This window comes from Xenopus laevis, chromosome 2S, assembly GCF_017654675.1.
Source record: "Xenopus laevis strain J_2021 chromosome 2S, Xenopus_laevis_v10.1, whole genome shotgun sequence".
Classification (NCBI taxonomy): domain Eukaryota; kingdom Metazoa; phylum Chordata; class Amphibia; order Anura; family Pipidae; genus Xenopus; species Xenopus laevis.
In genome coordinates, this window is record NC_054374.1 from 50,577,502 (window position 1) to 50,686,711 (window position 109,210).

At 39.0% G+C, this 109,210-nt stretch overlaps 3 protein-coding genes across 6 annotated transcripts; 2 read left to right on the top strand and 1 right to left on the bottom strand.

Moving 5' to 3' along the window:
* Positions 1–17,502: 17,502 nt before the first annotated feature.
* On the bottom strand, positions 17,503–45,439 carry otc.S (ornithine transcarbamylase S homeolog). Of its 4 annotated transcripts, NM_001085618.1 has the most exon segments (10): positions 17,503–17,591; positions 18,456–18,593; positions 22,702–22,851; positions 23,894–23,947; positions 25,656–25,778; positions 32,304–32,457; positions 33,484–33,571; positions 36,858–36,939; positions 37,914–38,043; positions 45,275–45,439. In NM_001085618.1, coding segments are annotated over 10 exon segments (1,056 nt in total). In that variant the 5' UTR covers positions 45,352–45,439; the 3' UTR covers positions 17,503–17,531.
* Positions 45,440–51,097: 5,658 nt separating this feature from the next.
* rpgr.S (retinitis pigmentosa GTPase regulator S homeolog) lies at positions 51,098–102,228 on the top strand. Its single transcript, NM_001095673.1, is given in 17 exon segments — positions 51,098–51,528; positions 61,732–61,857; positions 62,708–62,800; positions 65,818–65,880; positions 66,189–66,347; positions 66,894–67,043; positions 67,905–68,063; positions 76,130–76,285; positions 78,425–78,549; positions 82,432–82,611; positions 84,633–84,819; positions 89,168–89,274; positions 91,068–91,133; positions 98,878–99,081; positions 100,341–100,374; positions 100,711–100,796; positions 101,927–102,228. Coding segments are annotated over 17 exon segments (2,184 nt in total). The 5' UTR covers positions 51,098–51,494; the 3' UTR covers positions 102,182–102,228.
* LOC108709426 (spore wall protein 2-like) lies at positions 91,146–97,299 on the top strand. The gene is made up of 3 exons (XM_018249229.2): positions 91,146–93,476; positions 93,567–93,692; positions 93,786–97,299. The coding sequence occupies exons 1-3, from the start codon at positions 92,817–92,819 to the stop codon at positions 94,872–94,874; spliced, it is 1,875 nt and encodes a 624-aa protein (XP_018104718.2). The 5' UTR covers positions 91,146–92,816; the 3' UTR covers positions 94,875–97,299.
* Positions 102,229–109,210: the final 6,982 nt, after the last annotated feature.

Consider the following 109,210-nt stretch of genomic DNA (forward strand, 5'->3'; position numbering starts at 1 on the left):
TCATGAGTACATCCAGGCTGAATGTAATGGAATCAATTTCCTATGATTTGAGGTGTGCTCAAACACACGTTCAACACATTTAAAAAGCCCTTGTGTAAGAGCTCTACGCCAAAGATAAGGTTCCAATTGATTAGTCCTGGTGCACTCTTCTCTGTATATGTATATTATTTTCACAGCTATGCTTTGAATTTTGATTCTAATTCTCACTGCTCACAAGAATGTCACAGCTCGAAGCCAGTGACTTTTCCTGATAGATAGAGGCAGTGAACAGCCCTTAATTAATCTAAAGCAGTAAAAAAAAAATCTTGGAATGAGTCTGGGCTTCTTAATTGTGTTAAATGTATTTTCCAAAATGTCTGGTTTTTAACTATAGAATTTCATAAATAAGCACCCTTCAGATAGATACTTACCAGCACTGCATTTAATTGTAAAGCATTTTGTTCTGCCTGTTAAAATTGTTTAACAGCATGTAATTAATAATAGCTGCGACCATGAAGATCAATTTTTAGTGCTAAGGAAAGGACATTTGTTAAATCATGATTAATTTTACAGTTGCTTAATAGTTTCTGTAATAAAATGTTCCATCAGTATTGCAAATGTTATTTTATTAGGGTACGTACCATTTGTAGGAGGCAGTTTGCTATGTGTGTGCTGCAGTTTGATGCATTCCACTGCTTGGCAATGCAAAGAGTTAAAAGATGTTATTATGCCCTGTGGGTCTCTAACTAAGGGATATAACCATATTGTCTACTGCCCCTTGTGGTCCTTAAGGTATACATGGGTTCTACTTCCCCTTTCTATTTGCCATACGTTTGCTGCTGCAGCTTGTCTCTACATACACTCCTTCTAGTGTCTTATGGCACTCTAGTAATGAATATGCACGTGAAAAATTAAAAAATTAAAAAAAAGCAAGGAGACCTTCTTATTTTGTGCTTAAAAAATAAAAATCAATGAATAGGAATAGGTTGTAGAGCCCCAGCTGCCTAAAATGTGGAGTCTGTCATTTCTGGGAAATTCTTCAGTAAATGTTACAATAGATGAATGGTCTGATGGTGGGCCCTGGGCAAATTGCCCAATGGCCCTGAAATGAAAGTTATTTTTTCCTAAGGAAATAACAGGCTACACTGAAAAGACCCTGCAACACTGTTATTTGAAGCAGTCCTGTCACACACACATAAAAAGCAGTATAATGAAAGTCCTTTGCATATTAAATATGAAACCCAAATTCTTTTTGTTATTAAAACATCTAAACCTGTTATAAAGCTGTTAAAATATCTGAGCTGCCAATCTTATGTTGCCTGTTCCACCTCTATGCCTGAGGCATAGAGGAGGGGCAGTTGATTTAAACAAAATTTAAATCATAAATATAGTGTAAGTACATTTCATTTTAATCAACTAACATGATAGAAAATCATTTTGAATAGTTTTTTTGTGAGAGGCACATAAACTATCAGCATTTTGCTTAAGGAAATCCTACCTACATGTGTTTATACCAGCACATATAAAATCTAATGAAACAAGATTTTATACAATGCTACCTGTGAGTGCATACTGGCCCACTGATTGATATCCGCGTACTATGGATATTGGTCATATGAGGGATTTGGCAGATTATAATATTTTGTTTGTTGATGCTCCAGGGCACATTTACCTAGAGTCGAATATTGAGGGTTAATTAACCCTCGATATTCAACCGGCGAAGTAAAATCCTTCGACTTCGAATATCGAAGTCGAAGGATTACAGCTATTCCTACGATCGAACGATCAAAGGAATAATCGTTCGATCGTACGATTAAATCCTTTGAATCGAACGATTTGATGGAATTTAAGCCATCGATCGAAGGATATTCCTTCTATCAGGAAATTGTTAGGAAGCCTATGGGGATCTTCACCATAGGCTAACAATGGCCTCGGTAGGTTTTAGGTGGCGAACTAAGGGGTCGAAGATTTTTTTAAAGAGACAGTACTTCGACTATCAAATGGTCGAATAATCGAATGATTTTTAGTTCGAATCGTTCGATTCGAAGTTGCAGGGCGTAGTCGAAGGTCAAAGTAGCCCATTCGATGGTCGAAGTAGCCATATTAGACCATTCGAAATTCGAACTTTCTTCCTCTATTCCTTCACTCGAAACTAAGTAAATGGGCCCCTCCATGTTTCGGCCACATATGATGTGATTGGTGTGGCTGAAACATGGCTGAATGAGTCGCATGACTGGGCAGTTAATATCAGTGGCTATACTTTGTTTCGGAGGGACAGAGGCAATAGACAAGGAGGAGGGGTATGTCTGTTTGTTACGCAGGATTTAAAAGCAGGATTTAAAAGCTTATATAAAGAGGTGATTTTAGAAAATGAGGGGGCTGAAATCTTATGGGTGGAACTCTTCACCAAGAGTCCAGCAAATTAATTGTAGGAGCATGCTGTAGACCCCCTAATGTAAGTGAGAAGGAGGAGGCTAAGCTCCTGATGCATATAGAAAAGGCTGCTAGTTTGGGTAAAGTAATGATGATAGGGGATTTAAATTACTCAGATATTGACTGGAGTACAGTACTGCCAGTTCATTTAATGAGAACAAGTTTATAAACTTGTTGCATGACAATTTTATGGCACAGGTTGTTGAGGAGCCAATCAGAAAAAATGTATCTAGTGATCTCTAATGACCCAGAATGTATAGTGAATGTGCAAGTAATTGAACCCCTGGATAATAGTGACCATAATGTTATATAATTTAATGTCTGGTGCAAAAAACATATATATACTGGTGCAACAAAAATGTAAATGTGCCTTGAGGGCTGCTGTTAAGATTAGGGATGCACTGAATCCACTATTTTGGATTCGGCCGAACCCCCGAATCCTTTGCGAACCGAATCTGAATCCTTTGCGAACCGAATCTGAATCCTAATTTGCATATGCAAATTAGGGGTGGGAAGGGGGAAACATTTTTTACTTTCTTGTTGCAATTTTGCTCCCCACCCCTAATTTGCATATGCAAATTAGGATTCGGTTTGGCCAGGCAAAAGGATTCAGCCAAATTTGAATCCTGCTGAAAAAGGCCGAATCCCGAACCTAATCCTGGATTCGGTGCATCCCTAGTTAAGATATGTATCAATGTATGTGCTTTCATACAGATTCCATGCTGATCTGATACTGATACAGTGTCATGTGACATGATCGTTGTCTGCTAATGCAGAAGTGTTAATACAGATATGTCTTCTTGAAGCAAGAGAAGCATGGTGTTTCTTCTCTATCTAAAAGAAAGCTGCAGGCTCACGTGTGATCGAGCTACCGGTTATTCCGTCTCTGAAGCAGAATGGCAACAGGTTATGGGCCCAGGAGAAAGGGAAGAAAACGATGGAGCAGGCTATTTCATGGAGAGGAAAAGAACTATGAACTATGGGAGATAAGGTTTCTAGGCCACATGCGCCTGTTGAATATAAAAGAAATCATCCTGCATGAACCCACAAAGGACACAGACTTGGATGAGGACAGAAGTAAGAAAGAGTAGGTTTATGCTGAGTTAATTAAATTTTTGGATTATAAAAGTCTTTCTCTGATCATGAGAGAAGCAGCTTAGGATATAAGTAAAGCACTTAATATCCTGAGAAACAACTATACTGGCAAAGGTAAATCACAAATAATTACCTTATACACAGAGTTAACATCTCTTTAGAAAGCTGCAAATGAAAATGTCACAGACTATATAATATGTGCAGAAACAGCTATTACAGCACTGAGAAATGTTGGAAAGGGCAAAGGGGAAGGGCAGATTTATCAAGAGTCGAATTTCGAAGTACAAAATTGAAAAACTTCAATTTCGAATATCAAATTCAAAGTTTTTTTGCCGAATTTGGCAATCCTACGATCGAATAAAAATCGTTCGATTGAACGATTAAATTGTTCAAATCGAACAATTTGAACGATTTTAGCTATCGATCGGAGGATTTTTATTCGATGTGTAAAGACTTAGAAAAAGTTTGTAGAAGGTCCCCATAGGCTAACATAGCAATTCGGCAGGTTTAATTTGGCGAAGTATTGAAGTCAAAGTTTTTTTTATATTTATAGAGACAGTACTTCGATTATCGAATGGTCGAATATTCGAACGATTTTTACTTCGAAGTCGAAGTAAATTCGGAGTCGTAGTATCCTATTCGATGGTCGAAGTATCTAAAAAATTACTTTGAAATTCAAACTTTTTTTACTTAGAAAATTCACTCGAACCTTAGTAAATCTGCCCCTTAGTGATGGACTGTGGTTTGCAATGATTCTTAAGGGTCTACCTAAATCATTTAAACCTTTTGCTATCCATATCACACAAGGTGATGGCAAAGTGACTTTTACTGGGTTCAAAATGCAGTTAAGAAGTATTGAGGACACTGAGAAATACTGTAACAGCCCAAACACTGATAATGTGATGCAAGTCAGCACCTCTGTTACAACAGTAAGGGAGAGAGGCTACATTAAACCAGTCTGCTACAATTGTGATCAAAGGGCCACAAAGCTACCGCATGCCAAAGCAACCTAAGAAAATTTTTTTTACAGCTGTGCAACTATTGCAAGAGCCCGACACATAAAGAGGCATTTTGCAGACGCAAGGGGCGGGACAATGTAAAGCAAGCAAATGATGACACAGAGCAAAATTTGCCTTCAAAATAACTGAGAGGCAGTCAAACTGTTTAACACCAAAGGGACTAATGGTGGATACAGGAGCAACATCACATATATTTACAAACATTAAAAAGCTTAAAAGATTTGATCTGACATTCAAGCCGGAGAACCACTATATGGAGTTGGCGGATAGTAAAAAGACTTCTGGTGTAGCGCTGAGGAAAGGTGACACAGAAGTCTGACTGACTGACAGCAAGGGGAACAAAGTAAAGACAATGTTACTAAATGCACTGCATATCCCCACATATTCACAGGATATTTTCTTATAAACTTATAAATATGTACCCAGGGAAAATTTGTTCAGAACAGAAACAGAGAGCCTGACACCTGTTCCTAAACAATCACCTGAACTAGTACACACTAATTTAGCAGGCCCCATAGAGCCAATAGCAAAATTTGGTTTTAGATATGCCATAGCATAATGGTACCAGATTGGTTATAACAGATTTTCTTCAGTGTATACAATAGAGAAGTCAGAGTTCCCAGGCTTAGGGTCGGACAGGGGGCCTGGGGGCCACCGGGCCTGCTGTCCAGGGCCCCCCTCCAGACCACTGGCCCCCACTGCTGCAAAGCCCACACCGCTCCCATCCCCGACACACCGCAGCTCCGATGAGAGTGTGCGCTGCCTCCAGTGCACTGCCTCCAGGGCCCAGCATCCTTGCAACAGGATTTTGACAAACTGGCGATCTGGACAGCTAAGTGGCAAATGAGATTTAATGTTGATAAATGTAAAATCATGCACCTGGGATGTAAAATTATCCAAGCCACTTATACCCTTAATGGAACTGCACAAGGCAAATCCATAATGGAAAAGGACCTTGGATGTAGATAATAAACTTGGCTGTAGCAAGTAATGCCAGTCAGCAGCATTAAGGGCAAATAAGGGCTTGAGCTGTATTAAAAGGGGCATAGAATCACAGGAGAAGGGGGTCATTCTTCCACTGTATAGAGCACAGGTAAGGCCCCATCTAGAATGTGTCATACAGTTTTGGTCTCCAGTGGTCAAGCAGGACATTATTGAATTAGAGAGGGTCCAGAGAAGGACAACTAAGCTGATAAAAGGTATTGAAAATCTTAACTATGAGGAAAGATTGGCCAAATTGGGGATGTTAACGCTGGAGAAGGGGTGATATGATAACTATGTATAAATTTGTGATGCAATCCAGGATTCGTTTCGGGATTAGGCCAAATCCTTCTGCACGGCCAAACTGAATCCGAATCCTCATTTTAATATGCAAATTAGGGGTGGGGAGGGAAATCGTGTGACTTTTTGTCACAAAACATGGAAGCAAAAAATGGTTTTCCCTTCCCACCCCTAATTTGCATATGCAAATTAGGATTCCGATTCGGAATTCGGACGTATCTTTCACAAAGGATTCGGGGGTTCGGCCGAATCCAAAATAGTGGATTTGATGCATCCCTAGTATAAATATATAAGGGTCGCAAGGTCATCCATTCAGATTGATCGCTTTTCAAATGAAGCCGTAGCGTCCTTTACTTTGCTCTGCGCATCTCAATCTTGCGCTGCAGCTCCAAACGATCTGTCTCCGCTCGACGCGTTTCGCCAAAAGAGGACTACACAGATTTTACATGTGATTTTAAAAGAGGCGTTTGTGAGTGTATTTTATATTTTTATTAAACAGCTTTTTTAAACGATACTGTACATGCCGCTCTATTTTCTGCCCAGCTAGAAGGTTGCCAGATGATTGTTGGAAGGACACGGCCTGTTCTCTCAAAAGCGCTGATTCACTCACGTCTGTGAGTATAATATACCACCAGACCAGCACTGGGTGAAGAGTTCATTTAAAAGGAGCTAATTAAGCAATTAAATCAAACTCTCTATGCTTGTTACCATTTGGTGTCTTTAGAAATAATTTGTTAATAGATTTTCTCCACTTTCCCTCACTTATATTAAGTATAAGAGGTGTCTGTGAGACAAGGGTATTTTTACATATTATTATCGCTAAATTTTTGTTTATTTTTCACTGGTAAAAAATTTTTTTAATTCACTTATATCATTTTTTTCACACTAATGTACAAACTAACAGTGGTGTATATGTATATATAAAATAGACACACAGTCGCACAATTTAAGTGTTTTAATTTTGTCACACAGTGTTTGCACTATTATACACGTTTAATCACGCACAGTTAAAGGTGCATTTATACAAAATAGCAGAAAATACTGCACCATATTACGCATATCTGTTTTTGTTCCCCTTTTCCTTTGCTTTGTCAGGAAATACAGCGATTCCTCTTTACTTATATTTGAATTACATACGGGCCCGGGAGAGCCCTTGATAAGGACTCGCTGTAAGTTGGAACTTCACTGCCCAAAAGACTCAAAAATTTTTGCTGTGGAATTCCCAATCACTGCCCCCCCCCCAGTGGATGTGTTATCAAAATCAGTTATCACATTGCACAGATGCAACATATTTAAAGAAGGGATGATTTGAGTAGGCTACAATTACAGTACTACTGGTACTACTGGAGTGCTGCTGCCTTTGGGGATTTACAATTATCTTTTACTCTTACTTTTAAAAATCATGAGTGTAGTGTTATGGGCGGGTTGGCACATTTACCAATACTGGACAGTAACCCAAAACAACTAGTCAGTGATTTTTCTATTTTCAGTCAACTACAGGTATATCATAGAATGAAAACATTTTATTGATTGTCATGGATCACTGCCCTTGTGAAAATGTCTGCTTTCTTATATACTTATTATACTGGTTATATGACGTTGGATCTCCTTATGACCAGGTCTGGATTAGGGATGTAGCGAACGGCGGAAAAAATGTTCGCGAACATATTCGCGAACTTGCGTCCAAAAATGCGAACGGTTCGCGAACGTCGCGAACCCCATAGACTTCAATGGGAAGGCGAATTTTAAAAGCTAGAAAAGACATTTCTGGCCAGAAAAATGATTTTAAAGTTGTTTAAAGGGTGCAAAATCAAGGGCAAAAATGTATCTGAAAAATACATTGTTGACACAGCGCTGCGTTTTGTGCTGTAAAGGGCAGAAATCACACTACGTCACTCAGGTGATGTTTCTGGACACGGAATGTGAAAAAGCTCACGCAGCTAGGTGGCACTTGGTTAAAGACTGGGCAAACAATGCCTGCAAGGGCAACGAATACAGTAGTGGATACGGAATATATTATTGCTGCTGTAAAAACATCACTCAGGTGATGTTTACGGACACGGAATTATTATTGTTATTTAGACAGAATGTGAAAAAGCTCACACAGCTAGGTGGCACTTGCATACCTCCCAACTGTCCCTCTTTTGACCACTCAACCCCCTGTCCCTCTTTTGTACTGGAAAGTCCCTCTTTTCTCTGCACTGAACAGCCAGAAAAAAAACAGTTTCTAACTTAATTGGCTTTTGGCAGAGAGCTCAGAACAGCTAACAGGTGCAAATAAGATACTTTGTAACAATTTTGACTCTGGTTGGTGCTGGTAGTGGTGAACTACTAGGAGGAGCAGCACACCAGTCCCTCTTTTCTCTGAACTGAACAGCCAGAAAGAAAACAGTTTCTAACTTAATTAGCTTTTGGCAGAGAGCTCAGAACAGCTAACAGGTGCAAATAAGATACTTTGTAACAATTTTGACTCTGGTTGGTGCTGGTGGTGGTGAACTACTAGGAGGAGCAGCACACCAGTCCCTCTTTTCTCTGCACTGAACAGCCAGAAAAAAAACAGTTTCTAACTTAATTAGCTTTTGGCAGAGAGCTCAGAACAGCTAACAGGTGCAAATAAGATACTTTGTAACAATTTTGACTCTGGTTGGTGCTGGTAGTGGTGAACTACTAGGAGGAGCAGCACACCAGTCCCACTCCCCAACACAGCTAGACTAATAGCACTGGGCTCTTACAGTAGCAAAGTAAAAAAAACAAAAAAGAAAATAAAAGCAGTCCTTACAAGGACTATTGGGTTACAGGCAGCAGTCAGCAGATGAGAGATCAGCAGCAGGACAGCTGCCCACAGCAGCTACATACAGAGCACTGCAGTAGAAGGTAGATTACTAGCCAGCAAAGCTACCTAACCTAAAATGTCCATCAAATCCTTGCAGAGTTCTGTAAAGGGCAGAAATCACACTACATTTCTAAACTTGTGTAATAAACTGCTTTAAAACGTCCGGCGTCTACATGCCAATCAAGTCATGTAAAGGTTACAGCCTGTTCACACGCAAAGACAAAACGCGGCGCTTACTGCAACGCAAAAAAACGCAAAGAGCTTTAATGAATGATACCGTCAAGTGAGCAAATAATAGTTTTTAATTACTAGTTGCTTGTCACCTCCAGGATGTTCGTCCTGTTGGTGGCAATATTTCTGTAGTGGTGTGTTTAGCAGTCACCGTGCTTGTGCGCACATGCACGGTCAGGCAGAGGTAATTCAATGTACAGTGAAGTGAACCAAAAAACACTGATTCTGCAGTGTAGGCCCAGTTTTGGTCTACTTTATTGATCACCTGCGGTGACCATAAAAGATGCGATTTTGCCACTGTTGCAGAACCCTGAAAAATTAGGCATGTGTACTTTCCTGAAAAATTATGTTTTTTTTGTCGCAGCCACTGAAGCACAGAGGCCAGAAAAAATATGCCATATAAATGCTGAAAATATTAATTTTTTTTTGTCGCAGCCACTGAAGCACAGAGGCCAGAAAAAATATGCCATATAAATGCTAAAAATATAATATTTTTTTTTTGTCGCAGCCACTGAAGCACAGAGGCCAGAAAAAATATGCCATATAAATGCTGAAAATATATATTTTTTTGGTTGCAGCCACTGAAGCACAGAGGCCAGAAAAACTCAGGATTTACCTGTCCAAAAAGTTTTGCTTAAAATGAAACCAGTAGGGTTTGCACCCTAGTTTGTAACGGTGGCGGAGGGAGGAGGACGCTAAAGGACAGCTGTGTGTGGAGTCATGCGGCGTGCAGAGAAGGACAGCTGCATGGGGAGTCAGAACAAGTCTTCCGGCGTGCAGTAACCCTCAGAGATCCATGCCTCATTCATTTTAATAAAGGTCAGGTAATCCACACTTTTGTGACCTAGGCGAGTTCTCTTCTCAGTTACAATCCCTCCTGCTGCACTGAAGGTCCTTTCTGAGAGGACACTTGAGGCGGGGCAAGACAAGAGGTTCATGGCAAATTGTGACAGCTCTGGCCACAGATCAAGCCTGCGCACCCAGTAGTCCAGGGGTTCATCGCTCCTCAGAGTGTCGATATCTGCAGTTAATGCCAGGTAGTCCGCTACCTGCCGGTCGAGGTGTTCTCTGAGGGTGGATCCAGAAGGGTTCTGGCGCTGCCTTGGACTGAAAAACCTTTGCATGTCTGACGTTACAGAGTGGCCAAAGTGCATTGTCCTTGCAGGTGCGCTCGTGGCAGGATTACTGGCACCTCTGCCCCTGGAATGTTGATGAGTTCCTGAAGTGACATCACCCTTAAAAGCATTGTACAACATGTTTTGCAGGCTGGTTTGTAAATGCAGCATCCTTTCGGACTTGTGGTACATTGGTAACATTTCTGCCACTTTATGCTTGTACCGAGGGTCTAGTAGCGTTGCGACCCAGTACAGGTCCTTCTCCTTAAGCCTCTTGATATGGGGGTCCTTCAACAGGCATGACAGCATGAAAGACCCCATTCTCACAAGGTTGGATGCAGAGGTATCCATCTCCGCTTCCTCGTTATCAAGGACTACATCATCCACGGTCTCCTCCCCCCAGCCACGTACAAGACCAGGGGTCCCCAAAAGGTCACCACAAGCCCCCTGGGAAGCCTGCTCCTGTTGGTCCTCCTCCTCCATAAAGCCACCTTCCTCCTCTGACTCCACTTCTGACACCTCTCCCTGCGTTGCAGCAGGTGCCTGGGCTCGTTCTGGTGATTCCGACCAGAAATCGTGCGCTTCCTGCTCCTCGTCACGCTGGTCTACAGCCTCATCTGTCACTCGTCGCACGGCACGCTCCAGGAAGAAAGCAAAGGGTATTAGATCGCTGATGGTGCCTTTGGTGCGACTGACCATGTTTGTAACCTCTTCAAAAGGGCGCATGAGCCTGCAGGCATTGCGCATAAGCACCCAGTAACGGGGGAAAAAAATCCCCAGCTCTGCAGATCCAGTCCTACCACCCAGTTCAAACAGGTATTCATTGACGGCTCTTTGTTGTTGCAGCAGACGTTCAAACATGAGGAGCGTTGAATTCCAGCGAGTCTGGCTGTCGCAAATTAAACGCCTGACTGGCATGTTGTACCGCTGCTGAATGTCAGCAAGGCGTGCCATGGCTGTGTAGGAACGTCTGAAATGGGCCGACACCTTCCTGGACTGCCTGAGAATGTCCTGGAATCCTGGGTACTTCGAGACAAAACGTTGGACTATTAAATTCAGAACATGTGCCATGCAGGGCACATGTGTTAAATTGCCCAGTCTCAGTGCTGCCAACAGATTGCTTCCGTTGTCACACACCACTTTTCCGATCTTCAGTTGGTGTGGGGTCAGCCACCGATCGGCCTGTGACTGCAGAGATGACAGGAGTACAGATCCGGTATGGTTTCTGCTTTCCAGGCACGTCATCCCCAAGACAGCATGACAACGGCGTACCTGGCACGTCGAATAGCCTAGGGGGAGCTGGGGGTGCACAGGTGTGGAGGAGGAGGACCCAGCAGCAGAGGAGGAGGAAGCAGAGGAAGAAGACGAGGCAGAGAGCGAAGGAGGAGTAGAGGTGGTGGCAGAACCGCGTGCAATCCGTGGCGGTGACACCAACTCCACTGTTGTTGTTGAGCCACGCATTCCCTGCTTCCCAGCCATAACCAAGTTCACCCAGTGGGCAGTGTAGGTGACATACCTGCCCTAACCATGCTTGGAGGACCATGCGTCAGTAGTCATATGGACCTTTGCCCCAACACTAAGTGACAGAGATGCGGTGACTTGGCTCTGCACATGGTGGTACAGGTGTGGTATTCCCTTCTTGGAAAAAAAATTGCGGCTGGGTACCTTCCACTGCGGTGTCCCAATTGCTACAAATTTGCGGAAGGCCTCAGAGTCCACCAGCTGGTATGGTAAAAGCTGGCGGGCTAAGAGTGCAGACAAGCCAGCTGTCAGACGCCGGGCAAGGGGGTGACTCGCAGACATTAGCTTCTTACGCTCAAACATGGCCCTCACAGAAACTTGGCTGGGGGCAGATGACTGGGAACTGGTGGTCAAGGTGGAAGGCGGAGTGGAGGGTGGTTCAGACAGGTCAAGGACAGCAGAGGTAGAGCAGTAAGAAGCTGGACCAGAAGGAGGGTGGCTTTTAGTTTGTCTGCTGCCTTTGAGGAGTTGCTCCCATAGTGCTTTGTGCTTGCCGTTCATGTGCCTTCGCATAGAAGTTGTACCTATGTGGGTGTTGGGCTTCCCAAGACTCAGTTTCTGACTGCACTCATTGCAAATTACAACGCTTTTGTCAGAGGCACACACATTAAAAAAATCCCACACTGCTGACCTTTTTGAAGCTGGCAATCTGGCGGTAACAGTAGAAGTTGGCGGCAATGGCGGGTGCGTTGGCCGGCTGACCACAGGTGCCGATACATGTTGTTGCCCTACTGTTCCCTGCGAGCTGTCCTCCCTGCTTCTTCTAAGTCTTATTCTCCTCCTGCCTCTCTGACTCTCCATCTCTCCATCTGAACTATCCTCCTCTTGCTCTCTTCTACTGGGCACCCACAAAACATCAATCTCCTCATCATCATTCTCCTCAGATGCATCAATTTCTTCTAACAGCTCACAGAAGGAAGCAGCAGCGGGGACCTCCTCATCACTCATTATGTCCATCTCTGTTGTGTTGTCTGCCAGAATTATATCTGGTGTAACGTCCTCATCTCCTTCATCTTCTTCTGCCAATAATGGTTGCGCATCACTCAGTTCAAGAAACTCATGTGTAAATAACTCCTCTGACTCCAGTGAAGAAGGGGCGTCGGTGGTGGAGGAAGTGTTACGTGGGGTGCCCATAGCAGAGGAGGATGAGGATGTTGTGGCAAAGTTAGAAACGGTAGAGGATGGGGTGTGCAGTGTAAGCCAGTCAACTACCTCTTCAGCATTTTGGGAGTTCAGGGTAATTGCCTTTGTAAAACTGGGCAATTTCCTAGGGCCACAGGATAGCATAGCAGCACGGCCCCTAGTGCCTCTGCGTGGCGGCCTGCCTTTGCCTGGCATTTTTTTTAAAACAACAACAACAACTCAGGTGATGTTTCTGGAGACGGTATTATTATTGATATTTAGACAGAATGTGAAAAAGCTCACACAGCTAGGTGGCAGTTGTTTGAAGAACACACTGGGCAAACAATGCCTGCAAGGTCAACGTATACACTACAGCAGTGGATACAGAATATATTATTGCTGCTTGGAAAACGTCACTCAGGTGGTGTTTCTGGAGACGGTATTATTATTGATATTTAGACAGAATGTGAAAAAGCTCACACAGCTACGTGGCAGTTGTTTGAAGAACACACTGGGCAAACAATGCCTGCAAGGTCAACGTATACACTACAGCAGTGGATACGGAATATATTATTGCTGCTTGGAAAACGTCACTCAGGTGGTGTTTCTGGAGACGGTATTATTATTGATATTTAGACAGAATGTGAAAAAGCTCACACAGCTAGGTGGCAGTTGTTTGAAGAACACACTGGGCAAACAATGCCTGCAAGTGCACTACTATTGGTGCACTACTATGAAGAACAGCAAACAGCACTGGACACGTTAAAGAACAGTAAGATAAGTAAAATAAAAAAATATATATATATATTAAAAAAAAAAAATTACTCTGGTTGGTGCTGAACTACTAGGAGCAGCACACCAGTCCCACTCCCCAACACAGCTAGACTAATAGCACTGGGCTCTTATAGTAGCAAAGTAAAAAAACAAAAAAAGAAAATAAAAGCAGTCCTTTTGGGTTATTACAGCAGTCAGCAGATGAGATCAGAAGCAGTGCCCACAGCAGCTACATACAGAACACTGCAGTAGAAGGTAGATTACTAGTCAGCAAAGCTAACTAACCTAAACTCACTGTCCCTCAAATCCCTGCAGAGTTCTGTCCCTACAATACAGAGCAGTATCAAGTAGATTACTAGCCAGCAAAGTTACTATCAACTGTCCCTCAAATCACTAAACAGCTCTCTCCCTACACTAGCTCTTCCAAGCACACACAGGCAGAATGAAAAAACGCTGCAGGGCTTCAGTTTATATATGGAAGGGGAGTGGTCCAGGGGGTGTGGGGGTGGTCCAGGAGGGAGAGCTTCCTGATTGGCTGCCATGTATCTGCTGGTCTGGGGTGAGAGGTCAAAAATAAGCGCAAGCTAAGGCGAACCCAAATTGGTGAACGTCGCGCGACGTTCGCGAACATTCCGCGGACGCGAACAGCTGATGTTCGGGCGAATTAGTTCGCGGGCGAACAGTCCGCGACATCCCTAGTCTGGATGCATATGGGACTATGTATCATTTGGGTAATACTCTTAGTAATGTATGAGTAAATGACCCAGACAGGGGGAATACATATCTATATTTAAAATAACTTAGGTCAGTTGGGCTTTCGTTATAAATGTTTATTTTGTTCCAAACAAACTAGATTGTTCTGTGTGAAACAAATCTACAGTATGTATGTTTGGACCAGGGTGCCCCGTGAATTAGCACCACATCTTCTGAACAGAATTCACCACTCAACCTATGATGACAGTCATACTTTGGGATTTAGAGATCGGCACATTATTTTTTTTCAATATTTATTTCTGCTCAAACTAAGACATCAGATTGCATATTTCTTAATAATTGTCAATTATTTAACAGATGTGCACCCCCTTGCCACTTTAATCAAAAGGCAAAAAAGGGTATTAGGCTAGTGCCCATCAGGAAAGGTACCTCACTGTCAGTCCTTTAACTGCAACCATTTTTGATTCAGTCAGTATCAAGTAACATGTTTTAAGTAACAGCTTAATGTCTTTAATGTTGCCTTCACATAGTTGTCTACTTGATAATCAAGCCCTGAACTCCACCCTTCATTTTTGGGTAACAATATTGGGTGATATACTATCTATTCTGTGATTTACAGCAACCTTTTCATTCTTACAAAGACTCGCAATAGGGTGAAGGACTATTTCTAGGCATTTAAATCTCCTTCAATATTATGGATGAAAACTAGTATCGTTTTTTCCCTAACCTTATCGCTTGTTCAGGGAAAACTGTGTGCCCCTCCATAGCTAACATTTGGCATTAAGCTAGGATGTTAAGGTGGGGGCTTAGTTCCTGTTTAAAAATTTTGCAGGTATAGCCACCTAAATGTTTCCATTTCTTAGCCCAGATGTTAATAAGATAATGTGGAATAAACAAACGTTTCCCCTGATACCGATTTTTGGTAAAATTTTTCAAAGTGTGGTCATGTGGTCTTTTTCCACTGGAAAAAAATGTGTTTTTTCACTCTGGGGGAAAAAACTTCAGTGCATTTGGCAAAAATGCCCATTGACTCCAATGTGTTTGGCATCAGAAAAAAAACACATCAAATAATGTCTATTGACTCTTATGCAATTGGCAAATTTTTGCCATTTTAAATTTTTTTCCAAGCTTTTGCAAATTTTTACTGAAGCAAAATGTGGCAGTCTTCCACTTAGGATTATAGACTTTCTCCCTATATCTCACGCTAACTGGCCATTACACTAAGCTGCTGCCCTCTACTGGGCCAGCGTCACAGTTTGGGCTTCACTGCTTTGCGTTCTTCCACTGATATCTTAATATGTAGTATATCTTAAAACATTAAGAATAACTTTATAATATTAACTTTATACAGATGACACAAAAACTTAATGTAAGGCCAATAATCAAGCAATCACATTTTGTGATTTAGCCTTTTAGAAAACTGAACATACAGCATGTTGCAAGGTGCAGAGCTCAATACTGTTAGGAACAGGGGATCCTTGAACATCTGCCATAGACAAATGGTAGGTAAATGGCTCCTCAGGTCCTTGAATATCTCAACACTCCCTAGCCTGTGTGTCCGAATTTCCTGCATAGAGGCAGCTGATGAAAAAGTGTTGGCATATTGTTCAAGAAACTCCAGCAAGGCATGCTGGACATGAAATAAAAATAGCAGACTCTTCGTGAGGTGAGAACTGATGTGTATGGTGGTATTATTTTTAATATTAGAAGACAGCTGAAGGTGGTGCTTTACTATCCTAACATTATAGAGAGTCATGGAAGACAGACAAAATGATAATTGTCTGAAATAGACAATTTATGATGATTTTACGAATCATCATTCTGCAGAGCCAAAATTAATATTTTTGTGTAGTGTTAGTTACATAAAAGTATGTTCTTACTGCAGTGAAGATGGTTTAAGTAGAGGGCAAATGGTCTATGACAGCCTTGTTGTTTTCCGTCTGATAAATGAAAAAAAGTGGTGGGTACCTTCAGAACTTCTGTGGTTACAGAAAGCTGTTGTGCAGATGAGGGATAACTGGTGGCTAAAAAAGTGAGGATAGAAGGGGCTGAGTTATTTATTTTAAATAACATAGCACTGTGCTTAAAAAGAAAAATTGGGTCTAATGTTTCAATGCTATGTGTCCTAGCTGGTGCAGAATCACACTCATCAACAAGCAGTACACAATGAGCTTGCTCTTAGAGCTGCCACAGTAGTTTGTGCTCCATGTACAATTTTGCACCCCTTAGGGTTACATAACTTGCACCTGCACCATTTGTAAATTGTTGAAGGTGTTCTTTTCTGTTTACTAGTTCTTCTCCAGCCCTTTCCTTTCTCTCTTTTGCTCTCCAGTTTTCTTTCCTATCCCAGTTTTTAGCTGTTATTTACATGAATCCCTTCTGAAAACAGGTATGCGTGGGTCGAAACCAGAAACCCTAACCATCATTTTTTTTTTAATTAAAGTTTGTATTTTTTTTATCCGGCACCTACAAATAATCTATTTCTTGTCTAGAAATGTCCTATTTTATGAGTTGGTAGTCATGAGTTAAATTTGACCCTCGTTTATCCTACTGTTTAATAACTAAACTCATTGTATTTTACAGAGCTTACCTGTAGTATAAAAGTGTGCCCTATTGCTCTATTCAACTTGAATGGGTTCCCCTTGGCTATACAGCAGCTTATTTATATAAATTATAGTAGTGTTTCTTAAGCAAATGCACAATTTTTCCAGTAGTAGTAATTTGATTTAAATGCATTAAAACATTTCAGGGCTACCAGGCCTGGATTTGTGGAAAGGCCACCTAGGCCCGGGCCTAGGGCGGCAGGATTTTAGGGGGCGGCATGCTGCCCAACCACACCCACATTGGTTCAAAAGCACTGGGGATGCGCTGGAGATACAATAATGTTTTTAAATGTCCCATGCACCAATCCCCATTGCTCCTGTCCCCCTGGAGGGGACAGGGGCGACAAATGGTAGTGGGCCTAGGGGCGCCCACTATGTAAATCCAGCCCTAAGGGCTACACGGTGTACTGTAATGTGGCCTTGTGGGCTATGGTAGATGGTTGGATGCTGGATTATGGATATCATAAATGAGGTAGGGGCTGTGGTGTTTACATTTCAGTTGTTAAGGGCCTGGCCCTAAATCTTCCACCAGGGTCCATGAACCTTGAGTTATAAACATACATTCATATAGACAGAAATAAAAGATTATATTAATCGCTGAATACAACAAAATTATTTTAAGTTAACCTCCCTCTTTAAAACGTTTACACATACATGTGTTTTAAAGCAGGTATCAAAAGATTGCTGGCTAGTTGCATATGTACTCCACTTGATAAACATGTAAAAAATATATATATAATGAAATTAGCCATTATACTTGAAGCTTCCAGACTCAGTTTTATCAGTTATAATCAATATCTTTAATCAAAGATTAAAATGTAGGTTTTGGTAGTTGAGGTATATAATCAGTCAACAAAGCAACCATCACAGCCTGTAATGAAAAAAAAAACACAATTTAAAATGGTAAAGTAAAGAAAATATCATATACAGAGAACAAAAGTTACAATGTGCAGACTGAGCAATTAGTCAAGTTGAATGAAAAAAAAAAACAACTTATATTAGAATGAACTAGTTTAATTACTTACAGTAACCAATCAGCAAATTATAGAGTATATATTACATATTAAGGTGGCCATACACAGTCTGATAAAATCTTGGCCCATCCAGACCCAGTTGGTAATTTAAGTCAGTTTATTGGGTGCTCAGAACTGCCACCACATGGATATCTGGCTGAAAATATATCAATCTCTATCAGGCAGGTTTGGAAATTCTGTTAGGTGGGCAAAGCATCGGATCATTAATGAGGTCCTCATCTGACAGGTACCTGTACCCCTGCAAAGTAACCAGTTTTAGACAGGCCACCTCTATAAACAATCATGCGGCAGCATGCTCCCAGTGCAAATGCACACACCACGAAGGGGCTGCAGGCCTGGGTGCACCCCCTGAACCCCCTGTAGTTACACAACTGGTATGATCTAATTGTTGGCCCCTGTTTGCTGACTTAGCCAAAAGAGTGGACTTCCGTGTGAATGCCCAGCTTTAGAAAATGAATGCAAAAATCAATGGATAACTATACTGGTTCAATGTAGCACCTATGTTAGGAAATCAAACCCTTTTGGCTCAAGCAATCATAAAGGAAACCATGCTGCTTAACTTTTTCTTACTTAAGAAAGCTCACTTAGGGAAAAATACCAGCTAACTACTTTTCCTTTATGATTGCTCAAGCAGAAAGCATTAGCAAAGCACCCCCCCCCCATGTCTGAACCTTGTTTGTTTTTTTAGAAAGTCTCTGTACCATGACTGTCCATTTCCTATTTTCTGCTTCTGGGAAAACCAACGATTTGGGAGAATAGAAAACAGCATCATCCACTTCTTCAGGCTTTCTTGGCAAACAATGAAGGAATGTCCAGTCTGGAGATGCAACTTTACCAGTCTTTATAATAAATAGAAAAACAAGCATTAAAGTGATACTGACACTAAAAAAAATATTTTCAAAATAAATATTTACTTTAAAAGTTACCTATAGGTCTTGTTGATCGTTTTTCACTGATAGTTCTGCTTTTGTAAGTAGTTGTTACTTGAAGTTCCTAAACCTGACTGTTTTGCCAACCTGACTGTCCCTTCTAACCTGTCAGTTAGAGTTTCTAATGCGAACAGACTACTGCTGCATAAATATGGCAGCCCCCTCATAGAGGAACAGGATAGTAAGAAAGGTAATGTAAATACTTTTATGGCAAAATTATAAATAGCATTCAAGACAATGTTATGATAGATAATAAAAAAGGTTATTTTCTGATGTCAGTATCTTTTTAACTTTGAGTTAGCATAGGGGTTTACCAGTTGAAAAATAAAGGTGAGTGTAAATGATTTGAATGGACACTTTGCATGAATTAATAGCTTAATGGTCACATATACCATCCGGCTAGTATTTTACTGTCCTAGGCCGCCAAGGACAGGGTTTATTAAAAATGTACTGGCAATGTAGTTGCTAGTAAATTTGTAATATCCTTAAATGTAGCCCCTAGCCAGTTCTTCTAAATCATCGACCTGCCCGTATGCACCCTCTAGCCCTCAATCCACTTTCTTTCATGCCCCCATTTACTGTATGTCATGGCCCTTTCCCTTTCATGACCGCCCAGTCAGCTGGTAAAAGCAATTTTACAATGTGGCCCCATAGTTAAACATAGCCGTCTTAATTGTTGGAAAAATCTAACTGCGTTATGGTACCAGGATGTTGGTTTCCCAAAAACCTCTCTATCCTCCCTGCAATGTGCCAACAAAGTCGACAATACAGAATAACACTTTTAGAGTTGGCATTTCTGTCCACATTCTCAGTCACAACATTGTGATCTTCCATAGGAATGTGGTACTATACACAATGGAATTACAACAAAGTCATTACAGTTAAAAATGGGAACTTTTTACTGTTTTGGGGGTTTGGTTTTTTTCTTATTTAGTTATTTTTCCCCTTTTTTAAGTTTAAGATTGTTCATGTGGAGTCAGTATGAATACATGACAAACACAAGGTAGCAAAGAAAAGTAAAGGTCTAATGCAGAATGGGAAATATTTAAATAATTAAATACTACAATTATAGATGGTTTTATTAAAGGGGTTGTTGAGCTTTCGTTGCTTTTTATTACATAAGTGCCATAAATACAGGTAAACTGGTCACCAAAGTAATTAAGCCCTAGCAATCAAATAGCAGTCCGAGGGAAATTCCAAACCTTGTAGCTAAAGATATGAATTAAAAAAACAAAAGAAAGAAGCAGAATTGTCTTAGAATAATGCATTTTCATATGGGGGCTACCACTTTTAAAGGGCAAAATAAACCTGTATCAGGCAGCGTAAGCAAAATAGATAATATTTTGAAAATGTGTTCTATATCCTTTAAATAAATGAATTCATTTTTTAGATGTTTCTACAACTTTTTTCTCACTTAAATAGGATTGTTTTTGGGAGTTTTTTTCACAAGGGGTATAAATTGGGTGTAAATTTGAACTCTCCTATAACTCCTCCGAAGAATAAAGAAAATTAGGAAATAAAAATAATTTATATTTCCATGTTCTGCATAGATACATGGATGGATGTTAGAATGAGATTTTTTTTTTTACTTCTATGTGATTTTTTTAGTAGTTTGGCCTGTATCTAAAAGCAACTTGATTGAGAAGGACTGAGAGAGCAATTATAGTATGCCAGGCATGTCCAAAGTCTGGCCTGAGGGCCAATTGCGGCCCTTTTTCAAATTTACAGCGGCCCCCAGCCTCCATCATGAAATTAATATAATGAGACCCCCCAGAACTGACGCAGGAAGGAGATGTACTTCGCTGTAGGATGTCCTAAAATGCATTCAGTAAGAGCAGACTTTTCAGAATTCGGGCTGTGAGAAAAAGGTGAACAGAGAGATGCAAAACTAACTGTTCTCTTACTGGCAACTTACAGGCACTGTGACTGGTGCTGAGAGAAGGGAGAAGAGAGTAGAAGGGAAAGGGAAAGTATGGAAGCAAAATGGCTAGGCTGCATTCTCCCTCCTCTCCCCTATGATAGCTGCTGTGTCTGTGCTGCCCCTCTGCTCTTTTCACAGCATGTCTTTGTAGTGATGTCTAGTTTCTGGAATGTGCCTGGCTTTTAACCCTGCGGAGTACATCTGCAGGACAGTTTGGGGTAACTATCAAATTGCAATATGGTATCTGTTCAATGTATACCTAGCACTTTTAGGTGTTCAGAAAGAAAATAAATGTTTATGACATTATGTTATGCTACATGTGTTTCTGTGGTATATAAACACAAGCCCAGTCATTTACTAGTGCACCTGAGCTTACATTTGATATTTTTAATAATGTTTTTTTTATTAATATTATCAATTTATTATTATTATTAATAATATTGCGCCATATAATAGGCAACCCTCTTTTTTTATTAAGGTGGTATATCTTGTAATGGGGCCAGGTGGCGAGAGTAGATCTCAGGGTGGCAAAGTCTGGGCACCCCTGCATTAGTCTATGTAAGGCTATGGGTTTACAGTTGAACAGACTCGATTTAGACAGTTTAACAAATTAAAAATTATTATAAAATTACAGAACAAGACACATTCAGGTATAATTTACAATTATTATAAAATTATCATAAAAAGCACATTTAGATGTATTTAATCATTTTAGTCTTACACCCCTAATATGATGCAAGTTTTCTACTTGAAAAAATTAGGGGCGGCATGCTGCCCAGCCATTTTATAGGGAGCTGTGCGGCCCCAGTTCAAACAAGTGGCGCCGGCGTCAAAAAAACGGGCGCCGGCATCAAAAATGAGACGCCGGCGCAGTTTCGCAAAATTCACGAATTTTTCGGCGAAGCGAAACGGCGCAAATTTGCCCATCACTACTCGCGGGTGGGGTGTAGTGTTGCCCTGCACTGGTAAATCTGGTGTTTTACTTAAGAAACTATACTATAGTTTATTTAGCAAGCCACTGTGTAGCCATCGGGGCAGCCATTCAAAGCTGGAAAAAAATCACAAGTTACACAGCAGATAACAGATAAATACAATAGGATTCCGAAGAGTTCATCATTATCTATTCTGTACCCTGTACTTGGCTGCCCCATGGCTACACAGCAGGGGTATTTGTATAAACTATAGAAGAGTTTCTAAAGCAACCACACCAGTTTTACCAGTGTAGGGTGACTGTACATTATATTGTCATTATATACTTTTTTAGATGTTACTTAAAAAGGGTTGTTCACCTTCCAAACACTTTTTCCAATTCACTTGTTTTTAGATTGTTCCTCAGAAATTTTTTCAATTACTTTCCATTATTTATTTTTTACTGTTTTTCCAAAATCCAAGTTTAAACTTGAATGTTCGTGTCCCTGATGTTGGAGTCTGACAGCTCAGTAATTCAGGTGCAGACTCTAAACTGTTACAATTTTGCAACATTTAGTAGATACATTTCTCAGCAGCATCTCTGAAGTATTAGCAGCTATTGTATCAATTCTAACAGCTGCCTGAAACCCAGAGATTCTGCTCAGGAGGGATAAAGATAAGAAATGTATCAACTAAATGTATCCATTTAGAACAGTTTACAGGGTCGGCGACCCCTCCTCCCAGAGCTGCTTCAGAAGGTGAAATATTAACTTTACACTTCAATATTCGAAAAACGGTCACACATGGAGAATAAAAAAAACATTGGAAAAAGTCGTTCTTATGGTGATCTATCTGAAAACAACTAGTTGTCTGAAGGTGAACCACCCCTTTAAGTACATTTCTAGGCAAGGTATGGACGTTTTTGCAGGTTTTTTTAAACTGTATAAGTTTTGACGTAACTTTATTTGTAACTTTACATAATTTGTGTAACTTTCTCAATGAAGCTGGATCCCCTCTTCAGAAGAAATACTTCCCTGCTTCTGCACATGAAACTCCACTGGGTTCATTGGGAAATGGGTGTGACTGTGAGTTCCCAAGTTATCCTCTGTATTTTAAAAAGTGTTCTTTCCTTCAATTTTTGGGTGAGATCTAGTAAAATATTAGTTTCAAACATATTTTAATTTGTACCTGCATTGTTATCTGGTATCCGTTAAAATCCTTTAAGCGTTTCTTCTTCTCTTCTTCCTGTCCCATGCTTACCCAGGTGTCTGTCACCAAAACATTGGCTCCAGTTGCAGCTTCCAGGGGTTCATTTGTCATAAAAAGCTTTGTGCCAAACTTGGAACAGGAAGACAAATCATTAGGTGGGTTCAATTGCAGTACTGTCATAAGCACACTCTATGCACAGTTTATATTAAATGAAAGACTGTCTGAGGTTAGGCTACATTAAGGGGCCGATTTATCAAAATGTGAGATTTGAACTCACCACAGAAAAACTCACTTTATATTCATTCCTATAGGGTCTTTAGAATCATATCTATCAATAAGGCTCACCATTTGATACATGTGCAGAAATCCCATAGGAATGAATAGAAAGTGAGTGAGTTTTTCTGTGGTGAGTTCTAATCTCACATTTTGAGAAATCTTCCCCTAAGTCTTGTGTCTCTGACAATGTCAATAGCCACTCCCCAATTACTGCTAGAATACAACTAGCCCCATTTGAAATCCATTTAATTGGTGCCTTAGTGGGATATCAGCAGTGGCATGACCGAGTCTTGTCTACTGATCCATTTGCTACTTACCAGTTCATTTCTTAAAGCAGCCTTATCACTGAAGCTTAATAGCTGATCTACCACATCTTTGAACCCAATGAAATGCAGCCAGCCTTGTGTGCAGTCTATTTCAACATATAAAATTTGACTGCAATCTAGTAGTTTGTCAAACATGCTCACAGTGGTGCCAACTAAGGCACAGACAATCTGACGGTACGGTTAACAATTGGCCAAATTGCTTGACTGATTCTACACATACATGTCTGCTTTAATAGAAATCACGTCTATCACGGCAAATCCTAAAGCATGGAGATATAGATTTACATTTCCATGAAAGACCTCTGTAGATAGTCTGTCAGTTTAGCCTTTTGCGAGCTAAAAGAGAGCAAGCAGGCATCAAATATTCCAGGGATTTTACTACAACATTTTATCCCACCATCTTAAATGTTTTACTTTACATATGTCTTACAGCCCTGCCATTATTTCAGAAAATGAGCCACTGTCACTCCTCATAATAGACAGTTTCTCAGTTGACTTTTCACTTTTTAATTGACCCATTTGCCCGAGATGGTACTTAAAAAAAATCATAAAAAGTTTGGAACACTTACCTCTTTGGAAAACTGCTTAGCTGCTGAAATGACAGCAGAATCAGGTTCATAACCCTTAAAAACAAATATCATATTTTTATTTGCTCTTGAAAAACATGTTTTCATTCAAATTTTTTAGGAGAAGGATGTACTTACAGGATTTGTCTTTTCACAACTAATTAGATTATAATTAAGAACCTTCTTGTATACTGAGGGGGAAGGGGGAGACTAGAGAGCAGAGACCAGTTTAAAACATTCTGAAATCCTCCAAATTGTGTCCCCAAAAAAACAAGGCTTTCCAGATCATAAACAGACAATTGGCAACCCTATCCCACCTGCTTTCACAACTTCTGTTTTTCTGTAGTATAGAATAGAATATGTTCTATCTTCTGCTGCCTGAAAACACCAATGGTAAATTCTATGGCTTTTCAGACATCTGTATTTATTTTTTGTATGCAGTGCTGCTGGAGTTTTCAGACTTAGTGGGTTACAACAACATAACTAACACTCTGTAGTCCTGGTCCCATACAGAAATAGAAATTAGATGAATTTCCAAGGACCTGATAATGGGTCGTGAAGCTGCACCTTAATGAATAATAACAGGACTGGCACATAAGGGCTTTCTGCCCCCCTCCCCAAATGATATTACTTATTATTGTGTTATGTATAGTGCAATACTTAATTATTTACACAGATATGTTAGCCTTGATGTGTTTGCTGGTTGTGCCTATAAATTAATTTCCTACACATTATCTGATCATCATCATTACCTTAATACCTAGTTATTGTATATAGGCTTTGTCTAGGAGAGCAGGTTGCATTTGCTTGTTGACTTTGTTCCGCCTATTAAAATTTTGACTACGATTAAAAGGGGAACTGTAAAAAACTATAATGACAATTAACATTTAATATGAGTTTTCTTTCATGGAAATAAGAAACTTTCTAAATGCAATCAGAAGAAAAATCTGTAGGTTTCTGAACTAATCAAGTTTATATCCATGAGATGAAGATCATTAAATTTTCATTTTTGCAATTGTTCCACTTTAAGTACCTTTGATAATAGCAACCTCCCTAACTTCCCATATACACTTGCAGCATTATAATCATCTGTGACTCAAAAGCTTTATAATGTTTAAGTTGTGTGTGTGGCTGAAGTACCATCAATGATGTAAATCTCTCCTCCTACCACACCCCACAACTGTGGAACAACATGGAAGCTTAACAAAAACAGATAGGGGTAGATTTGTATGTCACCACCACAAAATGCATTGGTGGGTCCACACTAGGGGGGACCCCCATCTCAACATTGTAGGCCTAATGCAGTAAATAAGTGCCCAAATTGTTAGGGTGATATTTTGGGTAGATGCTTATTTACTCCTTTGGATTTCTCTGGAACCATATCAAGGTGACAGCTGTAACTATATTTTCATATATCTTTTCAGTTAGCTAAGGGTGGGGGGTGCCAGAACTGAACTGAAAAAAAGCTGTAATCTTTGACTACTTTAAAATGGGTAAAGGGTGTCAGAATCTTATGGAATGAGCAAGAGAGTTTTACATACTGGGCACATCTCTAGAAAACAGTGGAAAATCAAGACAAAGGAAATTAAGGATTGTGGATGGAGTTGGTTTGAAGGGTGTTACTAGAGAGACAGTTGGATTGTGGTATAATGCAAGAGTCGACTATATGCTATGTGGACTATTTTTAAGTGAGCGGACATGTGAGAAGGAACAAGGCTGTGTTTGGCTACTACCATGTTTAAAACAGCTCCAGTATTTTACTTGCCTTTGGTGTTGCGATACGTAGGTTCATTCCAAACTTGGCTGCACTCATCATTATTGAATTTAGGACATTGTTTCCATCTCCAATCCAGGATATTGTCAGTCCGTTCAAATGGCCATAATGTTCCTGCATAGTAGAGTATATTACATTTATATTGTATACAACATAATTTTCTTGCATATTGTGCTTATACAAGTGGGAGATGGCATTTTGCTGACCTTGATACTTGATAATTATCGCAACATCCCCATCACTTGGTTGGTGATTATAGGGCTCATTTACATCTACAAGTACAGATGCAATTTCTGCAATTTCCCTGCAGTCAGTTGCGCATAAAAACACTTTTATTAAAGGTACTTGCATCAAAAATTCCTCCTTGCACTTCCATATATTTGCTGCCGAGACTTCCCTGCCTTCATTTCCAAATTTAGCGATGTTGCCTTTACTGATGCAGGGGAACCCTGGAGATACCGCCACCTCCGAACCAGGTGAAGGGTTCTCTTTCTACCCAGCGTTAATATTTGCAGCACATTTGTCCCAAAAGAATTGAGCTCAGATAGCATTCATGTCTGATTTGCAATGGAATGTGTGTACAGTTGAATTAATTTTGACGAATACGACATAACTGGATTAAGCATATTGCACTCTTGCTGCAATGATACAGAAATTGTTCTGTATTGTGGGAAAACACATCAGGGGGCAGATTTACATATGGTCAATTATCGAGGGTTAATTAACCCTCGATATTTGACTGCCGAATGTAAATCCTTCGACTTTGAATACCGAAGTCGAAGGATTTACTGCAAATAGTTTGATCGAACGGAAAATCGATTCGAAGGATTTTATTCCATTGATCGAACGATTTTTCTTCGACTAAAAAATCCTTAGAAAGCCTATGGGGACTTTCCCCATAGGCTAACATTGCACCTCGGTAGGTTTTAGGCGGCAAAGTAGGGGTTCGAATTTTTTTTAAAGAGACGGTACTTCGACTATTGAATGGTCTAAACTAAAACGATTTTTAGTTCGAATCGTTCAATTCGAAGTCGAAGTCGTAGTCGAAGGTCAAAGTAGCCAATTCGATGGTCGAAATAGCCAAAAAAATCATTCGAAATTCGAATTTTTTTTTTATTCTATTCCTTCACTCGAACTGAATGAGTGAATGTGCCCCCAATTGTGCTCAGAATTGCATTTGCAGATATAAAAGAGAACTTTTGTCACCAATGATTGTCCATTAGCAAATGCAAAAAAATAAAAGAATTTTCTTCTTTATGAATACTAATTTGCAAAGAATGGAATGTTATTTTCACTTTGCTGTAAAGGGGAATACCAATGGAAAATAAACAATAGGAGTATATCAATATTTTTACACTTGAGTGCTTCATCTTGCAACTAACTTGTTGTTATGCATGTAAAAGGCTATTAAATATAAATTTACAACATTTTCAATCAATTATATCTGATGGCAAAATGAAAACCATAACAAAACCTTATGTTTTGGAAATGTTATTATCTAAATGTCATTCAATTTTCTGCAGTGAGGCACATAGTTATTCTTGTTTCCCAAGAAAAGGATATCTTTTTCATATCAACAAGAACATATCCTTTGCAATAATTGTTTTGTTTTCATGTACAGTACTGTACTAATTTAGTATTAGAATAACTGAAAATAGTGTAATATAAAACTCATAAAGGAGTCAGCACAATTTACTTGTTTAAAATGTGAAATATGATGTTCATTTACATATGTACAAGATTCCCATTGGTTAGTTTCAGTGCTTCTTTAAATTCAGACTGTACAGTGCAAGACAAAAGGATTGCATCAATAAAGCTCTGGATTGATCTCTATTTCTGCTTTTGTGATCTTGGGCACTCCCCTTCATCCAACTGTGCATCGGGAACAAAAATTATGCACTAATTAGTTATTTTACTATACAGGTGCTATGTGCAAAATGTTATAAACTGATGTATATCCCCATGTTTTTTACCCATAATAGAAATTCTTTGTTTTTCTGAATTCTGCCAACATTGCAAGTGCCTGCAAATAGTAATGGGTGACTTTATCCCGAAAAATTTGCGAAACGTATTGAAGTCAGTGGCATCAAAATTATTTTGATGAGTCAGCGCCTGCGACAATTTTTTATACGCATGGTTATTTTGTCAAAATCCATTATGGCAATGGGCGTAGGAATAATTTTATTTTGACACAGTGGATTTTTCGCAGTCTAATTTTTGCTGCAGTTTTGCAAAGTTATTTGCTGGCTGCAAAACGTGGAAATTCTCCACAAATTCACGCCTGATTAATTTATTCGCCCATCACTACCTACAAATAATTTGCACTACAATTTGCAGGTAAATTAGTGTCTACTAACTGATTGCAGGTTGTGTACAGTGTTAATAACTGCACAAGTCTTTGATTCTCTAGAGCAAGACGTTGGTTGTGTAGGAGTAACATGTTAAGGCAACCATGGCCTTAACCAAGTAACAACTTTTTAAGGCAGTTATTAATTTCAATGTTTCCTTGTGTCTGTAGACACTGTACTTTGCACCTTGTGAGCAACTGAACACAGCAAGTCAAACTATAGCATTTGCAATCAGTTCAAACCCCTTCTATATATGGTTATGTCAGGGCATGCTGAATAAACTGCCTAAATGAATGGCTAGTTTAGCATTTTCTTGTGCAAAGAATGCAGGAGGGCTAAATATAAAATTACTGCAAAAAGGCAGTTTAGATTTAAACTTACATTATTGATTTCTAGCACATAACTGATTCATAAAAAGGATCAGAGCTGCAAAATACTATTAAAATAAAACAGGGAGGGCAGAATTTGTAGACTCGTGTTAACACACAACTCATGTGTGTTCTGAATAACTAGTGCAGTTCATGCTTGGGAAGCTATCTAATTTTCAGCTTGGACCCAGAGCGCAAAAACTGATGTACTTGCAGGGAGTATTAGTCACAGTATTAGATTGCTTAGCAACAGGGCTCTGCTACACAATTCCCGCTGAGCTGAAACCTTATTTCAGTCTATGGCATTCTAATTGCACTGATACTACCAAAGGATTCTCATGATAGAACATACTTGGCTGGTGTGAGCGGAAATAAAATGCTTGTTGCATTTAAAGGGAACCTGTCATCCAGGCATAAAAGCTGTATAATAAAAGTCATTTTCAAAATGAATATGAAACCCAAATTCTTTTTTCATTAAAACATCCACACATGTTATATATGCATTTAAAAATCTTAGCTGTCAAGTAATTTTTTGTCTGGCCCACCTCTATGCCTGTACTAGGGTTGGAATGGGCTGGCGGGACACCAGGAAAAACCCAGAGGCCCAGACGCGCTCCCCTGAATGGCTGGTTCCAAAAAAATGATAAGCGGACCGTGCAGCGCTGTTTCTGATGCAGGAGGCACCCCCTTGTCCACTTACCTGTCCGGGGAGGGAGCGCAATTGCGCTGTCTCGCACTAGTAAAGCCAAACCAAAAATTCGGCTCTAAAGGTACCTTCGTAAACTAACTGGCGCTGCTGCCTGAGATGAGGTTTTGAACTCACCTCATTGGCGGAGCACCCATGGTGCCGCGCACCAGCATTCGCGCATGTGCATGGGGCCCTGGAAGATTGGAACCCGATGGGCCCCAATGCTCCAGTCCGACATTGCTTAGGCAATTACTTTCACTTTCCATTCTGCACTTTCTAGATGTAATTGCACTCACCACAATTCCCCCCCCGCCTTACCATCTAATTGTGTAGATATTGCATGGACAAATGCATCAGGTCCCCATGCACATAAACAATGATGATGCAAAGCTTGTAGGCAGGTGTTCTGTGAATAACTAGTAGACTGCAGTTATTAAAAATAAATATGCGTCAATCCAATTTACACCAACAGGCAATCAATTATTCAGCATTTGGCCACCCATCTTCCAGGACTCTAGCCTCCTTGTTACCTACAGAATTTTCAGGTAGTACCTTCTAATACCAATGGGCCGCACCTGTTCCACTGCCCTCAATGGGATCTCACTATCCCCACCTGTCCTCAGCAACCCGACGCTCCTCGTTGGCTCCCCCTTGCTATTAAATACAGGACTTTCACGGTGGCCACAGTCACATAGCCCTCTCTTTTACTATCCTGTTTCCTATCACTTCATCCCTGATTGTTAGAGGATCTACTGGAAGGCTAGTTCCACTTACTCCTGGTTGGGGCTCTTAACTGCCCTTGCTATCTTTTCCTAACTGTCTTGTGCACCTAATGCACACTATAACAGAACTCTCCTAGTTCTGGCTAAGCCTACTACTTACTTCAGGGCTGGGCTCTTCTTCAGGGTCGGACTGGGGGGACCGGGGCCCACCGGGACTGCTGGTCCAGGGCCCCCGCCCCCCTACTGCGCGCATGCGCGAGCGCACTTCTCGGCGCGCAAGCGCCGATACGCATGCGCAAGCGCCGATGCGCATGCGCAAGCGGTGATGCGATGCGCATCGCCGAAAACTTTTTAAAATTTTTTTATACTATTAGAGGGGGTCTGGCCCGGCGGGGCCCACGAGGGTCGGGGCCCACCGGGTTTTTTCCCGGTGTCCCGCCGGGCCAGTCCGACACTGCTCTTCTTCCCTCCAGCAGGTGTTCTTCACTGGACCACACCCACCTACGAACTGCCACACCCGTGGTTTCTTGCCCCTATTTATACTATTTTTCTTCCCTTCCCCGTCTAGTGGCAGTGGTAGAAATTACATCATTACCTAACTAATAGGAACCTACTGCCCTCTTGTGGCCAAACCCTGTGAACACTTTTAAAACATTGCAATTTTAAAGATTCAAAACTCATATACACACATAACAGACATTTTCCCATTTACACCGTCATACACTGCACTTCTCACATTACATCATTTTCATCCACCTTATAAGCTTGCCTTAATAACCGGGTTTACAAAACGGTGCTTGTCTGCTTAATGTGATTGTGAATTCCCAGACTAAAGGGAATAAGATTTAAATAAATTATATAGTGCAAGTAAAGTTTACCTTGCTTGACATGATAAAATAGGATTTAGATTTATTTCTTAGGGTGACAGAACCACAAAAGATTTAATACATACAATGAAGTATGCATATTTCTCAAAGTGCTTTATTCCATAAGTTACACACAGTTTTCTCCTGCTTGGAGCTTTATTCAAGGTTAAATAATACAAAGTGGAACATACTATTTATACCATGTGACACAGATCTCAGATTAAACAGGCATTAGACTCTGGATCAACACAATTTCCTATTGCAATGCATTATTTAGAGAAAGGACACACTCCTTTCTATTAAATGAATGTATAAATTGGCATATGTATATTTAAAAAGGAGCTTTGGATATACCTATACAGATTCACGGGAAGCTCATTAAGAACAAATAGGAGGCACATGTGTAGTTAATAGTCATGTGTGGAGACTGGTTGTTAACAACTGTCACATGGTATAAATAACATGTTTGACTTTGTATTATTTCATTGTATATGTATATATATATATATATATATATATATATATATATATATATATATATATATATATATATACACATACAGTATATAATATATTAGACTGTACTATTACAGAATACTGTATATACCCACAGAGGGAACTATTTACGGTAGTAATAATTCTATTGGCCCCATGTTACTGTGATAACAGTGTGTAATAGCCGTTATTATATAAAACTGTTCTACTAAATCAATATCTTATGCCTAAAAGCATTTTTCTCATTTACCTGCTTAAAGAAGAACTAAACCCTAAAGTTAAAAAACCCCTACCCCTCTACCTTACATAGACCTCCCTCACTCCTCCCCCCAGCCTAGCTGCTTGCTTGGGCAAATGATTATAAGTCTTTACTTACCCCTCCGTGCAGATTCTGTCCAGTGGAGTTCATGGGCTCCATCTTCAGCCGCTTCGGTAATCTTTGGAATGAGACCGATGCTTCTTGCAATTTTCGTGAGCTTCGGCACATACGCAGTTGTCGTGAAACAGAAATTTGCTCCAACTGCGCATGCGTCGATACGCCATTCCGAACATTACCGAAGAGAAGAAGATGGCTGCCATAAACTCCGCTAGACAGAATCTGCACCGAGGGGTAAGTAAAGAGTTAGGGGCATTTGCCCCGGGGAGCGAGGGAGGGGGTCTATGTAGGGTAGGGGGTAGGGAACAGTAACACCAAAAAATAAGTGTTTTAAAGTATTGAACATGCAATTTTCTTTTGCTCTGCACTAGTACAACTGGTGTGTTTGCTTCAGAAACACTACTATAGTTTATATAAAGAAGCTGCTGTTTAGCCATGGGGTCAGCCATTCATTGGTGAAAAAAGGAGAAAAGGCACAGGATACTCAACAGATAACAGATTAGCTCGATAGTATACAATGGGATTCTTAAGAACTTATCTGTTATCTACTGTTTATGCTATGCTTGAATGGCTGCCTTCATGGCTACACAGCAGCTTGTTTACATAAACTATAGTAGTCTTTCTGACATAAACTCACCAGTTTTTCCAGTTCAGGATAACAGTACATTATATTGTCATTCCTTAAATACACTTTTATTTTTTGGGGTTACTCTTCCTTTAAACTAAAAAGTAAAAGTAAATTTTAGCATGATTCTCGCATTTTCTGCATACTGTACCTGCAAAGTGAGGTAATCCGCTAAAATTTGGATAGGATGATACATATCAGATAATCCATTTACAATTGGAATTTTTGCTTCTTTAGCCAGGAGGTCCAGGTCAGTTTGGCAATAAACTCTTGCTAGAACAGCATCAGTCATACCAGATAATACCCTGGTAGGGAAAGATAAAAATAGTACCATGTTACATGGCATTGCCATACAACATCGGGGTAAGAAATCAAAGTTATACTGCTTTGGTAAGTAAGAAAAAACTGTGAAGAAAGATGCACAGAGTTATCAGTCATAAGCAAATGCTATGAAATAACCTTACTGTGCTTATAAAGACTTACTTATATCATATGTTTGTGTATGGCAGCAGAAATATGATACTTATCAATTTCTTACTTGTAAACTGCATTAAAAACAAACACGGGACAGTTTTTAGTAGCTGAAGGCACAAAATGTCTCAATGCACTAATATATTGATAATGGGTTGAGCGCAGAGGACCTCTTGTATTGGTATATATATATATATATATATATATATATATATATATATATATATATATATATATATATATATATATATATATATACAGTCCACTTATAGCAGCCGCACTCAAGAACCGGACTTATTCAATTCAATTTGGGTGCAAGGTCCAAAGCTTTATGTATATAATTATTGAAAAGACCGCACTCCTTTTCTTGCAAAATTCTAATTCTATTTATTGTGTACAAAAATCCGATGTTTGAAAAAGGCCCCAATGGGGGCTGAAACGTCGGATTTTTTTACACAATAGAATTTGAATTTTGCAAGAAAAGGAGTGCGGTCTTTTCAATAATTATATACATAAAGCTTTGGACCTTGCACCCAAATTGAATTGAATAAGTCCGGTTCTTGATATATATATATATATATATATATATATATATAAATATAATTTATTATAAATATTATTGTAAATAAATGAATCATTAAATATTAGTTTTGTGGATTTTTTTCTTAATGTGATAATGTATACAGGACAGAGGAAATCTTTTGCAACAAATTCTCAGGAGTACCTGATGCTAGGTTTCCCAAGCAACATGTGACAATACACGATGCCCCTTGAAGTATGATTCCAATAGAATTTTCTTATTACCTGGGTTCATTTCCCACTTACCCATGACAATATATTGCAGACATTGTTCAACAAACCTTGCTGTATCCTTCAGGCTTTCATTAACTCCCAAATGGATATCTTGCGTTGTTAGAAAACAAGGATGTCCACCAAGCAAAGCAAACCCTATAGCAAAGTTAAGTAAAACAAGGAAAGAGTATTCACTAGTGCAATAGATTTATCTAGGATTCCCACCAAAACTTTTTTTTTCATCCACTTTTAGTGGTTCTTTAGTTCCCTAGATGTCTGGCTGGACATCACTATGAAACAGTGTGAATAAATGATTGGTACAACAATATTAGTACAATAATACTGTATAATAATATTACAGTTATCTGCAGTTTTTCTCAATTTTGTATGTCAAGCAGGACCATGTTTTCTTTAAATGCACCTGAATACACATACCTAGGGTTGCATCACCTTAAAAATTCATCTCCCGCAGTCTGCCACTGGACTCTTGCAACTAAATGAATCTTGTGCTGGTGTCAAGTTTCAAGATCACAGATTAAAAGGGTTTTGTTATATTTATCATAATCCAGAATATTGCAGTTTGTCTTTCTAATGAAAAGATGATTTATGCTCTTGGTCTCTAACACACACATTTGTCAGCCTAATTTATGCAAAGACTTATGCAAAGCATTAAATGGATACAAAAGCGCAGTACATGTTCCTTAAACTTAACAGTGTAAATGTTCTTGCCCAGCCTATTCAGATTAATTATGTGGGTATTGACTCAATAAGACCCTCAGGAATTACCAACATTTTAGAAGTGGCAGCAGTTCCAGGTTTCTACTATCTATCAACATTAATGACCTAAAGCAAGAGAATCATATGCTAATGCCAGCTTCAACGCAACATGCTGAAAGACGTTCTACCATTCTCACACAATTACAAGGGAAAAAACAAGGGAAATTGCATCAGATGGGGTGTTTTTTTTTTCACCACTATTTTGCGCCAATGGAAAAATGCCAAATGCCATTGACTTCAGTGGTACTTGGCTGTCACTGAGGCATCAGTGTGGGCTTACAGAAAAGACAGCCTCGCTAATAACACTAAAATAGAATTACAAGGCATCCATTTCTCTGAAACTGAGCTCTCTTCAGGGCCACTATCGGAAATCTTGGGCACCTTACTATTTTTATTTATTGACCCCAGTAGGGCCCAGGTTATTAGCTCACTGCCTGCAAGACCCAGTGTGCAACTAACTAGAATGGGGTTATAGTTTTAAAAAAACAATACATTTATGAGCCTATGATCTGCCAATGTGTGTTCATTTTACAGACTTTACTGTATTTTATAATTTTGCATATTCTTTATTTTTTTTAATTATTGTGGAGAGCTAACACTGTACTACATACAGATATGCCAAGTGCATTTTATGTTTATTTATTTTTGGCTAATGCATCTAATATCTGAGAATTGACCATTGTTTCTCTCAAATTTTAGGGGCAGATGTATTAAGAGTCGAATTTAGAGTTCATGGGAGTTTGTCGAATTCAAATTCTTTTAAAAACTCAAATCTAATTTGAACTATTCCCTAGTCAAATTCCACTAAAAAAACTTGAAAATTAGAATCGAAAATTCTAATTTTCACTTCGACCCTTGATAAATCTGCCCTTAGTATATTAAATAGCCTATTCTAAGCAACTTTTCAATTTGTCTTCATTATTCATTTTTTTATTTGAATAATTTGCCTCCTTTTTCTGACTCTTAGCTTTCAAATGAGGGTCATTGACCCCATCTGAAAAACAAATGCTCTCTAAAGCTCCAATTTCTTGCAACCTTTTATTACTCACCTTTCTATTTAGGCCCTCTCCTAGTCATATTCCAGTCTCTTATTCAAATCAGTGTATGGTTGCTAGAGTATGGTTGGCTGAAATTGCATACTGCTGAACAAAAAGCTAAATAACTCAAAAACCACAAATAATAAAAACCAATTGTGAATTGTCTTTCTACATCATACTTAAAGTTAACTTGAAGGTGAACAACCCCATTAAGGAAAAAAAGCTAAAATGAAATGACAGCTAATTTATAATTACCTAAGCCCTAAGGAATCTCATAAGATGGCAAATGAAGACAGTGAGAAAATTGTTTTCCTGCTATAAATAGACTTGGGGATACACAGTTTAGTTTCAATTCATTGCCTGTCCTTATGTAACGGTAGCTTTCTTCCTCTTTTGTTTTTACTGTGTTCCTATTCTCTTTTCATAATTCCTTAGAATAGAGAACACTTTGCTTGAGGAAACCAATAACCCAGCTCCCTCTGCTGGTAATGCTGGGTGGGTTGCTGCTGCAAGTTTAGATTGCTATATACCCATGAAAAAGGATATGTTTTTTTGGGGGGAGGACACACTTGGTCATAGAGATTTCAGAGACAGGGTTAATTTAATGTGTATAATAACACAGAATCAGAAAATAACAGTTGCCAATAGGCAAAAAGCAAAACAATTAGCTCTGTATGCTAGGGTCAGCCTAGTAGTTTGTCTTTCATTCTTTGCTGAAAGTTCTTTTGCAGTTATAATATAAAAGTCAATCACTAATAGTAAAACCTGGAGAGACAGCAATTTATGGTACTTGCTGCTGGATTCCTTCCTGGGAATTAGAGTCAAGACATATGTAATTTCTTGAAGAGAATAACTAACTCTAATGGCGCTATAATGATTTTCAGTGCTGATTATCTCTGGAGGTGGCATCAAGCAGGTTTTCATTCAATCTGTGCCAACTGAGATGTTACGACATGGAAATACAGCTTTTAAAATCGTTACAGGGAGTCAATTAGTAAATATAATAATAATAGTGGGAAGTTTATGATAGCCAGTATAATTTGAAAAAAGATTTCATTATGTATTAACTATAAACCTGTTTTAAAGTGATGAATCCAAACTTTTATTTGGTGTCTGAAAACAAAAATATTTATTAATGAATGCCTCTGATACTCCAAGGCATATTTGTGCAGTACAAACTTAGTCATTCAAGAAGCACTTGCACCCAGGGCCAGAATAAATGTCCAGTGCAATGCTGGTGAATACTTGGTAGTATTGTCACCACTGCCTGCTAAATACAGGGCAGCCTTTGCAGCTTGCCCCCACCAATGGTCACTAATTTGCAAATCTGAATAGACACAAAAAGTAAGGGGTCAGGTGATGGGATGCCTTTGTGCAGCCTCCAGCTCCTTATCTATTGTATTGATTATTGGATTATCTGTATTCATATCTGTACATTCAGTGTACACATCCATTTATTGTATAGCACTGAGGAATATGTTTGTGCTTTATACGAAGGAATGATAATAATTAGTTCAAGCTAATTATTTTCTTTATCAACGGACATAAAGATATTTGATTTTGCTTATTGTTTAAATGGGGGAAACATTTTAAAAAAAGGAAAATGTATTGGATATTATTGCCCTCACCAGTTTCATTGGAGAGTCTTGTTCTTGTACTTCTTTTTTCAAATATCATGGCAAGAGATTTTCCCTGCAGCAGCGGCACATACTGATAAGACAAGACAAAGTACTTTGTGAGCACGAAACTAGAAGCAAAACAGGATTAGAAAGCATATTATGCTGTACATAAAAAATTAAAACATTAATTAAAAACACAATTACCTTATATATAAAAAATATATCAATATTATACTCTATAATATATGACAGGAAAAATCAGCCTGGGTGCAGTCCTGGGTTAAGGCTATGGGCACACAAGCTGAAGTGTTGTCAGCCTGCCTATCTTTGAGAGAAGCAGGTCTGTTTAGTGCCCTTGTAAATCAGGGCAAGGAAGAGAGAACGAGAGCTGTGCACTACTTTTCATCACCTTTTTTGTGTGACACAAAGTCACGTGATTTTAAGGATTTAGTGCCTAGTAACAGCCAATGAATACTCCCTACTGCTTTAGCTCAGCCATTTCCCTGCAGCTGGTACAGATAAGCTGCTGCCTAGCAATTACCTTTATTACTGGCATTACACGCTTCCCTTCAAATCCTTTTTAGTGGCTTCTGATAACACTGTGCTAGCAAAAGATGATTAAATCTCATCTTGGGGTAAGAAGAATAAAAAAATATTGTGTTGTTGGAAATCAAATTTACAAACAATTTCTTGGAACTAGCCAAAGAAGCCCAGGTGGAGCAACTGCTTCCTCTTGCCCCCTTCTGTGGAAACCCCTGATTACAGTATGCTATACATTATACAGGACTTTGTTTCACGTTAAGATCTGAAAACTGCCATTCCCACAATGTATTGCTTACATTTAATTTTCTACATTGCTTTTACATCTGTAATAAAAAGAAAGTGCCTTTAGTCACAGTAGCTAAAACCTGTGCACAGATATCTAGGAAACCCATGATCCTTCACAGTGTAGGTACAAACTTTATCATGTATAGGCCTTCAGAGAACAAATAGCTATTGATGCAACCACTATATTACTAAACATCAACTAATGAAAATAATTTACATAAGCATTAAATGCCTTACCTCTCCTTTTTGCTTTATTCTGTATTTCAGATCAGTTGCCACCCACAAAAGATATTTGATTTCTTCAGCTGTGTAATTTTTTAATGTTAAAAGGTTCCCGCCTTTTAACTGCACATTGCAATGTGATGACCTGTTTAGCAAAATGTTTATTACTATGCTATATTTCTATTGTGCTCATATATTTTTTTCTTATAACACATTATCCAGAGTGCATGGCACACCAGTAAACAGTGTCTAAACAATCATAACCAAACTAACTTGCATCTCAAACCTGGAACTAACCTCAAGTAAATACCATCCCCGTGTGTTGTTTCAATCTATATGCACAGTTTATTATAGCCTTATTTTTGGTATTAATCAAATCAATCAGATTTTCCATTCAGTGTTTACTGCATATCCTGTAGGTTTTTGTACTACAAGATATCATTACTAGTACAACAAGCCTGCTTTGATGTACATTGAAAGGATTATTAATTTCCCATAACAGTGTGCTTTTAGCACTGCATGAGCTACAATTACAATATTATTCTTAGTATTTTATAGCCATAAAATGTACTTTCAGAATCTCATCAGCAGTACTGAACCTCTCTTTAAAAGCACTCCTTTAGTTCTATTGAAAATACCGTCTCTGCTACTAAGACTGGAACAGGTAACCCTGTAACAGCTGAGCTACAACAAGGTCTGTTTACTACCACTCAAATATGGCTTGTTTTGCACTGAATGCATTTCCTGTTATGTTGCTGTGTAGCTTGTTTTGTGAAGAAAATATTGCATGTTTGCAACATGATTTGCAAATCTTTTAACAGATTTACTCATCACTACTGCACAGTTGAGACAAGCCTGGTTAGCATGAGCTAATGGATTGTAATTTATTCCTACATGCCCTCTGTAACCCTATCGTGACACCTCATGTAGCATAGGATTTACATTCTCTTGATTACAGTACATGGTTTGAATCCCTTTTGCTATGTGAAAGATACTGGGGATATTTAACACCTAGTGGGCACTTCAGGAGAATTCAACTAGGACAAATAAAACACTCAAATGCAGCAAACAAAGAGAACTTTATATAACTGGAAGACAAGGCAAAATGCAATCACATATCACCCCTGCCCTGTGTGGTAAGACCATCCTTGGCACAGTCCTTACCAGGACACAGTCCCACCATCCACTTCAGGTGGACAACACAGTCACAGTTCTGTTCCTTCCCCTTAAGAGCTCTTAAACTTAGCACTACCCCAAAGTACCCCTCCCTGTAGACAAGGTAGTAGCTTCCACACAACAGGCTCTCAATCAACCCCTGTCCACACGCAGGGGACCCACCGGATAAAACATCCACTGTGTCTCCACAGAAATCATAAATCTTCAGGTTGGGCTCCTAAGCTTTCTAACTAATCACACAAAGCCTCTTTCCTTATCTTCAAGCCAAACTCCCAACACTCATCCAGAGTGTGAGCCAGGGCCGCTCCTGCCATGAGGCAAGGTGAGAACCTTGCCTCAGGCAGCATGAAGCAGCCAGTTACCAGGGGCAGCAAAAAGCTGCCTCTGGTATCTTTAAGAGACAAATTCACGTTTTTTAACACAGAAATTCTGCTCTGCTAGTGCATTGAGTGCAATAGCACAATCAGTGTGAGCACACCAAAGCCTCTTTCACTGGAATTCATCATCAGGCAGCTCCTTTACATGCCTCTGCTGCCTCGAGCTCCAGACCATCTCCTCCAGGTCGATCTCCATACGTTGCTCATGGCCCATACCATAGATTGCATGGGCCCCAGCAGCATCCACTCCCTCCTAGAGTGGAAGAGAAAAGGGACTGAGCACATAGCATCTCTCCTTAATAAAGGCTAAGGCACCACCTGGCCAAATCTGTAACTGCTAGGGCAAACTTCAGTGGACTCCAGAAGATAGGAGAAGTTAACCCTATTTTAAAAAGTTTGCATGATGCCTGCAAACTTTGAATACTTTGTTCTATGATTATATCTGCAGTTTAGACCCTCCTCTGCTGCCAAGATTTTAAATGATGCAGAATATAACAAAGGTGATCTAACCAACCAAACACCATGTAAAGGTATATTAGGGGTTTCTGTGTTGTGTGAGGCTGTTTAATACATTTTACGTCAGTAGTTCCTTTTAAAATAATGATTTCATATAAACAAGAATATGGAGCAGAGCCATAAAATCCATTTGAAGGACTAATCCAGCACATGGATTAGAGCAGTGGTCCCCAATCAGTAGCTCGCGAGCAACATGTTGCTCACCCACCCCTTGGATGTTGGTCCCAGTGACCACAAAGCAGGTGCTTATTTTTAAATTCCAGGCTTGGAGGCAAGTTTTGGTTGCATAAAAAAAACTGATGTACTGCCTAAAAGAGCCTCCTGCAGGCTGCCAGTCCATATAGAGGCTACCAAACAGCCAATCAAAGCCCTTATTTGGCGACCCCATGGATTTTTTCATGCTTGTGTTGCTCTCCAAGTCTTTTTACATTTAAATGTTTACAAGTGAAAAAAGGTTGGGGAGCCCCATATTAGAGGTACAGCCCTCTTGGGGCAAATTCACTAAGATGCGAAGTTGCGCCAGGCGCAACTTCGCCGCACTTCGCCAGGCGTAGTTTCGCCAGGGCTCCGCAAATTCACTAAAATCCGAAGTTGCGCACAGGGGTTGCGTAAGGTTGCGGAGTTGCGCTAGCGTTGATTCGCTATATAAAGCAAAGTTACGCTAGCGAAGGCTAATTTGCATACGGCGCGAAATTCAAATTTCAATGGAGGAACACGTATCTGCAATACAAATGCCTAGAAAACCTTCAAATCAGCAAATAAAAATTTTATTTTGCCCTACACATGTGCCCACTGTCTAGGTAAGTTGCCATGAGTCAGGAAATGTAGGGGGGAGGAAGGGGAGCCCCAAAAAATTTTCGATCTTTTTCAGCCTATCACCCATCATGTAGAAAACACGCCAGCGTTTTTTGGGACTATCCCTATCTACTCCACCTCAGACCTGGCGAAGGAAGTCTAGCGTAAAAGGTAGCGTTCAGTACACAGCGCAAGTTAGTGAATTTGCGTAGTTTCGTCGCTAGCGAAGATTCGCCTGGCGTAAGGTTGCGAAAGTAACACTAGCGAAACTACGCCAGCGTTCGTTAGTGAATTTGCGCAGTAGCGAAAATGCCAAACGCTAGCGAATTAACGCTAGCGTTCGGCGCTTCGCGGCTTAGTGAATTTGCCCCATAGAATATCAATTATGCTTAGAACATTTGGCAGCCCCATCCTGGATGTGTTTTATAATTACAATAAAGGTTATAGGTTTAGTATAATCTACACTTATTTCTGCTTGTTTCAGCATGTTTTTATTTCTAGCTGTCTAATGTGATATTTACAAAATAAAGCGTATTTGCCACCACACATTTCCTCTACTTGGATAATAAGCTGGGATTTCCATGCGAAGATATTTAGATAGAAGAAAAGCTCTTGTGATAAGGAGGGTTCTCAGAGGATCAAAAGGAGGGTTCTCAGAGGATCAAGCTGATTAACACACAAATCTCATCCTGGTGTCTGGTCAGTCATATTATGACAATTTCAAATGTTATTTTGCACACAAAACAACAGACAAATCTGACAAAGTGTTGATATTATTTATAATATATAGCATGGACATGTTAGGCAGCACTTTCAGTGATGTCCCAGTGCATCTTTCAATATACTGTAAAATAGGGTCAGCTTCACTGAATGCCAGTTAACCTTCTGGAAGGTGGTATGTATCTATGTAGATAATAACATTAGGACTAGGGCTGCAAGACAGCATAACTAACCATTCTGTTGCTGTGCTAATAGAAAATGTAAAAACTTGTCTCTACCAATTACAAGGAGTTTATCAGGTTTTCAGTAAAATGTAATTTTCTTGGTTGCTTCAAGGCTCACCCAGAGCCCAGTGCTACCCAGCATCATTTAGAGTTTAGCAGTTTGAGTTAGAAAATAAAGGTTAAAGGTTTAATGTAATAGTCCAATACACTACTGCACACTGTAGAATGAACGATTGCTTAGTAAAGTGAATTTATTGGCTCATAATTTAGAGCAGACAATAAAAATGGCAATGCAGGACCCTTTGTCAAGCCTCTTGATAATAAAAATGGCAAAGTTTCGGGCCTCGCAGGACCCTTTATCAAGCCTCCAGGTGAATTCTCCGCCCCCTTCCAGCAGAGACTATACATTGGTCTTTTCAGCACTAGATTCGAATGTGACAAGGATGCACCCATAGCGCACACAGTGAACACCGCACAGGTCGGAGTGCCGGAAGAGTGGAGGTCTCTCCTATTGCTGAGCAGTGGGAGCGGTCTGACATTCTGGCAAATGTTGGGTCCATACTGACCCTGATTGGTTGTGACCTTTAATAGTCACGAGGAAGTCTCGCTTGTGCTGTAGTATGCTGCAAAGGTCAGTATAGTGCGGGATGTAACATGTGTGGTACAGCAATTGGCACAGATAACACAAGGCAACTCGAAAGGCTTACTGATGGTGGAAACAGGTAACAGGTCCTGCATTTAATACGTTTCCTCCGTACCTGCATTGGAGGTGACACAGGGCATAGGCAATTTGGCTGTCAGCCCCCACCACGGAGATAAGTGAGGAGGATACTTCCTGATCTTACTATAAGGTCGTAGGAAGATCCTTTGATTGTTTTTATGTATTTCTCTCACAGGGTATGTTTTTCCCTGTCACAAGAATCTCGTAATTTGATACTGTGTGTTTAATTAGCATTGGGAGTCACTGTAGTTTTCACCTATATGTGATAGGTGCACTCCTATGACACTACCCCTGATACAATGCACACGATTGGCTCAGTTCCATGACACTATCACTGATGCACTCAGTACTATAACCACACCCACTTTTTGTGATGTCACTGGCATGGTTTTGGCTCCATTTTTGAATCCTGTGTGTGTATATAACTTCATGTTCACTTTAGGCTCTGCCCTTCCTGATGACGGCTTGAGTTTGTAAGACAAAACGTTGAAATAAATCTACCAGCTTTTTTTTCACTTATGAAGACCTATGTGTGCAGAAGTTTTTTTGCTTTATAGATATGAATTTCTGTTCCAGCAACTAGGCATCAACATGGCTATCTGAGTGCACCTATCTAGTTATATGTATATATATATATATATATATATAATACACAAAAGCCATGAATATCTTGTAAATTATATCCTTATAAACGGTGAGTAGTGATGTCATCAGTTATAAACGGTGAGTAGTGATGTAATTTCTGTCACGACTCACTAAAATTTGTGTATTATAATTAATAAAGTACCCCCAGTTGTAAAATATGAGGATATTATAAGTTACCTCGGAGTTCCATGACCTGTATAAAAACACTCGGCCTTCGGCCTCGTGTTTTTATATGGTCATGAAACTCCTCGGTAACTTATAATATCCTTATATTTTACAAGAGGGGTACTTTATTCACTATATATATATATATACTGTATATATATATATATATATATATATATATATATATATATATATATAACCAATGGAATGGTGCACTCCATAGACAAAATTAATACCTGGGTGCCAGCATGGGAAATAAGCAGTGAAAAAGGATTGCGGCACTCACAGGGTTTTAGTGAAAAAACAAAAAATGTTTTATTATTAAGCCTCAATGTTTCGATCCCCCACAGAGATCTTCGTCCGGAGCAAAAACATCCAGCACCCACAACCTCTGGGGGGTTGGTTGTATATATAATATATATATATAAAACCCAATAATGTTGCACTATGGATGATTATGCCTGTGTGCTGGTTGCACTGTCCATATTATAAATCATTTAAAAAATAAGAACCACACTGACAGGACTTTTTTGAAAAAACACCAGAGGTGTTTTTTTTTATGTTTTACCTCCATATTAAAACCATCTTCAAGAATAAAATCACCCCCTCAACTGTGATCAAAAAAAATACTCAAAAGGACGCTAAACCATACATACAAAAGATACATTGAATCTTGATAAAGGTCCCAGGTGAGGACCGAAACAGCAATTTAATAAAGATAAATATATACATGTACAGTATAAACACATGTATGTATGTGTGTGCATATCTATATACTTATATGTATGCATGCACATAGATATATCAATACACTCATGACTCACCCACAACTCACTGAAAACATTTTTTTTTGTATCACAGGTTATCGATGATCACCCCATATGGGCCCCCTAAGTAAAGAAAGTAAACCACGCCCCTCCCCCCTGCAGCTATGGAGGGATTCTTCCTCTATAGTTACACCACTAAATACACTCACATAATACAAAGTCTCTACCGCTCTAGACAGTTTGTGCCCCCTTGGGAGCAAGTCCACAGTCTGGGAACCACAGATTTAGTGAAAAATGCCCACTTAGTGCTCAATCAAGAAGCATTTAAGTGCTGGGTCTTGCAGTGCTCTGTGCCTTGTACCTTGTTTACCCGCAAAAAATAAATAACCTGGCAAAGAAATTTCACTCATCACTAATCAGATTAAATCTTTGTTGGGCTAAAGGCAGCCCTGTCATTACCTGCTGCCCGGGTCAGGTGGAAAGTGCAGGGTCACTTTGCACCCTGCACCCATCAGTGCACATTAATTTGCATGTCTGATTGGAAAGTGCTCCCATTCCCTCAGGGAGTGCTGTGTTCATATGTAAAGGGCACGTCCTTGTGCTCTATCTGAATATGAAAATTTTTTTGCAGCCTTAACTGTAGCAATCATCAATAGAAAGCAGGAAATAATGATATCTCCATTTACACAAGACACTGAACCCACAGGCACTGATGGGAGGCCATGGTGCAAAGTGCAAAACAAGTGGTGACTTATAGCACTTTGCACCCTAGTCCACTGTCTGAAAATGTATTTTGCTGAAATACCACTTATAAATTGGATTTTATTTCTGAATTACAAAGAAAAACTATTATTTTGTCTAAATATTTCAGATCTTTATCAAGGGGAGTAGGGAAGAATGTATTGTCGTACAAAATACCCTGATACAAATAATGGATATAAGCTAGGGCAGCAAAGGTGGCAGCTCCCACAGAAATATTTAAATACAACATCCTGTGCACAAATTTAGCTAAGCCCTTAAACTGTAACATCTTTTTAAAGGAAAATAGATGAGTAATGAAAAGGGGGTACATCTTTACTTTAAGGCATTGCTGTCAGTGAGGCTGTTTTTTACTATACTGTACTAAATATTCAGGAATCAGGTTAAAAAATTCATTATAAACATTAAAACAATTATTTTAAGCAGTGCAAGAAAACTCATTTAAGACTTCTTATAAGAGTGACAAAGAAGATTATATATAAAAGACATAGGCATTATAATGGAAACTTACCGAAAGTGATGTGCAACACATTTGCTGGTATTTAGTATAGGAGCAGAAGAAAATACATGCCTCAAAAGTGATAGCATTTCAAGGAAGTGATGTGACGACCAACAGAGGTTAAATGTAAAACTATGCAGTTGTCTGTGCCTGCTTTACAACAAAATGAAATGTATTAGCACCTCTGTGTGTTCTGTACTTTTGGAACAACAGTGATTTCCCAACTGATCAAAGGGCCAGTTTGCCAGTTACCCAAGATAATTTGTAAGTCCAGCATTGTCAGGTCATGCGATGTAATATTTACCTGTTTGGAAATGTACTGAAAATATTTCTCAAGTGAAAAATAAATATCAGTCTTGTGACAGTAGCTCAATGATATTCATGAAAGAAAGAAAAGCATTAATTCCACCAGCATCAGCTAGTAAATATTTAAGACAGGGCAACATTAATCCTAACATTCCTTTATATTGCTATATTACAAACAAAACTGCTCTTCAATATATTAGTGTACATTACAGTTGCCTATAGGTCATGTAGATCATGATTCATTGATAATTCTGCTTTTGTAAGTAATTGTCACTTGGGAGTTCCTAAACCTGTTTTGCCAACTAGCCTGTTCCTTCTCAACATGTCACTTAGAGTTTCTAATGCTAACGGATTACTGCTGCACAAATATGGCAGCCACCTCATAGAAGAACAGATGGATAATGTAAAAGCATTGGGCAAATACTTTTATTTCAAAGTTATAAATAACATGCAAAGACAATATTATGATAGAAAAAAAGGTTTAATTTATGGTTATTTTAAGACTCTAACTTTTGGTTTTAATGCAGTACATGTTGTGACAAACTGGTTGCTTATACATGCAATTTTTGGGGGAAGTTATCAATGGTAGGCAGGTAAGCATAGGATTAGGAGCATAAAGACAGAGACACAGCGTCTTCAGGCAAAAATACAGGTTTATTTAGGAAAACTCTTCCCAACATAAAGTCACTGGAACACAGTTCAACACACATTCATGACTTTTCCCCACTCTGGGGTCCTCACCATACAGGGTGGCTTCCACACTAAGCCAGAGGTGCCCAAAAGGCAGATCAGGATCTACCAGTAGACCTTCAGTTGGTGGTCAGTAGATCTCAAGACACAGTCAACAGCTTGTCTAAATCACCTATTTCATGCTTTTCATTCAGATATTTATTATTTAAAGGTAACATAAGAAATAGTTGTTTGTTAAATATAGCAATATACACTTTCCCATAAATCAGTATTTAAGTAATATTTTCCATGGAACAGAATGCTTACAATGCTTTTATGGATGTTGATCATAATGGCACAACATCACTAAAAGTAGACCTCGCATTAGTAAAGTATGGGCACTCCTGCACTAAGCCCTTCTGACTTTCCCTTCCCGGGACACAAATTCACAAGCTTCTGGCGAGGAAGGGGATACAAGTCAGGGTGGGGCATGGGTGGAGTTGGGTGGGATTTGGGCAGAGTCAGGGGAGAACTTGGGCGGGGCAGGAAGTTGGCCGGGAGGATGAGGATTGGAGTGTGCCAGGCAGGAGGACCGGCACACTCTAGTTACGTCACAGCTGAGAGACCTTCCTAACACTTAACTATGATTAAAAACTTTTCCACAGTACAGCCTTCCTGTGGAAAGTGAGCTCCAACATGTGAATTGGACCATTGGAATGGATTGCCTGTTCCTTTCAGAACACTAAAGCTTCCAGGGCCAGACTGCAATATCCTTTAAACATTTCCTGTTAAGTAATATCTCTCTTTCAGCGTTCATCTCCTACTAGGGAGAACTTAAAGGCAAAACACACATTTCTTTGGTCATTCTACCACAATGTATAGAATAACAAAAAAAATTCTGGATAATTCCATACATGTACTGCATCAAAGGGGTTATTCACCTTCCAAACACTTTTTTTCAGTTCAGTTGTTTTCTGATTTTCTACCATAAACAAAGACTTTTTTCAATTGCTTTCCATCTTTTATTTTTTACCGTTTTCCCAAAATTTTAGTTTAAAGTTCTTGTCTCTATTGTTTAGCCAGGCAGCTCAGTGAACCAAAAACATTTTGAACTGTTACAATTTGCTACATTTAATTGATACAATTAGTTGATACATTTCTCAGCAGTATTTGTGGAATATTAGCAACTATTGTATCAATTCTATCAGCTGCTATCAATGAGGCTCAGTGAGTCTGCTCCGCAGGGCTAAAGAAAACAAATGTATCAACTAGACGTATGAATTTAAAACAGAGTTGGTGACCCCCCCCCTTCCAGAGCTGCTTTAGAAGATGAAAAATTAAACTTTACAAATTCAATATTAGAAAAAAAATGGCCACAAATAGAAAATAAAAAAGTAATTGGGAAAAGTATTTCTGGTGAACTATCTGAAACCAACTTATCTGAAAAAAGTGTTTAAAGTTGAATAACCCCTTTAATGATTCTTTGCATAATTTGGATTATTATTTGTCTACATGGTAAAAAAACATTTAAACATTAACTAAACCCAGTGGGATTGTTTTGTCACTTATAAGGACTAATGCAGTTTATTTACCCTCAAGTACAAGTAACTGCTTTATTATTACCTATTTAAAGAAGGAAAGGCATCCTGCACATGGGGGTGCCAAATGTTAGGCACCCCCAAGTGATTGTATTTACTTACCTGAAACCCTGGGCCAGTGCTCCAATCAGCAAAAAACTGCACCGGCCCGGGGTTATACCAGTGAGCACCACGGAGCGCTTCTCTTCCGTCTTACACTTGAAAAAGTTGGCTATTTCGTTCAACTGTGCATGCGTTTGGCCCAGGAAATTTGAAGCAAGAAGAAGCCGGAAAAGGATCGATCCGTGGTGCTCACTGGTATAAGACCAGGCTGGTGCAGTTTTCTGCTGATAGGAGCACCGGTCTGGGGTTTCAATACAATCACTTGGGGGTGCATAACATTTGGCACCCTCAAGTGCAGGATGCCTTTCTTTCTCCTTTAAAAAAAAGTACATGCTAATCAGGGCCCAATGCCCATATAGGATTTGTCAAGAGAATATTTAAATTCAAATGTAGGGAAGATTGAAGCAGGTAGTACAGTGTAGATATTTTTCCTTCTAGGGGTGCACTGTTGACCTGGTAAAAGCCAGTGTTCAGCTATTCACAATGCCCATTTATTATAGTTTCTACTTAAATATACAAAACAAAGAGGAATTTGTGTTCTTTGTACTAGCGGTGCAGCCCCCCTCATCCCCACTCCGATGAAGATGAGCGTGGAGGGGTGGCATCACTGTGGCTGCCTCAGGTGGCCACAGGATCTAAACCACCCCTGGATGAGAGGAGACAACCCTTTTGATTCCCCTAAGAGTGGAGCATTTTGATTCATTTAAAGAAGGACTAAAGACTTGTTACATGGGCTTGGACCCATTATACAAAAATATTCAGTTCCCATAATTATCCAAAATAAAATATCTTTTTATTATATAGAATGAGGACAATTTTTTGTGGGTAGTGAAAATGTTAGAAAACAGTTGACAGATGCTGGTCTGTGGAGCGACCAGAGATAAAGCCAGTTTGGTCTGGAGAGATAAGATTAAATATGACCTTATTTCAATTCTTTGCTTGCAATTTAGCCAGACTTTAGTGATACAGGTCTGTATCATGAGCAACTCAAAGGGGTTTTCCTAGTTTTAGAATGTGTGTTATTAGTGTCCTGCCCATTTGGACTGGCAAGGGCACTCCCCTCCTAGACATCAGTATGCAATTAAGGTTCATATTGGGGAGTTTATCGCAAAAAAGGCCAAGTCATCTGAAAGTCTTCCTGATTTAAGCCACCTTAACTGGTCACTTGCAGGGTGATTGGGGGACTGAGTGCGTGTGTGGCACGATAACCCCATATAAAAAGCAATCTGGGTTTGCATCTCTTTTCTGTCTGGAGTACCAGTCTGCGGTAAGGCAGGGTGCCAGTTGTACTGCATTTGTTGCCATTACTACTTGGTCTGACTCTCTGTGTCAGCTCCAGCATACTGGATATGCAGCAAGGTCTTCTAAGGGAATGCACTCTACCCTGATCTCTACTCTGGCAGGTGTCATCCAAGGAACTAAAAACACAGTTTTCCTTGTCTATCTTTTCTAGAGTGTGCTATAAAAGGTGCTATTTTATCACTTAGTACAAACCATCATTAACTGGGTCCCTTTGCCCACCACACCAGGTTCACCAACCCTTAGGGTCCTGGCTTCTTCTTTATTGAGGCTAGGGTTGCCAATTTCTCAATAAAAGAGCAATGTCTGGAATATGCTGGCAGTTGTCAGTATTTGAGAAAGGGCGGGGTGAAGGTGTAAAGAGAACGCTCATGGGGTGGGTTCTGGACGATCAGAAACGTAAGATTAAGCACAAGTTTGCACAGATCAGAAGTGGAACAATTTGGGTATTACAAATACATTATCAAGTACACTAACAGTAAATTTGTAATACCTGCCCAAACCTTGGCTGGTATTTTACTGGCTACACTGAGGCCTGCCTATCCCTTTTTTAGAGCAATGATTACCCATGACACACCTGGGCCAATAGGAGGAACTTCTTCCCAGAGGGCATAGGCTACACGTACACCTTGGCACACAGTGCAGCAAATGGAGGTCACTGACCCAGGCAGCCAAAAAACTGTATTTTCATATCAAAATTTCTCATTTAAACCACTGCTTTGTTACTAGGGCTCTTTCGACCCTAGCAACTGATAGGTGCTCCAAACTGGATAGCTGAACAAGAAACTTAGTTAAAAAAAAAACTATAAATAAAAAAAAATGAAGACCAACTGCAGATTGTGTTAGAATATCAATATCATATCACATCATATGATAGCTACATCATACTGAAAGTACATTTTAAGGTGAACAACCCCGTTAAATGCTGGTATCACCCTGTATCAATTGGTGCCAAATTCTCAATCCAACTTTCCTTTTTTTTTTTGCTTTTAATGTATTAAAGTGTTTTCTGGCGTAAGGTACACTCCACCACCTTATTTTAACCAACGTCATCACGTTCATTATTTAATGCTTTATTTCTATAGTGCTAGTATATTTTATATTTCTGTGTTTTACGGCGCTTGTACATTATCAGCCTAGGTTTGCCACCTGTTCGGTTTTGACCCGAACAGTTCGGTTTTTGTAAATATGCCTGTTCGGGTCTGAACTTTCTATTCGGTTTTCAGCCTTATGACACCCGAACAATAATCTGGCCAATACTGTACATGAAAAGTATTTAAATACTAAGATACTCACCTTTCTTATTATTACAGAAACAAAAAAAAAAAACCAAATCAATCAAAAATAAATGTTTTTTTTCTAAATTAACATTGCTGTATTTCAGAGCTTTCTGGATAACTGATTTCTGTGTGATAGATCTCAAACTTGTAATTAAAGGATTGGACTTAATCATCAAGCTGAATATTGCTATAGAAAGGGTTGCTTAGTTGATGTTGATGCCCAGTTTTGAACTGGGCACCAACACTTTAAAACATTGGATTTAAATCCAGCCAGTTGCATCTAAGTGATGCAATAACCTTGCCCTGGTGTCATCATAACTACACCAACATCATTGTGCCCACCTCTGTCATCATGCCTGTTCCTACATCACTGCCCCACCCCCAATGTTATCTGCCCACCCCCTGTTCGGGGTTTAGCCATCAGCAAAGGTGGCGACCCTATATTAGCCACTGCCCCAATGCACATTACATCAAATCTGTATTGCATGATTTGTATCCCCATACTAAGGTCTGATTCGTCATGACATCATTTAGCTTCCTCTATGTTTTCTGGTGTGTGTGTGTGTGTGTGTGTGGGGGGGTGAAATTCAGTGAAACCATGCAAGCGCACGGAGAACATTGATCATATACGCAAGCACTGTGTGTCACTGAGCTGCCAGTATCCATTAAGCATTGGAGTCCCTTCTTGCGGATAATCTTTGCATAATATTTGCTGGGTTCTTCATGACCACCTCGGTGCTCGTCAATTAAAATAATTAAGCCGCTAGCCCACGCTCCATAGCAATGCAATACTCCCGCCGCACCGGGTCGCTTTCTTTGCATTCATCACTTAAACCCTGTCCCGCCCGGTTGCTATAGATCTGCAGTTTGTTTACTTCCGGTCAGATTCTAGTCAGACGGACGACTTCCGGTATCTCCTTGTTGTGTGAATACGGGGCTGCTAAGCAAGCTGTGTCTCGTAGTAGAAGAACCGGGGTGATGGCAACAGAGGAGGTGGAAGATCAAGTACCTGGTGGGTGACAAATGTCAAATCATTTACATGAGACGACTCATTCATTTTTGTAGTTCAGGGCTCTCTAAACTGCGGCGCCTTTAAATTGTTGTGTTGTACAATTCCCAGCAGCCTCCTTCATCTCACCCGCATGTAAACGTGTTTTAATCCTTCTCGATAGCTGTAGATATCTCATGTGCGCATCATTATTGTCATTTCCAAAATATCAGTGTTTTTAAGATGCTTATAATCAGTGCTACTTCATTACAATAATAATTCTACACACCAGTGATTGTTGTCTTGCTTTCCCTAATGGGATTGTAACGTCAAAAAAAAAAAGCAATTTAAAGTAAATAAAATATACTGTACAGTTGCTCTGCCTTGTTATACATTATGTGTTTGCGTCAGAAAGACAGCTATAGTGTATGTATAGCTGTTTATAGCCATTCAAGGTAAAAATAGAAGAAAAGGCACAGGTTACTTAGCAGATAACAGATAAGCTCTATAATAGAATACAATCATGTTCTACAGCAGTGATTATCTACCAGTAGCATACAACATGTTGCACTCCAACCGCTTGGATGTTGCTCCCACTGGCCTCAAAGCAGGTGATTATTTTTCAATTCCAGGCTTGGAGGCAAGTTTGGTTGTATAAAAACCAGGTGCACTGCCAAACAATCTCATTGTAGGTTGACAATCTACATAGGGCAGGCATGTCCAAAGTGCATAAACATCCAAAAGAAAAGGACGGCACTCCGGTGCATGGAATATACTTTTATTCCAGATTCAAACAAGGATCCAACGCCCTACGCGTTTCGGGAATCACTCCCTTAATCATAGGCCTATGATTAAGGGAGTGATTCCCGAAACGCGTAGGGCGTTGGATCCTTGTTTGAATCTGGAATAAAAGTATATTCCATGCACCGGAGTGCCTTCCTTTTCTTTTGGATGTTTATGTGAGTTTCAGCAGCGGGGACGCTGCGGACTGAGCACCCGATTGGAGCAGCTAACAGGATGTGTAAACTTGGAGCGGTCCCCTTTGATAAAGTCATGTCCAAAGTGCAACCCGTTTTCAAGTTTACAACGGCCCTCAGCCTCGATCGTGAAATTAATAATAATGAGGCCCCCCAGCACAGTGCGATCAGGAATCCCATAGCAGCACATTAGTGAAATGATCTGCCACTTGATGTATACTGCTGCCTGTGTGCTGAAGGTGTTAGCAATAGACACGTACTGGCACGTAGAAACACGCTGTTTTCGCATACTTCTTTAGGGCTGAAGGTGTCAATAGACATACGGACGTGCCAGTGCAGTAAACTAAAGAAGTATGGCGTCACTATGTGCCAGTACGTGTCTATTGCTAACACCTTCAGCACAAAGGCAGCAGTATCGACCAAGTGGCAGATCATTTCACCCAAATATTACCCAAATATTACTGCTACGATTACTCGATTTCAGTAATTTAATGTTAATGGTTCAAAGAATGTCGGGCTGAATGGTCGGCCCCCACACATTTTCACCTCACCAAATCTGGCCCTCGTTGCAAAAAGTTTGCGCACCGCTGACATAAGGGCTACCAAATGGCCAATCACTGCACTTATTTGGCACCCAAGAACATTTTTCATGCTTGTGTTGCTCCCCAACTCCTTTTTCTTCTGAATGTTGCTCAAGGGTTCAAAAGGTTGGGGATCCCTGTTCTACAGAGTGCATCTATTTTCTGCCGTGTAACCTGTGCTTTGAATGGCTGCCCCCATGGCTGCACAGCAGAGAGTTCATATAAACTATAGAAGTGTTACTAAAGCAAACACACCAGTTGTACCAGTGCAGAGAAATAGTACATTATATTTTCATTACTTTAACTTTTTGTGTTATTGTTTGTTTACAAGAGAGTTTATGCACACCGAAAACAGTTAAAATCCAAAAACTTTATTAATCCATAGTCATAGGCACACACAGCATCACACGTTAATCATAAGTATGAAGGGAACAGGCATACAAAGATTTGTATATATAGGTCCCTGCCAAAGTGACCCCTATTGGTGGTCTTCTAGTAATAATATAGCATGTTAATGAGTGGAAATACAAATTGATGAGAAGGTACATACCCCTTTAAGAGGGGGTGATATATTACATCTGTTGAACACACATGAGGTCTTTTGGATCTTAACCTTAAATACACGTTATCCATCTGGCCTCAAGGCCTATATATACATAGGGAAGAAAACAAAAAAAGGTTAAGATTATAGAAAAAACATGAAATTTATTTAAGTAAAATAAGAAATATCAAATCTAGTATTGAGGCCAGATGGATAACGTGTATTTAAGGTTAAAGGGGACCCGTCACCCCAAAAAATTATTCAAAATCCTATTTTATCACATTAGTCATGCAAAATGAACTTTAATTACACTATATAAATTAATTGAATCTTGTTTCCTTCAGTCTGAGAATTCATAATTATAGCAAGCAGGCAGGAGCCATTTTGTGGACACTGTTATTAAGGCAAGTCTTGCATCATCTCAGAATCTTGTTTGTGCACCAGAATGGGGGACCTGATGTCCATCCACATGCCCTGGCTACACAATTAAATGGTTAAGAGAACGGGGGAATGTTGGGAGAACAGTGACATCTAGGAAGTGCTGAATGGAAAGTGAAAGTAATTGTCTGCCCCACCTCTATGCCCATGGCATAGAGGAGGTGCAGACACTATTTGATTGACAGCTGAGATGTTTAAATGAGCTTACAACAGCTATGAATGCTTTAATAAAAAATAGAAATTGGATTTCATGTTTAATTTGAAAAATACTTTTATTATACAGATTTTTGTGTCTGGGTGACAGGTCCCCTTTAAGATCCAAAAGACCTCGTGTGTTCAACAGATGTAATATTTTACCCCCTCTTAAAGGGGTATGTACCTTCTCATCAATTTGTATTTCCACTCATTAACATGCTATATTATTACTAGAAGACCACCAATAGGGGTCGTTTTATCAGGGACCTATATATATAGATCTTCTTATGCCTGTTCCCTTCATGCTTATGATTAAGGGCGCCTGTGCCCGAAACGCGTCAAATGTGATGCTGTGTGCCTATGACTATGGATTAATAAAGTTTTTGGATTTTAACTGCTTTGCGTGTGCAGAAACTCCATTCTCTTGTGATTTAATACGGCATGGGACGCCAAGGGTGTCCAGCACCCGATATCACATCCATGGACAGCCTGCAGTGCGAAGAAGAATCAATATTACTATAAGTTTGTTTCTCTAGTCGGCCCTCCTGTCAGTGCAGACGTATGGGTTATGTCCAGGTTCACCTCTGGAGGCAGGACAGAAGAATTGGTCTCTTGGCCCCTCCCTCAGGATATATAGGCTGGCTCCACCTCTGTTCCTCAGTTCTTTTGTCCTGCCTTGGAGGTGAAGGATAGAAATCTCTCTGCTATTTTTTATTTTAATTTCCTTTACAGATGGAGGCATGCAATGCTGTCTCCCAACGTTTTGCCTGTTCCCTCCTTGCTGGCATATCGCAGCAAGTGGAATATTGACCACATATTCATTGAATGCTTTAGTGCGGTGTACAGCACATGCCTTTTCCATTCTTGTTGGCATATTGCAGCAAGTGGAATAGTGCCACGCATTCCTTGACTGATTTTGTGCAGTATACAGCACTATGCCCCATCCTTGCTAGCATATTGCAGCAAGTGGCATCAAGAGGTCTGTATGGCTATCTCCTCACAGGAATACCTGTCCCTCCTTGCTGGCAGTTGCAGCAACGTGGACTGGGTTTTGCAAAGGGCGCTACTTCAGCCAGTACCCTTCTAGGTAGGCAGCACAATCCCTGTTAATGCCTCACTTCAAATCGCCTGGTTCCTTCCTTAAGGGCGCGTTCCTCAGAACTAGCAGCACCCTTACTAGGATTAAGCTGCGTACGGAGCGCGCCTTCCGACAGTGACGTAATTTCAGTGCGTCTTAGGTTGGCGCGCCTAGCTCCCACACATGCGGCTCTCCGTATATGGCGCAGCGTGATGACGTCATCGCCGCCATTTTGTCCCTTCACAAGCGCATAGCTACACGGAGCGCAGCGTGCTCTCCACCTTCTGGCTCTGTTCCAACACAGATAAGCTGCGCACAAAGAGCAGCATTCCAGCATCTCACCAGCTTCCATCTGAGTACATCTGGTAAAGGCATTATATTTCTATACTATGGAGAGATCAGATTCTTTAAAAGAACTGAGAGAGGATATACAGGCTGCAAAATCTGTTAAGAAACCAGCTAAAAAGCCTGTAAAAGGGGCCAAGTGCAAGAAATGTAAGCATACACTTCGTAAGTCAGAATCCATATACTGTACTGACTGCAGCCCCATGGAGCCGCCCATCCTGTCTCCTCAACAGCTCACAAGTAACAATTCACCCTTGTTGGAATTACACAGTAATGATAATTCTTTGCCTCATACACCAACAACAGGCAGCGCAGCACCACAAGTTCCTCCACAACTAGGGGAATTTTTAGAATGGGTAAAGACTGCACTTCAGCCACCCACTTTCCAACAACATACCACTAAGCGCAAGGCGCTGGACTCCCCACCTGATGTTTCAGATTCTGAGGCAGGTCCTTCCTCCCACATAGATGCCATGTCCTGTTTGGACTCAATTGCACCAGAATCAGGGGGGTTGAGCTCAGACTCACAAAGTGATTCAGACACTGAACAGCCTACTTTTGCTAAACCTGATATTTCAAAGAAACTCCTGAGGGAGATGATGGCAACTTTAGAAATAAAAGATGAAACTGTGACAGTCTCAAAGGCAGATAAGGTGCTGGGGGTCCATCAAAAGAAATCCCGTGCATTTCCTATTTTTACATCCATCACTAAAACTATTGATACAGAATGGTCACAACCTGACCGCCGTTTTACCTTATCAAAACGTTTTTATGACACCTACCCTGTTCCTGAGGAACAGCGCAAAGTATGGGATAAACCTCCTAGGGTAGATTCGGCCATTTCTCGACTCTCCAAACAAACTACACTACCAACTGAAGAGACCGCATTTAAAGACCCCATGGATAGAAAATTAGAGTCTTCCCTCAAACGAGCATACTCTCAAACGGCAGCAATCCTCAGACCAGCCACAGCGGCAGCAGGCCTTGCTCACACAGCTAGACATTGGGCACAAGAAATTGCCCAGAACCCTCCTACTTCAGCGCAGGAGTTAACAGGGGACATGAGTAGACTGAACACGGCCCTTTCCTTTTTAGCCGATGCAGCGTTAGAAATTATTCGGCTAGCAGCAAGATCTTCCGCAAATTCGGTGATGGCCAGACGAGCTCTCTGGCTTCGTCACTGGTCAGGGGATACCGCCTCTAAGAATAAGCTATTGAAACTGTGCTATACTGGTGAGTCCTTGTTCGGCCCTGACCTCAAGCAAATCATTACAGAAGTCACAGGTGGGAAGAGTACTTTCCTTCCACCAGGAAAAAGAGGGCGCATGGATCAACCCAACAGATCCACCAATAGGCGGACATGGTCCACTCCTACCCGCAATTTTCGTTCCTTTCGCTCACCTAACTTTCGTAACACCGGCTCAGACCAAGGTGCAAGGCGCAATAAGACGCAGTGGCAACAACCGGGTAGGCACAGGAAGCCTCCCACCACTAAACCCACCTCTACTTGACTGCCCCCACCTCGACCCAGCATCAAAAGTAGGAGGTCGATTGTCAAACTTCCTGTCATGCTGGGAAACTCACGTCCTAGACAATTGGGTTCTGCAAATTATCCAGAATGGCTACAGAATTCATTTTACCAAATTGCCTCCAAGAAATTTTGTTCCATCCGTGGTGCCTGCACACAAACATCAAGCCTTACGACAAGCCGTCCTGGACCTACAACAATCACAAGTTATCGTTCCTGTGCCACACCTTCAAAAATTCAAGGGATTCTATTCAAATCTCTTCCTGGTCTCAAAAAAAGAGGGATCCTTCCGGCCAGTACTGAACCTCAAGAGGTTAAATCTATTCATTCACAACCAAAAATTCAAAATGGAGTCGATCAGGTCGGCCATAGCTTTCATGGAACCCGACTGTTTCCTGACATCGATCGACCTCCAGGATGTGTACCTCCATGTTCCCATCCACCCCAGTTCTCAACCCTTTCTCTGTTTTGCAGTCAACGACCAACACTTCCAGTTTGTGGCTCTCCCGTTCGGACTTTGTACAGCTCCAAGAGTGTTTACCAAGGTGCTTGCACCATTGATCGCTCACTTGAGAACAATGGGGATTCATGTGTTACCATATCTGGACGATCTCCTACTCAAAGCTACGACTCAGGAGCAATCTGTCAGGGACACGGAGATCACCCTGCAAACTCTTTCACAACACGGTTGGTTGATAAACCACAGAAAAAGCTCACTTCTTCCTTCCCAGAGCATAACCTTTTTGGGTCTCCAATTCGACTCCCAACACCAGACGGTACAACTTCCCGAGGACAAGATCAACAATCTTGTCAACACTACCACCAAACTTCTACAACAAACCACAGTGACGGCCGGCGATTGCCTTCAGCTCTTAGGGTTCATGGTATCCGCTCTCGAGGCAGTTCCATTCGCAAGATTTCATCTGCGTCCTCTACAACGCAATTTTTTACGATGCTGGAACAAAAATCATCAGGATCTTCAGCAAGCCATTCCCATCTCTCCTCACACCAAGAGCAGCCTTTCTTGGTGGACCGACAGAATGCACCTACAATCGGGCAAGAGTTGGGCTCCAGTCAAGTGGGAAGTGGTGACAACCGATGCCAGCCTGTTCGGCTGGGGAGCTGTTTATCGCGAACACACTCTACAAGGTCGCTGGGACCCCCAAGAGTCCCAACTTCCAATCAATGTACTGGAACTTCGAGCAATTGTGTTGGCCCTTCAGGGCTGGTCCAGCCTCCTCCGGGCGCACCCAGTCAGGATTCAGTCAGACAATGCCACGGCGGTAGCCTACGTCAACAAGCAAGGGGGAAACCGCAGCAAACAGGCGATGCTACCAAGATCCTGACATGGGCCGAACTCCATGTTCCGGCCATCTCAGCGGTGTTTATTCCAGGAGTCCTCAATTGGGAAGCCGACTTCCTCAGCAGACAAACACTAGACCAGGGGGAATGGAGTTTACATCCGAGGTATTCTCCCAAATCACCAACAAGTGGGGGGTACCAGACATCGATATTCTGGCATCCCGACACAATTTCAAAGTTCCATGTTATTGCTCCAGAACCAAAGATCCCAGAGCAGCGTTCACAGATGCGTTAGTGATTCCCTGGAACTTTCACAAGGTTTATGCTTTCCCACCGCTTCCGATTCTACCCAGAATCATTGCCAAAATCAAACAGGAAGGGTCGACCACTATCCTCATTGCTCCGGACTGGGCCAACAGACTGTGGTACTCAGATCTGATCAGCATGTCCATTTCCAGACCCTGGAGACTGCCCATGCGGTCCGACCTTCCCCTGCAGGGACCAGCACGACACCCCAATCTGCCTCTGTTGCGTTTGACGGCCTGGCACTTGAAACCAAGTTGTGGTCCAAACGGGGGTTTTCCCCAGCGGCTATAGATATTCTGCTGCAAGCACGTAAAAAGAATACTGCCAAAGCTTACTACAAAGTTTGGAAGACGTTTATTGACTGGTGCTCCAACCGTCAGCAGTCATGGGAAAGTAGCATGTCACAGATTATTACTGACTTCCTGGCTGCAGGTTTTGCAAAGGGTTTGGCACCTAGCACTCTTAAGGCTCACATCTCTGCCCTCTCTATTCTATTCCAAGTGAAATGGGCGGATCATCCGGATATTCAGCAGTTTTTTCAAGGGGCATTGAGGGCCAGGCCTCCCTTTACCCCCTTGGGATCTGACGTTGGTTTTATCTGTCTTACAAAAGGAGCCGTTTGAACCTCTTCCCAGCTGTGACCTCAGATGGTTGACTCTTAAGGTTGCCTTTCTCATTGCGATCACTTCTGCCAAGAGAGTGTCTGAGATAGCGGCATTGTCTCATAAAGAACCTTGGCTGGTTCTTCACAACGACAAGGTTGTCCTTCGCACTGTTCCTGGTTTCCTCCCTAAAGTCGTCTCGGCTTTTCATATTAATCAGGACATTGTTCTTCCCTCATTCTGTCCAAATCCGCATAATGACAAAGAAAGTCAACTTCACAAGTTGGACGTTGTGAGGGCAATTCGGATTTACAAACAGCGAACGGCTGGTTTTCGACGATCGGATTCTCTTTTGGTTTCCTACTCACCTACACACAAAGGCCTAGCTGTGTCCAAACGCACTATTGCTAGGTGGCTCGTAGAGACTATCAACCAAGCCTACCTGCTCAGCCACAAACAGAAACCATTCAGAGTTGTAGCCCACTCTACCAGAGCACAGAGCACCTCGTGGGCTCTCCAGAATTTAGCTACGCCAGAACAAATGTGCAAGGCTGCTACATGGGCTTCGCCCAACACTTTTATCAAGTTTTACCAGTTACACGTTTTTGCTTCTACGTCGGCCGTGTTTGGCCGTAAAGTTTTACACACTGCAGTTGCTGAGAGGCATGTCTAAAATTCATTTGGCTTAAATCAGGCTATACCCACCCAAATTATTGAGGGACAGCTTTGGAACGTCCCATACGTCTGCACTGACAGGAGGGCCGACTAGAGAAAAAGGGATTTATACTTACGATAAATGTTTTTCTAGTAGGCCCGAACTGTCAGTGCAGTTAGTCCCGCCCAGGCTGATTTTAGTATGGGTCTGTGGACTCTATTCTCGTGTCTCTCTGTCTCTCTATACTCCTACTTTTGTCTCTTGACCTTCCTTCATATCTTGCTGTCTCTTCAACCACCTCACTGAGCTTTATAACAGAACTGAGGAACAGAGGTGGAGCCAGCCTATATATCCTGAGGGAGGGGCCAAGAGACCAATTCTTCTGTCCTGCCTCCAGAGGTGAACCTGGACATAACCCATACGTCTGCACTGACAGTTCGGGCCTACTAGAAAAACATTTATCGTAAGTATAAATCCCTTTTTAACTTGGAGCTGGCCAGGATTTACAGTTCAGTTTGGTGACTTGAAAAGAGAGTGTCCATCTGCACAGAAACCTAAACAGCCAAGAGACATTGTAGTTACGACATGGTTATTATCCTAAATAGATTGCTATTAATTTGTGCTCTTGAAAAACCTAAACGTGACCATAACTTTTTAAAAATAATTCTCAGTTTTACCCGATGTTGCTTAGAATGGAAGATCTCAAAATGGAGCTCCATTACTAAGGGACTGTGAAAAATATCTGTATAAACCATACTTCTGATGTAATCTATCTCTGTAAATGCTTAGTATTACCGAAGAAAATGCATAGATTTCTCTGCGTGTGTAGTAACAGACATAAGTGTGATCGGCCTGCCACTGTGGGCACAGAGCAGATTTTGTCTCCATGTGCACAGCAGATGCCATTCATACCATTTCCTACCCTCACAGGGCAGCAGCATGTGGGATTGAGATTTCCAGCATTATGTGACATTATTGTAAAATTACTTTGTGTTGTGATGTAGGCAGCGCTACTCTAACACAGTTTACATTTTGTATTCATTTCTGTTTTACATGCCTTTTTTAAATTTGCTTTTTGTTCTTCTGTTACATATTGAAAGTTAATTCAAAGCTGAACATCTCCTTATGTGCAGCTCCAGAATTTTACAACACAGATACATTTGACCCTTTTTTACTGCTCTGGGATTAGTATATGCATGGCTCTGGGACTTAGTACCTCTGCTTATTGGGAAATCTGGAGGGGGATATATTCCCTTTTAAGGTCAAAGTCATATGTGATGACCCTATCTGATTAAGTTGCTCTAATACAGTGTTCCCCAACCAGTGGCTTGTGAGCAACATGTTGCTCCCCAACCCCTTGGATGTTGCTCCCAATGGCCTCAAAGCAGGTGCTTATTTTCAATTCCAGGCCAAGTTTATGGCCAAAAACAGAGCCTCCTCTAGGCTGCCAATCCACAAAGGGCTACCAAATAGCCAATCATATACTTTATTTCGCACCCCTAGGAACTTTTTTCATGCTTGTGTTGCTCCACAACTCTTTTTAAATTTGAATGTGTCATATGGGTAAAAAAAGTTGGGGACCCCTGCTCTAATAAGTCATATGGTTAATGGTATTAGCTGTTACTTATTATAGCCAACAAAGGGCAAATGTGACTCATGTTTGTTTTGGTTTGTTTTAGATTCGGGTGCTTTATTTACATTTGGAAAAAGTAAGTTTGCAGAAAACATTCCAAGCAAGTTCTGGTTAAAAAATGATAAGCCAGCTCACATATCATGTGGGGATGAACACACTGTGTTGGTAACAGGTGAGTGAAAGGGTACTTTACACTTTGTGTTGAATGCTTAAAATTTGAATGTTATGTCAAAATATTGTAATAACTTCACAGAACAAAGCTGGTGCATTCACCAAGGTCTGCACTGCCTAGGAACCTGGTGCTGGTATTCTAGGGTGTCAGAATAACTATCTACAGACAGAGTAAATCTGATTCTTAACAGCTATAGCTATTTTGAAAAGGTGTTATATTGCCCCTTTAAAATAGCTGTTCTTTGACTTATTCACTTCATATGTGCTTTATATGTGGGCCAAATAATCAGAGTTTGTCCAATATGGTCGGTAAGGAAGTAAGATCTGCAGCCCCCCTCAATCACACATTTGGTAGTGACTCACAATCCCTAGATTAGAGGCTTTTGCAGAGAAATTTAGAGTTTCAGTGGGATTACACCATGGTCTATCAAGAATGCCTACCTAGTTGGCTATACATAACCAGTTGATCAGGCAATAAGGCTTACTGAGAAACCAAATGTGGCCATTGCTTTAAAAACTAGAGCTTGATTAACCTTTCAGTGACATTTGGCTCCATGCCACCAATCTTATATTTATTCCATGCCCTATTTTTACTTTATTTTTTCTACCCTTTTGTTATTTCTTAACTATACATCGGCATGACTGAGATCCTGGTCAGAGTATTGGGACGGTGTAAGTGCGGCTGGGCTGAGGGCTTTTTAGGAGGGCTTTTGAACAAAACCAATGATGCATTCCCAATGACAGATTTCTTGTAGTTATAGGTTCATTCCAGCATCACTTTAAAAACAGCTGTCATTTGTTTCTGAATTAAATACTTTTGTAAGATTATATTGTTTTACTTTTTTACCCAGGAAATGGAAAACTCTATGTGTTTGGAAGTAACAACTGGGGACAACTGGGTTTAGAAGCTGGAAGTGCTATCAGCAAGCCAACCTGTGTAAAAGGTATAACTTGATTCTTGTCCAGGATGTTTCCACGTGTTCTAATTTACCACCACTATTGTAGCAATAAAAAAATCATTTTGATTTAAAGTGAACTCTGGGGCTATTGACATGAAATTTACACCAGATGTCGCTAAGAACAAAAGTAATCCATACATACAAAGAACTCAAAACAAAGTGGAATGATAAGTATTGAACATGCTTACTGAAATTTATTTTATACTTCGTATAAAAGCCTTTGTTGGTAATGATAGCTTTAAGATGCTTCCTGTGTTGAGAAACTAGTTCATAAAGTAGATTTACACTGATTAGCGTTTGTTTTTTATGTATATCAGTTTGTGTGGTGGTTCCCTGGATGCTCCGTCTCTGACATCCTATATAGATTCAATATATTGTGACGTATGGGAATCACGCACAACGGCAGGTTAACTGCAATTCAGCTTTTTATTGTTTTACCACACTACATGTTTCAGGCACTCTGGCCCTTTTTCTCACTTCTTTTCACACTTCTTTTTCACATTCTTCCATACAAACTGTCTTCGAATCTTGAAGGTTCCAGGGGCCTCTTCTGTGAACTATGATCTTCATTTCTTTACATAGATTTTTAATTGAATTCAAGTAGGGTGATTTTCTTGTCCATACTAGCATCTTTATTTTCTTTATCTGAAACCAGTTGAGAGTTTCCTTGGCTGTGTGTTTGGGATCATTGTCTTGCTGAAATGTCCACCCTCGTTTCATCTTCAGCATCCTGGTAGTTGGCAGCAGATTCTTATGAAGAATGTCCTGGGAACATTTCTCCATTCATCCTTCCTTAAAGGGATACTGTCATGGGGAAAAAAATCAGTTAATAGTGCTGCTCCAGCAGAATTTTGCACTGAAATCCATTTCTCAAAAGAGCAAACAGATTTTTTATATTCAATTCCTGCTCAATTTATATTCAATTTTAATTTCTCCAAGTCATGTGACTTGTGCTCTGATAAACGTCTATCACTCTTTACTGCTGTATTGCAAGTTGGAGTGATATCACCCCCTCCCTCCCCCCCCCCAGCAGCCAAACAAAAGAACAATGGGAAGGTAACCAGATAACAGCTCCCTAACACAAGATAACAGCTGCCTGGCAGATCTAAGAACAGCACTCAATAGTAAAAACCCATGTCCCACTGAGACTCCTTCAGTTACATTGAGAAGGAAAAACAGCAGTCTACCAGAAACCATTTCTCTCCTAAAGTGCAGGCACAAATCACATGACCTGGGGCAGCTGGGAAATTTACAAAATATCTAGCCCCATGTCAGATTTCAAAATTGAATATAAAAAAATCTGTTTGCTCTTTTGAGAAATGGATTTCAGTGCAGAAGTCTGCTGGAGTAGCACTAATAACTGTTGCGTTTTGAAAAAAAAAACAACAACATATTTTCCGATGACAGGATCCCTTTAAATAATATAACGTCTGCCAGTACCATATGCTGAAAAACAGTCCCACACCATGATGTTCCCACCTCCAAATGTAACTGTTGGTATGGTGTTTTTGGGGAAAGGTGCAGTGCCATTTCTCCTCCAAACATGGTGTGCACAATGATATCCAAAGAGTTAAATTTTGGTCTCATCTCACCAGACTATATTCTCCCAGAATTTCAATGGCTTGTCCAAATGTTGTGCAGCAAATTTTAAATGGGCTTCAACATGTTTTTTCTTCAGCTTCTTCATGTTGTTTTTTAGTCTTTCTGAAGTTCTCCACAAATGTTTCTTGGCTCTTGGACAACTCACTCTGATTATTCTTTTGACTCCTTTGTCAGAAATCTTGTGAGGAGCACCTTGTTATGGCCAGTTTAGGATGAGATGATGTTCTTTCCACTTCCAGATTATAGCCTCTGATGCTTAGAAATACTTCTCTAACCAATGCCATCAGTATGTTTTGCAACAATAAGGTTGCAAAGGTCTTGAGAGAGCTACTTGCTTTTACCCATCACGAGATGTTTCTTGTGTGATACTTTGGTAATGAGAAAACTTTTAATAGACCATCAATTAGGACTAAACCAGTTGATATTAATTTGCATTGATAGGGGGCAGAATTGCTTTTTAAATACTGACAGATTTCAGCAGGTTGCTTGGCTGTAGTTGACAACATCAACTACAGGAACAGAGTTAAAGTCTTCTTAAATGGTTCTCTTTTGATTCATGAAGCAGGCCTAGCAGATGCTGGGGAATGGAAATATGGCTTCATAATAATAAGTAGCTATGAACCAGGCCTTCATAGTTGTCACAGGAGTTTCCCATCTTGGATTCTCTTATAAGTGTCTGCAACAATCACATTCTTAGTGTGCTTTGAGCAGCTGATAAGAAGCTAAGCTTAGGGTCATCTCAAATCATCAAGAAGAAAAAAAGGGTTTGCCTGTCGTATAAGCTGATGCTAGTTATTCTGGTTTCTGAGCTGTAATGTATGAGTAATTATTTACTGTTCAGCCTCAGCCTTATATTGTGATATTTATATTCTGTATACAGTGGCGTAACTAGATGTTGCTGGGCCCCACAGCAAATTAATTTTAGGGCCCCCAACATATCCAGTGTTTGTCCTGTTTTACCAATATATGTTGAAATTGCTCATCAATGAGAGCCTCATGGGGCCCCTGTACCTCCTGGGCCCCCCTGCAGCCGCAGGGTCTGCTTCCTCTGTAGTTACGCCCCTGTCTGTATATACAGTGTATTAAGGTTTGATCCCTAAGCTTGGTAACTGACAGCCGCACAGAGCATGTGCAATGCACCAGCAGAAAAGAAGTTGTGGTGCTATCTTTGGAGGCTCAGAACTTTACTGCTAAAGGGCTGCAGTTACCTTGGGCTGGTACAGAAGCTGAAATATACTGTACAACATTTCTGCCCTACTTCTTTATCCTTGAAAGCACAGTTTCCTTTTTTGTAGATAATTTAGGCTCATTTTAGCCTTACCACAACTTTTGCCAACTAGTAGGATAAAAATACAGAATTAGCAATTCATTCCTTTCAAAATCTTTTTTTCCTTTTGCAGCACTAAAATCTGAAAAGGTTGTGTTTGCTTCATGTGGAAGAAATCACACATTGCTATACACAGGTAATTTATTTACTTTATTATATTAACCTGGAGAGAGGTTGCAGTATTGATAAAAGATATGATAAAAGATACATATCACCTTTATTGCCAATAGTTCAGCCTACATATTTCTCTCTTTCTCTCTACCAACATTATAGTGTTAATGTATTAATAATAACAGGCAATAATTTTTTAAACTGCTTCTGACAATTAATTGACATGAATAATTTATAGACTATAGACAATATAGAGACAATTTCAGTAACAGTATCTACATTGTTCTGCAGAATAAATCCTTAAAAAAAATTGCTTTGTTTTATCTTTCACAGAACAAGGAAAGTTGTATTCCTCAGGTGGGAATAGTGAGGGACAGCTTGGCCTAGGGGACACATCAGGAAGGACTAGTTTTCAAGAAATTTCTTTTTTTAATACTCAATATAAAATTAAACAACTCTCAGCTGGCTCAAATACATCAGCAGCTCTTACTGGTAAGTGTTTTGACTGTAGACACTAATAGCCATGCCCCTCATATTATTTACAAATTGCTATCATTGTTTTTTGGACAACAGCCAACATGGTAAGATATTGGTATATACTATAATAGGTTAATAGAAGTTTTGGGTTTTTTAGTCTTTCCATGTTTAAAAGCATTGTACATGCTATTTCTGGTCGCACCTATCTGAAAGCTTTTGTGGAATGCTGCCGGTTTCAGTGCATCTGCTTCTCTTTGCCTTTTCATGATCTTAACTTAAAGTCATTATGATTTGAAAATCTAATCTGAATAAGGCACTGAATTAAATATAGTAATCAATCATCTAACAAAGATAACATTACATGCCGTATATGTTATGCAGTAGTTGTTCTCATGCCGTATCATCGCCATTTGACAGTTTTACACATTTACTATGTACTTCCATATAATTATATTTCAATTAAGCATCTGAAATTGAAACATGAATTTGATGTGCCATGCCTAAGGCAATAATGTGACTCTAAGTTATCTGTGTCCCACTGTATTTCTGATTATTTTGCAGTGGATGGGAAACTTTTTATGTGGGGAGACAACTCAGAAGGTCAACTGGGCTTGGAGAAAGAAGCAATCTACAGTACTCCTCAAAAAATCGATATTGGAAAACCCATCTCTTGGATTTCCTGTGGCTATTACCATTCAGCCTTTGTAACGCGTAAGACAATAATAAGATTTTGGGTTTAACTGAATACAAATAATCCAAAAAAAAAGATGATTTTCTTTTTATATTTTCTTTTTCTGATTTTTAGAAAAGAAGACTTCTCCCATACTACTGCTTATATAATTGCTTAATAAAAACAAAAGCATATGTTTTATGTCATAAATAAAGTTTTAGCCTACTGCTTTGACTTACCCATCTGCAGAAGGAGGCTGTCAAACTCCCTCATCTACCTAGATGGATACACTGAACAGCAGGGAGAGAGAAATTTCAGACATCAATTAAGCTCCATATCTTTTGTGAATGCCTCCTTACTACTTCATTCATTTGCATACAATTAATCCTATTGACAGCTGTTAGGATTAACATTATGCATATCAATGTGGCCAGCAGACATATGCTCTGTAGTACTGTCTCTTCATTTTCTCTCACTGTCTTCACTTTGACTTCCTCTCTCCTCGTTGCATAAGTCATGTACTCAGGAATCAGTTAAACCTTTACTTTCAATATAAATACAACCCAAAGGACAAACTTGTAAAGCATTATATTGGCAAAAGTATTTATGCAGGCCTGTTTGGGTTACCATACATGTATCCGTATTAAGTAGTTACCTGCCAGTGTTTACCCAGTTTAAAAATTGAGCTTTGTTAATTACTTTTTCTATTTAGTCCTTATTTTCATTATTATTATTAATAAAAACAATAATAATTAATTGGAGCTCTGTGGCTCCGTAAAAGCTTTGTACAATTGCAGTTCATAAGGAGCAAGGTGTAACTTAGGCTGGAATGTTGTAAGATCTCCTCATATATGACACCTCTGTTTTACTAACTATGACTTTATTTTTGCTTATTTTTATAGAAGATGGGGAATTATATACCTTTGGAGAACCTGAAAATGGAAAACTCGGTCTCCCCTCCGATAAGCTAAAAAAACATAAAAAACCTCAGCGTGTTTCAGGACTGTCTGGAAAAGTGAAAATAGTGTCCTGTGGTGGGGAACACACTATAGCAGTAACGGGTATGTAATTACAATATTGCTTTTTGCAGTTTCTATAATTCTGTCATGTATTTGATATTTTTTTATCTAATCTCCAGTGCTGGTCTAGTTATTTGTTTCAAGCAAACAAAAGCTATAATGTGAGTGAAAGTGGGAATTAAAGTCTAGTATTAACATTTTCAGTCAGCAGTAGTGATCTTTAAAGACCTATCTCAGATTGGCAAATGTTGATGCTCATGAGTCCACCATCAGGAGAACACTGAACAGCAATAGTGTGTATGGCAGGGTATCAAGCTTCAGTCCTTTAGAGGGACATAAGTGAGCTTGAGAGAGTGCAGCTGGTTAGAGGGATGGAAGACATTATAAGAGTAGACTGTCAAGGTTGGGTTTTCTTTCTTCTGGGAAAAATGCTTGTGAGGGGACATGATTACACTTTACAAGTACATTAGAGAACATTATAAACGTGTGTGTGTGTGTGCCATACTCTGCCTGTCCTATGCTCCCCATGTGTGTCATACTCTGCTTGCCTTATGCTCCCTGTGTGTGCCATACTCTGCCTGCCCTATGCTACCTGTGTGTGCCATACTCTGCCTTCCCTAATCTATACCCTGTGGGATGTGAACCTGGTAGGGTTTGTTCACATTTTGAAATTGTTGTTAGGGGCCCCTAAGGTGTTCATATGCTGGGGAGGGGGCATATGGATTTAAGGGAATGTTGTTATCATATATTTAGGGGTATGACTTATAATCTTGACATATGAGTGATATCCCTGCAGTGAACACCAACCATTTGGTTTTTGGTGTGTGACCACCATTAATGTGGACATGGTCTTAAAAATTCTTGAGAAAACATGGGTGTGGTTTAAAAGGGGGTGTGGTCAACACTGGCTTCTATTATCAGCCACACTTCATAGGCCAGAAAAATTCCGTCCCTCTGTACCACAGAAGTTGGACAGCACTCGACTAGAGGAAAATAACTTTCATTGAAGCAGTGTATGTGGTTCTTCACAGTGAGGAAAATTAGGTTGTGGGTGATGGCTGATTCTGTTAATACTTTTAAGAGGGGCTTGGATGTTTTCATGGATAAGCATAATATCTAAGGCTATTGTGATACTAAACTCTACAATTAGTATATATATTGTTATGTGTAGTTGGTGTGTGGAGTGTGTGTATGTATTGACGCTGGGTTTCATTTGGAGGCGCTGAAATTGATGTACTTTGGTCTTTTTTTAACCCGATTTAACTATGAAACTATGTTAAGTTGCAGTTATTGCTGCACAAAGCGATCACAGCAAATACTGAGTGAAAGTAAGTGAATACTGATTCGCTTACTTTTGCCACACGCAGATATGTTATTTGAAATTTATATTTCCAATAAATACATTACCAAATAGAATATTTTTTGTTTGATTTGTTTAACTAGGGTTTCTTTACTTTATGGACTTGTTTGAAGATAAGATGATGTCTTAGGTCACATATAAAAATGTTTTTAGTAGTAAAGAATGCAGGATAAGGAGGAAATTAGCTATAATCACTAAACCTACTCCTGATACATCCAGGATATAGAAACTTAGTAAATAAGCTGAATTAACATGAGATGTGCTTCAATTGCTGTTTAAGGTCCCTAGGGGCAGACATACTGTCTGCGGCCTTATGATAAACCAGTAGGGGCTGTGATTTAATGTATTATGGGGTTCAGCAAACCTGTTGCAATAAAGCAAGGTTGTGGCAGTAAGGCATCTGGCACGCAGGACATTTATTTGTTTGTGCATAGACATGGGACATTTTGACCATTTGTCACTGCTATTATTAAATGGAAAGCCGTTTCCAGCTAACAGGAGAAGGGTACATGTAAGTAATTATAATCACTGGGGATTTTTTGGTACCCCTAGTGATTATACTTTTCTCTTCTCAAATATCAGAATATGCTGTGAGGATAAATAACATTATAACTATAAATCTGACTCACCCTATATAGCCAACATTTATGGCATCTTCAGAATATTACAAGAACACAGAGATGCATGGATATATAGTTAATTTGGGTTGAAAAAAGGCAATAGTCCTATCAAATTCAACTCTTCCAAATGGCCTCCACCGCATATGTGTTTGTGTGTGTGTATATACAAGTAGAAATATCCTTTAGTAAGTCTTTATTGGCGCATGGTGCATCAACGCGTGTCGATCCACTGGGTATCAAAACGAGTTGATGCTCCGTGTGACAATAAAGACTTACTAAAGGATATTTCTACTTGGCTGCCATGCTTGTGTGTGTGTGTGTGTGTGTGTATATATATATATATATATATATATATATATATATATATATATATATATATATATATATATATATATATATATACTTCATATTGCAAAATCAAAGGGAATTTTTATTTCTCAACGTTTCGGCTCTCTAACTGGGGCTGTCTTCAGGAGAGCATAAATGTTGAGAAATAAAACTTCACTTTGATTTTTTTGCAATATGAAGTCCTTGGAGTGCGGTTTGTTTGTTTACTATATACTAATGTGTTGACCAGCACCCAGGCACTGGGGATTGTCATGAGTGCACTTGTCAAGCAGTGTGAATATATATATATATATATATATATATATATATATATATATATATATATATATATATATATATATATATATATATATATATATATATATATATATTTAATTTAAATAAACAATGAAATGCAGCTCATCCCTTCCCTTATGTGCACGTGGTCAGGCTTGATATACAAAATTTTATATATATATATATATATATATATATATATATAGACAAATACAAGAGGTCATCTGCACTCAACCCGTTATCAATATATTTATGACAGAGACATTTTGTGTATACTGCTACTGAAAAATGCCTTACCCTTTAAACAAAACAGGGATTGTTTGTCCATATATTGCAATATATTTAAGCTGGCCAACTACGTCAAAGTCATCCCATATCTGGCCAGTCCTACGCTCAATTTTCATCGGATTCATTAAATATATTGCAATATATGGACAAACAATATATATATATATATATAAAATCTTCATCCAGCAGAGCATTCCATAACTTTACTGCTGTGATAACCCCACCTTATAGTAAATTCAGTTCCTCAAATCTAAAGTGGTGGCCTTTGTTTATTTGTGCTTTTTTACATGAAAAAAGATCCCACACTGTCATTAATCTCCTCTAATGTACTTGTAACTATTATATAGTAATCATTTCCCCTCACAGGCACATTTTCTCCAGAGAAAACAACCCCAACCCTGACAATCTTTCTTCATAGTTTAAAGGAATAGTTCAGTGTGAAAATAAAAACTGGGTAAATAGATAGGCTGTGCAAAATAAAAAATGTTTCTAATATAGTTAGTTAGCCAAAAATGTAATGTATAAAGACTGGAGTGAACAGATGTCTAATAAAACAGCCAGAATCCAACTTCCTGCTTTTCAGCTCTATAACTCTGAGTTAGTCAGCGACTTGAGGGGGGGCCACATGGTACATTTCTGTTCAGTGAGTTTGTAATTGATCTTCAGCATTCAGCTCAGATTCAAAAGCAACAGATATGACCCATGTGGCCCCCCCTCAAGTCTCTGATTGGTTACTGCCTGGTAACCAGGGTAACCAGTCTGTGAAAACCAAGAGAGCTGAAAAGCAGGTTCTGACTGACTTGTTATACATCAAATCACTCCAGCCTTTATACATTGCATTTTTGGCTAACTAACTATATTAGAAACATTTTTTATTTTGCACAGGCTATCTATTTACCCAGTTTTTATTTTTACACTGAACAATTCCTTTAATTGTTCTGTTTCTCTAACCAGTTTAGTTGTACGTCTCTACACTTTCATATTAATATCCTTCTTAAGCAAAAACTGCACTGCATGAGGTGAGGCCTTACCCAGGGAGCTATAAAGAAGCAAAATTATGTTTCTTCATCACTTGAGATAATGTCCTTTCTTATGCAGGTATTGAGTATTAAAGTGTAAAACATATAACATCTACACTATATAGCACAAGCTGTTTGAATTCAACAAGGGAAAATATCAGTTTTGTATGTTGTCCCATTGTTTGCCTGGCTTTCCTTGGATTAGTTCCAATGCCCGAACACTTTCTAGTAGGAAAACTGTCTCCTAATGACCCAACTAATTAAATTAGTTTAGAAGCGCCATTGGGGGGATGGCCTGATGTGAATATCATTTGCATGATATTTGAGCACTATATAAATATTTAGCTTTTTTAGCTTTGGTCCTTCCCTATAATGAGTAAAGATAAATATTTACATTTTAATGTTTAGCTTTCCTTTCATTAGAATCTTCCTTGAAGACTAATTCAATTAACTAGCTCCCCTGTATGTATTTATTTCTTAAATATTATATTGTACAAGCACACTAGATGGCACTCATCCATTATATATAAATAAAGAACTGCATTTGTGTAATAATATTTTTATCAAGTACACAAGTTACTAGGCACAGTAACAACAAATGCTGAAAGTGGCTTACACAGGTATAAATATATTAATTTATATTTTTATAACTTGCATTGGGTAGCCAATCACAACATAAGCCTTCTCACTGGGTAAGATAAAAACTGCTGCAAGTTGCTGGTTGGCTGATATCCTATAGTTCAAAGTAAGGGCTTCAGGCTCTTGTACACAGCATGGAAAAGCCATCATCAGGAAGTGGAACTTATGGGCTGTAATAGTGTTGTATTTTTATCAGTCATTCAAATATAGTTTCATAAAAAGGGACACTGTCGTGGGGAAATTTTTTTTTTCAAAATGAATCAGTTAATAGTGCTGCTCCAACAGAATTCTGCACTGAAATCCATTTCTCAAAAGAGCAAACAGATTTTTTTTTTTTTAATATTCAATTTTGAAATCTGACATGGGGCTAGACATTGTCAATTTCCCAGCTGCCCCAAGTCATGTGACTTGTGCTCCTGATAAACTTTAATCACTCTTTACTGCTGTACTGCAAGTTGGAGTGATATCACCCCCTCCCTTTTTCCCCCCAGCAGCCAAACAAAAGAACAATGGGAAGGTAACCAGATAGCAGCTCCCTAAAGCTCCCCATAGACGCGACAATTCTTCTTGCCGAACAACCGATTTTAGGGAAGCCCGACCAATCCTTTCGAAATTATCGTGCGGTTATTGGTATTCGAACGATCATACATCTTATGATTTTTCGTCCGACATCTGTCGGGAAATTGATCGGCCAGGTCAAAAAATCTTTGTCGGCCCCAGTGCAATCTATCTTTGTTTGCAGGGCCAAGCAGGCAGCTCCCCTTTGTTTTCCTGGTAAATTGGTCTTTTTAGTTGATGGTAAATTTGTACAATTGTACGATTGTTCTGAGAAGATCGTGGTCTCACGATCAGGATCTGATCTTTTAAAAATCTCAACATCTATGGCCAGCTTAACACAAGATAGCAGCTGCCTGGTAGATCTAAGAACAGCACTCAATAGTAAAAACCCACTGAGACACATTCAAACATTGAGAAGGAAAAACAGCAGCCTGCCAGAAAGCATTTCTCTCCTAAAGTGCAGGCACAAGTCACATGACTTGGCAGCTGGGAAATTGACAAAATGTCTAGCCCCATGTCAGATTCAAAATTGAATATAAAAAAATCTGTTTGCTCTTTTGAGAAATGGATTTCATTGCAAAATTCTGCTGGAGTAGCACTATTAACTGATGCGTTTTGAAATAAAAATGTTTTCCGATGACAGGATCCCTTTAAAGGAGAACGAAAGGCAAATTACACTTGGTGGTGCCAAAAACTTTATTTACTTACCTGAGCGATCTTCTTCCTTCTCAAATTTCCCAGGGCAGACGCATGCACAGTAGAACAAAATAGCTGGCTTTTTCGTTAAAGTTCAGCTTTACGCTCTACTGTGACAGAGGAAGCAGGAAGAGGCTCGCTCCGTGGTGCTCACTGGAAGAACCCCGGGCCGGTGCCGTTTTCTGCTAATAGGGGATTATCCAGTGAGCACCACGGAGCAGTACCATGTGCAGTACTGGATATCTAGTTAACTATAATAGTTTAAAGGTGTGTACAAGGTTAATCTGTCCAATTTTGCAGATATTTGTCTGTCAAAACCAGGCAATGTACGGTTGAATGTAACACATAACTGATTTTAAGAAAAAGGTCATAATTGCATTGGTGTGTAGGTAAATAATTAGCAGCCAACATCTATTTTACCACATGCAGTGATTCTGGCAGATTTAGGTCAGACATATTTTGCCCCACCATGTGTGTAGAATCTGAACGTAGAATCAGACGTAACCAGCTTGAGAGAGGGAAAATTCTGATTGGGTACTATCTAAATCTATTTGAAATAATTGCCCCCTATTGGTGTGCCATAATTGTTCCAGATTAATGCTCAAGTCATATGACAACAATGTTCCAAGAAAACTACTTAAACTTATAAAACAGAACAGTATTTGAAGGGATATACTATTTCCTGCTCTATTCATGTGACCAGCATATTGCAAGTAATCAAGAGGATTTAGAAGCCTGTGATGAGAGGCATTAGCATCAACTTTTAGAATTACATTGACCTTCAAATTGGCTTTCTAATATAGCCTTTTCACACAGCAGGGCAGTCTTTGTTCAATGGAATACATAAAGAATGTAGGAGAAAAAAATGCATTCATATGGATTTATTTAAAATAAATGTTCAAGATATGAATAGGAATAAAATTGCTTTAGAGCTGGCTAAGTAGTTTCATGTTAAAGGAACAGTAACACAAAAAAATGAAAGTGTCTCAAAGGAATGGCAATACAATGTCTGGATGATTATGTAGTACATTTTTAATGACACAGAAGCATAGCAGTTAATGCTATTTAAGAAAATACTACTTTTTTGCCTTTTTCCTCTTCCTCCACCTAAACAGGTGTTGGTTACATAGATTAGTATCTATTTAGAGGTGGTAAGCTCAAATACAGATGAGTTACTAAATACCTAGGAATTAAATAAGTTTGACAGGTGCATACTATTTTATTTAATCTGTTAATGTATTAATTTTTTCCAGTAGCCTGTGTATGTAGTGTAGTCTAGTAGAACTGGGGGTTGTGTTTAATTGTGTGGTCTAAGTGTGTGAAAAATAGCTGGTTAGGTTACCTATTATGAGAGCTCCCACAGTACCATCTTTGAACAGTTACTCAGGGGTCCCTTCGAAGATCCAGGTCCAAAACATGTGCAATAGAGCAAAATGGACCGTTTTACAGTACTACGCATGTGCTAGTCCTAGGTTACCAGAACTTAAGAAAGTGGAGCACTGTAGATAACATGCCAACACTGCAGAACTCCTGGGAAATCTTCAAATATGACTGCACTGGAGTTGCCATAGAAGGTAACCGGTGCCAGTTCGTTTTCAGTGATTATATTTACTAGACACCTCCAAATAAATATGATTTTTCTTGTCTTTTTCCTCAGTTGTAGTTTGCAGTCGGGATTATCTGTTCAAAGGGGTGTTTCTGCTGCTAACCAGAAACTCCATAGAGTAGAATGGTGTTCTGTTGCTTAAACAATACAACAATTGCAATATTGCAACTTCCATTCCTTAGAAAATGCTTGAATTAGATATGATAGATAATTAAAAACAAATGCTATGATTGGTATAGTTCATAGGTGTATGCCATATGCATTGTCGAGCTGTAATGAGTATATTTTATCCACTTCTCCCAGGGAACTATGCTTTGTATGGAAAAGGTCAAGTGCAATTAGTTTTTAGCTACATCTATAGAGACCTTTCAAATATCAGTTGTTACATCTGTGGAGCTAAATGCATCTTTAGTTGCAATTTTAGCCCCAATACCAGATGCAAAGTCCACGTTTGGTATATGCCAGAACATGAACCCTGCCTAAATGCATACCTGTATATGCCAACTGTAACATTTGGTAAGGAGGAATGATGGTCTGAACCATAGTTTGCATCAGGGTCATTTTTTCCACTGAAAGCAAATGCACAATAATGCCATAGGTTTATACAAAATGGGTTTCCAAAAAAACAGTTGCCCAACCTCACTAATACTCTTATAACTGTGTAGTATAATTTACATTTATATTTTGTTTCTTTCCAGAAAAAGAAGTATACACCTTTGGCCTTGGCCAGTTTGGGCAGCTTGGGCACGGCACATTTATTTTTGAAACCCAGTTACCAAAAGCAGTAGATGTACTAACAAAGAAGACAATTCTATATGTTACTTGTGGAGAAAACCACACAGCAGTAATTACAGGTAAGAATTGCGTGGAACTTGCTCCATTCACAATAGTTTAAACATCAGCAACTTATACAGTAGTAGTATACTTATAGTTCCACACTTATCATGTATGTAAATTAATTATGTATGAAAAAGTAAAATGTATAAGATTATGATGGGGTGCCCAACCAGCATACCATTGCATGTGACTGAACTAGAACTATCACAGTTTTCCACCAGAATGACATTACTGTTACAGCCTTAATTATGTATAAAGAGATACAAACCTGGGATTTTTCCTTCCCCTATTTGGTATATGTAAACATACCTACTAAAGGATATGTAACATCAATTCCAAGTAGGATTGCTTTGCTGTTAACATCAGATACAAGGCAGTGTCTTCTGATTACAGAGCAATTTAAAAATCAAGAATTTTAAATAGGACACATGGGAAATGGAAAGCCTGTTTTTTTGGCATGTTCTGGATAACAGCCTACCTGTACAGCGTACATTTTCCATTGCCATAAGGCTGGAAATGTCCAACCTGAAATCCAGCAGGTGTTTCTGAACTGTAGCTCCAGTTAGGCAGTGTGTTTATTATATTATACAGTGCAACTACTACCAGGCGGCTATAGGCTGGACATCCCTCATAAGAAGTTCCCTTGGAATCTTGAGCTGTATAAAAGAAGCTGCAGACTAACAGGCCTTACCTTAAACCGAGACTAATTGTTACCAGATGTGTACTTTGTTCAAAACTCATGAATTCTAGAAAGGCTGTTCAGTCACCTTGGTTTTCCATCCCTGTATGTGGTCACTGAACATCTCTGTAATTTCTTTAGTAGATGCAGAATTTCAGATTCAATGTGGTGTACCAATATATTAAGCATCCCCCAGTGAATCCAATTGGTTTTTATCTCCAGGCTAGTGCTTATTTTTGTGAATAAAATGCAGTAGCCCAAGGCAAAACCAATGCAGTGCCACACCGCAGGACCAGAACTAGCGGTAGGCAGATGAGGCACTTACCTAGGGCACAAAGGGGGGGGGGCACTAGGACATATTTCTATAGACTCTGCTACCATTGCACACAGTTGGAGTCAGTTTGAAAGTAGGAACTTCGCAAGATGCTGCCGGGGGCTTGGAAAGAGACAAATGTCTGTCGGGGGTGGGGGGGGGGTGGGGGGATGGGGCGATGTCATTGCAGGCAGTAGGGGAGGCACCTCAGGCACAGATACTACTTGTCCTGGCTTCCACAATGTAATTTTACTTACCTTACCCAGTCATTCCTAGTACTAACTGCAGCTCACATTTGCACAGTAGAAATTGGGCACAAGCCAATTTCTGGGAATATAGTAACTTAGTAGTGCTCCGTCTTTTTCTCTGGGCTAATGCCATCCCTAGTAATTGGCAAGAAAATTGCAATAGCACCACTTTTGCTAATAGAGAGAAAATTCCTTATCATTCCACTTTCTTATCTGGTTTCAGTATTTTTAGGCTCATCAACCGCTTAAGGAGCATCCACCTCCTCTCAGTAACATAAGGAAAACGGGAACTGGAGAGCCTTCAATGTAGTTAATATTCTTTATTCAGAACTACATGTTTCGGACAACATGGTCCTTTTTTGGGTGCATATTACGATGCTAATATGCGCCCGAGGAAAGACACTGTTGTCGGAAACATGTAGTGCTGAATAAAGAATATTAACAACATTGAATGCTCTCCAGTTCCACTTTTGCTAATCACTTTCTTTTATTATCAGTGGGAGGAAAACAGTTTATAGAACATAACAGTGACTATCATATTAATATATGTTTGTCTGCAGTTAGCAACATTTTCAGTTTATTCAATTTAAAGGGATACTGTCATGGGAAAATGTTTTTTTTCAAATGCATTAGTTAATAGTGCTGCTCCAGCAGAATTCTGCACTGAAATCCATTTTTCAAAAGAGCAAACAGATTTTGTTGTATTCAATTTTGAAATCTGACATGGGGCTACAAATATTGTCAATTTCCCAGCTGCCTCCAGTCATGTGACTTGTGCTCTAATAAACTTCAATGACTCTTTACTGCTGTACTGCAGGTTTGAGTATTGCTCAGTAATTTAGAAATTACGTATGTATTTTTGTGTCTGCCCCTAAACATTTATTTGAGTCTTTACATTGTTGTTTTTGTTTTTTAGACAAGGGACTTCTCTATACATTTGGAGATGGGAGGCATGGCAAGCTTGGATTAGGGGAGGAGAATTTCACCAATCAGTTTGTACCTATCCTGTGTTCGAATTTTCTAAAGTTTACAGTGCAGTCGGTAATTACTTCTACTATGACTACTCTTATCGTCATACACCCAAAATAATGTGGTAAAGTTAGGGTGAGAATGGTCATATTGTTGTCTTTTGTTGTTTATCGTTTAACGTTTTTATAGTATGGAATCCGTTATCTGGAAACCCATTATCCAGAAAGCTCCAACTTATGCAAAGGCCATCTCCCATAGACTCCATTTTATACAAATAATCGAAATTTTAAAAAATGATTTACTTTTTCTTTATAATAAAACAGTACCTTTTACACGATCCAAACTAACATAATTAATCCTTATTGGAAGCAGAACCAGCCTATTTGGTTTGTTTAATGTTTACATGATTTTCAAGTAGACTTATAATATGAAGATCCAAATTACGGAAAGATATGTTATCCAGAAAGCCCCTGATTTAGAGAATTCTGGATAACTGGTCTCATACTTGTAAAATATTATTATACTTAAATATACTTTAAATAATCATGGTCAAAAATGTTCACATTTAGGTGGGCAGCTTGGTTGATTTCACATGACCTCACTTCACTCTTATATCCATTTAGCAGAAAAGTCATGGTTTCTAAACACTGACAATTTCTTGGTACCACATTAGTTTTTAGTACAATGTTTACAATGGGCAGTGACCGGAGAGAATGCCAGTCTTCATTGCCACTATTTTTTTTACTTTTTTTCTAAAGTTCACTTTAAATATATTGACTGCTACAGATGGCATATGGGTTTCTTCTAAGGATTTAAATATTTGCAGTTAATAACAAAGCAGTTTTAAACTTTTCAATGTGTTAGAAATGTGTTTTTTTTAGTTTATATACACAGCAGTTCCTCCATTAGAAGCCCAGATAAAGATGAAACCTATTAAATGTGAAAGTAAATTCCAGTATTGTATAATAAACACACATTTCTTAGAAAACATAAACCATTATACATATGCTTTGCCCAATAACTCAAGTTTTCCTCTGGGTGCCATGAATATTTAATTCATCCAAACACTTTCCATTGCATGATTACTGTGGCTTAGGCGCCAAGGTTGCCTGGCACAAAACTGAGCAAATCCTTCCTAGCAGTGCTTTCTTTGTGTTAACTCAAAACATTAGATTCCTTAGAGCAGGGATCCCCAACCTTTTGAACCCGTGAGCAACATTCAGAAGTAAAAGGAGTTGAGGAGCAACACTAGCATGAAAAATGTTCTTGGGGTGTCAAATAAGTGCTGTGAATTCACATATAAGCACCTGCTTTGAGGCCACTGGGAGCAACATCCAAGGGGTTGGAGAGCATTGTGTTGCTCACGAGCTACTGGTTGGGGATCACTGCCTTAGAGTGACACTAGACTTTTCACTGCTTCATTTTTGCTTACGACAGAAAATAACATAACAGACCTAAATTTAAGGTATCTTTCTGTTCAAGCTATAGGCAAGCTTAAAAAGCTGTCCCTGATGCAACTATTCCTGTGGACATTCATTGCTGACTAATTTTAACTGTACAGCTCTCTTAACTTTTTGGCTTGTCCCCTTGACTTTTTGTAAGGAAATTACAAGAAGGGCTTTGGAGGTGAAAAGCAACAAAGGTTGGGATCAGACAGCCTGAAAACTATTTTCTATAGCTATAAATACTAAACTACATGCCATTAAGCCGATGCTACAAATAATAAGTATATTGGGGTGAAGAACAGTTATTCTTACCTACAAACACATGCCCATTTTATAGTGGACATTTACAAAAAAAATTTCTCAGGTCCATTTTCATCATTATCCTTTTTAAAAACAATGTAACCATACTGTCAGAGTGCTGGTTCATGCTGGAATCAGCTAACTAGTGCAGGAGAAATCTGTCATTGAGTCTCAACATGAGTGTGTCGTTTGCAGCTGTTTGCTTGGGAACCTCACAAACCAATCCTTTACCATTGAAATAACTGTATGGATTTATGAAACATACATTGCTGCTTAGTGTAGTTTCTGTAATGATGACAGATCATTTTTAAACTGTAGCAAAAGAACTGGGGTTCAGTTAGCGCCGCCGCAGTAATTCAAACAGCAAATATTGAAGGCACACAAAATGTTTTGGGCTTAGCCCTGCGACTGCACTGACTGAATCTTTTTGCTCTTTTGCTACAATACTGTTTACGAGGGATGTGGCACAGGTACCACTGGATTGGCAGCCTTGCTCTTCTTTAAAGGTAGCCAAGACGTATATTATACTTGATTTATATTCTATACTTACTTTTTTTAAGCAAATGGAATCACATATGTGCAGGCCCCAGCTTATCTGTTATTTTTCCTGTCTCTTTGATCTTTACAGAGAAAAAGTGAAGGGCAGCAGGGCTCGTGTATAAACTCTATTTAAAGGGATACTGTCATGGGAAAAATATTTTTTTTCAAAATGAATCAGTTAATAGTGCTGCTCCAGCAGAATTCTGCACTGACATCCATTTCTCAAAAGAGCAAACAGATTTTTTTATATTCAATTTTGAAATCTGACATGGGGGCTAGACATATTGTCAATTTCCCAGCTGCCCCAAGTCATGTGACTTGTGCTCTGATAAACTTCAATCACTCTTTACTGCTGTACTGCAAGTTGGAGTGATCTCACCCCCCTCCCTTCCCCCCCCACCAGCAGCCAAACAAAAGAACAATGGGAAGGTAACCAGAAAACAGCTCCCTAACACAAGATAACAGCTGCCTGGTTGATCTAAGAACAGCACTCAATAGTAAAAACCCATGTCCCACTGAGACACATTCAAGAAAAACAGCAGCCTGCCAGAAAGCATTTCTCTCCTAACGTGCAGGCACAAGTCACATGACCAGGGGCAGCTGGGAAATTGACAAAATGTCTAGCCCCATGTCGGATTTCAAAATTGAATATAAAAAAAACTGTTTGCTCTTTTGAGAAATAGATTTCAGTGCAGAAGTCTGCTGGAGTAGCACTATTAACAGATGTGTTTTGAAAAAAACATGTTTTCTGATGACAGGATCCCTTTAACCTTGTACTTCTTACAGATACAATTAGCTGCACACGGTTACACATAAGCCAGTGCACACTTATGCTTATATTTCTGCTGTCAACCCTTTATTGTACTATGAAGTGAAATAATGATCTGTTGAGCCCAATAGTGATTCTGCTCCTTTTTAGCTCCCACTAAGGTTAATGTTTTCATAATTTCTAGATTTAAAAGTAATTTATTCACCTTCTACTGCCATTGAGTCAGAGAAAGCGCCCAGCTGTTCTGCAGAGTGGTTTAAAAATTATTTCCTGTGTGCATTGTATCATATAATAATATTTTGGACTAGGTGTACAAAGAAGAAATCTCTTTTGTCTCTTTATGAAACGTGTGGTGTATGTACCATTGTAGCACAGCAATAGGTTGTGTTTGTTGGTTTTTTTATGTATGTACGTATATGTATATGCTCAGAAGCACAGAGAAAGAGAATAATGTGGTCTTATGTAAAGTTTAGCACTGGTGTGTAAAGCCTAAAAATTGTAAGGCTTAGGGGAGGTGCTACATTGACAGTTAAGTCTGTAGCAAAGGGAAAAGTCTATAAGGCACAGGTTAAATAGTGGATAACAGATAACACCATTATATGCAACAAAGCTTATCTGCTATCTACTGTGTAACTTGAGCCTTTTCTCCTTTGAATGGCTGCCCCCATTGCTACACAGTAGCTTATTTATATAAACAATAGTAGTGTTTTTGAAGCAAACACAGCAGTTTTACCAGTGCACAACAAAACTGCATTATATTTTTAATACTTTAAAACATTCATTTTTTTATGTAACTGTTCCTTTATTAAGTTTGGGCGGGGTCTTGTATACTTGGGCTAAAAGTAAACAATTGAACATTTAGTTGCCTTTTAATATTTTGGGGTATATCTGCAATTTTAGGTGGCCTGTGGTGGATGCCATATGCTAGTCTTTGCAACTCCAAGGCCTAAGGAATCAGAGATGATGATCAATGACGAATTAAAGGAAAATCATTTTGTAGTTCCTTCTCTGAATGGTGATCCTGAAATGTCTACATCATTGCAAAGATCTCATTCTGCACGCCTTCGAAGAAGAGAGAAGGTAAGAAAACGGATTTTCAAGGTTTGTCTTTTTTTGGATGCTGACAGAATAAACAGTAGACTATTGAAAGTGAGTGCCCAACTAAATATGTTCTTGTTTTATTAGTATTTAAGCTTGGCCTGTTGTTCTTTTTCCCTGCTTCCTTTCATAACTTATTTACATGGATGAAAAGTCTGTTTGTGACATAAAGAGGCTTTAAAGACCTCCATGCACTGCTAGAGTTCAAGGATGTCTACAGTCAGAAGATTCTTACAAAGGGTATGCTCCATCAGGCATGCCAACAGACAACTAGTATGCCTGTTTTTTAGAAGTATTTTGATTCTGTAAAGCCTGAATTGCAGTCATTCCCTTAGAGTGCCTGCCAAAAGGATTATTCTGGTATACTTCATCTTCTGTAATAGAATTATACATACATATGGGATTGCTCCTTCTGCAAACACATGCTTATAGTCTGGGATACTATAAAATAATGTATTAAAGGAAAACTATACCCCCCAAACAATGTAGGTCTCTATAAAAAGATATTGCTTAAAACAGCTCATGTGTAAAACCCTGCTTCATGTAAATAAACCATTTTCATAATAATATACTTTTCTAGTAGTATGTGCCATTGGGTAATCATAAATAGAAAATTGCCATTTTAAAAAATAAGGGCCGCCCCCTGGGATCGTAGGATTCACTGTACTCACAAACAAACCAACAAACCATACATGTTAGGTCACATGAGCCAATTAACAGACAGAGTTGTGTCTTTTGCTTCCTCACTTCTTCCTGTTACAGTTAGAGTTGAAGTATTTCTGGTCAGGTGATCTCTGAGGCAGCACAGATAGAGTCACGAAATGGTGGCTCAAGGCAAGAGATGTAAAAGGGCAATATTTATGTAAATATATATTCCAGTTTGGTGAGATTCTTTAATATGCCACTTAATATGATATGAACTATCTGTTGCTTAAGTGTTCATTTTGGGGGTATAGTTTTCCTTTAAGCACAAAGGCATATTCAGCAGTTATTTGCTCCTTAATTGTTGTTATTATTATTATTATTAACATGTATTTATATAGCGCCAACATATTGTGTAGCACTGTAAAGTAAATGTGATTATACAACTACATCACATGAATTACATATATAGAATATATGGAGTAACAAACATCACAATCAATACAGGTACAAAAAGGTGAGGAAGGCCCTATGCATAGGCATACAGTCTAAAGGGAAGGGAGTAATACACAAGGTGTGGGAGTGGGCAAGATCGAATTAAGTGGGTGAGAAATGTGGTATTGTATGTGGTGTTGCGTTTGGTAGTTAAGCAGAGTGAGGGTAGGCTTCTCGAAAGAAGTGCGTTTTCAGAGATTTTTTGAAAGCAGAAAGGTTGGGAGAAAGTCGGACAGACCGTGGGAGAGGGGTGCAGCCCTTGCAAAGTCTTGAATGCGAGCATGTGAGGAGGTAATGAGAGAAGAGTTGAGTAGCAGGTCAGTAGAGGAGCGTAGCAAGCGAGTGGGTGAGTATATAGAGATGAGTTCAGAGATGTAGGGTGGGGCAGAGTTATGAAGTGCTTTGAAAGTCAGTGTCATTAATTTGAATTTGATTCTGAAAGGTAACGGAAGCCAGTGCAGGTATTGACAGAATGGCGAGGCAGAGGAGGAGCGGTTGCTGAGGTGTATGAGCCTCGCAGCAGTGTTCATTATGGACTGGAGATAATTGTTGTCATTCGATAAATGCCAAAGGAAAAAAAGAATGTATAGTGGCCCGTTTTCAGCAGGGGCGTAACTACCGTGGTGCAGGGGGTGCAATCTCACCCAGCCCTGCACCCCGTTGGAGGGTGGGCCGACTGCAAGGCCTGCACCCAGGCCCGACCCACCTTAGTTACGTTACTGGTTTTCAGAGCCATTAGTTCTCCTAAAAAAATATTTTTCACTGAACTTGATATAATTATGCTTTCAACTACACTAACTGCAGTTTCTTTAATCCTGTCTATCAAAGAAATTCCGTGCAGATTATTTTGTTGCTTTTCCTCTTAGGAGACATCACCTGAACAATTTCGTGGCCTGAATAGAACGTTACCACCTTTGAGAAATCATTACCTTAACTCCTCTTTACCTGCTACAAACAAAACCGTTCCTCCACAGTTACTTCAAGTGAGTGAATCCAATTCCAAGTCATCCAAAGGAACCCACTTACATGATCTAACACCGGACTCTATTACTGGTAAGATTCTTGTTTTTAGTGCTTTACATTAATTAATATTCTATATAATAATATAACACTTGTTGCAGAGAAATGTATTTGATTGCTTTACCCTCTTCATCCATTATTGTTATCTCCTCCATTCTATCAGTACTGGCTGAACCTATATCTTCTTATATACCAGGGTCTCGTTATCATGTTGCAGTTTTCTTTATGCCTACAGATCCTCGTATTTCATTCTCTTGTATACTTTTATGTATATCAAAACCAACCAAAATACATAATACAGTAGAACTCAGATTCTACTTTTCCAATCAAAAGTAAATTCAGAAAAAACATTAAATACAGGGGAAAAAAACATAGAGCTTGCCTGGATGGGACTGCAACAAAACAGTTTCAGTTCCAGGAAAATGTAAAATTTGGGTTATATTCTACATACGTTTTTATGGTGTACATCATAAGAGAGATAAATGGCTGCCTAAAGCAGAGAACACAAATTGAACACTAATCAGCATTCCCATAAACATGACTTCTAAACATAGTAGAATACTTTTAGTGTAATGTATTTAGTTCCCCATTCCTGAGTCATACCATAGACCCTATACTTATTAGTTTTATTAGAGGGAGTACAGCTTTTACCAACTGTTTCCACAAGTCAAATAGATTAGCTGGTGCATTGCTGCCTCATCAGAATTTGTTTGGCATAGAACATGAGGCACCTTAATATTGTCCTAGTTTGGTGAGAATTAGGTAGCTACTGTTTAAAGGAGGAAGACATTTGGTTTCACTCTCCTTGGCTTGTTTAACACCAAAACCACACCATGTGGAAAAAGTTGGTCTTGGGAGCATTATACCACAATAGTGATCATCCTGTGACTTACCAAATTACGCCAATAATGCATTTACAGTGAAATTCAGTAAATCAGCCCCATAACACACACATGCATTTATAATGAGCACAAAAATGCTAAACTATGCAGGACATTGCATTTTAAATGCCATTAATGTTCTATGAATATTGACTGCAATGCAGATGCAATGGTAGCTACCAGATCACTAAAATATGCCTTGTTTTCAAATGACACCAGAAATTCTTACAAGAATGTGTCCCTGTGTCATTCCGTGGAGCATGGTATCTCATCAATTGTGGTGCCTGCGTCATTAAGTTCATGTATTTACGCCAACATAATGATGGAAGGCACTGTGGGTAAAGAAAAGTTACTGATAATTGCAATGAAGTATGAGAAAGGTAAAAGAAAATGCCTGGCTGAAATCGGCTCATGTTTATTCATTAGAATAATTTAACCACTGAGGGGATTTTTAAAGAACGCAGTGTAAAAGTGCCTTTTTAGCTAAGGCAGTGCTGTCCAAATTCTGTGATACAGAGGGCTGAAATTTTTTGGGCCTACATGGGGGAGGGCGAATAATGGAAGCCAGTTGGTGCTATCTGCAGGGATATCTCTCGTGAAAAAAGTTAAGCCATTATTAAGACATACCCTTAAATCATTAAGCCTCCAACTCCTCTCCAGGATAACACAGCACCCTGCCCAGCACATTAAACACCTTAGGTTCCCTAGCAATAATTTTCAAATGCTAACAAACCCCTACCAGGCTTATGTTCCACAGACAGAGCAGGGCACACCCAGGCAGAGTATTGCACACAGAGAGCATAGGGCAGGCAGAGTATGCCACACACACAGGGAGCATTGGGAAGGCAGAGTGTGGCACAGACGGGCAGAGTGTGGCACAGACGGGCAGAGTGTGGCACAGACGGGCAGAGTGTGGCACAGACGGGCAGAGTGTGGCACAGACGGGCAGAGTGTGGCACAGACGGGCAGAGTGTGGCACAGACGGGCAGAGTGTGGCACAGACGGGCAGAGTGTGGCACAGACGGGCAGAGTGTGGCACAGACGGGCAGAGTGTGGCACAGACGGGCAGAGTGTGGCACAGACGGGCAGAGTGTGGCACCCCCAAGGAGAATGGGGCGGGCAGAGTATGGCACCTCTGGCCTAAGGAGTGTAATGTAGTTTCAGTGGAGGAATTTGTACTGTAATGTATTTGTACTGTCGTCAAATGAGAAAGCTGAAACTGTTATCCGTGACTCTGAAGTTCAAACTAAGAATGAAAGTGGTAAGCTCACTAAAAGGTCTTACTGTTCACATCTAGTAGGTTTTTATAAATTCTAGACTAGAGTATACCTTATTTTTAACACATGAGCAATGCCAAATCTTCTGTGGTGTTCTCTGACATTCTTGAAACATTGTAAAAGGTACAACCACTTCTCATTTATTGGTTTTATTGTACTGGGTTTATATTAGAGACACTATGATTGAATAAGTGCTATTGGGTGCTAGTTGAAGAAATCAATAAATAGTAATGCACAGTAACAGCATTCCCAAGGATTTTGTGGAAAAAAAATATTAAGCAAAATGAGGTTTATTTGATCCTAAAATAAAAAATCAAATAAACCTAATTTTGCTTAATATTTTTTGTCACAAAATCCTTGGAGTGCTGTGTTACTGTGCATTACTCTATCTATCTATCTATCTATCTATCTATCTATCTATCTATCTATCTATAATTACAGTCCACAGTGGTGCACTCTTGATCCTAATAGGTAATTGCCTTGGTGCTGGTTATAGCTTAGAACAGGGATCCCCAACCTTTAGAGCCTGTGAGCAATATTCAGAAGTAAAAGGAGTTGGGGAGCAACACTAGCATGAAAAATGTTCTTGGAGTGCCAAATACGGGCTGTGATTGGCCATTTAATAGACTGTTTGTGGATTGTCATCCTACATTGAAGCTCTGTTTGAAAGTGCACCTGGTTTTTATGCAACCAAAACTTGCCTCTAAGCCTGGAATAAAAAAATAAGCACCTGCTTTGAGGCCACTAAGAGCAACATCCAAGGGGTTGGAGAGCAACATGTTGCTCATGAGCTACTGGTTGGGGATCACTGGCTTAGAATAACAAACCACAGAAAAAGAAAACCGCGCTCCAAGGTCTTGTCAGTGGTGAAAAAATGAAAATGACTTGGGCATTGCGCCGAAACGTTGAAATAACATTTTTTTTTCACCACTGACAAGACCTTGGAGTGCGGTTTTCTTTTTCTGTGGTTTATATATATATATATATATATATATATTTTTTTTTTATACTCCCCCGTTTACTACCTTTTGATGGCATGCTCATTAACCCTGTCAACTCAGCTCCCTGTCAACTCAGCTCCTCTCTCGTTCTTGGATCATAATAACACCACTGTCAAAACTTGTCACTTTTTCTTACGCAATATTGCCAAAATCCGTCCATTTCTTTCACCTGCTATGGCCAAGACGCTCATGCATGCTCTCATCCTATCCTGACTAGATTACTGTAACCTTCTACTAACTGGCCTCCCTAACTCCCATCTTTCCCCTCTGCAGTCTGTATTAAATACCTGTATTAAATACTCCTTCCAGAATTTTCCTCTCATCCAAAAGGGTACAAGCCCCTCCCCTACTGAAGTCCTTATCATGGCTTCCCATAACAGGGACCTCCATCATTTTGTCTCCATGACAGTAAGCACTTAATGTGTATTGTAACTATACTTTATATTTATGGATATTGTATTTTTATACTTATTTGTATTATGTGTATTGTATTTATTTACTTATTATTTAATGAACCCCTGTTTCTTCTACTAATTTATTGTTCTGCTGTACAATGCTTAGCCCTCAAGGAGCACTATACAAATAAAAATATACATAATACATGTAAAATGTAATTTCTGGAGGAACAATTTATTTGTTGTGATATGAACATTATTTTGAGCTGGAAATGCAACTTACTAGGTTTAAGGTATTCCAGACTTATGATGTTTCACTGCAAACAATATATTGAAGAATGAACACATTTAGTACTTTTTCCTTAAATACCTCAGGGCAGTGCTGCCCAAAATGGAATCTCAGAGGTGTGTAACATGTGTTGGTACCACTTTAGATTTAAAACTCCACTAGAGGAGAGAAGGCTAGCCAAAGAGAAAAGTACAGAAGGGAAGGAGTAGAAAAAGATAGAAGAAAGAAGCTGAAGACAAACAGGCAAAAATAGAAAGACAGGAGCATAACTGCTTTGGAAGCACAAGAAAAAAGCAGAAGAGGAGAACTAAGTTTGTGTTTCAGTACTTTGAAAAATTCTATAAAATAAATGAACTGAAATATTACATTTATTGAATCAGTAGCATCCCTTTCTTTTCATGCAGGTAAAATAGGAGATGCCTATTAAGGGTTACAGTTGCAATTTATTACTATACCCAAATTTGCCACTAAATTTTACTTTTTAAGGTATAATTTTCTCCTTTCTTATTACACTTAATCAAATATGTTTTGTTTAAAGATGCGGCAGACAACAAGGAAAACATTGTTCAAAGCTTTTCTGCGAATGATACTGATAGCGACAGTCAACCTGATGGATTTGGTGATACTCCTGATGTCTTAAACATGGTACGTTTGTGGGAGCTTTTTACAAATCATTGTTATTAAACAGGGTGTTGTATTTACCATCTAACTTTGCACAGTTACAACAGATGCAGTCATCTTCTGTGCAGCTTTGTACGTGCTTTGCTCAGCAGATAAGACTATATGATGAATATATTATTGCACAGTACAGAGCTTTCCTCTGCTTTGCATGTAAAGAGATTCCTCTGCATATTTAATGGATATTTTTGAAACCATGCTACAGCTGTGCACTAAGTGGCTTTTAATATAGTAACATAGTAAGTTAGGTTGAAAAAAGAAACACATCCATCAAGTTCAACCTTTTAACTCCATTTTAACCTGCCTAACTGCTAGTTGATCCAGAGGAAGGCAAACAATCCCATTTGAAGCCTCTCCAATTTGCCTCAGATGCAGAAAAATTCCTTCATGACTCCAAAATAGCAATTGGACTTGTTCCTACATACAATATATAAAATGTAGAGTACTTCCAACTGAATAATTTTTATAATTTATAAAAGATGCTTTGTGCTATGGTTGATTCATTTGCAAAACAGTGTTAGTCTTAGTTGGTATTTTCAGATCTGCTGCGGGAGGCAAATCTTTTATATAAACTGTGATAGAAGAGTACCTTAGGATTTTATGTGGCTTGAATTTGATGGAGACTATCGTTTGAACAAAAAGCACCTGCAAATATATAGAAGGGTGTATAAAACGCATCAAATTATCAGAAATGTTTAGATTGCAAGACATTATGTTCATAATTATTTATCAGCTAGGACTTGTAAAAATGTTCTGCAGATTAACAAATGGATCTTTGCCATCTTGTGCTGTCCGATATCCGCTAATCTGATCTGTGTGATGTGGTCCTCGTCCTGGCAGCAAAATAGCAATTGGACTTGTTCCTACATACAATATATAAAATGTAGAGTACTTCCAACTGAATAATTTTTATAATTTATAAAAGATGCTTTGTGCTATGGTTGATTCATTTGCAAAACAGTGTTAGTCTTAGTTGGTATTTTCAGATCTGCTGCGGGAGGCAAATCTTTTATATAAACTGTGATAGAAGAGTACCTTAGGATTTTATGTGGCTTGAATTTGATGGAGACTATCGTTTGAACAAAAAGCACCTGCAAATATATAGAAGGGTGTATAAAACGCATCAAATTATCAGAAATGTTTAGATTGCAAGACATTATGTTCATAATTATTTATCAGCTAGGACTTGTAAAAATGTTCTGCAGATTAACAAATGGATCTTTGCCATCTTGTGCTGTCCGATATCCGCTAATCTGATCTGTGTGATGTGGTCCTCGTCCTGGCAGCATTATTAAACCTGCCGGTAGATATATTTGCAATTTTAATCATATACAGTACACAGGCAGATAGCTAGCAATTCTGTCTGAAAAAAAAAATTGACTAAAATCTGCCCATTAATGGCAAACTTTAATTAGGTTGTCTAAAAGTTGCAAGTTATCAGTGGTGCACTTAGAAGTAACTGGGCCCCACAGCAGATGGTCCATCAGCTGTTTGGAAGATAATACAGTATGTTTCCTAGTACTCATGAGTCCAAAAGCAATGTCAGGCACTGCTGTCCTCATTCCTCTGTTAAATTTATTCACAGCTGGGTGGTCACAGGTGGACATCCATAGGTTGCATAGTATAATAATATTATAGTATAATACACAAGAGGCATGAATGTGGTGCTTAGTTATGATATTTTGTTTTTCATCCATGTAAATGAATGTTATACTAAAAATAAGCATTTATAGTGCATGTCTGGTATTTTTCTGTTTCAGACACATGCAATGAGCATTAATCCTGCTAACAAAACCATAAGCTTCTCACCAGTACAGAAAAGAAAAGTAAGCAATATGTTTTTTTAAAAAATATCAAATATTTTTCAAATATAAATATCACATATTTATAATGATTTCATGTGGCTTATTAACTTTGTTTGTTGGCTTTGTATGGGAGAATTATATAATGCCATACCAATGACCTAGTAATCACAAATGAGCTTTAAAGGGTTTTCAGCAGGCCAAAGATTAGGGTTAATTGCTCTGTTTACTGTGTCAATTTCATGCAAATTTTAATAAATAGTACCAGGCATATATATGAATTCTTACACTCTCTTATGAACCCAGTCAGTTTTTTGAGCCTTTAACTAAGTAGAAAGACCAGTATTCAGCTGTTAAATTTAATGTTACTGGATGTTCAACCTGTGATTCTAGAGTGGGGATCCTGTGTTATTTCTAGTATCCTACTCTGGCTTGTTATTGCCTTGTAGGCTTTCAGTTCATTAACTTTTTTCCTAAGGACAGCATTGTTATGTACTCCCACAAGGAAAAACAATAATTACCCTTAAATTTGCATGCTATGGAGTGCATAACATTTATACAGCATGTTAGAAATACCATGGGCTTAGATATTTACTGTGGCAATGTGAGCCCCTTAACATAAGGTCAATAACATTATCAAAAGATAAACAAAATGCACGGTAGCTTAATTCAAGTGTTAATTAATACAAAATAATCACAGCAAACAAATTAATCAAATACAGATTAGTAAGAGATTAGAGTTTAAAATGTATGTTAAAAAAAAATTTTAGTTTTTATTTTTGTAATACTTAAAACAAAAAAAAACTCTGGCAGAACTAAAAGATTTCTTTGGCTTATATGCAAGTTTGCGAAGCTAGGAGAGTCTATAAATATAATGTGCTGTTTCTGCTGCTCGTTGATTCTGTTGTTTTCCATCAGTCCTGGTTATCCCTCACAAAAGTAGTAGTAACCTGTTAATGGTGAGTTAAAGGTTAAACAAGGTCTAATTTTATTCATGATTAATTTGCATCACTTATGCATAAATATATTTTTTCTTCACCCCGTGTGCTTTCCTATTTCATTCCCTTTAATTCTCCATTCACTCGTGTATCCTACCAGCTCACCCTTAATTTTCTTATGCATGCTTATTGTCCCCTGTTCCTAAAATCCTTCATTAAAAGTCCCACTCTTCAAATTGTAACTTTCACCTCTGCTTTCCGCCTCCATATTTCTCATTTCCTTCCTAAAACACTGCCTTCTGTAATGGGCTTCTCCCGGCCTCCCCTACATTTCTGTGCCTTATTGCTTATTACTACTCTCCTGTCTCCATTTATGCCTTTTTATGTCCCCCTCTCCTCATGCTTCTGCTTCTAGTTTCCTCAGCTTTATCTTTACTTACAGTATGTTTCCATCTCCTCCTAAAATCCCTTCCCACCTTTAACTCCATTTCCTTCTGTTAAAAAATGACTTATGCTATAACAAACATTGCATAAAATATATAAACTGCTATATAATTTACTTCCATCCTTAACATATTTATATATACTTTACCACTCTTCATTTACATTGCTACTTTTACAAATGTTTGTTTTACTTCTATTTTCTTTTAATCCATTTCATCTGTCCTAAAGCTATCCATTTCTTTTCTCATTGTTTGCTTTTCGTGTGGATTAGAAGAATACTAAAAATGTGAAACTGAAATACGATGGTAAGGTGGATGCAGTACAAATGTACAAGGGCAGAATACACCAGCCCAAATCCCAGAGTTCTGATGAGGGTGATTACAGTGCTGGCCAGAACTCTCACTATTCAAGTACAGATGTGACTGAAGAGCTACCAATAACTTTAAAAAGAATAAAAGAAAAATTTCACAAAGCTAGAGAGTCAAGTAAATTGAAGTTTTTATCCAGGCCGGAACAAATGCAAACTGATGTTTCCAGCAGTAAGTCTCAGTTAATGCCCTCTAACCTTTCAGATAAAAGATACAAAAGTCAGTCAGACAGCACAGTAAGTGAAAGTGGGGAACTAAATTCTAAACGCCCAAAGATGATATGTGTCAAAAATCTGGATGCTGAAAAGGGTAAAAAAATCATTAAATTTAGCACTAACAGTAGTTTTGTAAAAAAGGCTGAAAGTAGTTCATCCACCTCAAGTTCGACAGCCGACATATCAGATAATAGAATTGAAAGCAGTATTAAAAAGCAACATGTAAATCGGCATTCAATTCAAGGTAATGGAATAAATAGATCCAAACAGAACCTAGAAAATATTCAAAGGCTTCATGAAAAAAGTGATAGTCTAATCAATAATGCAGAGTTAGATACAGAAGTGGAACAAGAAGAGCAAAAAAGCAACAACCAAGGGACTGAAGAATCAGATAGTGAAGAGGTAAAAGAGGTAGATGAATATGGGAAAGAATCACAGGAGAGATTAGAAAAAAAGGATGAAGAATCCGAGAGTGATAAAGATGAAAGTGAGGAAGCTGAGGCTGAAACACATGAAAGGGAGGTAGAAATAAAAGGAGATAATGAAGTGGACCAAACAGAAGATGAAGAGGAAGGGGAGGATGTAGAAGATTTAGAGGTAGAGGGAAAGGACAGTGAGGTAGATGTTGAAGAAGAGGGAAGAGAGGATTGTGGAGAAGGAAAAGATGCAGAGGGGGAGGAGGGAGATGATTCAGAAGAGAGAAAGGTGGAGGGAGAAGAAGAAGAGGGAGGGGATGAGAAGGAAGAGGAGGGAGAGGATGAAGAAGAAAAGGAGGAGGAGGGAGAGGATGCAGAGGAGGAGGATGAACAAGAGGAGAGAGAGGATGAAGAGGAGGGAGAGGATGAAGAGGAGGGAGAGGATGAAGAGGAGGGAGAGGATGAAGAGGAGGGAGAGGATGAAGAGGAGGGAGAGGATGAAGAGGAGGAGGGAGAAGATAAGGAGGAGGGAGAAGATGAGGAGGACGGAGAAGAGGAGGAGGGAGAGGATGAAGAGGAGGAGGGAGAGGATGAAGAGGAGGAGGGAGAGGATGAAGAGGAGGAGGGAGAGGATGAAGAGGAGGAGGGAGAGGATGAAGAGGAGGAGGGAGAGGATGAAGAGGAGGAGGGAGAGGATGAAGAGGAGGAGGGAGAGGATGAAGAGGAGGAGGGAGAGGATGAAGAAGAAGAGGAGGGAGAGGAAGAAGAGGAGGGAGAGGAAGAAGAGGAGGAGGAGGATGAAGAAGAGGAGGAGGGAGAGGAAGAAGAAGAGGAGGGAGAGGAAGAAGAGGAGGGAGAGGAAGAAGAGGAGGGAGAGGAAGAAGAGGAGGAGGAGGAGGGAGAGGAAGAAGAAGAGGAGGAGGGAGAGGAAGAAGAAGAGGAGGAGGGAGAGGATGAAGACGAGGAGGGAGAGGATGAAGAGGAGGAGGAGGGAGAGGATGAAGAGGAGGAGGGAGAGGAGGAGGAGGGAGAGGATGAAGAAGAAGAGGAGGGAGAGGATGAAGAAGAGGAGGAGGGAGAGGATGAAGAAGAGGAGGAGGGAGAAGAGGAAGAAGCTAAAGAAAAGAAGGCTAAGTATAAAGAAGAGGTCATTGATAAGGGAAAAAATAAAAAACAAGGTTCTAAAGAAAAGTTTAAACCAAAGAAATCATCCCAGGAAAAAGCCAAGCAGAAAAAAAATGATAGCAATATAAAGAACCAGAAGATTAAGAAAATTGATATGCCAAATTATAAAGATATTGAAAACTTTAAAAAGTTAGAGGGGCTAGATAATTCAGTTCAGTTCTGGGATAGCATTTTACCACATTACTTGACTTTAAAGTAAGTCATGAAAAGTCTGCAGCAAAATTTGGTTAGGGAACTATCAATTCTAGATGCTGTCTATGCTGAGAATTTATGTTTTAGAAGGAAGAGGAGTCCTATTTTGACAGCTGCTTAGAATATCCAAGTGTTAAAAAAAATCAACTATTAACCACAGCTGTAGTACAATTGTCTATGCATTAATGCATGATGTATGTGCTAACATTTGTTAATGTATAATCCTACAGAATCATTAAGTACAATATCTTAATATGGTAGTTGTAATGTGCTTGGGAAACAAGCTCTTCTATGGAGGGAAGGTGGTGTGGTAGGCAGACCTATCCGAGTGTGTATAGCATGTCCCTTTGCCTTAACTAAAGCTGATCTTCTGCAGTATTTGACTATAAACTTTCTGTAGTGTACTTATTTGCACCTAAAATGTCTTACAAGATTTGCCTTCTAGCTTTTGGTCTGCTATGGGCATGAGACCGCACTGCTGGAAACATAATACTTTAAATTGAAAAACTTGACCTTCACCATTTTACAGTTAGTTAAAATTAAATATTCCCTCCAACATAGCTACAGATACAATAACATTTAGAAAATGCTGGCTAACCGTTTCTAGCTAGCTAACAATATTTGTGCTTTGGCTATTTCTAAAGCTTGGAAATAACATTTTATTTTGATACAATTTGCAACATTTGCAATTTTTATATGGTCTGTTTCCAAAAATATCACTGACATTTGTTTGCCAGCTGAAACATATTGGCATCGTATTATTTGTTGTGGGAGAATAAAGAACTTCTTGACACCTTGGGTAAATGAGGCATCAGTTGTCAAAATTGTTGAAATACTATTGTATTCTTAAATCATAACATAACAACATGTTTACTGCAAATTATCTATATTAACGTCAACAGCTATTTGAACCTTCACTCCAGCCCCCAGAAACCTTTGGATACTTTAGGCAAAGATTGTTTACTGCTATTTCAACAACTTTTTATGAATAGGGCACCCAGCTTCTAAAATAGTTGCCATTTTGTGTTTCATGTGCATTCTGTTTTCAAAGTATTGTGTTTTTCCCATTTAATTCCATGTTTTTTAATTCAATAATGTGTTTTTGTATTTGTGATCCAGCATGAATACTTGTACCATAAAGACAGTCAATTTATATACCTTATTTTTCTCACATGAAAGCTGAATGTACCAGGCCAGTTAAGCATGTGCCAAATAAATTAAATTTAAATTATTTATATGAAAACTAGTTGATGTTTCATTAATTGCGTGTGAAAAAATCATTTTCATTTCTTCACAATAAATATGATATATGAATAACAAATATGATACATAACTTAAGTGGGCCATGCACAGGTCAATAACATTTTCAGACGTATTGGGCCCTGTATTGGCCCACTAGTTGACCTGCCTCACCGATATCTGCTATAAAATAAGCCATCTACCAGACAGGCTTAAACACACTGTCAGCAAGCGCATTTGGGCAACTTCTCCAAATGAGCAGATCTCGCCATGTATGGCCAGCTTTACATTTACTGACTTTTATTTGATAACTATCATAGAATGTATGCGCTTCCTGTAATAAAATTCACCAGCAATTGAGTCTCTCTCTTGTCCGAAAAAAATCTTCTTAAAAGTGATTAACTTCAGGATTTATGAGGAACACTTCTAAAACACTATGCGGCTTAAGAGACAGTAAAAGTTTTCTTTTTTCGGACAAGAGAGAGACTCAATTGCTGTTGAATTTTATTACAGGAAGTGCATACATTCTATGATTATATATATTTTTTGGGGTGGAACCCTTTGCTGTAATGCGCATCCGTTTACTATATTTGCACCAGGTGAAACATATAAAATAAAAATTCTAACCATTATCATAGATATTCATGGTTAGACATTTATGGAGGTTATGGAGGAATTAAAAGCCAGCTTAATGATTGTGTGCATTAAAGGGATGCTGACATGTTTCTGTTTTAACAGGAATGTGGTTTTATGCCAACATAAACCCTAGCACTGCTATTCTTTTGCAATGGATGTGCCTTCCTGCCTCCCCTCACCTCACCCCTTACTAACTCACGTCCTGCATTGGTCATTGACATGACTTATTCAGAAGCTTCCTGGTTTAAGTTGCACTGTTGGAGTGGGGCAATGTTCTCATAGGCTGGGGCACTGTTTACACTTGTCCTCCAGCCTTTCAGAAAGTTGTTGTAGGTAAATCAGCGCCTACCTGTCAGAAATCCTTCCCATTTTGAATTTTCATACATCAGCCCAGCAGTTTTTATGCAAGTTGCTGTCATGCATCATGTGCTGCTAATGCACTGTAGATACATTACAAACCACTATATAATACAGGTATGGAACCTGTTATGCAGAATGCTCAGGACTTGGGGTTTCCTGGATAACGGATCATTCCGTAATTTGGATCTTAATACCTTAGGTTTACAGGTATGGGAAATATTATCCAGAAACCCGTTATTCAGAAAGCTCAGAATAATGGAAAGGCTGTTTTCCATAGACTCCATTATAATCAAATAATCCAAAATTTTTAGAAATGATTTCCTTTTTCTCTGTAACTATAAAGCCATATTTGATCCAAACTAAGATATAACAAATCATTATTGGAAGCAGAACCAGACTATCGGGTTTATTTAATGTTTGCATGATTTTCTAGTAAACTTAAGGTATGAAGAGCCAAATTATGGAAAGATCCATTATCTGGAAAACCCCAGGCCCGAGCATTCTGGATAACAGGTTCCATACCTGTACTAGAAAATCATATACACATTAAACCCAATTTATTGTTTCTGGATAACAGGTTTCCGGATAATGGATCCCATACCTGTACTATAGAAAACTAAGAAATATAAAAGATTATAATGCATGGAATATAGATGTTGTGCTTCCACCAGATTATCTTCCTAATTAAGCATGGCTCAAGCATGCTGGAGTAACACTGCTGTTTAGGACTATCACAATGCAATGCCTGCTTTAACGGCCTCTCAGTCCTACAGTTTTCCTTAACTAGCTCTCTTTTTGGTTGCACTTAACTGCTTATTATCAGAAGAGTTATTAAGTATAAATATTGTTTGTAACATGTAGGTTTAAACCTTTGTACGTTTAAGCAGGATAACTCTTAAAACCTGCTCTGCGTGTATGTTTGTTAATTGTACCTATAACCAATAATGCTTAAGTCTTTTTAGTTTGTATTATTTTGCATACTACATTTTCAGTGTGCTTGTGACATCAGGTAAGAAACTCTAAAATGAATGGGGATATTCAAAAACATAAGGCCTCATGTACTAGTTTAGTGCAACTTTGACAGTATTGATACAGTCTGCCATGATTTCTGTCCAAGGCAGTAAAAAAAGTGATTCACTTTTGGGCGCAGGTTGGCATAAGGGGGGAGGAGTGTGCAGGTGGAAAATGAGCATACATTTTTTAGTTTTTAACGATGTTCTTTATGTGTAGCTTTCTAGCACTTACTGCCAGACCAGCAAACAGTATTTGAGCTCTATGATGTTTAAATGTTTTTTAAATTAATATTATTTTTCAGTACCTGCAATTTTTTAAATTATGGGTTTATTATTGTCAGTGTGTATATATTTATCATAACCTTTAAAAAACAAGTCCCACTGACATAGAAATAGTCTATAAAACCCCTACTAGCTAGCTTCAAATACCCTACCCTACTTATCCACCATCTGCATAGAGCTCCATTCTGACATGTTTTCATAACAAGTTTAGATCAACCTTTTCCAGCACCTTTTATCACATAATCACCTATTGATTAGTTAGAGGTGCCCACTGTCGGCCTTGAGATACAAAACAGAGAGATCCAGTTGGCAGCCTTGAGATCCAAAATAGAGATCGAAAACAGGCACTTTAAGCTGTGTATTAATGAAAATTCTGAGTTATTAGTACTGTACAATATAATGTTAGTCTACAGACAACTTCATAGGTTTCATAGAGTAAATGGAATGGAGAGATACTTACTATATCTGATGTTAAAACAGGAACAGGCAGAGGAGTCTGAAGAGGAAGATAACAGTTCTGAAGGCTTAGAAGAGGATGATCAGGACCATGTTGAAAAACAAGTGTTGGAAAAAGAGCTGGAAGAAGATGAGCCTGAAGAAGTGTCAGAAGAAGAGGACGAAGATGATACCAAAAGTGAAAATAATAAAGTTAAACCCTCTGAAAACAGAGCTGCCGCCACATTGGTAACATTTATTTTATTTTATCTCTGCATTCTGGTTGTTTTTAGTTGAATTTGCTACAATTATTATGGAAATATTAGGTATGGAATCTATAATCTGGAAACCTTTTACTCAGAAAATTCTAAAATAGGACTTTCCATAGGAAGAAGAAGTGCAAGGAAGCTTTTGGAAATATTGGCAGCATGGTGTATAGTTAAATGAATTCCCTAGCCCGGGAAAAAAATGTTAGCCAACATTTTGCCACCCACTGTATAGTACCCTTTCCTTAAACCAGCGATTCTTGATTTCTAACTATTTACACGTGTCCTTAAGCTAGTCTTAAGCTTTTTTCAGTTCCGTGGTTTTCAGAAAAGAAAGACTTATTTTCAATTGCTTTCCATCTTTTAATTTTTACAATTATTCCAAAATGTAAATTTAATGTTCCTGTCTCTGGTGTTTTAGTTTGGCAGCTCAGTAATTCAGGTGCAGATTCTGAACTGTTTCAATTTTTACATTTAGGGGTGTATATATTAAATATATATTTATTTTTAAAAATAAAAATTTGGCCTAACTCCCAACCGTGATTTGACTTAATTTACAAAAAAATCAGAACGAAAATTATACGTGCGGGGAAAAGTCTCAACAAAATCATGCATCAATTTGAATTGTGCCCCCTTTTCAAATTATTACCCAAAAATTCCCCTTAAAAACGCAACCAGAAAAATTCAAGGCTTAAAAAATGGCTCCTTAGTTGCTACAGTAGTTGATATAATTCTCAGCAGCATCTGTGGAATATTAGCAACTATTGTATCAATTCTAACAGCTGCCTTTAATGAAACTCGGATTCTGTTCAGCAGAGACAAAGATAACAAATGTATCCACTAAATGTAAATGAGGTAAATATTGAACCACTAGGAATCTCTTCAGCATTTGCCAGTTGGATATTTGATTAATCTGCCCTTGTATAGTTTCGTGTCTGTCAATTGAATTGGAATATTTGTATGAAAGGCAACTTTTTACAACAGATTACTCTAAGGGTTATTAGTATACAGTATAAAGCACTATGGTGTACATTTATGGGCCTATGAATAGACCTGCTATCAGCAGTTTCAAAAGGCTCGGGGCAGCCATGTCAGAAAGATATCAAACCATTACACGTGATTACATGCCTGCCCTTCCTGTTTCCATTGCTCTCTAAAACACAATATACAGTGTTATAACTGTTCCACATATCCCCTCTAAATTGTATCTGCAAGAATAATGTTTTTTTTTTTTTTAATTAGGTGAAGACGGCTGTTGAGAGCAAAGTCGATAATGGTATGTCTGCATTTTGCTTCCTATATCTATTAGCTTGATACCTATGTTAGACCCTGCAGTCCCTATTTTATTGTGCTAAAGGGAAAGTTTATGCAGCATTTTCCATTTGTAACTCCAGTTTTCGTAAGAAATTTTTTTGGGATATTCTGTGACTTTTGTGAATATTTGTCTTGATTAAATTACATTTCCTCAGAACATTATATCTCTATCTTTTCACTAACCCACTTTGATAAAGCATATCAATGTTATTTGGCAGAATCATAGACATTCATGTATGTGATATATGTAGACTTCTTTATGTTTGGTATTTTAAAAACTTATGTATTTGTCTTTTAGAGAGTGAACAACCCAAGAGTGTGAATGGCATTGGTTCAACAGAAAACAGTGCCACCAAACCAACTCTGTTTGAGAAAACGAAAAGGGTAAGATAAATAATTGTTGTCTTCGAATGTCAGATTTCATCTATTTAAAATTGGAATAATATTTGAAAATATTTGCATCACTCTCGTGCAATTGTACTAATGCATCTATCATCATTATAACTGATTTATATAGCACCAGCAAGTTACACAGCGCTTCACATTAATAGAGAACAATAAGGGGTCTCACTCTGATTTAATAAACAAGGGTTACATAATAAGTCCCTGCTCAAAGAGCTTACAATCTAAAGGGTGATATCGTCATTCCTGTAACCCCAGTGAAGTTTAATAGGATGTAAATGGGGTATCCAACCGGACGCTGTGCAGTGTGTGTTGTTGAACATGGATGTTGTGACTCCCTTATGCAGCAGTGTATTTGGTAAAATTCACCTGAACACCTGAAAAATAAAATGTAATGAGATTATATATATATATATATATATATATATATATATATATTTTTTAGTCTTAAAGGAGAAGAAAAGGTTAAAACTAAATAAGCCTTATCAGAAAGGTCCACCTAAATATACCAGTAAACCCTCAAAGTAGTGCTGCTTTGAGTCCTTTGTCAAAAGAAACACTGCATTTCTTTCTTTCTATTGTGTACACATGGACTTCTGTATCAGACTTCCTGCCTTCATCTTAAACCTCCTTGCCCTGGGCGTGAGCATGCTCAGTTTGGTCCTCTTCCCCCCCTTCTCTGCCGTAATCAAGGAGAGACTGGCAGGAAGTGATATCACACCAAGCTAATACTGCAGCTGCTTTAAGGTCCCCTGCGGGATTACTGGTACTCAGGATTGTTTCTTATTATATTTAACAAGTAATGATGTTTAGTAGCCCTATGACACATAAGGCATTTACATGCCTTTCTGTTACAGCTTCATATTCAAATGAATGGCAGACACTGACGGTAATAGAATGGTGCCACTTAGGTAGTCTTCAGTCACCATGACTGTATAATGCCTGTCTTTAACCACCAGTATTTGCCATAAGCAGAACATTAGGCATTCATTTTTTGAATGGGAAGCAATTACAGACATTCACTGTACTCTGCATTCAAATAGGCTAACTTCAAGCACCACAAACGCAGAGAAACGCAAAGATCTAAGACCCTAATTGCACTTCTTTTTCAGCTATCCATTTTCAAAAGACTTTCTACAGCAAGCCAAAAATCTCTGCAAGAGAGCAAAGAAGAGTCAGATGCCGTGAAAGAAGACACAAGTACAAACAATGAAAGCCTCAAACAGCCAGTTAAAGACAAAGATGCAAAAGATGAAAATCAAAACCACAAGCAGGAGAATTCTAAAGAGACTGAGCAGTCAAACCAGGACTCTACAGAAACTGCACAAGGCAGAAGATCAAAGTCATCCACATGCACATTATTATGAGAAGCAAAACTTTGAGAAATGGATACAGCCCACGATACTGAAAAGCAAAGTCACCCACATTATTATGATTAAAAGTATCAGCCCTGTAATTTATCCTATTATTTAGTATTTGATGGATGTGGGATTTATGTTAAATGTTATTTATCACTAATTTATACAGTAGGTAGCTTTCTTCACCAAAACACATTGAATACTTCAACATATGGAAGAGACAACTTTTTTTGTGGTTAACATTACATTGAAATATAGTATAAAAAAAAGGCTGACCACGTTTCCTGCCTCATATGAAAAAGCATTTGACCTTCTGTAATATAAACTTTTTTTAATTGGAACTACCAAAGTAACTTTTATTTTTACAATCTTGTTGCATTTCAGTTAGCAATGGGTTAAATGGCACTTTACTGCAGTAAACAAAACACTATTGTAATGTTTTCCTCCAAAACCTAAAAAAAAACGTCCTTGTCACAAATGTAGTCGTTGGCTCAAAACGTAACATTTTCATTTCAAAGTGAATTTTGGAGCGTTTGCATGTTATTACTTCAATACCTTGTTTCTGCAGTGCATTCACATAGGCTGTATATCTGTTGGTAAATGGATAGTATATAGGCCAGTACTGTTGTTGCTTTGGCTGGGGAAATTCATCTGGTGAAGCTAATGGCACAGAGACGCTGGTAGAGAAAACATCAATTTGAATGTAATAGTATACAAATAGTATTGGCCCCCACACACCCTGCCTACTAGGCGAAACAGAGATGCCTGGTGCAAACTGATGGAGGCCCGGCTGCCTCACAACATTATCTCAAGCAAAAAATTCCAATGGCACACAGGTCTAATGAAACCTTAAAGGACCAGTTACAAAAAAATTCGAAAAAATTAAATTGTACTTAATGAAAAAAAAACACCAAGACACATTTAACTTTAAATTCGCAAAGTCTTTATTAAGAAATAACTTAACGATACTCCGCTTGCGCTCCTCTTCAGAAAAGGCGACAGGGCGATGATCCATCATGCAGCGCTCGATTTCTCCTCCCTGGCTATCTCCTATAGAAGGGAGGGAGGAGAAATTGAGTGCCGCACGATGGATCCGTCGCCCTGTCGCTTTTCTTAAGAAGAGCGCAAGCAGAGTATCAGTAAGTTATTTCTTAATAAAGACTTTGCGAATTAGAAGTTAAATGTCTCTTGATGGGTTTTTTTTTTCCGTTATGTAAAAACTAGTTTTTTTAAAACAAATATTTTTTACTGTTCCTTTCAGTGTTTATTGTGGAGTGCCACTCTGCAATACACCCTTAAGGTGTTTCATTAGACCTGTGTGCCATTGGAAATTTTTTGCTTGAGATACTGTGTGTATAGTGACAGGAATGAATAAGATCTGCTTGTCACTGTGTACACGGGGTCGATTTTGCCCAGGAAATTCTCTAATTTAGGTTTTCTAGCCAAAATCTTCCTTTGCAGGGACAGATGGATTTTATTCATTTCTGCCAATCCACACGAGACAAGTGCAGTTGGATCAGCCTTTGTCTGCATAAAAGCCACCATGTGTTCCATTAGCCTAAGATTATTATAAATCAAAATAGGCAACTTCACTACAATTTGTAGCATACCTAAGCCAACTGGATTGGCGAACAATGCTGGCAGTTGCAGTTTAGTACCATCTTAGATATCTAATATTTTGGGGGACATTTATCAAAATTCAAAAATTTCTCCAAATTTTCTGAAAACTACTCCATCCAAATCCACACAGATTTTTTTCCCCTTATCTATCAATACTTAAGGGAAAAAACTCGATAAAATCATGAAAAAATCTGAATACCGCAATTTTTTTTGATTTGACGCCTGAATACCATAACTTTTATTCATATTTAATGCCTGAATACGTTGACTATTTAGGATTTGACGCCTGAATACTGCAACTTTTTCAGAAACCCAGCACAAAGCAGTACATCTTTCGTAGATCTGCCATTGACTTATACTGTACATGAACTCAGCAGGTCTGAGTTGGAGTACTTTTTTATTCAGACTTTTAACACCCTCAGAGTTTAATAAATCACGAAAAATTTTAGGTTTTTTTTTTTTTCAGAAAAAAATTTTGGTTTTCCCCTTTCAAAGGCCAATGAGAAAAAATCGGACTTTAATAAATAACCCCCTTTGTTTCAGTGCAAGCATTATTCCAAATCTAAAGCTTTGCTGTATGGTACAAAGGGGAACACCTGCTTATTGAACCACTTATTACTATGCCAGATAAACTGGATTTATTTTCCAGAATGACCACTGTATTGGAAATTGTGTTAGTGCAAGTGGACTGTATACTACGTCCTGATAAAAAAGCCGTTATTTTCCTACTTTAATGAAAAAGAAATTAGATCCTTTCGATCGTTTTATGTGTTGGCTTTATTTTCTGGATTAAGAATGGATAAGTATTGTGATCCCCCCTAACCACTGTGTCCAAAGCAATTCTGGAAGCAATGCATGATTCATTTTGCTCGTATTGATTTTCATAAGTGTTTACGTGTCTTTATGATCTCCAATTCTTAGAAGCTTTTTTGTAAACTGCATATAAATATTGTCACATATTTATGATTTTATATATTGTTAGTCACAAAAAACGAATGCATTGCCTGAAACTTGTGTAAATGATAAAAGGGTACTATATTTTAGTAATGTGAACTTATTTGTTCAGTGTTGTATAATGAAGACAAAATCTATTTTTGTATGTAAGGACTTTGAGATTTTAAATGGACTTTTTATCATATGCAACAGCTTGTGGTTTCAAATTGTGCAATAAAATAGCTGTGTATGCTTTGTTTGACAATTCTGGGTATTTGTAATTCATGGATTCTCAGGATAGGGTATAGCGGGAGAATATTCAGTATAGTTTATTGCAAGGCATAATGTGTGTTTGAAGGGGCCTAAACCCAAAAACATGCTCCTCTGAGGACTTTTGCGGTTTACATGCATTTTCTATTTTAAGTGGATTCTGAGGTATTTGCAGTTTTACAAACAAGGGAAAGTTGTGCTCACCACTAATTTTTAAAACCATTAGGCAGGGTTCAATGAGGCTGTGACCATAAAATACATATAGACAAATACAAGAGTCCTCTGCACTCAACCCATTATCAATATATTTAAGACAGAGACATTTTGTGCATACTGCTACTAAAAAATGCCTTACCCTTTAAACAAAACAGGGATTGTTTGTCCATATATTGCAAAATATTTAAGATGGCCAACTACGTCAAAGTCATCCCATATCTGGCCAGTCCTATTCTCAATTTTCATCTGATTCATTAAGAATTCTAATGCTTCATTATACATTTTACAAAGGAACTAGTTTTTACCTGCAACTTACTAGCTGCTTTCAAAGTAAAACTCCCAAACTTGGCTGCCCTTTTATTAGACACCGGTGTGATCACCTGACTATAGTTGGGAAGGGTGGGAGCTACAACATGGAGCTGGTCACTGCTCCTGTATAACTATAACAAACAAGGGAAAGTTGTGCTCACCACAAATTTTTAAAACCATTAGGCGGGGGGTGAAATGAGGCTGTGACCACAAAATACATATAGTCAAATACAAGAGTCCTCTGCACTCAACCCATTATCAATATATTTAAGACAGAGACATTTTGTGCATACTGCTACTAAAAAATGCCTTACCCTTTAAACTAAACAGGGATTGTTTGTCCATATATTGCAATATATTTAAGCTGGCCAACTACGTCAAAGTCATCCCATATCTGGCCAGTCCTATGCTCAATTTTCATCTGATTCATTAAGAATTCTAATGCTTCATTATACATTTTACAAAGGGACTAGGTTTTACCTGCAACTTACTTTGACGTAGTTGGCCAGCTTAAATATATTGCAATATATGGACAAACAATCCCTGTTTTGTTTAAAGGGTAAGGCATTTTTTAGTAGCAGTATGCACAAAATGTCTCTGTCTTAAATATATTGATAATGGGTTGAGTGCAGAGGACTCTTGTATTTGTCTATTTGTGTATTTGCAGTTTTAGGCTTCTGGATAAAATTAACAACTGAGAGATAAGCTATTCTACTCGAACTTCATAGAAAGTGCACTCTGGCCTTTAAAGGGGTGGTTCACCTTTGAGCTAACTTTTAGAATGACCAGTTCTAAACAACTTGTCAATTTACCTTCAGCCAGCTCTTTCCAGCATTCAAATTAGGGTCATTGACTCCACCTAAAAAACAAATGTTCTGAAAGGCTTTATATTATTGTTATTGCTACTTTTTATTACTCATCTTTCTATACACACTAACTTCCATAACGTGCCAGCACTACTGAACAGCAGCTAACAGAGGTTTGGCTGATTTGAAAACCGCTTAGTAGGGTTGACAAGCAACCAAGGAATTTCAACTGAACATGTGTGAGATTTCAGAGCTACAGTTGGCTGGGAAGATATAGGTAGGAGGAGCCAGTGAAATCCAAGATGTCTGCCTCAGCTAGAACTGCGGTGGAGATAGGGGAGATCTTGCAGAAGGTATAGTGAGCTGATGATTTACATTATACAAACAATTCTAACTGTTTTAAAAATCGATTTCTTGAACTTTCACATAGGGGCCGATTCACAAAGGGTCGAATATCGAGGGTTAATTAACCCTCGATATTCGACTGGGAATTAAAATCCTTGGACTTCGAATATCGAAGTCGAAGGATTTTAGCGCAAATAGTGCGATCGAACGATCAAAGGATTATTCCTTCGATCGAACGATAAAATCCTTCGAATCGAACGATTCGAAGGATTTTAATCCAACGATCGAAGGAATATCCTTCGATCAACAAAGTTAGCCAAGCCTATGGGGACCTTCCCCATATGCTAACATTGAGTTTGGTAGCTTTTAGATGGCGAACTAGGGGGTCGAAGAGACAGTACTTCGACTATCGAATGGTCGAACGATTTTTACTTCGAATAGTTCGATTCGAAGTCGTAGGTTGTAGTAGCCCATTCAATGGTCGAAGTAGCCCAAAAAACACTTCGAAATTCGAAGTTTTTTTACTTCGAATCCTTCACTCGAAGTTAGTGAATCGGCCCCCTAGTGTATTTACTTATTTACATAGTAAATGATTTTAGTTATGATTGGTGCCCTTTAAAGAGAGCTGGAAGCATAGTATTAGCAGTCTAAAACCACTAACAATTCAGAAACCACTAAAAGGAGAAAATGGTTGCAAATTGAAAAAAATGCTCAGAGAACATCGGTAAGTACGTTTATATGAATTAATTTTGAGAGGGTTTAGATCCCCACCTGAAAAACACCTAATAATTTAGGAGGTGGATAGAGACGGGGACAGAATCATTTACCAACCTCCTATTTGGGGGAGAGGTATAAAATAGTCATCCTGTGAGAGTAAGCAATAAGATGGGAGTCTGGGTCAGGTGTGAAGTCAGCTTCAGGAGAGTCATGTAGGTAATAAATCGTCTTATTAGAGGCAATGAAGGAGATACCTATATTTACGGTATATTCAAAGTGTTATTCTAAACACAGGCCACGAACGGGAAAGTAGTGATAAAGCACAGTATACATAAGCATGTACAGTAAATACTGTCGCAGCCTTAGAATTTATAGTTGGAACAGTTCTATAATTTCTAGCATGCATATACCAACGCATTTATGTACAATAACTCACCACTTGTTGTCTTTACTTATTCTACTGTTGGATGCAGGCCAGGAATGAATAGGCAGAATAAGTACTGTATGATCATTCATGGTTAGTGCACACGAGCTATAGAGATACTACTTTGCTTGGAATTGAATATATAACCCCATAGGATTTGTTCAAGGTTCTCAATACTTAAGCAAGACGTTGTATTTCATGCAAACTAATTCACCTGCAGAGACCAGCGTACATATTTGGATTTTTTTACAGTAGGGAGAAGATGATCAAGATTCCATGCAGTGTCATAATGCAGCAGATTTCATTATGCACAGTAGCTAGAAATGTTGTATATTATATTTTGTGCTTCTGTACCAGCCCAAGGCAACCACAGCCCTTTAGCAGTAAAGATCTGTGTCTCTAAAGATGCTCCAGTAGCTCCTCATCTTCTTTTCTGCTGATTCACTGCACATGCTCTGTGCTGCTGTCACTTACTGAGCTTAGGGACCCGCTCACAATATACAGTACATATAGAATAGAAATCTCACAATATAAGGCTGATTAGTAATTAATACAGATAATTACTACATGACAGCACAGAAACCAATGCAATTAGCATCATAATTTGTCAATCAGCCCTGTAGCATCAGCTTATATTACAGACCAACCTTATTTTCTGCTTGATAATTTGTGACGACCCCTAAGCTTAGCTTCTCAACAGATGCTCAGAGCTCACTGAGCATGTGAGTGTTACAGACACTTTCCAAGATGGTGACCCCTGTGACAAGTTTGAAGTCCTGGATCATTGCTGCTATTGACAAGCTGAAACTTTAGGATGGTACAATAAGTTCAGTATATAAAACATGGCATGTTTAGTTATATTCGTTTTTAGGGTTTAGTTCTCCTTGTACTCATGTATTTAGAAAGTTTAAAGGAAAACTATACCCCCAAAATGAATACTTAAGCAACAGATAGTTTATATCAAATTGAATGACATATTAAAGAATCTTACCAAACTGGAATATATATTTACATAAATATTGCCCTTTTTACATCTCTTGCCTTGAACCACCATTTCGTGACTCTATCTGTGCTGCCTCAGAAATCACCTGACCAGAAATACTACAACACTAACTGTAACAGGAAGAAGTGAGGAAGCAAAAGGCAGAACTCTGTCTGTTAATTGGCTCATGTGACCTAACATGTGGTATGTATGTGTGCACAGTGGGGCGGCCCTTATTTTTTAAAATGGCAATTTTCTATTTATGATTACCAATGGCACATACTACTAAAAAAGTATATTATTATGATAATGGTTCATTTACATGAAGCAGGGTTTTACACATGAGCTGTTTTACTCAGTATCTTTTAATAGAGACCTACATTGTTTGGGGGGTATAGTTTTCCTTTAAGGGTGCA

Excerpts from the sequence above, each read along its gene's own strand:
- otc.S (XM_041582955.1), bottom strand. The coding sequence starts at position 45,351 with ATGCTATCACTTTTGAGGCATGTATTTTCTTCTGCTCCTATACTAAAT. Across the intron at positions 38,044-45,274 it reads TGTGTTGCACATCACTTTCG|GTCATCACATTGCAATGTGC; the intron begins GTAAGTTTCCAT and ends TTTGCTAAACAG. Across the intron at positions 18,594-22,701 it reads GATACCAGATAACAATGCAG|ACTGGTAAAGTTGCATCTCC; the intron begins GTACAAATTAAA and ends TTTATTATAAAG.
- LOC108709426 (XM_018249229.2), top strand. The coding sequence starts at position 92,817 with ATGTACAAGGGCAGAATACACCAGCCCAAATCCCAGAGTTCTGATGAG. Across the intron at positions 93,477-93,566 it reads AAGAATCAGATAGTGAAGAG|GAAGCTGAGGCTGAAACACA; the intron begins GTAAAAGAGGTA and ends GATGAAAGTGAG. Across the intron at positions 93,693-93,785 it reads TAGAGGGAAAGGACAGTGAG|GGAGAAGAAGAAGAGGGAGG; the intron begins GTAGATGTTGAA and ends AGAAAGGTGGAG.